The sequence below is a fragment of the Polyodon spathula genome, chromosome 60 (assembly GCF_017654505.1).
Source record: "Polyodon spathula isolate WHYD16114869_AA chromosome 60, ASM1765450v1, whole genome shotgun sequence".
In the NCBI taxonomy this organism is placed as follows: Eukaryota; Metazoa; Chordata; class Actinopteri; order Acipenseriformes; family Polyodontidae; genus Polyodon; species Polyodon spathula.
The window spans coordinates 535158-679336 of record NC_054593.1 but is presented as its reverse complement, the minus strand read 5'-3'; the positions used below and the strand labels follow the sequence as shown (position 1 = coordinate 679336).

The 144179-nt window shown below is 41.2% G+C and overlaps 3 protein-coding genes across 8 annotated transcripts; all 3 read left to right on the top strand.

Annotated features, from left to right (window-relative positions):
* The first annotated feature begins 17554 nt into the window (after window positions 1–17554).
* Window positions 17555–52191, top strand: LOC121307892. Of its 2 annotated transcripts, none has more exons than XM_041240213.1 (10): window positions 17555–17669; window positions 26377–26433; window positions 27604–27638; window positions 28087–28141; window positions 30053–30523; window positions 33239–33709; window positions 36416–36886; window positions 39606–40076; window positions 42849–43319; window positions 51645–52191. In XM_041240213.1, exons 2-10 carry the CDS (start codon window positions 26431–26433, stop codon window positions 51654–51656), a joined length of 2460 nt encoding a protein of 819 aa, XP_041096147.1. In that variant the 5' UTR covers window positions 17555–17669; window positions 26377–26430; the 3' UTR covers window positions 51657–52191. The 2 variants fall into 2 exon arrangements, with proteins under 2 accessions (XP_041096147.1, XP_041096146.1); XM_041240212.1 differs by having other exon boundaries at window positions 30050–30523.
* Window positions 52192–69325: 17134 nt separating this feature from the next.
* On the top strand, window positions 69326–70280 carry LOC121307899 (gastrula zinc finger protein XlCGF7.1-like; the record flags this gene model as incomplete). The annotated part of the gene is made up of 1 exon (XM_041240226.1): window positions 69326–70280. A coding segment is annotated over one exon (867 nt), but the record flags the coding sequence as incomplete, so codon positions are not given.
* Window positions 70281–75251: 4971 nt separating this feature from the next.
* LOC121307890 (NACHT, LRR and PYD domains-containing protein 3-like) lies at window positions 75252–130823 on the top strand. 5 transcript variants are annotated; one of them, XM_041240207.1, is made up of 15 exons: window positions 75252–75323; window positions 80122–80281; window positions 84275–84578; window positions 86632–86691; window positions 88154–89924; window positions 97767–97940; window positions 104918–105088; window positions 114889–115062; window positions 116629–116802; window positions 121111–121284; window positions 122403–122576; window positions 123351–123521; window positions 127788–127961; window positions 128068–128241; window positions 130218–130823. In XM_041240207.1, exons 3-15 carry the CDS (start codon window positions 84305–84307, stop codon window positions 130228–130230), a joined length of 3678 nt encoding a protein of 1225 aa, XP_041096141.1. In that variant the 5' UTR covers window positions 75252–75323; window positions 80122–80281; window positions 84275–84304; the 3' UTR covers window positions 130231–130823. The 5 variants fall into 5 exon arrangements, with proteins under 5 accessions (XP_041096141.1, XP_041096143.1, XP_041096144.1 ...); XM_041240209.1 differs by lacking the exon at window positions 86632–86691; XM_041240210.1 differs by lacking the exon at window positions 97767–97940.
* The last annotated feature ends 13356 nt before the right edge of the window (window positions 130824–144179 follow it).

Here is a 144179-nt window from a genome sequence, read left to right as displayed (position 1 = left end):
TTGTGCATTGTGTCTGTGTGTCTCAGTGATAAGGAGAAGCACACATGAGGGTTTGTGCATTGTGTCCGTGTGTCTCAGTGATCAGGAGAAGCACACATGAGGGTTTGTGCATTGTGTCTGTGTGTCTCAGTGATCAGGAGAAGCACACATGAGGGTTTGTGCATTGTGTCTGTGTGTCTCAGTGATAAGGAGAAGCACACATGAGGGTTTGTGCATTGTGTCCGTGTGTCTCAGTGATCAGGAGAAGCACACATGAGGGTTTGTGCATTGTGTCCGTGTGTCTCAGTGATCAGGAGAAGCACACATGAGGGTTTGTGCATTGTGTCCGTGTGTCTCAGTGATCAGGAGAAGCACACATGAGGGTTTGTGCATTGTGTCCGTGTGTCTCAGTGATCAAAAGAAGCACACATGAGGGTTTGTGCATTGTGTCCGTGTGTCTCAGTGATCCGGAGAAGCACACATGAGGGTTTGTGCATTGTGTCTGTGTGTCTCAGTGATCAGGAGAAGCACACATGAGGGTTTGCACATAATTGTTGCATGTCCCAGTGATTATATTCTATATTTCTATTTATGAAATGGTTACTTCATAGAATCTGGGTTTTTTTTTCAAATATTTAATATCTTACCATTTAATATGACATGGGATTCATTCTGTATATTTGTTTCTACTGTAGTCTCTGGTTGGATCATTAGTGTGCTGTGATTAATAGATACTAGGAGTTTTTTTTTTTAAACCAGACCCACATCACAGTGATACAGCATAACTGGTGTTCTCTGATTAAGAGATTTAAAATAATAAATGAGCACCAGAGGTGTGGTTGAAGCCTTGTTTTGCAGTTGATTGTGGTGTTCAACAGCTGTCTGGTTGGCTCTCTCAGTATGGTTTGGATTCAGGCGCCCCACCTGTGCCTTTGAGCACATCTGTTCTGTTTTTTGTGTGACTCAAATCTCTGGCTGGCTCAGAATGGTTTTGGACGTGCATTACCCCTTTCCGCCGCTAGGTGGAGTCTGGGGCACATGTTCAGCAGTAGGAGGTCATGGCATTTCAGAACCCATATGCCTAAGTTGTTTTTCATTCATTTTACACTGATTTTTATTATTTTGTATTATTAAATGTTCAAGTTATGGGTTTATTAGTGTGCTGTTTATATGCAAATGCGTTTCAGTGCTGTATTTTGTTTGTTTTGTTTGTTTTTTAATATTTACTTTTTTATGTTTTAAAACATGCCCTCCAGTGGAATAACGAGGTATTGCATGCCAAGGGAAATATGCAAGGGTGACAGCTGCTCAGCATTGTGTTATTGGCAAAGCCCTGTGAAAATCGCCGACATTTTCTTTAAAATTCACGGCATTTATCATGGGTAAAGTATCGTATTTCACGGAATGTTCACGGAAATATAAAAGAAATTCTGTGTACAGATTTTTATTTTTATTTTTTTAAACACCAAATATACAGTTAAATGCACTGACATCAAAATTAATATCAAAGTTACTCAAGCACTTACAACAGTAATACAAAAATGACTACAAAAGATTTAGAAGTGAGTCATTTTACAGTAAATACAGTATAATCGTAACTCTCGAAAAACGACTCACTTCTAAATCTTATGTAGTCATTTTTGTATTACTTAAGTATAAATACATGTTAATTTGGATTCATATGTTGTTTTTTTCTGAGTTTATGTGAACGAAAAGACACACATTTGCCAGTTTTCCCATTGGAAATAGTGATATGTTGAAATATCACTGTCCTGGTCACAAAAGCAAAGTTTGTGGGGAATAATAGCCATTTTCTATACTTTTTAGGCATAAACAATTAGGAAATAACACTTACTACCCAGGAACCAAAAAAAATAAAATAATTTGTTACACAGTGTAATACAGGGGTCTGGTTTGTTAGCGCTGCATGCATGTGACTATTGATGGGCAAGGTTCAAATCTGGACAAGGGAATTTAATATGATCTTAAATGTCTTGCTTTTAAATTTATTGTCACAGAATCTTTGAGATACAATAGAAGCAACACTTTTATTGGATATTTTCAACATTCATCACCTATCATTAGTTAAAGTACTGGAGGAAATTTGCCAGCAGGCTTGAGCGGCTCTCTGGCTGGTTCAGTTTCTATAGCATTAGACTTTGATTCAGAGAATAGTTGTCTAATTGACTGGATATCTCTGTTGGTAGAACAGGGACCTGTGATACTGAGGTTAGTGGGTTCAAACCCATTCAGGGCAGGTGTATTCTTTTCTTCAATTTCTAACACTTCAACTATTTTGATAACTTGGATTTACAAAACGGCACAAGGTGTCAGTAGGGTTAAGAATACAAATAATAATATAAAGCGGTTGATATAAGGTCTACCTCTGTCTGGCTGGCATATGTTTTATATAGATTGGATAGCAGAAAGGTGGGAGTGTGATAACTTGCGTTTTATTCGCAGGCCGCATACATATTTGATCGTCCCGATTTATAATTATTCACTGTTTTTAATCATATATCTTTCAACAAGATTCGCCACACTCTGAATAAAATTAATTTTAAAACTTACAATTATTCAAAACGTGTATATTTCCTAATTGCTTCTCTGAGCAGGTTAATTTGTTGAGGAGACCTGGCACCTTTTTCACGAGACTAGCATGTCAATGTCAGGAGTCATCTCTTGTGCTGAAGCACTCTTCAGTATGGAGTGTAGATGCCTGTCATTCAGTCGTGATCTGTGGGGGGATTTATTGATCTTCATCAATGAAAACAGCTGTTAGCACAGGTACGTGCTTCCAAACATTGAGAGGACTCGAGCAGCCTGAAGGCGGAGCAGCGGTAATGTGACTGGTAGGAAGGGATAAAACTCTGCAGTGCCAACAGAATCGAACTTCAGCCTGAGTGCACGATTGCATTGCAATTCGATCAGTTCCTTCGGAATGTCCCCTGGAGCACTGATCAACACCAAACGGGTTGGAGAAGAGCTGGAAACTGAATTGCTGTTTGTTAAAGTCAGAGAAGCGGCGCTCCAGTTCTAAACGCATCCACTTCAGTTTTGCAGCGAATCCAGCATGTGGAAAAGTGACATTTCTGAGCGAGTTGGAGATGGTTTGGCAAGTCGGGAAATGGGAAAGGTTTCAATGCTGCAATTGCTTCTCCCACAAACGTAATTTAAACTGAAACGCTTTCAAACCTTCATACATCTCTGTTATGAGCTGTTTACTGTCTTGCAGTTTCAGGTTTAAGATGTTAAGATGCTCAGTTACATCACACAGAAATCCAAGATCACACAGCCAGTTTTCATCTGAGAGCTCAGGTATATGTCTCCCATTGTTCTGCATGAAAAGTCTGATTTCTCCCTGTATTTCAAAAGCTTGAGTACTGCGCCCCGACTCAGCCAGCGAACTTCTGTGTGATAAGGCAAATCCCCATATTCAGCGTTAGGCCCCTCAGGGAATGCCTGGAATTGGCGGTGATGCAAACCTCGAGCCCTGATAAAATTAACAGTTTTTCTTACCATGCTCATCTTACCATCCTACACAGCGCTTCCTGCTGTACAATGCAGCGATAAGTTATCAGTGTCCCAGGACAAGTTTCCTCCTGAAGTTTTTTCGCATCTGAGCAACCAGCCCCATTTTTTTCGCCACACATCGCAGGCGCTCCGTCCCTGGTCAGACCCACTAATTTCTCCCATGGCAACTCAATTTGGTCCATGCATCTCTCAAGTTGCTGAACTATGTCATTTGCTGTGGTGATGCTGTGCATTGCTGCAACATCCAAAAGCTCTTCAGTAACACTAAGTCTGAATTTACTCCCCGGATAAAAATAGATAACTGAGCTGTGTCAGTTATGTCTGTGCTTTCGTCAACAGCAAGCGAGAATACAGTAAAATCACTCGCTTTTTCGGCTAGCTGTTCTTTGAGTTTGGCTGCCAGGTGATCTACTCTCTCAGCGACCGTATTTTGTGAGAGACTGACATTCACAAACACTTGCTTTTTGTCTGGACACACTACTTCTTTAAAAAAGCACCCTCGGAGAAAGGCCTAGAAGTTGTTGCAATTTCTTCCGACACAAAGTAACTTGCTTTTACTGCAGCATCGCACTCTGTTTTTCCCCTCTTGAACATGTTCTGCTGTAATTCAAGGCTTTTTTTTTTTAACAGCTGCTTTTTATAGACTTTGCTCTCTCTCCAAACACCCATATTTCTCTTTGTGTTTAGTTTCGTAGTGCCGCCTTTCATCACGGCTAAACTATCCTTTCAAACAAGGGATACAGGTTTTTCTCTCTGCTCCACAAACAAATATTCCCACTCCCACCTTTCCTGAAACGATCTCCCTTCCTTGATGATTTTTCTTTTCTTGGCCATTTTGAATTGTGTTTGTTATTATTATCTTTGTGGGAGAGTGCTGAAAGAACAGGAACATGCGAAACACACCATTGCATAGATTATGATTGGCCATTGCAGTCCTACTTCTCACCAAAATCACACTTCTTTCCGTAATGTTCAAAATGGATGAATGGATTTGTAATCAAGGCCAATCAAGTCTTCATCAAGGTATTCATAAGATTGCAGAATGAATGCTCAATATAAACACAGGTATCTAGAATGATTCAATTAATGTGAAGACATCATATGAATCGAGACAGAACTGAGATTGACACAGCAACAAACAAGAACAAAATTTACACACCAATTACAATCCCATGTATAAAAGCAATTCCCGTTACAATTCATATAGATCAAGATGACATCAATACCAAGACACAGCCACTTATTACAGTATTTGGGAATTTGACATCCTTCAAACTAACTGTTTCACCTATTTTTTCATTAAATAATTCTATGTGATTAAAAAAAAAAAAATCCCCCAAAAATCTGAACTCCTACTTATAACATAAACTTGCACTACTAACAGTTGCAAAGTTACTCAGCTTTCACAAAGGCCTGATTTCTACAAAAATAATCAATTAGATTTGACATCTTAAATGAGACATGCAAGCAGCTTGAAGCACTAACAGTACAGAGGAAGCTCTTAGTAGAACTGCCCATCACCTGTGTTGCAGATAGCTTTGAGTTTAGGATTGTTTTCCTTCAGCGTGTCTATCATGGGTTTGATATCCTGCTGGTAGAGAAGTTGGTATTTCTTGTTCCCTGAGAGCTGGACTATGTGCTGAGATATGTCCTCCAGTATGGTGATCAGAGGATCGAAGAAGAGAACTCTCCTGGTCTGCACCTCGGCCACCTGCACTCTGCCGGCCAGGATGCTCAGGAAGTGGGTGGCATCTTAGAGTTTCTTCTGCACTTCAGCAGTGGCTGTCCGCTTCTGGGATAAATGCTGCAGCGTGCTTTCAGTCTCCTGCAAACGGCAGCTGGTGCTGGAGATTTCATTCTGCTTACCATTTACGAGATCACTGTATCTGGCCACTTTGTTTGAATAGTTACTGACTTCATCTCTCCATTGATTCACAGCAGCTTCTGCATGCCTGGTAACAGCTGCTGCATTGTTCATGGCCGTTTGAGAAATGCCAATCATAGTACCTCCTGTAATGGTGCGATAGAGTACATGCATTTTAACAAGCTGTTTCATAGTTAGTTCACAATATCTGAAACTCTGTCTCCTGCTATTTGTGAGAAACAATACTGGTATCCACACAATGGTGGTGGAATATAGACCTCTTTGTCAATTTTTTTTGTGTGTGTGTAAGCCACTGTACATCCAAATTAGAACCTAGTTTGTAAAAATACTAAAATAAACAAATACTTAAAAATCTGCATGCTAATAAATGCTAATAAAACTCATTTACATCCCATAGATCAAAACCCCCTTACCAGAAACTGAAAGATGGGCTTGTTAGCTTTTCTTTGAAATCTAAATAACTGTATTGCCTTCTTGCATGATTTTATGCTAACATAACAATCAACGTCAAGTTCGAAGACAAAACTATTCCATTTGAGAAAAGCCCAAAATATCTAGGAGTTGTACTTGACCACTCACTGACTTTCAAGCAACATCTCGAACAAACAGCAGCAAAAATCCAAGCAAGGAACAACCTCCTGCGAAGACTAGCTGGCACTAGCTGGGGTGCAAATTTCACAGTATTACGCACCTCTGTGCTTTCTTTAGCCTTCGCGGTAGCTGAATACTGCTCTCCTGCCTGGCACAACAGCAGCCACACGAAGAAGGTAGACACAGCCCTGAACAACAGCATGCGCATTATCACCGGGTGCATTAGATCTACGCCCACTGAACTGCTACCGATTCTCAGTGGCATCTCTCCACCAAATCTTCACAGAGAAGCAAGTTGCATCAACCTTGCACTGAAAGCCTTGGATGACTCCAACCACCTGCTGCACGATGCCATCTGCAACCGGAACACCACGACCCTCCGTCTAGAAAACCGGCACCCACCTTCTGGCACAATGAGGTGACTTATGAAAGAAGCAAACAATGACGATGGCACCAATTGGGCTAACAAAAAGTGGCAAGACGAGTGGAATAATAACAACCACAGACTGAAACAGTTTATCGACAAAGTATCTAACAAACCCGCTGGAAATGACCTACCCAGACAAGCCTGGGTCAAGCTGAACCAACTAAGCTTGGATAAAAACCTAGCTGTTCCTTTACTGATTATATTCCAGGATCCTTTTTAAAACCTCAGAACAGGGAGGTGTAATCAATTTCTGGGTAAGAACATGTTCTCTGTTTAGAAATGTTGATTCCCCATGAACTCCCTGGAACTCAAAACAGCCTTATATAGGTTATTGGGGACCACAGGGACTTAGGCGCAAATATCTCCCACTGCCTGTACCTAAAAATGGGCTTGCCTTGGTCTGTGGCACCGCAGGCACTTAGGCGGTAATGTATCCAACTCCCAAAAGGGATTTCAGTTCACTAGTACTGTTTTATTTTTATTTTTTTGCTTATGTTTAAATGTGTGATTGCATGCTCTTACTGTAACCTCTGTTGCAAACAACTGCAACATCTTCTAAGTGTAAAAAGAAAACTGTCACTTCTACAGAAACAGGAAGAATTAGTGTGGTGCCGATGCCCTATCTGTAACAATGTAGTTCACTTCCACTTGTTCTTAGTACAAAATGCATGTATCATCTATTATATTCAAAAAATCAAGCAAGTTAGTTAGACACGATCTCCCTTTCCTAAAACCATGTTGACTGTCTCCCAGGACCCTGTTACCATATAGGTAATTTTCCATTTTGGATCTTATTATAGTTTCCAGAAGTTTGCATATAATAGAAGTCAGGCTTACTGGTCTGTAGTTACCTGGTTCAGTTTTGTTTCCCTTTTTGTGGATCGGTATTACGTTTGCAATTTTCCAGTCTGTCGGTACCACTCATCAAGAGACTGCTGCATGATCTTGGTTAGCGGTTGGTAAATTACTTCTTTCATTTCTTTGAGTACTACTGGGAGGATCTCATCTGGCCCAGGGGATTTGTTTATTTTAAGAGCTCCTAGGCCCTTTAACACTTCTGCCTCGGTTATGCTAAAGTTATTTAAAACTGGATAGGAACTGGATGACATGTGGGGCATGTTGTCCGTATCCTCCTTTGTAAAAACTTATGAAAAGTAATCATTTAATATATTTGCTATTTTTTTTCTTCATCTACGATTTTACCATTTGTATCTCTTAGACATTTAACCTCCTCTTTGAATGTTCTCTTGCTGTTGTAATATTGGAAAAACATGTTGGGATTGGTTTTAGCCCCCTTAGCAATGTTCATTTCTATTTCTCTCTTGGCCTTTCTAACTTCCTTTTTGACTTGCGTTTGCAGTTCTGTGTACTCTTTCTGTGTACTTTCTTTTTGGTCCCTTTTTAACGCCCTGTAAAGTGTCTTTTTTTGCTGAATATTTTTTTTTTAATTGATCTATTAAACCATTTTGGCAATTTAGTTTTACATTTAGATTTGTCTACTTTAGGGATATAATTGTTTTGCGCCTCTAGTACTACATTTTTGAAGAACAGCCATCCTTTTTCTGTGGATGTTTTCTCTATTTTACTCCAATCTACTTCTATTAGACTCTGTTTCATACCTTCATGGTTTGCTTACAAGGTGTGTATGTGCACAAGGTGCACGATAAGTGCACGAGCACGGGTGCACACGGTAGGCACAGGTGAGCACGGGGCACAGGTGAGCACTAATGAATGCACGGGGTGCACGGATGCAGGGGCGCATGGGCACCTATGTGCATGGGAGAGTGCACAAACACAGGTGCCCGGATAAATGCACCAGCATGGATGTGTAGGGTTAGGGTTAGGGTTCAGGTTAGGGTTAGGGTTAGGGTTAAGAGAGTCACTTCTATTGTATCTGACAGATTCAAACAAATAGACATTGTGGGGGGGGGGGGGGGGGGGACGGACTGGTGTTTATTTATTTATTATTTTAAAGCACTTAACCAGAGAACACCATTTGTGCCGTGGGCCAGGTTTCAAACTCAGTTTACTTGTATTGTGAGCTGACTTAGAACCCAGACCTTCAAGCAAAAGGCAGGCAGAGCTAGTGAACTAGCCCACTGCACCACCTGGCTCCTTGTGACAGTCTAGCAGTCTACCCTTGTATATGAGATTCACTTCCCTTGTCACAGCACACAGTTTCATGCCACAAGAGAGAGGGATTATTAAACCCAAACCTAGTATACAGTAGGTCCATAAGGTAAATGAAACAATATTTCTGAAAATGAGGAAAGAAACATATCTTATTTCTCATGTGGGACTTGAACCAGCTGGCAAGAGAATTGGAAGCCAGTGTGCTACCAACTGAGCAGTCCGGAAAGCCGCTCAAAGCTCCTCTTAAATGCTCCCGAGTAATTGAATTCTTCACGAGTGCGGCTGAGGGGTTGCAAGGATGGTGAAATAGACCAGCAGCTCGCCCCATGCTGAGATTACCTTTAACATTGCCTCAAAGATTCTATGACAATAAATGTAAAAAACAAGTCATTTAACATCACATTAAATTCCCTTGTCCAGATTTGGGCCCTGACCACCAATTGTGACAGGTATGCAGAGTTGTCAAAAGCCCTCCAGTACTTTTTTTGTATTGTTCTGATTTGTATAACATGTTGATTACTGCATTGAAAATATCCAATAAAAGAGTGATTTCTATTGTATCTTTGACAGATTGAAACAAATAACTTTGTGGGGGAAAACAAGCACAAAACACAAGGCTTCAACGGCAACTCTGGCGTTCATTTATTAATTATTATTTTAAATCTCTTAATCAGAGAACACCAGTCATTCTGTGTCGTTGTGTTGTTGGTCTGGTTTAAAAAAAAAAAAAACTCCTAGTATCTATTAATCACAGCACACTAATGATCCAACCAGAGACTACAGTAGAAATAAATATACAGAATGAATCCCATGTCATATTAAATGGTAAGATATTAAATATTTGAAAAAAAAACCCAGATTCTATGAAGTAACCATTTCATAAATAGAAATATAGAATATAATCACTGGGACATGCAACAATTATGCACAAACCCTCATGTGTGCTTCTCCTGATCACCGAGACACACGGACACAATGCACAAACCCTCATGTGTGCTTCTCCTGATCACTGAGACACACAGACACAATGCACAAACCCTCAGGTGTGCTTCTCCTGATCACTGAGACACACAGACACAATGCACAAACCCTCATGTGTGCTTCTCCTGATCACTGAGACACACAGACACAATGCACAAACCCTCATGTGTGCTTCTCCTGATCACTGAGACACGCAGACACAATGCACAAACCCTCATGTGTGCTTCTCCTTATCACTGAGACACACGGACACAATGCACAAACCCTCATGTGTGCTTCTCCTTATCACTGAGACACGCAGACATCATGTGCAAACCCTCATGTGTGCAGCTCCTTTGGTTCTGAAGCAGGATCCTCGCTCAGACGACCAGAAATAACAGAATATCAACAGTGGAAAAATGAAGGCTTTAATTAAAGAGAGAGAGAGAGAGAGAGAGAGAGAGAGAGAGAGAGAGAGAGAGAGAGAGAGAGAGAGAGATAATTGTGGTAATAATTTCTGCTGATATGCTTATATATGGATCACAATCAGGGAGTTGTCATGGTTACACATGCAGTTGCTCAAGACGCTTTTTTAATTATTGAATTGTTGTCAAATGTGGTTCACATTAAGGTCGCGTATCAGCCTTTGTGTTCGATGCCTTTGCACAGTTATTTCATGCGCTGCTATGCCAGATGTTTCTTTAAATCCTTTGCTGTTAATTGTGAATTTTTGCGAGCTGCTCGATCAATTCTACATGCTATAATCGTAATTTTCCCGGGGCGTCCACTTCTTTCCATCGTTTTAGTTGAATTAGTCTTCAAATACTTCTTCATTATTGTGGATTTTCGTATTACATTTTTCCCCACAGCACTCTATCGCTTCCCCTGCTGCTGTAGTAATTATTGAATCAAGTGCTTTTCTCTCATCCAGATCCAGCTCCTTTGTTTTGACCATGCTGTGCTAAGAGCACAAACTACTTTGCTTCAGTTTCTGTGCGTGTTTTACAGCTCATGGTTTTTATAATATTGCTAAATTGATAAGTAGTGGTTTCCAATTGATGAATAGTGTTTTAACTTGCTCAATTAAGACTAACCTTAACTTACAGACTTTAATTGAAAAGGTGCCAATAAGTTTGTGATCAACAAATATTGTTATTTACTCCATCCAATAGGGCAGTATGATTAGTACAGGTTATATAGTAGCTTCATTGTAAATTGTGAGAAATATTTAGGGAATGTCAAAGATTGAGTTAAAGGAATGAACAGGTCAAACGATTTCATCTTTAGCAATGTTCATGCATGGACTTGCACTAAATCTGCAAACAAATTAGTCTTAGTTTAACCATTTAGCGTGTCATAAAAAATGAAGTAATGCCCCCTCATTGTATGTGTTGCCACTTCCTACAGTGTTTTTCAAATCATTAGCATCGTCTTGGAGCCCTTCAATTCTCAAAGCAGAATTCCAGATTGGTTGTTGTCTCTGATACTTAGCTATAGTAAGTTCCTTTGTTATCAGTAATACTGTATATGCATTTGTTATGAAGCCAAATGATATCATATGCAATAAGAAGGATCAACTGACAATCATTTGGGTACGGTGTTATAATGTTTAGTAACTCATGTGTGAAAGGCGGGGGAGGAAGGACAGAATGTTCCAGAACACTGGGGGCAGTGGGTTGAAAAGTGCAATGCTTGCTTAACCATGAAATGCTTGCTCAATCATAAATTCTAGTATTAACTGGTTTCTGAAAAGAACATAACAAACGCAACAGAGGGGGCTCAAGCCTCACAGCTATATTCCATTGGTTAAATAAAGGGAGTATGTGGGTTTAGGGGGTAAGGACAAATGAATTGTTTGCTGCATGCTAGATCCTGATAGGAACAAGGGATTTTAGATAAAACCTATATAAACTATGTATGTGCTTTACTCTGGCAGACACTCGTTACTGATGAAGTGACTGTTATTCTCCGGAGTGCTCTGTATTTTGATGACCACTGCAATAAACCTTTGATGCAATGATCGGTGTGATTGATTGTCTCTGATCATCTCTGCGCTTCATTTTACCCTACAGTTTCTTCCATAACTTTGAACACTCAAAAGTACAAATTTGGAACTAGAACCAATGTGATTGTTAACCACTACATATCGTCCCTGACTTTAGTGTGTATATTTGAGGCTCTTTACAGGATGTCAAATTTGTGTAAATGCTAGAGTAGAAGTCAATCTAGATTTGTGCTGTCAAGCTTTAGTGTGGGGAACCCTTAACAGAGCACTGCAGGGTGAGCAGAAACCTGAATACCATCATTGTAGTGAGCTGTGTATCAGGAGTAAAGAAGTCAGAACCAGAAAGAAACATTCACAAAAAAAGACACAAGATGTTGAAAAATATAACAGACTTTATTTTCTGTATTTTTCACAATAAAACAAGTACATGATCAGATTGCTTATTTCCATTGTAAAGTGCTGTCCAGGACTTAATGAGTAAGCAACAGTGAAAAAAATAATAATAAAATACTATAGGTCAGCTACACAGCATATGGTTAAAACACACCCAGACCTATTTGAAGGACTAGGTAAATTGAAGGACTTCCAAGTCAAACTTCACATTGACGCAACAGTACAAACTGTCGTACAAGCCCACAGGAGAATTCCATTCCACAACAGGAAAAGGGTGGAAATAGAGCTTAACAGATTAGAACAGCTGGGAATTATTGAAACAATATCTGGACAGACGCCATGGGTCGCAGCACCAAAGCCCAAGAACCCAGAAGAAGTACGCATATGTGTTGACATGCACTTCCCAACACCGCAGTACCAAGGGAACGCCATGTCTCCCCCACAGTCGACAACATCATACATGACTTAAGTGGTGCCACAGTCTTCTCTAAACTAGATCTAAATGCAAGCTACCACCAGCTGGAACCTGAATCCAGATACATCACTACATTTTTCACTCATCTAGGGCTCAGAAGGTATACCCATCTCAACTTCGCGATCTCCTCAGCTGCTGAAGTGTTTCAAACCAATACAGCTTGTTCTGCAAGGCATATCAGGTGTGAGTGATGACATCCTTGTCTATGGTATGACCCAAGAAGACCATGACCACACCCTCAGTGCTGTATTCCAACGACTGCGTGAAAAAGGTCTCACCCTGAACAAACACAAGCGTGAATTCAACAAGAGCTCTTTAGAATTCTACTGCTATGTTTTTTCCAAAGATGGAATAACTCCAGACCCAAAGAAAATAGCCTCTATTAACAACCTCAGTGCCCCATGCAACCCAAGTGAAATGCAAAGCTTATTTGGAAAGGCAAACTACTGCACCAGATTTATTTCAAATTTTTCAACCATCACCAAACCACTTCGAGAACTCACAAAAAAAAAAGACATTCCTTGGACATGGGAAGGAAAACACCAAACAGCACTTAACCAATTGAAGCAAGAATTAACAAGCAGCACTGTGATGGCATACTTTGACCCATCCAAACAAACAGAAGTCACAGTTGATGCAAGCCCGGTGGGTCTAAGTGCCATTCTGGCCCAGAAAGATATTTCCAAGAATACCACCAAGATAATAGCCTGTCCCAGACACAAAAGGAAGCGCTTGCCCTCGTCTGGAGCTGTGAATATTTCCATTTGTACCTCTATGGTGTTCCGTTTGTACTGATCATAGGCCACAAACCCTTAGAATTAATATTCAACAACCCCAAATCAAAACCACCTGCTCGCATACAGCGATGAGGAATGTGCCAGCAACCGTACAAATTCAAAGTGCTCCACAAACCAGGCAAAGACAACCCAGCAGATTACAGATCCAGGCACCCACTGAAAGACCTGACCTGCCAGGATAGCAGAATCTCCAAAATAGCTGAAGAGTGCATTAATTTTCTCACCACAAATGTTGTCCTGAGGGATATGAAGCTGCAAGACCTCCAAAGGGAAACTAAAAGTGATCCCACGTTCCAATTACTAATACACAACATACTGTAAAGTTATTCAATCTCTTTGGTTAAAACTAAAAAGCTCTCTCTTAAAAAAAAAAAAAAAGTTACTCCCAATAGTTCTCATATAAGAAAAAGGGAGGGATGTAATGTTGTAACTCCAGTCCAGACAAACGGCTGTCCCAGTTCGTAGTTGCCGAGTAGCATTGTTAGAAAAGGAATGCGCATTCATCATTACAACAATATACGGGCCTCATCCCAGCGGCAGCAAGCATGTCTGTCTTTTATTTTATATTGATATACTACAGCTGTGATTAAAATAAGTCTTTATTAAAATAAAAATAAAAATAAACAGCATTATATGTTTAAGCAAAGCTTTGGAGATCCCAGTCAAGCTGAATGGATCTGAAGCCTGTTGCGTCATGCACATATTTTATAGTGCCACCCACACACCTCAGCTGCACATCCATTTTCTTGCTCAAACAGCTGCAGACACACATATTCAGTAACCTTTGCTCTGACAGCCAGCCCTAATTTTCCTGCACCATTTCCTCTAGGACATCTTGTTTAGAAACATCTCTTGCCTTGCTATCTGGATAAGAGGCCACCAGTACTTAATCCAGATAGACTCAAATACATTTAATTCCTACAGTATACGTACAGTATCAAATAACAATACATAAAATGCATTCACATACATAAACCTCTTTCTTCCTTTTTTAAATTATAAAACAATATGTCTATTTACATTGTGCCAGCAAATTTGAGAGAGAAAGAAAAAAATAAAAGTAAATGTATACATTGAAAACAGATGGAATTTTTTAATGGGTTTTTATGGGATAAAGTTAGACCTCAAAGCAGATATGAAACCAATACAAGAAGCCCAATACGCCATGAAACAAAATACCTAGGTGAAGTTGTGCAGTCGCCTTCACTGATCCTATATACTGGATCCTATATACAGGTAATCCAGTTTTTCTTTTTACTTTTTTTTTTTTATTCTCTGCTTGCTCTCATTCTCCACTTCGTGAGCACCCCCCAGACAATACATTTGTTTTAAATAATAACGCAATACACCATAGCCATGAATTAAATCACCCGTTCTAACACCAAAACAATACATACATTTACAAGTAGTGTCCTGCCGTCTTTAATTTTGTGCAGGGCTCTCTCTTGCCCTGCCACACCATGTCATTTTGTGGTAATTGTCAAGAAGTGGTACAAACTTATGCACACAGTTACAAATGTATTTAGTTATTGGTGTAAACATTAATTACTTAATTTATTGGTGGGGTGTTTGTTGCATGTTTGTAAGGTTAAGGTAGAGCTAACCTACACTCAATTTCATTACTTACCCTAAATAGTGTACCACTTCTTGGCAGCTATAAAACTACTACCTACATTGTACCAATTTTTGACGTTACACCGGTCACATTTTTGTTCGCGTACCACTTTTTGACAATGTACCACTGCATACTGTGTGTGTATATATATATGTGTGTGTGTGTGTGTGTGTGTATCATGGTATTTTGTGCCATAACAGAAATACAATGTCTTTATGTGTAATATCAGTATATATATATATCAATTACCACAAACTGGAGTTTGAAGCAAAACGTTCGTTGAACATATTGTGAACATTTTCAATTGTTGAGTTGAGAAGAACTGTTATACCGTGGATTAGACGAGGATGCTGACGCAAATAGATATATATATATATATATATATATATATATATATATATATATATATATATATATATATATATATATATATAAACTGTAGTTAATCCTGCCCTTTGATTTGCCTTGTTAAATATCTTTAGTAATTGTGCCTGTCTTTCACTCTGTGAGGGAAATGTATGTATTCTAATATAAATCTATATTTTTCTTGTATGTGCTGAGTTAATCCTGCATTCTTTTTCTCATCTCCCCTCGCCCAACTTAAAATGCAAGCTTCAAAAGAAACAAGAAAGCAGTCTGCTATCTGCTAGCCAGGGCCAGGAAGAAATGAACAAGACTGAACTTATTAGATAAGAATAGCAGGCCAAGTGGCTCAAGAAAGTGTGTCTGTTTTTCTAAATGGTCAGACTCTGATAAAATGGCTGTCTCTAGCCCAGGTGTTAAAATGTCTATTTAAATTTATGAGTAACTCTAAGTGGGTTAGAGAATGTCTTTGCATTAGCTTTGCCAGTCAGCAAACCTTTAAAATGTTTACATGAGTATGCATAGTTTTCCTTAAACTTTCTAAATACAAGATTGACATTTTGTTCATAAATTTCTTAAACTCAATACCAAACCCTATTCACATTGTGATGATTGCTGTCTGTCAAACTGTATTTTGATAACTGCCAGTATGATATTAAGGATTGAAAATATTTGTTTTGTGCCTTACAATGTCATTTGGCACACACATGGTTAAATCTGTAAAGAATAAGTTTAAAATGAACAAATAGTACTTTAAAACCAAATATAATTTGTGTTACTCAGGCTCTGAGTAGCCATATATAATAAGGTATGGAGTTATTCGGCTTTTTGTGAGCAACAGGAATATAAAGGTTTTATAGAGACAGGAAGGAGCACAGTGGAGTTGAAGAGGGTTAACTGCAATTGACTTTCTACATGGGATTTTAAAAGAAAAACTTCACACATTGTTCTTGGAAATCTAACAATTTGCAATGAAACTCCAGGACTCTTAAATCAAGTTTTTAATGGACTCTTTTTACAACTGGACGTGCAAAACTTTGAAACATTCCTGCTCTTCAAACCTTTCTTCAAGCTCCACAAGGGTAATTATATAATTCTAAACCTATCAAGAGTTGCCTATAGCTGTTAGATTTAGAATATCTATTATGTGTTGTCTTTGCTTATCCATGTGTACTATATAATAAAACCAGTTAAAAATCATTATTTCTTAAATTGTCTGTGTTTTTTGTTTGAAACAAGGTGCACTTTTACAGAGAGTAAACATTCATGATTTAATCAATTAAAATTAAGCCAGAGCTGAAATTTACTATTGGAGTAATGTATTGCTGTAGTTTATAGCATATTTGGTGAACTATAGTGACCAAGTTCTTTAATAGCAATTTGTGAGGAAACCAAGTTGTGATACCTTAGATGTAAAAACTTAAATATACATGACAACTCCACTGCACCTAGCATTCTTATTTAAAGTATTGCTCTTATTATCTGCTCTTACTTGGGTTTTCCAGATCCCTGCAGCTCCATATCTCGATTCCCAGGCAGTGAAGATTAACTCAACAGCAACAATCTAGACAAATCAGCAGTGCATTTAATACAATATCATTTCTGCATCTGCGCAGTTCATCAGGGGAGACAGGAATCCCAGGGGATATTGAATTACAACACCTAAATCCCCCTGCAGCAGCTTTCGTGAACACTAGATGTTCAACCCACAACTCGTTCTCTCATTTTGTATCCCTCTGCCAAGGCTCTCAGCGTCTTCTATCTCTCTCGCCCCCTCCCTGATATATTGACAACAATTAAACTACCTGCATTCTCACGAGTATATTGTACATCATATCAAGTCCACACAGGGGAAGGAGGGGAAGTAAGCTAGTCATTACAGACATGATCTTCTGTCCTCACTGATGAGCTGGTTCAAGTTATAAATAAAAAATTGAGAGCCTGAATTACTAATTGTACAACTAAAACCAAACCTAACTAAACATTTACTTTAGTTTATACAATGTGTATTTTACATTGTGCTTAAAATCTTACATGGGGTAAAAGTTTAAATTTGGAGAAATTGTTCTAACCCAGAACATTGCTTGTGCATGGCTTACTGCTCAAAAATTGTTTTTTCAGGATGGTAGAAGTAATGAACTAGGGAGCCCTTCTGGTTCATAACAAGATTTAATACAACTTGAACTCCTGAATTCACAGTCAATAAGACAGGAGTAAGTCATCAGTCTGAGATCATGTTTGGTTACTGTAAACTATTTCAAGGGGGTTACATTGGGATGTCTAGCCTATAAACAATTTGCCAAAAGGTGTTGGTTACTTGGGAATGGTTCATTTTGTGTATGTTTTCCTGTAGGGGGCTGGAGTTTTCAGTATGTGGAGACAGAAAATCCTATAAATACTTGATTTTAAATAATAGCAAATTGAATTGGACTGACGGACAGGGCCTGATTGAAAACCTCTGTTTTCTGAAGGAGACGACAACCCCAGTTCACTGACATAGCTGATTAGCATTGTGAGTATGGTTTGTGTTGTTGACATACTATTTTGCTTGTAATATGTCCTGAATTGATCTTTTGTCTGGTGTTGCACTCCAAATTTCTCAGAATTGCATATACTCATTTAACCCTAATTTTAGGTTTTTTTTTTTTTTTTAATTATGACAGGATGATAGTCCTGCCATCGTTAAGGTTGCAACTTTGATGTGTATTAAATGAAATCAAATTTTGTATTTATATATATATATATATATATATATATATATTTTTTTTTTTTTTTTTTTACATGATTGTAACTCTTAGTCTAATACTAATGTAATTACACCATGTAACACTTTTTTTTTTGTTTCCTGGGCAGTAAGTGTTATTTCCTAATTGCTTATGCCTCAAAAGTATAGAAAATGGCTATTATTCCCCACAAACTTTGCTTTTGTGACCAGGACAGTGATATCTTGAAATTTACCTATTTTCCAGAACATTCCAGATAGATTCAGTGCTGAGTAAACTTGGAGTAACTTCTAGAACTTTCCAGTAATATAAATAGTAGTATAAATACAGGGGCCTTAAGCCCACCAGTTCAGTTTAGTTCCAGCTGCCTAAGTGGATACATATCTGCATTTTTCTGAGATGACATCAAGAGGCTGCAATGGTGGCATTCCTGATTGGTCTCCAAGCAGTTTTACCAAGTTTCCCTGCTATCTTTGCCTTTGGGACAGCAGGGACACCAAGGCACACTACCACAGGTGGGACTGGCCTCAGCGGACCGAGTTCTCTGTGGGGAGGAACAACGTCAAATGGGAGCCACTGGTGGACCCCCGGAAGGTGCTGATGCAACCACTGCACATCAAATTGGGCCTTATGAAACAATTTGTCAGAGCTCTAGCTAAGGAGTCGGCAGCCTTCAAGTACCTTCAAGACTTCTTCCCTAAGCTGTCTGAGGCAAAGGTCAAAGCCGGTGTCTTCGTCGGACCAAAGATAAAGAAGATCCTGGAGTGCAATGAATTCCCCAAGAAGCTCACTAGTAAGGAGAAAGGAGAACATGGGAGCGTACTCGGAGGAGGAAGGCGAGCGCTTCCACCAGGATATGCTGGACTTTGAACGCTGCTACTAAGGACAGTATAATGAGACTATGATGAGAGACTACATTTGGGGGCTGATTCGTGAAAGTGATTTACAGTATAATCGTAAATCTTGAAAAACTACTCACTTCTAAATCTTTTGTAGTCATTTTTGTATTACTTTAGTATAAATACATGTTAATTTGAATTCATATGTTGTTTTTTTCTGAGTTTATGTGAATGAAAAGACCGTTTTCTCATTGGAAATAGTGATATTTTGAAATATCACTGTCCTGGTCACAAAAGCAAAGTTTGTGGGGAATAATAACCATTTTCTATACTTTTGAGGCATAAGCAATTAGAAAATAACACTTACTACCCAGGAAAAAAAATTGTGTTACATAGTGTTATTACTGCTGGTTTTTGATTTTTTTTTTGTCTAAAAAAAAGAAACACTGCTCAGTGCTATTTGGTGTTGAACAAAGCTAGCGTGTAGACGACTCCTCCTCTTTCTCCCCTTCAGTCACTTAAAAATATAAAACCTGAATATTTTTTTTCTCAAAACATTAAAATGACAAAAATAGAAATAAATAATAAAAATAGGTTTAGAATATCCCTGTATCCACCGTAGCGAGCTGTTAGCCATTTTGAAAGTGAACGCTCTGAGAATCCAACTCTGAAGCTGGAGGCCAGAGTGTGCTCCAAGTGCTCCAAAATTCATCTCTTCTGAGTTTTCGAACGACACCACAGAGCACTCCTGGAGTTTATGAATGGTCAGAGTGTGCTTTGACACTCTGAGATTGAGTTTATGAACATTCAAAGTGCGCTGTGACACTCTGAGATTGAGTTTATGAACAGTCAGAGTGCGCTCTGACACTCTGAGATTGAGTTTATGAACAGTCAGAGTGCGCTCTGACACTCTGAGATTGAGTTTATGAACGGTCAGAGTGCGCTCTGACACTGAGATTGGGTTTACGAACACACCTCTTGTGTGCAGGCATTCCTTTGTTTACATATTTCCGCTCCACATAGTTTAGCACAGGGTGCGTTCGTGACGCGCAGACTTTTGAGAGTCTGTGTAGTCTTTGTGTCAAATTACATGGGTCTGCACGCATACCCTGGCCAAGTAAAGTAAACTGCTTGACCGTAGCAGGAACTGACAGCAGAGGTCATGCATATTCTGGGCACAGAGTCTGCGCATCCCCTGCAGATTCTAAAAGGTGCTACGCTGGAGCAGACCTGCCACCAAAACAATGGAAGAGTGCCACTAGTGCAAGAGGGGTGTAGAGATCCACATGCAGGATTAGTGTGGGGGTGTGAATAACACAGATAAAGAGCTTGTTTAACTTACAACTGTCCTATTGTGAATGACAAATACCGCTACATGTATTATGCTTTTGCATTTAATTTTCCAACGAGACTAGTAAAACTATGGAGGATATTCAATACCAAAATTAAAAATAAATGAATACAGGAATAAATAAATTAATTAATAGATAAATAAATCGCCATGTATGTATTTATTTATTCCTGTATTTATTTATTTATTTGTTTATTTATTTATGTATTCCTTTATGTATGAATGTATTTATTTATTCCTGTATGTATTTATTTATTTATAATTTTGGCATGGAATATCTCCATATAAAACTGACGTACATAACTTTAATTACTTAAACAGATTCCTAATAAAAGATGGTCTTTGGGTTCTGAAATAAGTCTTTGCATAACATATTTACCCGTCTAGTTATGACGGAGCTGTGTGGGAACAGTGAAAAAAATATATATATAGTCTTCTGCAATCTGAAAATCAGTCAAGTCGGTCTGCATGTTTGCTCCGTCGACTGTGCTGGGAAACCTCTCAAAGCTGTCCTAGCTCTGTCTACGCAGACAGCGAAGTCAGGCTCAGACTGCCGACTGCAACGCAGACTTTTTACGAGTAACGCGAACACAGCAATAGTACTTTCCGCATTCATGTATTCCTGTTGTAGTCAGCAGAGCAACAAGCCTGTACCTTTTCTCCTGTAACATAAGCCATCCGTGCGTCAAGTACTTATTTTGTCTGTAAATAATTTGCGATTGAGTTTGTGCAGCCTGGTATAAATGTAGACGCGAAATGTTTATGTTTAAATGATTGTGAATCTAACACAGTAAGCTAATGTGTTTAAAGCTATGTTTTATTTATTACCCTGCTTTACCGCTGCACAAACTAAACAATGATATTTTTACAAAAATTTAATTTTTAGGGGTCGACCGGTTGGACGATATTTGATAGTTATTTTTTCTCATAATTATAACAGAAAAATATTTTAATTTTCTTTGTGTTTTGTTTCGCTAGGGTTTTGCCTCTTCAAGGCTACAGCGGTCATGTGATTGGCGACTGCCTCAAATCAAGTTAGGATAACGTGGGCTAGTCAGAGCAGTCTAAAAGCCCAGGCTGGATGTGTTAACCCTCCTTTTGGGTTTCGGGCCTATTTGAACCGACTCAAGTTTCCAATTTGCTTAAATGCTATTTTTCTTTTCATTTTCTGTATAATATTGTATGACTTTTGCTAAATTGGGGTCATGAACTTATACACAGAACAGGTCATGTATGCAAAGAAAATGTTTCAGGTCACTGACCTGTGGCATTTATCTATGTAGATTTGTGTGCAGGAAAAAAAATAAAAAAATAAACCTCCTTTAATTTATTATTTTATTATTATTATATTTATATTATTATTTCTGAAAATGGCTGCACCTGTCAAGGAGATATTTATAAACAAAAAAACAAACAATATATATCTACAAGGCAGATCCTAATTTTCACTGTCAGCATTGCAACAGCATCTCACTGGTGAAGACATTCCAGAATGAGGAGCACTCAGGCTGGCAGTCAAAGAAGTTTTATCACAGCTCCTGGACTAAAAGAGCATAAAAGTCTAACACCTTTACAAATAAAAACATTTAATCAGTTTAGTTTGAAATTGCAATTGGGTGATTATTCTAGCAATTAATAAACAGCAAAGTTTATAATTACAAGCGCATGCGTCCTACCTGATATAACACTGTGCATCAACTTGACAAAGAAAAAGAAAACAGCTGTTCATTCTAAGATATGGCCAGAATATTAAATAATTACTTATTACAGTAAGTGTCACATTTTTTCCCAGTAGCTTACACTGTTTATAATGCACAAGTGTGGGTTTTAAAACTACTATATGTTTAATTTTTCAGACAGTATAGGCTACAAGTTTAAACAAAACTTGCTTCCAGACACTCCACTGGGTCAGGGCGAGTTTCTTTCCATTCCTGCAGATAATACACTGACTCCTCATCATCACTAGTATCAGACATGGGGGTACTTAAGGGATCTACAGCCTTCCGACTTTGTATACTCTGGGGAGCCTGATTTGTAGTTTCTTCTAAGGGACCAGGGCCACACAACCGAAGCTCCATACGATATATATTCTTTTGTGGTCCAGAGCTATCAACTGGAATAACCATATAGACTGAATTATCAACATCCCAACACTTTATGTGGCACCGGATCCTATACATCCTGAATCTTGTTTCTCTGGTTTTTATGGTACACAAGTTGCCCTATTAGTAACCTAGTGTCACGCACCTGAGAATCATGAGCTTGTCTTCGCAGTTGTAGTGAATGATGCAGCCGTCCTTGTGCAGACTGATAGGCAGATTGTAACCTCTCCTGGTGTTCTTTCACCCAATCTACAATCGATCCTTCATCTACCCCTCCACCCCCAAGAAGGAAGTCAATAGGGAGCTGTGGGCTTCTTCCATACATCAGAAAATATGGAGGAAAGCATCTACACACTTTGAAAACATATGGGGAGCTAGAGAGGGGCTGAACGGCAGCACGTAAAACTCGTACGCGTTGCACTGATAGGCGAAGCGGAGGTATTTCCTGTGCTGTGGACGAGTGGGAACGTCAAAATACGCATCCCGTAAGTCCACCGTGGTGAACCAGTCACCCAGCAGGATAGATTGAGGTATGTGATGATGAATCAGCATGTGGAACCCTTTCTGTTTCAGAACCCGGTTGAGAAACCGGAGATCCAGGATGGGGCGAAAGCCACCGTCCCTCTTCAGTACCAGAGTTTCTCGAGTAGAACCTCTCTCTGAGAGAGGTGGGATCTACGAGACGAATGGCGCGCTTGTTCAGCAAGGCTTCCAATTCAGTCTGGAGCAACGAGGCCTGAAGTGGGTCCGTCACGTACGTAGTTATGATGCAGCGAAAAGGAGGGGGTCCCAAATGAAACTGAAGCGCGTAACCGTATTGTACGGTTGCGAGCACCCACACATCGGAGGTGCAAGCACGCCAGTAGTGCACCTGTTGTGCTGTGAATTGGGTCTGAGGCCGCCAGCCTTCAGGGGACCTGCTGGGTCGGGTGAGGCTGGGGCGGTGGTGGTTGTCTAGAGTGGAAACCCTGGAACCGCCTTCTAGGTTGTTGCTGCGTGGGCTGGCTACGGCTACGTCCACCACTCTGAGGGAGGGTCCTGCCTCTCGTCTGAGATGAGGCCTGTAGGCGATGCCTAAGGTCCCCTGGTGGGGCTGTGGGAACTGGCACCATCTTGGTGACTGTTCGCATCGGGGTAGAGTCCGAAGCGGGGAGGTGGAGCGGCTACCTGTCTCGACGCCTCGCATTCCATATCAGACCGCTGCAGGATCTCCTCCACTGCTGGTCCAAAGGTGTGGCCTGGTGATATGGGCGTGTCCAACAGCGCGTCCTTATCAGCATTAGGCACCCGAGTCCACAGGGGGGAACCTGGCCAGGCCCAGCTTCTCTGCCCCCTCCAGTGAGGCCAGAGGAGAACCCTGTCTCAATTGCGCCAGCACTATGGCTGGGTGATTCCAAGAGGAACGCACTTCCTCCATAACATTGGGGAAAGCTGGGAAGGATTGAACTCAGGGGGAACCATGTCATGCGGTCGAAAGACAGAATGGCGTGGCTCTGTCTACGCTGTCCAGGGGACCTGCAGGTATGCCGGCGCGTGCCCCATAAGCACGGGCACAGGCCCTGGCAGTAGCGGCACACTAGTAACTGAGGCAGCCTCAGAACTAGGAGCCGTATCAGCCTGGAATTCAGGCTCCACCTCAACCTCCATATCAGGAGGAAACGCGGACTCACCCCACGATAGAGAGCGCATCTTTGTCCAAACAGTCCGGTTGATCCGCTCACCCTGCTTTCCCACGGAGGTGTCAGGGGGCAGTACAGAGACTACAACTGGCACAGGGTGTGGAGTGACGCCATGATCCGACCGATCTGAGCTTTCATATCCATGATGTCCCACGCCTGCCGGGACTTCTTCACCCGTCTAGCCAGGGACGACGGGGAGCGGCTGCGGGTGGATACAGGCGCCTGTGCACAGGGGTTCTCCCCGAATGGGCTCTGTGACGTCGTTGGAAGGTGTGGCTGGGAGGGGCCTACTGCAGGGGATGAAAAACGCCCCCTTGCAACTCTCTCCAGGCGATTAGCAAGCACGCTGGGCTGAAAAGCCGCACAGATGTCGCAGGAGCCTTTCAGGGTTGAAGCGGCATGATCTGTGCCTATCCTCCTGCGGGATATTGGTCACACAGGCCTCACATGCATTGAAGCCAGCCCTGTCTGTCATAGCGCGTGGTAGATAAACCACCGTGTGCACTGTACACTGTGTGCACTGCGTGGGCACCAAGTGTCATGTAACATCGGGTCTAGGGATCAGTGAGTACTGCATGCACCACTTGTACCGTGACGCACCGGCGCACTAGCCTTTAAAAAGCATTAAAAAAACACCAAGGCACGGTCCCTACCCTGACCGCGTGGTCACAGCCTGAGCAGCGCGTAACGTACAACGGGGGACAGGGCCGAAGCTGTGGCAGGCGATTGACTTACACACACAGTAATGCAAAACAGTTTTTAAATACAAAAAACAGTAAAAATATTACAGGACAGGTGGGGGAGAGCACACTGTCTGTAGATTGAGCGACCTACACCAGAGGTGAGGGTCCACGCAGGCCATGTACATCTCAACCCAACAACGAGGGAAGCCTCGGTGAGGAGTATATGGCTGGCCCGGATGAAGCCGTCGCGGTGTGGGTAGTCCTCTGCGCGAGCACGGGGTCGAGTAGCTACAATCAAAAGAAGGCCCAACCTGCAGCCCGCAGGCAGCTGGTGGGCTAGCTCGACAATGAGGACAAGGCAAGCCCAGCTCCGTGGAGTAACAGCGCTGTCTGAAGCAGGAAAGGGTGAAAAACACACACAATTCTTTACAATAATACTTACTGTACTAAGACAGAAAGACAGTAAGAAACAGCCTGACACGCGGAGCGAGCAGGTGCTGATAGCCAGAAATAGAATAAAAAGGCTACAGATTTTTAAACCACTGATTCTAGGAAAAATACAAAGGCCAGCTTTCAGCACCAAGTGCAGGGGGACTAGCAGTAGCTTACTCAGCACTTTTTAGAAGCAAAAGAGGGTTCAATGCAACACAGAGAGGTCATACCGTACCAATCGTGAGAACCAAAGAGAGCGAATCTCCCCTGCGTGATGGTTAAGTATTCTCGGGAGATGGGAATGAGGGGGTCATTGAGGGGAGAGGGCCTATCAGCAGCTTTGATAGAGAGAGTCAGTGACACCTACCAATAGGGAGGAGTGTATCCCATAACAATGTTTTGGTGGCCATCTTCGAATTGAAAGGGAACTGCGTAACACAGGGCCGCCTCCCCTCATCCTACCTAGAGCCCCTGAAGATGTAGCTGGTGCCTGCTGCTGACTCCTTGGTCGCTGTCATTATGAGAAAGTGAGAGCTGGACTAGCTTCTTTTGGAGTGCCCATATACTAAAATAAAGGGTGTGTAACGCATGCAGCATTTCACCTGCTGTGATGACTGGTAAATTAATCATTTAGCTCACCTTATTCATGCATATTAGTATATTAGTGAATAGAGCTGACAGGCCTTCCTTTTTGAGTGCAGTGTGGATTTCTCTTGCCATGCAGTATTTCAGGTAATTTACCATCGTTTGAGGTCCTTTGAATGTAGAGCCCAGTGAGTGGTTTGTGACAACTGTTGTGCTGACCATACATGCTTTAAAGAGATTCAGACAAATATCTCTTTAAACACATGAACACCATATTAATGGACCTTGTACCGACAATGCAAAATAGATTTTCACCAGAGTAATAAATAGGGGATTTTTTTTTTTATTCCTCCAACATAAATGGACAAAATGTAAGCCACATTATTCAGAAGCAGGATTTGGAAAACAGGGGCGGCGCAGTGCTCACAGCTCCAGGGTTCGATTCTGGCCTCAGGGGTCTGTCTGTGTGGAGTTTGCATGTTCTCCCCATGTTCGCGTGTGTTTCCTCCAGGTACTCTGGTTTCCTCCCACAGTCCATGCTGGCTAGGTGGATTGGTCTCTATAAATTTCACATTCATGGAAAGTTTTAACCTTACAGGCGGTATATGGAGAAATATTACCACCACAACACACTTTGCTTTTTCTCTTTCTCCTGCTTTCCTCTTCTTCATCGTCATCATCATCATCACTGTCCAAAAAAACAATGTTTAAACATTAAAACAATAACTAAATACAAATAAATATTAAAAAATAATTTAAAAAAAATATTGAATAAACTAATAACAGTGTAAGAGTTGAAATTCAAATTTCACTTGTGTTATATAGGTGTTTATAACTGTGGTTCCAGTGCAGCCTGTGATTATATGATACCCCAGCAAGATGGTAAGCAGAGCTCTTGTTTTATTTTTACTTTCCTTATTAGTTTTAAAGAAATTTAAGTAAAAAAAAAAAGTCTAAGTACTTTTCAAAATTGCTGAGCAGGGGGAATCTCCCCTTGTAAAGGCATTACAGTGTGGTGTGCAGGGGGGAGTCGTACAGTCAGGGGGAGCACAGGGACGGAGGGAGGGGAGTCTCCCCTTGTAAAGGCATTACAGTGTGGTGTGCAGGGGGAGTCGTACAGTCAGGGGGAGCACAGGGACGGAGGGAGGGGAGTCTCCCCTTGTAAAGGCATTACAGTGTGGTGTGCAGGGGGAGTCGTACAGTCAGGGGAGCACAGGGACGGAGGGAGGGGAGTCTCCCCTTGTAAAGGCATTACAGTGTGGTGTGCAGGGGGGAGTCGTACAGTCAGGGGGAGCACAGGGACGGAGGGAGGGGAGTCTCCCCTTGTAAAGGCATTACAGTGTGGTGTGCAGGGGGAGTCGTACAGTCAGGGGGAGCACAGGGATGGAGGGAGGGGAGTCTCCCCTTGTAAAGGCATTACAGTGTGGTGTGCAGGGGGAGTCGTACAGTCAGGGGGAGCACAGGGATGGAGGGAGGGGAGTCTCCCCTTGTAAAGGCATTACAGTGTGGTGTGCAGGGGGGAGTCGTACAGTCAGGGGGAGCACAGGGATGGAGGGAGGGGAGTCTCCCCTTGTAAAGGCATTACAGTGTGGTGTGCAGGGGGAGTCGTACAGTCAGGGGGAGCACAGGGATGGAGGGAGGGGAGTCTCCCCTTGTAAAGGCATTACAGTGTGGTGTGCAGGGGGAGTCGTACAGTCAGGGGGAGCACAGGGATGGAGGGAGGGGAGTCTCCCCTTGTAAAGGCATTACAGTGTGGTGTGCAGGGGGAGTCGTACAGTCAGGGGGAGCACAGGGACGGAGGGAGGGGAGTCTCCCCTTGTAAAGGCATTACAGTGTGGTGTGCAGGGGGAGTCGTACAGTCAGGGGGAGCACAGGGATGGAGGGAGGGGAGTCTCCCCTTGTAAAGGCATTACAGTGTGGTGTGCAGGGGGAGTCGTACAGTCGGGGAGCACAGGGAGGGGGTTTGTAAAATCATGTTTGTAAAAACAATTTAAAGAGTTTCTGTTGTGCAGATACAATCTAATCCCAACTGTTTTGTATTGTTGTTGCTAGGATACAATCAGGTGGACTTGGAAAGGAATAAATATGTAAGTTACCATAACAACATGTGTCTGTAAACATTCTGCCATTGTTGCCATACTGAAGTCAGATTCTGTATAGATTGATAATTAGACTGTATATATATATATATATATATATATATATATATCCATTATATGTATGTCTATGTGGGAATCACACACACACACACACACACACACACACACACACACATACAGACATATAAATAGGACGGACAGGCAGACAGGAAAACACAGACAGATAGTTAAACATACAGACAGAAAGAAAGACAGACTTGATAGATAGATAAACATGCAGACATACAGATAGACAGACAGACAGGTAAATATGAAATCACAGACAGCAGAAAGACATCAGACAGACATATAGATGGTTAGACATACAGAAAGACATACAGACAGACAGAGCCCCCACTATTGTGATATTTGAACCTGTGTTGTGTGTGTTCTTCAGCCTGCAGGTGCTGTGGTACGCCCTGTCTCAACTCTTCACCAACACAGAGATTCAGGTGAGACTGTAGGATATTGTATTAGTTAAAAGAAAGGCTAATTTCAGAGGAAGGCTGTAATATTTGTTATTTCATGAGTCTGCTGGACAGGAACATGTCTGTGCTGTAAAGCTCAGGTGGGGCTTGTTTTGCTATGAAACGTTTTAATAATTTTAGGTATACCAGGTATCCGCTGGTTCATGCAGGCACACTCATAGGTGCTCAAAAATAATAATGAAAACCAAAAACCAAAAAATAATAATGAAAACCAAAAACCAAAAAATAATAATGAAAACCAAAAACCAAAGGTCCTATCCGTTGTTTCCTATTGCGGATCCACAGCGAGGCCACCAGACCTATAGCGCCATTGGACAACACAGATTTGGCGGCTCCACTGCAGAACCACAGACGCCCTATCGGCCACAGGGGGCGCTAATGTGTCCAGTGAAAGTATTGTGTCTGGTATGAAAAAAAAAGAAAATTAAAAAAAGATTTATATTAGTACGTACAGCGTTTGTGAAAAATGGGAAGTTATATAGCATATTTTTCAATCGAGTTTAAAGTTAAAACAATTATATTTCGTTTGAAATACAACAAAAAATAGCAACTACGTTTGTACTGTATGTATTGTATTTTGGGAATAATTCAAAGCTGGGCAATCTAGTGCATAAGGCTATGTGATGGACCGGGTTGTTGCTACCCGGGCTGCAGGTAGGCAAGCAGGTGAAAGCTATAATAGATGCAGGGAGACACAAAGATGCGGTGAACATGCCACACTGGCACGCAGTATTTACTAATACAATAAACAAACACTTGCGTACGTTACCAGCAATTGTATGGAGACAACCAGCAAAACAAAACACTCCAAAAACTATAAAGCAAATGTGCATGACTGTCGATGGAGGTCAGACCTGAACTTAAATGTTTCTTATACGCTCCTCCGAGACACACCCACCAGCTTAATTAACTACCTTCTTATACGCTCCTCCGAGACACACCCACCAGCTTAATTAACTACCTTCTTATACGCTCCTCCGAGACACACCCACCAGCTTGATCAACAACCTTCTTATACGCTCCTCCGAGACACACCCACCAGCTTGATTAACTACCTTCTTATACGCTCCTCCGAGACACACCCACCAGCTTGATTAACTACCTTCTTATACGCTCCTCCGAGACACACCCACCAGCTTGATTAACTACCTTCTTATACGCTCCTCCGAGACACACCCACCAGCTTAATTAACTACCTTCTTATACGCTCCTCCGAGACACACCCACCAGCTTGATTAACTACCTTCTTATACGCTCCTCCGAGACACACCCACCAGCTTGATTAACTACCTTCTTATACGCTCCTCTGAGACACACCCACCAGCTTGATCAACAACCTTCTTATACGCTCCTCCGAGACACACCCACCAGCTTGATCAACAACCTTCTTATACGCTCCTCCGAGACACACCCACCAGCTTAATTAAGAGCTAGCAGCAATCTTGGAGGGAGCACATACACCATACAAATACCAATTAAATCAGTAAATCTATTTACAACAATTGCAAATGCACAAATGTATACAAATCCCCATGTGCAGAGCACTCACCCCATCACAGGCTAAGTAAACATTTCAAAGCTTTCTTCTGTTTTTGGACAGACATTGCTGACATGTTTAATAAACATTTTTTCGGTTTACATTACAAGGTTTGTGAGTGTGTACATTTTGCATTCTAAGTCATATTCAATCACACCCCATTTTTCCACGGATTTTACAAAACTGTGGTGGATCCTTGTCCTGCAATGCTGGAGGATAAACGAGGTTCAACTGTACTACCGGGGTCTTCCTAAGTAAGACCAGCTTAGCTGAGGAGAAAGAGGCATCAGAGAGGGAGTGTTCTTACTGAACTAACTTGATTTCTTTGGTCTTAGCAGCTTCCAACAAAGAGCTTGGGTCCACTTAACAGCTACATCAACACAGACAGGCTTGCTGCGTTCCAAGCTGACAATGGCATGTACTGGTGCAGTGTGCCTCATTTATCAGGCATGAACAACATTGAGGCTGCAAGTCCCATTATTGAAGAGTGGTGTGTGTTCAAAGTGCTTAGTGCTTCTGAAGGGAAGATCCTGCTGCAGGACAAGCACGGCATGTACCTCAGCAGAATTAACTGGGGAGGTGTTGGTGGGATTGACTCCATTATGGCAAGCAAAGCTAAGCCTGACATGTTCTGTGAATTTGAAGTCTTCATCGACAGTGGGAAAATTATCTTGAGAGCTGACAATGGGAAGTTCCTGTGCAAAGTCGTCCATGGTTCAAATAAGAGGAACATAGAGGCTGACAAAACTGCTCCAGATGAATTCTGCAGTTTTGCCGTCAGTAGTGGAGAACAAAAACCACCAACAAAAGTAAGATTATTTTCACTCTTTTAACCCATATTATGATGTGATTTGTAAGCGCACAGGGGCCCACATTTGTGTTATCCACAAGATCTGAATACACTTCTTCGGTGTGTAAACAGTCAGAATAGTGCTTTCTTATTGCAAGAAGCTGTGTTTTTGCTGCCAATTAGCAAAGCCACATAGGTCTGGACCAAATCAAAACTTTGACCCACCAACTAATTACAAGCTGAGTATTAATGGTGGGTTCTCTGTGGGGTAGAAGGAATAACCTTCTGATCAACAAAAAAGATGCCATCGATACCTGGTTTGTAATTTGCGATTAGCGGGAGGGTCAAAGTTTTGATTTGGTCCAGGCCATAGTCCCCCTGCTGCATTTTAATGTAGGGCTATATACTCTGTAGATAGAAAGATATGTGTGCATGTGACAGGATGACAGAGGGCTGAGGCTCAGAGACAATGTAAAGTCAAAAAAATAAAGTTCTTTATTAAATAAAATAATCAAATAAACAGGCACAAGGGCCAACAGAAAGAGGTTCAAACACAAATAAGTAAACTTACAAAAGTAAATGGTCAGGTTCCAAGTCTTTTAAAACAAGACACTCCTTTCTTCCAAACAAAAAAAAAAAAACTCTCCAACACAAAGCAAACTCCCAAACAGAAAACACACACTGCCAGCGAGGGCCTCTGCCCTGTGGCTGGAGCCCAATTAATCAATAATTACTAATTATTCAATTAGAGCTCCAGCCACATTATTACATGTTTTCCTGGCAGGGAGGAATTTAACCCCCTCCCTGCCAGTTCCAAACACATTCATATAGACGGGGCGGTTTCCCGTCACAGAGCATTTACCTGCATACACACAAATGCAAATAAGCACACAGTTTTAAGTCCATTAAGTGAAAAAAAGAAGTGACATGTTTAACAAAATACATGTAAATGTTACTGTGATGAGTCAAAGGGGTTTCGGTCTGCAATTCAGCCTCCCAACAGTAGAAGGCATCAAACCAACTAGGGACTTCCCTTACCAAGGTCTTGTGACCATGACAAAAGTTATCTTTTTGAGGGGCGGCACCTTGGTGAGGGGCGGAAGTACGAGTATGTAAATTCCAGCCACTGGAGTCAAGTGAAATTAAGGATACCTGTCAGTTTGGGATTGGTGATCCACTGACTACCGGGGCGGGGTTTGCATACTAAAGGGAACGTGCTACTGTGTTCGGGGTTGGTCCTAAGGAATAGAGGCGGGGGAAAAAAGGCTGGAGGGAAGTACGTGGGAGTTTGGACTGTGTCACGAACGGAGGCCTTACTAACTTGGCTCTTTTCTGTTTTTATTCCTTTTTGTTTTATTTTTGGATTTAAGCAGAGCGCGAAGAGGACTAAGAGGCTTCCGTTCCTTTATTTTTGATTACTCCAGCACTCCCTCCCTCACATCCTTCTTTATTATTTTTCTTTTTTTTTTCCGTGTAATATTAAATAAAATTTTAATTTTTACACGTAAATCACTGTCTGGAAAATCCATTTTTACTCACACGCCTCACAGTTACAGAAAGAGTCTTGCCATGTAAAGTGAAGGAAACAAAGAGACAATCCAAGCTAGAAGACACCATTAAAACCTTGGCCCTTAAAAAGAAAATAGACAAAAATAGAAAAATGGTGGAGGGAATAATTGAGGTGAAATTGGCCCACCACTGTTCACCCCAATGCTTTTGTTCATTACTTTCTCCAGTGCCTACATATTTATATTATTGTTTTTTATTTATTTAGTAGCACATTTATCACAGCTGACCTACAGGTGGTAAAGAGTGTTTTTGCCTCCCTCTTCACCCCACTCTCTTTGTCTTGCTTTATCTAAGCAACCGAATGGCTCCTCCCTTCCCCCATTCACTCCCTCTTCCATCCCCATATACATCCACACCCCCTACCACTCTCTGTTATATCCTGTGTCAATGTGCCCCGCCCTGTGTTTATTTGTGTGTTATATGTTGCGTGTTTGTGTTAATGTTGGTGTATTGTAGTTGGTGCATGGGATATAATGTGGGTTACGAGCACAAGTGTTTAAAATATATACTTGTATTTAGGCACGAGGATTGCACAAATCACTTCACATGCAAAGTGAAAGGGCACTGAGGTGTGAGCACAGGAGTGCGCAGATTAGTTCACGTGCTGGGATTCAAGTGAATAATTCATTGGTAATTGAATCCCAGCACAATTGTATATATAGATGCACGAAGCACTCACTCGGGGTTGTGTGTTCGAGAGTGGAGAACGGGTGAGAGAGAGGAGAAATTGTAGAAAATAACAATTGTTACTGTGTGCTGGAAGTACCAGCATGGTACTTGTTTAGTGTTCGTCCACTGTCCGTTTTGTTTGTCTATTTACTTTGGCTAACGCTCCGTTTTGTTTGTTCAGTCTGTGTTTTGTGTTACAAATGTTTTATTTTTGGTCTGTTTTATAATAAACCGCGTAGCAGCACATTCAATTCAACTCACTCACCACTCTGTATTTGTTTTCCTGGTTCTGACGTCACCACTAAAGCCAGCCTGTCACACTTCCCCATAAAACTCCATCCCTCTCTCCATCCACCTCTCTCTTACACACAATGGAAAAGCAACCGGGGTCTTCCTGAGTCAGACCAGATTAGCTGAGCATGTAAGTGAGAAAGAGGCATCAGAGAGGGAGTGTTCTTACTGGACTAACTTGATTTCTTTGGTCTTCTCTTACCAGCTTCCAACAAAGAGCTTGAGTCCACTTAACAGCTACATTAACACAGACAGGCTTGCTGCGTTCCAAGCTGACAATGGCATGTACTGGTGCAGTGTGCCTCATTTATCAGGCATGAACAACATTGAGGCTGCAAGTCCCATTATTGAAGAGTGGTGTGTGTTCAAAGTGCTTAGTGCTTCTGAAGGGAAGATCCTGCTGCAGGACAAGCACGGCATGTACCTCAGCAGAATTAACTGGGGAGGTGTTGGTGGGATTGACTCCATTATGGCAAGCAAAGCTAAGCCTGACATGTTCTGTGAATTTGAAGTCTTCATCGACAGTGGGAAAATTATCTTGAGAGCTGACAATGGGAAGTTCCTGTGCAAAGTCGTCCATGGTTCAAATAAGAGGAACATAGAGGCTGACAAAACTGCTCCAGATGAATTCTGCAGTTTTGCCGTCAGTAGTGGAGAACAAAAACCACCAACAAAAGTAAGATTATTTTCACTCTTTTAACCCATATTATGATGTGATTTGTAAGCGCACAGGGGCCCACATTTGTGTTATCCACAAGATCTGAATACACTTCTTCGGTGTGTAAACAGTCAGAATAGTGCTTTCTTATTGCAAGAAGCTGTGTTTTTGCTGCCAATTAGCAAAGCCACATAGGTCTGGACCAAATCAAAACTTTGACCCACCAACTAATTACAAGCTGAGTATTAATGGTGGGTTCTCTGTGGGGTAGAAGGAATAACCTTCTGATCAACAAAAAAGATGCCATCGATACCTTGTTTGTAATTTGCGATTAGCGGGAGGGTCAAAGTTTTGATTTGGTCCAGGCCATAGTCCCCCTGCTGCATTTTAATGTAGGGCTATATACTCTGTAGATAGAAAGATATGTGTGCATGTGACAGGATGACAGAGGGCTGAGGCTCAGAGACAATGTATAGTCAAAAAATAAAGTTCTTTATTAAATAAAATAATCAAATAAACAGGCACAAGGGCCAACAGAAAGAGGTTCAAACACAATAAGTAAACTTACAAAAGTAAATGGTCAGGTTCCAAGTCTTTAAACAAGACACTCCTTTTTTCCAAACAAAAAAAAACTCTCCAACACAAAGCAAACTCCCAAACAGAAAACACACACTGCCAGCGAGGGCCTCTGCCCTGTGGCTGGAGCCCAATTAATCAATAATTACTAATTATTCAATTAGAGCTCCAGCCACATTATTACATGTTTTCCTGGCAGGGAGGAATTTAACCCCCTCCCTGCCAGTTCCAAACACATTCATATAGACGGGGCGGTTTCCCGTCACAGAGCATTTACCTGCATACACACAAATGCAAATAAGCACACAGTTTTAAGTCCATTAAGTGAAAAAAAGAAGTGACATGTTTAACAAAATACATGTAAATGTTACTGTGATGAGTCAAAGGGGTTTCGGTCTGCAATTCAGCCTCCCAACAGTAGAAGGCATCAAACCAACTAGGGACTTCCCTTACCAAGGTCTTGTGACCATGACAAAAGTTATCTTTTTGAGGGGCGGCACCTTGGTGAGAGGCGGAAGTACGAGTATGTAAATTCCAGCCACTGGAGTCAAGTGAAATTAAGGATACCTGTCAGTTTGGGATTGGTGAACCACTGACTACCGGGGCGGGGTTTGCATACTAAAGGAAACGTGCTACTGTGTTCGTGGTTGGTCCTAAGGAATAGAGGCGGGGGAAAAAAGGCTGGAGGGAAGTACGTGGGAGTTTGGACTGTGTCACGAACGGAGGCCTTACTAACTTGGCTCTTTTCTGTTTTTATTCCGTTTTGTTTTATTTTTGGATTTAAGCAGAGCGCGAAGAGGACTAAGAGGCTTCCGTTCCTTTATTTTTGATTACTCCAGCACTCCCTCCCTCACATCCTTCTTTATTATTTTTCTTTTTTTTTCCGTGTAATATTAAATAAAATTTTAATTTTTACACGTAAATCACTGTCTGGAAAATCCATTTTTACTCACACGCCTCACAGTTACAGAAAGAGTCTTGCCATGTAAAGTGAAGGAAACAAAGAGACAATCCAAGCTAGAAGACACCATTAAAACCTTGGCCCTTAAAAAGAAAATAGACAAAAATAGAAAAATGGTGGAGGGAATAATTGAGGTGAAATTGGCCCACCACTGTTCACCCCAATGCTTTTGTTCATTACTTTCTCCAGTGCCTACATATTTATATTATTGTTTTTTATTTATTTAGTAGCACATTTATCACAGCTGACCTACAGGTGGTAAAGAGTGTTTTTGCCTCCCTCTTCACCCCACTCTCTTTGTCTTGCTTTATCTAAGCAACCGAATGGCTCCTCCCTTCCCCCATTCACTCCCTCTTCCATCCCCATATACATCCACACCCCCTACCACTCTCTGTTATATCCTGTGTCAATGTGCCCCGCCCTGTGTTTATTTGTGTGTTATATGTTGCGTGTTTGTGTTAATGTTGGTGTATTGTAGTTGGTGCATGGGATATAATGTGCGTTACGAGCACAAGTGTTTAAAATATATACTTGTGTTTAGGCACAAGGATTGCACAAATCACTTCACATGCAAAGTGAAAGGGCACTGAGGTGTGAGCACAGGAGTGCGCAGATTAGTTCACGTGCTGGGATTCAAGTGAATAATTCATTGGTAATTGAATCCCAGCACAATTGTATATATAGATGCACGAAGCACTCACTCGGGGTTGTGTGTTCGAGAGTGGAGAACGGGTGAGAGAGAGGAGAAATTGTAGAAAATAACAATTGTTATTGTGTGCTGGAAGTACCAGCATGGTACTTGTTTAGTGTTCGTCCACTGTCCATTTTGTTTGTCTATTTACTTTGGCTAACGCTCCGTTTTGTTTGTTCAGTCTGTGTTTTGTGTTACAAATGTTTTATTTTTGGTCTGTTTTATAATAAACCGCGTAGCAGCACATTCAATTCAACTCACTCACCACTCTGTATTTGTTTTCCTGGTTCTGACGTCACCACTAAAGCCAGCCTGTCACACTTCCCCATAAAACTCCATCCCTCTCTCCATCCACCTCTCTCTTACACACAATGGAAAAGCAACCGGGGTCTTCCTGAGTCAGACCAGATTAGCTGAGCATGTAAGTGAGAAAGAGGCATCAGAGAGGGAGTGTTCTTACTGGACTAACTTGATTTCTTTGGTCTTCTCTTACCAGCTTCCAACAAAGAGCTTGAGTCCACTTAACAGCTACATTAACACAGACAGGCTTGCTGCGTTCCAAGCTGACAATGGCATGTACTGGTGCAGTGTGCCTCATTTATCAGGCATGAACAACATTGAGGCTGCAAGTCCCATTATTGAAGAGTGGTGTGTGTTCAAAGTGCTTAGTGCTTCTGAAGGGAAGATCCTGCTGCAGGACAAGCAAGGCATGTACCTCAGCAGAATTAACTGGGGAGGTGTTGGTGGGATTGACTCCATTATGGCAAGCAAAGCTAAGCCTGACATGTTCTGTGAATTTGAAGTCTTCATCGACAGTGGGAAAATTATCTTGAGAGCTGACAATGGGAAGTTCCTGTGCAAAGTCGTCCATGGTTCAAATAAGAGGAACATAGAGGCTGACAAAACTGCTCCAGATGAATTCTGCAGTTTTGCCGTCAGTAGTGGAGAACAAAAACCACCAACAAAAGTAAGATTATTTTCACTCTTTTAACCCATATTATGATGTGATTTGTAAGCGCACAGGGGCCCACATTTGTGTTATCCACAAGATCTGAATACACTTCTTCGGTGTGTAAACAGTCAGAATAGTGCTTTCTTATTGCAAGAAGCTGTGTTTTTGCTGCCAATTAGCAAAGCCACATAGGTCTGGACCAAATCAAAACTTTGACCCACCAACTAATTACAAGCTGAGTATTAATGGTGGGTTCTCTGTGGGGTAGAAGGAATAACCTTCTGATCAACAAAAAAGATGCCATCGATACCTTGTTTGTAATTTGCGATTAGCGGGAGGGTCAAAGTTTTGATTTGGTCCAGGCCATAGTCCCCCTGCTGCATTTTAATGTAGGGCTATATACTCTGTAGATAGAAAGATATGTGTGCATGTGACAGGATGACAGAGGGCTGAGGATCAGAGACAATGTAAAGGCAAAAAAAAAAGTTCTTTATTAAATAAAATAATCAAATAAACAGGCACAAGGGCCAACAGAAAGAGGTTCAAACACAAATAAGTAAACTTACAAAAGTAAATGGTCAGGTTCCAAGTCTTTAAAACAAGACACTCCTTTTTTCTAAACAAAAAAAAACTCTCCAACACAAAGCAAACTCCCAAACAGAAAACACACACTGCCAGCGAGGGCCTCTGCCCTGTGGCTGGAGCCCAATTAATCAATAATTACTAATTATTCAATTAGAGCTCCAGCCACATTATTACATGTTTTCCTGGCAGGGAGGAATTTAACCCCCTCCCTGCCAGTTCCAAACACATTCATATAGACGGGGCGGTTTCCCGTCACAGAGCATTTACCTGCATACACACAAATGCAAATAAGCACACAGTTTTAAGTCCATTAAGTGAAAAAAAGAAGTGACATGTTTAACAAAATACATGTAAATGTTACTGTGATGAGTCAAAGGGGTTTCGGTCTGCAATTCAGCCTCCCAACAGTAGAAGGCATCAAACCAACTCGGGACTTCCCTTACCAAGGTCTCGTGACCATGGCAAAAGTCATCTTTTTGAGGGGCGGCACCTTGGTGAGGGGCGGAAGTACGAGTATGTAAATTCCAGCCACTGGAGTCAAGTGAAATTAAGGATACCTGTCAGTTTGGGATTGGTGATCCACTGACTACCGGGGCGGGGTTTGCATACTAAAGGGAACGTGCTACTGTGTTCGGGGTTGGTCCTAAGGAATAGAGGCGGGGGAAAAAAAGGCTGGAGGGAAGTACGTGGGAGTTTGGACTGTGTCACGAACGGAGGCCTTACTAACTTGGCTCTTTTCTGTTTTTATTCCTTTTTGTTTTATTTTTGGATTTAAGCAGAGCGCGAAGAGGATTAAGAGGCTTCCGTTCCTTTATTTTTTTTTTACTCCAGCACTCCCTCCCTCACATCCTTCTTTATTATTTTTCTTTTTTTTTTTCCGTGTAATATTAAATAAAATTTTAATTTTTACACGTAAATCACTGTCTGGAAAATCCATTTTTACTCACACGCCTCACAGTTACAGAAAGAGTCTTGCCATGTAAAGTGAAGGAAACAAAGAGACAATCCAAGCTAGAAGACACCATTAAAACCTTGGCCCTTAAAAAGAAAATAGACAAAAATAGAAAAATGGTGGAGGGAATAATTGAGGTGAAATTGGCCCACCACTGTTCACCCCAATGCTTTTGTTCATTACTTTCTCCAGTGCCTACATATTTATATTATTGTTTTTTATTTATTTAGTAGCACATTTATCACAGCTGACCTACAGGTGGTAAAGAGTGTTTTTGCCTCCCTCTTCACCCCACTCTCTTTGTCTTGCTTTATCTAAGCAACCGAATGGCTCCTCCCTTCCCCCATTCACTCCCTCTTCCATCCCCATATACATCCACACCCCCTACCACTCTCTGTTATATCCTGTGTCAATGTGCCCCGCCCTGTGTTTATTTGTGTGTTATATGTCGCGTGCTTGTGTTAATTTTGGTATATAGTCATTGGTACACGGGATATAATGTGCGTTACGAGCACAAGTGTTTAAAATATATTTTTGTATTTAGGCACAAGGATTGCACAAATCACTTCACATGCAAAGTGAAAGGGCACTGAGGTGTGAGCACAGGAGTGCGCAGATTAGTTCACGTGCTGGGATTCAAGTGAATAATTCATTGGTAATTGAATCCCAGCACAACAGTTGTATATATAGATGCACGAAGCACTCACTCGGGGTTGTGTGTTCGAGAGTGGAGAACGGGTGAGAGAGAGGAGAGTAATTGTAATTAAAATAACAATTGTTATTGTGTGCTGGAAGTACCAGCATGGTACTTGTTTAGTGTTCGTCCACTGTCCGTTTTGTTTGTCTATTTACTTTGGCTAACGCTCCGTTTTGTTTGTTCAGTCTGTGTTTTGTGTTACAAATGTTTTATTTTTGGTCTGTTTTATAATAAACCGCGTAGCAGCACATTCAATTCAACTCACTCACCACTCTGTATTTGTTTTCCTGGTTCTGACGTCACCACTAAAGACAGCCTGTCACACTTCCCCATAAAACTCCATCCCTCTCTCCATCCACCTCTCTCTTACACACAATGGAAAAGCAACCGGGGTCTTCCTGAGTCAGACCAGATTAGCTGAGCATGTAAGTGAGAAAGAGGCATCAGAGAGGGAGTGTTCTTACTGGACTAACTTGATTTCTTTGGTCTTCTCTTACCAGCTTCCAACAAAGAGCTTGAGTCCACTTAACAGCTACATTAACACAGACAGGCTTGCTGCGTTCCAAGCTGACAATGGCATGTACTGGTGCAGTGTGCCTCATTTATCAGGCATGAACAACATTGAGGCTGCAAGTCCCATTATTGAAGAGTGGTGTGTGTTCAAAGTGCTTAGTGCTTCTGAAGGGAAGATCCTGCTGCAGGACAAGCACGGCATGTACCTCAGCAGAATTAACTGGGGAGGTGTTGGTGGGATTGACTCCATTATGGCAAGCAAAGCTAAGCCTGACATGTTCTGTGAATTTGAAGTCTTCATCGACAGTGGGAAAATTATCTTGAGAGCTGACAATGGGAAGTTCCTGTGCAAAGTCGTCCATGGTTCAAATAAGAGGAACATAGAGGCTGACAAAACTGCTCCAGATGAATTCTGCAGTTTTGCCGTCAGTAGTGGAGAACAAAAACCACCAACAAAAGTAAGATTATTTTCACTCTTTTAACCCATATTATGATGTGATTTGTAAGCGCACAGGGGCCCACATTTGTGTTATCCACAAGATCTGAATACACTTCTTCGGTGTGTAAACAGTCAGAATAGTGCTTTCTTATTGCAAGAAGCTGTGTTTTTGCTGCCAATTAGCAAAGCCACATAGGTCTGGACCAAATCAAAACTTTGACCCACCAACTAATTACAAGCTGAGTATTAATGGTGGGTTCTCTGTGGGGTAGAAGGAATAACCTTCTGACAAACAAAAAAGATGCCATCAGTACCAGGTTTGTAATTTGCGATTAGCGGGTGGGTCAAAGTTTTGATTTGGTCCAGGCCATAGTCCCCCTGCTGCATTTTAATGTAGGGCTATATACTCTGTAGATAGAAAGATATGTGTGCATGTGACAGGATGACAGAGGGCTGAGGCTCAGAGACAATGTAAAGTCAAAAAATAAAGTTCTTTATTAAATAAAATAATCAAATAAACAGGCACAAGGGCCAACAGAAAGAGGTTCAAACACAATAAGTAAACTTACAAAAGTAAATGGTCAGGTTCCAAGTCTTTAAAACAAGACACTCCTTTCTTCCAAACAAAAAAAACTCTCCAACACAAAGCAAACTCCCAAACAGAAAACACACACTGCCAGCGAGGGCCTCTGCCCTGTGGCTGGAGCCCAATTAATCAATAATTACTAATTATTCAATTAGAGCTCCAGCCACATTATTACATGTTTTCCTGGCAGGGAGGAATTTAACCCCCTCCCTGCCAGTTCCAAACACATTCATATAGACGGGGCGGTTTCCCGTCACAGAGCATTTACCTGCATACACACAAATGCAAATAAGCACACAGTTTTAAGTCCATTAAGTGAAAAAAAGAAGTGACATGTTTAACAAAATACATGTAAATGTTACTGTGATGAGTCAAAGGGGTTTCGGTCTGCAATTCAGCCTCCCAACAGTAGAAGGCATCAAACCAACTAGGGACTTCCCTTACCAAGGTCTTGTGACCATGACAAAAGTTATCTTTTTGAGGGGCGGCACCTTGGTGAGAGGCGGAAGTACGAGTATGTAAATTCCAGCCTCTGGAGTCAAGTGAAATTAAGGATACCTGTCAGTTTGAGATTGGTGAACCACTGACTACCGGGGCGGGGTTTGCATACTAAAGGAAACGTGCTACTGTGTTCGTGGTTGGTCCTAAGGAATAGAGGCGGGGGAAAAAAGGCTGGAGGGAAGTACGTGGGAGTTTGGACTGTGTCACGAACGGAGGCCTTACTAACTTGGCTCTTTTCTGTTTTTATTCCGTTTTGTTTTATTTTTGGATTTAAGCAGAGCGCGAAGAGGACTAAGAGGCTTCCGTTCCTTTATTTTTGATTACTCCAGCACTCCCTCCCTCACATCCTTCTTTATTATTTTTCTTTTTTTTTCCGTGTAATATTAAATAAAATTTTAATTTTTACACGTAAATCACTGTCTGGAAAATCCATTTTTACTCACACGCCTCACAGTTACAGAAAGAGTCTTGCCATGTAAAGTGAAGGAAACAAAGAGACAATCCAAGCTAGAAGACACCATTAAAACCTTGGCCCTTAAAAAGAAAATAGACAAAAATAGAAAAATGGTGGAGGGAATAATTGAGGTGAAATTGGCCCACCACTGTTCACCCCAATGCTTTTGTTCATTACTTTCTCCAGTGCCTACATATTTATATTATTGTTTTTTATTTATTTAGTAGCACATTTATCACAGCTGACCTACAGGTGGTAAAGAGTGTTTTTGCCTCCCTCTTCACCCCACTCTCTTTGTCTTGCTTTATCTAAGCAACCGAATGGCTCCTCCCTTCCCCCATTCACTCCCTCTTCCATCCCCATATACATCCACACCCCCTACCACTCTCTGTTATATCCTGTGTCAATGTGCCCCGCCCTGTGTTTATTTGTGTGTTATATGTCGCGTGCTTGTGTTAATGTTGGTGTATTGTAGTTGGTACACGGGATATAATATTTACAACCAACAACCACAAACCACGTACCCCCCATGTAATGCCCGTGTTAAAATGTGCAATACGCGCACAAGTGTTTAATGTATATTTGTATTTAGGCACAAGGATTGCACAAATCACTTCACATGCAAAGTGAAAGGGCACTGAGGTGTGAGCACAGGAGTGCGCAGATTAGTTCACGTGCTGGGATTCAAGTGAATAATTAATTGGTAATTGAATCCCAGCACAATAGTATATATAGATGCACGAAGCACTCACTCGGGGTTGTGTGATCAGTGTGTGTTCGGAGAGTGGAGAACGGGTGAGAGAGAGGAGAAATTGTAGAAAATAACAATTGTTACTGTGTGCTGGAAGTACCAGCATGGTACTTGTTTAGTGTTCGTCCACTGTCCGTTTTGTTTGTCTATTTATTTTGGCCAACGTGACGTTTTGTTTGTTCAGTCTGTGTTTTGTGTTACAAATGTTTTATTTTTGGTCTGTTTTATAATAAACCGCGTAGCAGCACATTCAATTCAACTCACTCACCACTCTGTATTTGTTTTCCTGGTTCTGACGTCACCACTAAAGCCAGCCTGTCACACTTCCCCATAAAACTCCATCCCTCTCTCCATCCACCTCTCTCTTACACACAATGGAAAAGCAACCGGGGTCTTCCTGAGTCAGACCAGATTAGCTGAGCATGTAAGTGAGAAAGAGGCATCAGAGAGGGAGTGTTCTTACTGGACTAACTTGATTTCTTTGGTCTTCTCTTACCAGCTTCCAACAAAGAGCTTGAGTCCACTTAACAGCTACATTAACACAGACAGGCTTGCTGCGTTCCAAGCTGACAATGGCATGTACTGGTGCAGTGTGCCTCATTTATCAGGCATGAACAACATTGAGGCTGCAAGTCCCATTATTGAAGAGTGGTGTGTGTTCAAAGTGCTTAGTGCTTCTGAAGGGAAGATCCTGCTGCAGGACAAGCACGGCATGTACCTCAGCAGAATTAACTGGGGAGGTGTTGGTGGGATTGACTCCATTATGGCAAGCAAAGCTAAGCCTGACATGTTCTGTGAATTTGAAGTCTTCATCGACAGTGGGAAAATTATCTTGAGAGCTGACAATGGGAAGTTCCTGTGCAAAGTCGTCCATGGTTCAAATAAGAGGAACATAGAGGCTGACAAAACTGCTCCAGATGAATTCTGCAGTTTTGCCGTCAGTAGTGGAGAACAAAAACCACCAACAAAAGTAAGATTATTTTCACTCTTTTAACCCATATTATGATGTGATTTGTAAGCGCACAGGGGCCCACATTTGTGTTATCCACAAGATCTGAATACACTTCTTCGGTGTGTAAACAGTCAGAATAGTGCTTTCTTATTGCAAGAAGCTGTGTTTTTGCTGCCAATTAGCAAAGCCACATAGGTCTGGACCAAATCAAAACTTTGACCCACCAACTAATTACAAGCTGAGTATTAATGGTGGGTTCTCTGTGGGGTAGAAGGAATAACCTTCTGATCAACAAAAAAGATGCCATCGATACCTTGTTTGTAATTTGCGATTAGCGGGAGGGTCAAAGTTTTGATTTGGTCCAGGTCTTAGTCCCCCTGCTGCATTTTAATGTAGGGCTATATACTCTGTAGATAGAAAGATATGTGTGCATTTACCTGCATACACACAAATGCAAATAAGCACACAAATTTAACTCCAGTGAAAAAAAGAAGTGACATGTTTAACAAAATACATGTAAATGTTACAGAAAGAGTCTTGCCATGTAAAGTGGAGGAAACAAAGAGACAATCCAAGGTAGAAGACACCATTAGGGAAACCTTGGCCCAAAAATAGGCAAAAACAGAAAAATGGTGGAGGGAATAATTGAGGTGAAATTGGCTCCCCTCGTTCACCCCAATGCTTTTGTTCATTACTTTCTCCGGTGCCTACATAGTTATATTATTGTTTTTTATTTATTTAGCAACACATTTATCACAGCTGACCTAAGTTGTCATATTCGAAACCTCCTTTTGTGCGTCACAATCCATTCTGCACTGTGCAGAAATAAAATGTATGCATCGCTGTGACAAAGACGGCTGTAGTGGGGACATCAGACCAGAAGAAACACACAGTTCTGTGAGATGAAATGATAAATGAATGCACTGCTGCGCGGTTTTTTAATATTAGAAAATAAAACAGTACAAAAAACAGGACACGGCACTGGCAGCCAAAACAAAGAGACAAACAAAAACGAACTACACAGACAAACATGGTGAGCTGTTATTATTTACTTTGATTATTAGAACCTCCGTCTTCATTCCCATTCTCCACTTCTGAACATACAATCCCAAGTAAGTGAAAACATGCTGCTTTTATGCAGCTGTACTGAGACTCGATTGCTAATCAATCATTCAACTGGAGTCTCGGTACAACTGCACGTGAATTAATAAAGTGCAATTCCCCTTGCTCACATATTAATTTTACACCACACGCAACATACAACACAGAAAATACACAAGGGTGGGGAAACATTGCCACACATCTCGCCACTTGTGTGTAGCACACATGGCCTCAATGGCCACCTCCCCCTTAAAATCCCCAAAGTCTCTGTCAAAGTTCCAGGCCAAGAATAGGGACTTTAAGGGTTTCATGGGAGGCAATTTTGTCAGTAGCCAGGCTGCAACAGGCCATGCCGTCAGCAGACGCGCTGACAGTGGAGCGAGTCTCACCTCCGCAGTATCACTGGCAGCGGAAATGATCTGCTGCAGGGGGGGGTGGTCTTGACCTCTCCCCCCTTCTTCATAGCCGACAGCTCCCTCTGGAGGGACTCCAGCTCCCAGAACTCCTGCAGCGAAATTTCTGCGGGGGAGGTGGTCTCCTGACCTCTCCCCCCTTCTTAGTCGGCAGCTCTGGGGCTCTGGGAGCTGGTGGGGCTCCAGCAACACTGACCCCTGCGGCCAAGCAGAGCTGGCAGCCCCAGGCGATGCGGCACATCAGGCAGCCCCAAGCGAAGCAAGGCAGGCATCCTTGGGTTATGCTGTGCGGGGAGTCAGGACATGCTGGGGTGCGGGTTTTGGCCCTTCTCTTAGCCACTGCGGCCAGGCGGTTCTTCCCCATGCTTCCCTCAGCAGCCTATGCAAGGGCTGCTGAGGACCGCCAGCATCCAGTCCTGGTCATTCTGGTGAAGGGAGAGGCAGCTCCTGCTCCTCTCCCCCTGATGGTGATGGAGGCAGAGGCAGCTCCAGCTCCTTTCCTCGTGACTGGGGGGAAGTGATACCAGCAAGAATTCATCCTCTGCTGGTGGAGGTGGTGGAGGTGGAGGCAGCGGTAGCTCCTGCTACTCTGCTCCTGGCGGTGGAAGTGGCGGAGGCACAGGCAGCTCCTGCAGCTCTGCTCCTGGCAGTGGAGGTGGTGGAGGCAGAGGCTGCTCTGCTCCTGCCGGTGGAGGTGGCGGAGACAGAGACAGCTCCTGCTGCTCTGCTCCTGGCAGTGGAGGTGGTGGAGGCAGAGGCTGCTCTGCTCCTGCCAGTGGAGGTGGCGGAGGCAGAGGCAGCTCCTGCTGCTGCTGCCTGGCAGTGGCAGAGGCAGAGGCAGCTCCTGCAGCTCTGCTCCTGGCAGTGGAGGTGGTGGAGGCAGAGGCTGCTCTGCTCCTGCCGGTGGAGGTGGCGGAGACAGAGACAGCTCCTGCTGCTCTTAGTGGAGATTAGGACCGTCACCTCCACCGTCTCCACACATCAGAGGACCGCCGTCTCCTACCTCGTCGCACATCTGAGGAACGTTACCTCCTACCTCGCCGCACATCAGATGGGAACAATGTCCTCTGACCTCACTTAGATGGAGTGAACGTCTCCTGACCACAACGAGAGGTAGTGAATGTACCCCATTCACTACCTCCGTCTCCGTCGTGACGAGGAGAGGAGGCACACCACTACACCATCTTCACTATGGTTAGCACTCACTGGCAGTCCTCCGGTGATGGTGGTGGAAGTGATACCAGCAGGCATTCACCCTCTGCTGGTGGAAGTGGGAACAGCTCCCTCTCGGGCTTTGGATTCCCGCGGTCCCCCTGTCTGGATGCTGGACTCTCGCAGTCCCCCTGCCTGGGCGCTGGAGACCCTGCTACCTGGGCTGCTGTTTTGTTTACAGCTGCCTCCAGGTAGCAGAGCACCAACTCCACACCTTCCTCCAGGGAGTTTGGGGTTTGTTCCCTCTCATAACCCTCCCATCGCTCCATGTCCATCAGCCACAGGACTCGGATGGCTGTGGGCATAGACTGGGCCTCCAACCCAGCATTGTCTCCTTTCCTGTTCTCCATTCACCAAACACACAACCACAAGTAAGTGAAAACATGCTGCTTTTATGCAGCTGTACTGAGACTCGATTGCTAATCAATCATTCAGTTGGAGTCTCGGTACAATTGCATGTGATTTAATAAAGTGCAATTCCCTGTGCTCACATATGAATTTTACCTGCACGTGAAGTGCTGTGCAATCCTTGTGCCTAAATACAAATATACCATTTAAATCACTTCTGTTCATGACCCAGATTATATCTCGTGTACCAATGACTATACACCAACATTAACACACCACACTCAACACACAACACAGAAATACACAGAGGCGGGGCAACATTGCCACAATCGCACAATATGGGGGGAGTGGCCAACAATATGCGTGATCCTGGTATATTCGAAGGTATGTGCCAAGCACAAAACCTGGTATGTGACGCGCAGAATAAGGATTGTAAAAGGACTGTGTTAACTCAGCACACACTACCATTCCAGCACTGACTACAAACAGGCAACAATGGTAAACGTGGGTAGCATGCAGCGTGTCCATCAACATGTGGATGTGAATGATGCAAGGCACACCCAGCAACAGCAACCCCGACATAGGCGAAGATATACTGAAAGGGTGCACCGGCCTCGACACACATATGAGGAGCTCAGCCATGAGCAAGTCGTATCGAGGTATCGTCTTGACCGAGACATGCTGACTCATCTGTGTCACATGCTGCATGAGATGACCTGGCCAGAACAATGCCTTGTCTGAGCAACTGGTAGTGTCTGTCTGTATGTGTATCCTGGCTACCGGGACCTTCCAGAAGGTAGCAGGTGATACGGTGGGGATCACCCAGTCAGCAGTTTTTATGAGGTCGCGCACCTGCCACGCTTGGTAGGTGCAATTGACTGCACCCATATTGCTATCCGGGCACCAGTTACGGTTGTCCTGTTCTATCAGGATTCCAGTTGTATTCGGAATAGTGGGAAATTTGAATAGCTATGTAACAATCACTCTGCACAACTGAAAAGCAGTTGTACTGTCCTCCCTAAGGAGATACTACTGGCCCAATATCTATAACTAACTAAGTCAGCAAGAGTGACAGACAGCAAAAGCAGGGACGTCAGAGGTGTCAATTTCAAGAACAAACGGTTTATTGTTGTAAACTAGAATGTAATAAATGAGATATAACTTATTGCAGAGAACATTTAGTTATGTGGAAGGTACAGGTGAGTAAGAAAGTAAAGTGAACTAAACAAACATCCAAACAAACCAACACTAAAGCGAAATGAATGCCGGTGGGCCTCCAATAAACCCCCCCACACACAAACACCACACCAATACAAAACCAACACACCGACAGGCAAAAAAGACACAGGTGAATGAATAAGTATACAGGGAAAACAATTACAAAGACAGTCTTGATGGCAATGGATGATAAATTAAATCTAGGCCTAACAAGTCAAGTGAAGCTATGCTTGTGTAATCCAGAGTAACAAAAGAACAAAACCAAAATTACAGGAACCAAATTATCAAAGTAGAAAAAACAAGCAAACAGAAAAGGAATAATCTCACCAACAAATAATGAAGTCCCGAATAGAGTCCTGTACCGATGATGATGGATGAAGGATGATGAAAAAATAGCGATCGTAGAAAATGGCGAGTCTGTTGAGTAGTTCCGGGCTGAGTGGTGAACAGCCAAATATCAGGAGAATCAGGAACAAAATGGAGACTAAACACGCTAACAAAAACAAACCCTAAACAGACCTTGAACAGCAACTAAACTTAAACAAGTAACAGTGTAAACAAAAAAAGAAAGGGTTAGACACAGTACAAGATTTTAACAAAAGAGTAAATGGATGCACCTGTATTTAGCTAAAATAAAGTTAAAGTTACACTGTAACTAAGTAATATGCTGTTATTTATAAAATGGATTCCTCACGAGAAAAGGGAGTCCTCTCCAGCCCTAGCCAGCCAGCTTTAATACCGGTACTGGCTTCCAAGGAGCTCTGAGATTGGAGGAGTGGATATCGGAATGAGCCAATCAGGGGAGAGGATGAACATAGGGTGATAGCAAGGAACTATGGGAATTTGAGTTTTAACCTGGCCAGGCTACTGACCCTAATAAAAGGGACAAGTGGGTGAAATTTACACCCACTTTATGGAGCAAGTGAATTGCTACAGCTATTCCATGTCATGTAAATAGGGTATTCTGAATGAATCCGTCCATATTCTGGATACCAGTATTCCGAAAACGCGATACCGAATACCCCCTTAGTATTAGGATACTATCGGAATACTAGCCCTTCTAGACACCTTATTCAGAAAACCCGTTTTTTTTCTAGACATACAAGTCGTCGTTTTATAATCTATAATATATAAGACAGTGGCTTGTGTGCCCAACAAAGCCTTTGCAAAAACTGCACAAATATATTAGTACGTGTATGAACCCAAACTGGTTGCCGACTATGCAATATCTACCTATTTTTCTATTTTTTAGTAGATCAACAGTCAATACCATAATATACCAATATATATATATATATATATATATATATATATATATATATATATATATATATATATATATATATATTTATTTATTATCCTTTATTTAAGTAGGTAGTCACATTGAGACCTAGCCAAGCAGGCAGCAGCAAGTCAATCAGACAACAAGAACAATACACAATAAAATACAATTAAGACACAGGCAAATCACATTTAAAACAATATATCACATTTAAAACAAAATGCACAAAAGTAGTCAACTATTTAAAACAATTACAACTCTCAGTCACGAAATCATGCAGTTTACTCTTAAATTGAAATCGAGATATCTGGGTCTGCAGCTTTAGTTTGGAATGGAACTCATTCCAGGACCATGGGGCATAATAAGCAAATAAGCCTCAGTATGCACATTTGGGATTTTAAAATGCAAAAAAGAATGAGATCTGAGGCTATGGTTACTATGGGAAGCTATAAGGTATTCATTTAAATAAGTATATTCATATAATTTACATTGAATAGCCTTATATACCAGAATATACCAGTGCTTCAACCTGCGTAAAGCCAAAGAAGTCCAGCCTACCAAATCGTATAATATACAATGATGAGTATTAAATCTTGTATTTGTATTGAACCTCAATGCTGCATGATATAGCGAGTCCAGTTTACCTAAAGTTGATGGTGATGCAAACCTATATACTGCATCACCATAGTCAATTTGCAGCAAAAACATACAAGCAATAAGCCTCTTTTTTTGTTTCCATAATAACATATATAACATGTTCATATCATCGTGATGTTTATAACGTATTCCCATACCCAACAGATGAGTGTGGAAACATGCACTCACCTCTGTCCAGCACACTACTTTCCTTCTGTGCCTTTAATACGGTCATATTAGCATATGGTAATGTAACATTAATTAGAAACATGAAATGCAAATGTATTCTAGGTGGAACGCAATCAAATTTGAATTGGGCGAAAGCCCTAATTTGTCTGAATATACCAATATCTGCGTGATAATTGCGGTGCGCTAGTTCCAATAACTGCGCACCGCTGGCTCAAATAGTGTTGGAGTAACAGTCCACTCTGGAGTTGGATACAATAGTACAAGCGTACAATAGTACAGAACCCCAACCCCCCGCACATCCGCACACACACCGGATGGGCGGAGCAGTTAAGTGTTTTATCACTGTATTGATATGATGGACAGCTGTAGTGTGTTTACATATACAGGTATAGGTGTTCTTCACTGCTCTGCAGGCAACGTGTACCTGTATGGAAGTATGAAAATGAAGATTGAGAGAAGGATGAAGAGGAGAGGGGGGTCCTGCCTGTTATCTTTGATGTGTGTTGCCACTCATCTATAAATTAATTGTATAAATACGTCATACACTCATCTTGTGCACCATTGCTTTATTTGGCTATTCCACAGGTTGCTGCGTACTACGGGTGAGGGATGAGCAGCTGCACTTCGGAGAGCCAATCATAGTCAGGGCACTCTTGCTGTGAAAGGCATGCTAACATTTTCCTAAAGTCCAATCATAAGTTAGCTGAGGCGGAGCAAACAGTTCTGTTAACTGTAATTTCTGGCCGTTTTTATGCAGCTGTCCAGCCTGCTTTTTGTCGGTGTTGCTAATTGTACAGAGACTGTTCATTTATTGAGAAATCATAGTAGGCTATAATTAACATTTTAGGAGTGTATTTAGAATTAATAATTATTCTTACAAAAAAAATGTCATAATGAAAAAAATCCATTCCAGCGACATCTTACAAACTGGGCTTAATCATGATGTTCAAATGGGTGAGTAGAATGAATAACATAATGCATTTCTGTGTATTGTGTTATAAAAATGCTTGATTGATGTTTACTTTGCAGGTGAATGAACTCATTACATTTACAAATCAGTGAATGTGCTGCCACAGTAGACTTTGTCACAGCACAACTTATTTAAAAAAAAAAAAAAATTCAAAAATTAAACAGACAGTATCCAAAGCCTTTTTTTTTTATTTTACTTCAAAAACATACAGCTGTGTCGGATCAGCTGGCCTTTAAAGAGACCTATATAATATTTCCTTGTGATACAATACTGTCCGTATTCAATAAAACAGTGGCATCATCAGTACATTAATTTGAAAACTCGGCTCCTAGCTATGGAGCCAATTGTGTATTTGAATGGTCCGTATGTATGTGTGCACGATATATTGTGTGGTCTCGTCTGCTGTCATATCGGTACGTACTGTGGTGATGCCAATGATAGCAGCTTGTCGGGGTAATGCCATTACTAATGGTGACTGTCCATCATTCTGCATTCTCGCTTGGCTGTTGTGTGCAGTTGCATATTGGTAGTGAATGCGCAGACGGTTTTGCGAGGCACAAACAGATTTGAGGCACAAACAGATTTGCAAATTGTCAAAAAACTGCTATATTCCAATGTTGTTCCATTTTGTAATATCTCTCATTTTGTGTCAAAGCACTATTTTTTTGCGAGGCACAGATTTAGCGAGGGGATTGCGTGAAGATCGAAGATCGGGCCCATTTTCTCCAAATCACTGCTGAGCAGTTTTTATCATTGCAATTATAAAACTAAGAAGAAACAACTATGCACAAGCACCATAGCTAAAAGTCTTGTTGTTTATTGGCTGGTCAAGTTTTTCTTTAAAATGTGTTCATGATGATTTGTAGTAAATAGCTTGAGAATTAAAGGTATGCTGAATGCAGTTTTTAAATATGATAAAGTAATTGAATCAAAATATTGTGATATATATTTATTCTGGATCTTGTTATTTCCAGGATGGTGTTTGAGACCAGATTGAGTTCAAGACTGCAGGACCCCACAAGCACTTGGCATTATCAATTACTGTTCCACATCCCTTTTCACCTGATGTAACTACACAGCTACACTGCTTTCAAAATGAAATCTGGGAACACAGTGGAGAGAGTGCAAAGAAGAAGAACCAGACTAACCCTAGCGCTCAATCAATTAAGCTGCAAACATAAGCTTTTTTAACATAATTTGCATCATTTGGTTTTGTTAAAATATAATGAAGCAGTATGTTATTGATAGGATTATTCAGCTTCAGAGATGTGATATTACTGTATGCTTGTAGTGGGTGTTTTAGACTGAAATGTAACCATATTTGTAACACGTATTCAAATACTAAAATGCATTGCAACTATAGGCCTATACACATGCATATTGCTGAAATAGTATTAATACTGTTAGCTTGTTTAAAAAAATACGCCAGACTGCCTGGATTGTCTCAAAAAAGAAAAGCTAAAAGAATTCAAAGCAGATTTGTATAACGCTCGATTTAAAATAAAACCAAAGCATATTTTACTCTGATTCGTAAATCTTTGTATAACAGTCTGTGTGGTTATTTTTTTTTTATTGCATTCAGCTACGTGTTGTTTTCTCTGCCTGCAAGTCACTGCATGAACCAACGACACCAGGAGTTTACACAATCCAGGGTCCTGTTTGCCTTTTCTTGTTCCAAAAAGGAACTAATGCAGCTTCACTGTGACAACTTCCATTATATTGTTGAAAAGAGGATTTTATTCTTAAATATTTTGGTGATATAAAGGGAGGAGGCTCCTTCTCAAGGTGTTTTTGAATCTCTTCTAAAAACACATCTTTTCAACATGGCTTTTTCAAGTATTTTGTGTGTTGTAATCTTGTCTGACCTGAAATGTATTTGTCTGGTTATGCTGCTTGATCACTAGCGTCACATGAGACCTGCTTTCCTATCACACTTTCCCCATAATGTGAATGAAGCTCTCCGAGCTGCCATAAATCATTCCCTTGCTCATCTTGCCAAAAGCCCCCCATGAATTACTATTGTTATTAATATTAAAGTTTGACTTATGCTCATGAGATAATAAACTGCTTTTTAATTGAAATCATGTCCCTTTAGTGAGCATGAGATAACCGAATGGTAATATTGAGACCCTGCGATAAATTATCTCGTACTATAATTTATCCTTAAAGCAAGGGAGGAGGCTCTTGTGACATTTCTGCTTGCACACATGTTTTGGAGCTTATCACACTTTGATAAAGTTGAAGTTAAGAATAGGTCAGTGATTTTCTATGATGTACTGAAAAGGGAAGTGTCTTTGCCCAGTGTAAAAGCAAAGGGGAAACAGATCGGCTCAGTATCTAAAGATGAAAGCCATTGTTGAAGTCACCATCTGTCTTATTACAGAACGTTTTTGTGATTTGCTGATTCAGTAAATAGTGTTTTAATCTAATTGCTGCAGACTGCTTATTAAAGAAGGTTGATTTGAACAGGCTTTTCATGAAACTGATAACAGCACTGTGATTATATAACCTGGATTACATGTGACACATTATGGTCACTAGTGGCCAGTAATGAGTATGATTTGAGAGACACATCAGTCCCCTGCAACAGGGGGCGACTACATGCTGCTCCCACCTCCGTCGCCAGGAGACTACACACTGCCTCTGCTTCCCTAACCTCCACCAGCAGAGGGTGAATTCCTGCTAGTTCCACCTCCACCGCAATGGGAGGACTGCTTGCAGCTCCCACCTCCATCAGCAGAGGGTGAATTCCTGCTGGTTCTGCCCAAGGATGCCTGCCTCACTCCGCCCAAGGATGCCACGTCTGCATCGCCTGGGGCTGCCTGCTGCTCCGCATCACCTCTTGAGCTACCAGTTACAGGGTACCAGGGAGAAGTGGAGCCCCCGCTGCCGCCTCTATGGCCAGGGGATCCCCTCCCGAGTTCGCCCCCGAGGGTCCACTGCTGCTGCCGTCGCCTCCCGAGGTTCCGCTGCTGCTACCGTCGCCCAGGGTCACCGGAACTGCTTTGCCGGGAATTAATACTGGAAATACTGTGGCTGGAGCCCAACAAGGGGGAGCTGCCGGCTATGAAGAAGGGAGGATGGGTCAGGAGACCACCTCCCCCCGCAGTACTTTTGCTGCAAGGAATTTGGGGCATGCACATAAGAACAAAGAATTAGTTAAGGTTTTTGTGTTAAAAAAAAAAACTAATGAAAATATAACATGAGAAAATAATTGTGTGCAGAGATGACATGTATTTCGTGGCATTGACGCTTGTGATCAGGAAGCTTTTCCAACTGTCGGGGTGGGGGGTCATTAACAACATATAGGTTTCTCATTTTCACAATGAATAGTAATTCTGTGACCTTTATGTAAATTGCACTCATGTCCAGATTTTGGAAAACATCAAAAAAGTTTCAGATTTTCTTATGGAAACAACGTTGAATATAATAGAGTCGGGTTCAGGCAGCGAGTTTCGCACAGTGGGAAGACACTTCTGATATTCGGGCAACGGGTCGTGTGCAATGACGCAAGACATTGTTCCCTTTCAATGGAATGACAACCATTACCGAATGGGAAGAGCCCTCTCTGACCATCAATCACTGAGCATATATAAAAAAGCTGCCCTATCAGGGCCCTGCTGTGAGGGTTAAAGTCCCTCTCACCTCCTGCTGAAGAAGGTCGTCCTCACAGTATCATATTGCCATTTTCTCTCTCACTTCACTGAGACAGGTCACAGATTGCCTCGTGCTTTCTTTGTCTGAATTTGGCCGATTTGTTGGTTTTTAAACCTTCAAATTACTTTAGTACACGATAATATTATGCTTTCGAGCATTAATTGAGAGTGCTCCTGCCTTATTCTCACGTCAGTTTACTGACAGGAGCTGGTTCCGACCACTCTTTTTGAGATTGGCAAGCGGCCATTACTCTCATTTCCACTACCTCGTGTAGTTTTTCGACCGTGTTTTGAGATGTTGTGGTACTGGGGTGACCCCGCGGGCTCGTGCTGTTGCCCCCTGCAGCAATAACCTACTTGCAGCTTGCAGACGTACGTGCCCCTCCCAAGCCTCGGGATTCCCTAAGCGTGGCTGCATTTACTGCCGATTGATACAGCTACAGCAGCACGGCATCGACCGCACTCTCCTCCGTGCTGACCCCGACGCAGAATTGGAAAACATCTTCGGCTCCGCTTCGGATGGCGATTGATCTCTCCCTGCCGCAAGTTGTCAAGAAGAACTAAGCGCAGGAGGGCAGTCCTCTCCCCAGCAGAGTATCTCTCCCCAAAGCAAGGGAGAATGAGATCAGTGGGTCAGAACCCCACCCAAAGGCCCCCAAGAACCCCGCCTGCTACGGTGACCAAGGACACCGCTGGATCACCTTCACCATCTCCGCCACCTGTGCAGAGGTGCAGATATCCGTCCATAGAGGCAAGATGGTTGCCGCCCAGACGACACCGCTCAAGGGGACGTTCCCCAGGGGGTAGGCACCCAGGACGTACTGATCTCCTTCCCCATGGAGGCACAGGCGCTCTCCGTCAGGGTCACCACAGAAATGCCATAGCTCGGCTGAGTGGCGTTTCCAGGAGCTGGCGGAGACAGTGAAGGCTCAGCAGACCTTGCTTGCCTCGCTGTTGGAAGACAGGATTCAGTAGTTAGAAGCCACACTCTCCCTATTCAGAGAGGATGCTCTCCTACAGGTCAGAATATAGCAAAGGTTGTTGGGGCTGATGGCAGCCGCCTCGAGAATCCTTCCATTAGGGCTGCTGAGAATGCGCCTGCTCCAAGCCTGGGTAAATACGCTCAAGGTGCACCTGGTCCGCGATCGATACCAGCTGATGCGAGTGTCCAGACAATGCCGGAAGACACTGGAGTGGTGGCTCCATCCCAGCAATCTGTGCCTCAGATCTCCCCTCAGATCCCCTCACAGAGGGGAAGTGGTCACTACAGACCCCTCCAGCCTGGGCTGGGGAGTGGTTTGGAAAGGGAGAGAAATAAGAGGTCAGTGGAAGGGATATTGGCAGTAAGCACATATAGATGCCCAAGATCTGCAAGCAGTAACCCTGGCGTTATCTCATTTTCACCAGCAATTAGAGCGCAAACATGTGCTGGTCCGGATGGACAATACCACAGTGGTAGCCTACATAAACCACCAAGATGGCCTGCGCTCGCCGGGCCTTCGCCATGCAGTACATAGAGTCCTGTCCTGGACTCACAGAAACTTGCGTTCCATCAGGGCAGTTCACCTCCCCAGTGTGCACAACAAGGCAGCAGACCTCCTGTCCAGAAGAGCTCCAGACAGCTCTGAGTGGAGATTGCATCCTCAAGTGGTGGAACAGATGGGAGAGGTTTCATACTGCACGACCTCTTTGCCGCAGCCGAGTCCACTCATTGCCCCCTATGGTTCTCCGTGGAGAGAGATGGGGGCTCCTTGGGAGTTGATGCGCTAGCCCAACCCTGGCCACAGGGGCTCCTGTAGTGTTCCCTCTGCTACCATTACTACCCCTGACATTAGAAAGGATGAGGGTGAGAGAGCACAGGTTCTGTTGGTTGCAACCAGATGCTCGAGGTGCCTCTTGTTGTTGTCGGGTCAACCGTGGCAGCTCCTGTTGCGCAAGGACCTCCTGAGCCAAGCGGAGGGGCTATTATGGCACCCAAACCCAGTCCAGCTCCAACTCTGGGTCTGGCCATTGAATGGAGCCATCTATTCAGATGAGGTTTTGCCAGATGCAGTGGAAGAAACACTACAGTCTACTCAGGCGCCGAGCACTAGAGCCCAGTACTCATACAAATGGAAAGTTTTCCAAGACTGGTGCATTGACGAAAAGGTCACGATCCTGTGACCTGCCCTATTGAGACAACATTAACCTTCTTACAACACCTGTTTGAAGGTACACTTTGAAAGTAAACCTGGCAGCAATATCAGTGTGCCACGACAAAATTGACTCTGTGTCCCCTGGGGCACACTTCCTGGCAGTGCAATTTCTTAAAGAGGCTCGGAGGCTTCGTCCTCCCGTGACAAGTAGGGTCCCCAAGTGGGATCTAGAACTGGTACTGCGGGTCCTTCAGGGTCCCCCATTTGAGCCCATGGCGTCAGCAGAACTGCACCCTGTTTCCTTGATGGTGGCGTTTTTAATAGCCATTATGTCTGCCAGACGAGTGAGTGAGCTTCATGCGCTGTCCATCGATGACACACATATGGCTTTCACTGGAAATGACTCGTGGGTAACATTAAGAACAAATCCAGCCTTTTTGCCAAAAGTGGTATCTTCATTCCATATTAACCAATCAGTGGTTTTGGAAACTTTCAGACCTCCCCCGCACGAGTCAGAGGAGGACCGTAGACAACACACGCTATGCCCAGTTCGGGCTCTGCGCTGTTATTTGGATAGGACGGCGTCCTGGAGACAGTCCAACCAGCTGTTTGTCTGCTATGGGTCCCACTCTAGAGGTCAGGCCCTATCGAAGCAACGTCTAGTGCACTGGGTGACAGATGTGATACGCTTGGCGTATGAACAGACGACTCCCCATTACCTGGAGACATTACGGCCCATTCTATCAGGGTCCAGGCAACTTCGTGGGCTTTCCTTCATGGTGCTTCCTTGGATGAGGTGTGCAATGCTGCTACAGGGACAGGTATTCAGGCATTTGTACGTTTTTAGCGCCTTGATGTTGCAAACTGAGCGAGGCCCTCTCTGGGCTCTAGGGTGTTGCAGGCGGCATACCCTTAGATGTCATGAGGGCTCTGAGGCTATCACCGTGGGGCTATACTGTCAATAATCTGGAGCCACGACAGCTTTGGTACAGCTTCCCCATTCGGTAATGGTTGTCATTCGAATTGAAAGGGAACGTTAGGTTATTACCATAACCCTGGTTCCCTGAAAAGAGAATGACAACCATTACCCTTCAAGGTCGTGTCCCCAGCTGACCGCTGAGTTTGATTGAAAATGGCGATGTGCTACTGTGAGGATGTCCCTCTTCAACAGGAGGTGGGAGGGACTTCCTCCTCACAGCAGGGCCCTGATAGGGCAGCTTTTTTATATATGCGCAGTGATTGACAGTCAGAGGGCTCTTCCCATTCGGTAATGGTTGTCATTCTTTTTCAGGGAACCAGGGTTATGATAATAACCTTTTCTTTTCATGTCCCTCCTCGGCTCCGTGCTTCTTTTCCAATGCTGTGGCTATTTTCAAACTATCAGTATTTCACTCTAAATTATAAGCCTCTAATCATTAACATGTATATAATTAAAAACATCTATACTGTGAATTATACAGTAATGTTGGTGGTTATGCAGAAAACTACGTTCTTTTGCGGGTGTTTATTATGTAACTATATAATCCTTTGTAAATATTCACAGCATTCTTTGATTACAGAAGTCTGCCTTATGACAGGTGAAAGAGAGCAGGTACACATGGTTTTAACCTGCGCCCTGTCAATAGTTCACCAGCAGAATCTGAATTCAGGTCTCATACAACCAAGGATTGATGCAGCCTCTTTTGTCAATGAAACAAGGGCCTTGTTTAGAAGTAGATCTGTGGACTCATCTCAAAGGACAGGTAACATAAAAGATATATGTTATATTACCAACCTACTTTACGCCAGCCAGTTATTTTTCTAAATGTAGGCCAGAATAGCCTTTTTAAATTCATCTTAATGTTAATGATCATTTAAGCATTTTTTATTTTCTCTTTTTACAGTGTTATACATCATTTAACATTTGGGGTTACAATATCTAATGACACTGCTTGGGTTCCTTTTCTGTTGCTACCTTGTTGCTATAAAGCAACAAAGATGCCCTCGTGTTTAGAATGGCACTTAGCAATTTGTGTTAGTTATTTTAAAAGTAATTTTAATGATATTAACGAATGATAATGATACGAAAAAATAGAAAATGTGCAAACAAATCGTGATACAAAGTAACACAATACATGAACCTAAATTAAACAATCAGAATAATCAACCGTGAATAACAAGAAAACCTAACCACTGGTCACTGGGTGGCAAATAGTAAAGAATACCCACTCCTCGCATATACCAATACAACACAATAAATAAATACATAAATACATAAATAAATAAAAGACACTGCAGCTGACTGCTCCGTCTGCAAATACAAGACATTAAAATTACTAATAACGTCAGCAGCACTATCATTAAAACAGATTCCTTCAGACAGTTTCACTCACCCTATAACTTTACCGCTGTACACAATATAGTTTTGACCGTATTACCTCAGGCAGGTCTAGGCTTACCCTACAAACACCTGTATACAACGTAGGTTGACATTACCTCGAGATACAGCAATAATGACAACGTCCCGCACAGTTCAACCTACAAATACCGACACAGTAATTAGCTACAACAGCGGTCAATGGTTTTAAAAATAAAACAAACATTGTACTAAGACACGGGCACGTACCTGCCACACAGGCAAGACTCACTGCAGTCAGCAAGCAACCCCGGCTTGCGGCAAAATGAATCTTCTTCTGTTTAGTTAATGGCCGCCACACTTTTAAACAAAGCTTACTATCGCCACCTACCGAGTGTTTGTGTGTACTTTTTTTAAATTCCTTATTATGAGCACAACCCTTTTGCTCCAATTTTACACCCTTTGTTGTTGTTGTTTTTTAAATTAATTTTTAAATCTTCCTGATTTTCTAACCAATTTCCCTACATACCTAACCATATCCCTACCTATTCTATTTTCATCTCCTATACTGTCCCTAAAGAAACTATTTTGCCCATGTAAAGCCCTGAACTCTTCCACTAACTCGAATCTCACTTCCCTGTATCTAGCACATTCAACCATCATATGTTCCAGTTTCCATAACCCCACACTCTGTACATAACCCATTCTCATGCACTCGAATTCTATAGAAATGTTCATTTAAGGTTGAATGTCCTATAAACAGCCTTATTAAATTCACTTCTTCCTGTCTATTCCATCCATACCATCCTTCCCTCATATTGTCTTTACTTTGTGATTTATATAATTTTTGCCCTTTCCCTGTCGCACACATTCTGCCATTCAATCACTATAATTGTTTCTATTATTTTATAAAGCTCTTAACCCACAATGCACATCCATACCCACACACTTGCTTCACTGCCATTTTTGCTAACTCATCCGCTCTCTCATTCCCCTCTATTCCTATATGCACTGGAATCAACACAAAAACCGCATACAATCCTAAACACACACATTCTGACACTAGATACATTATTTCCTGTACTAAATACCTTCTATCCCCGTTCCCTTCATTCTTAATTACCTGAATCCCTGTTAACGAATCTGAAAAAAATTACTGCTCTTTCTACCCTAACCTCTATAATCCAGTGCAATGCCAAAATAATCCCTATTATCATAATTGACACATAATCTGTAATGCGTACACATTTCCCTAGCTCAAATTCTGGAATATAATACGCTGCTCCAACCCTATCATTATCTGTATTTTTGGATCCATCTGTAAAAATCTTACAATAATTTTCCCATCCATGGTTTACCTATTTCCCTGCCATTTCACAGAAAAACACTGTTACTACCTTTAACCTCATCCCATATTTTCTCCAATTTCCCATTTAACACATTAATCCCACTTTTTAAATTCATATGTCTACTCCAAACCACACAGTCATCTGCATCCATTAAAATATCCCTCTCTTCAACAGATTTTGGCAAGTCGTTTATCATAATATTACAAATAAGCGGACACAACACTTCCTTGAGGAACTCCATTTTCAATTCTACTGCTTCTGAAACATTCTCCAATTTTAAACTTTATTTTCCTATTTTCCAAATGTTTTTAAACCATCTAAACATTTTCCCTACTATCCCTAAATCATACATTTTAACCAAGACTCCTTCTCTCCGTACCATATCATATGTCTTTTCGATGTACAGAAACCCTGCTGCTGTATACTGTTTATTAACAAACCCCTTCTGACTTTCTGTCACCAACTTTAAGATCTGGTCCATTGTACACATATTACTTCTAAAACCCCCTTTGCATTTTTACCAACAATTTTTCTTTTTCTAAGAAATATAATGCCCAATAATTTATCATTTTTTCCATTATCTCCCCAAAAGTACATGTCAGAGAATTAGATATATATCCTTTCCTGGTTTACCTATAGGAATCACTACTGCATGCTTCCAACTATTAGGGATAATACCCGCCTTCCACATTAAGTTCAATAATTGTAATAATATCATCAAACACTGACATTTTTGCCTTCAGCACATAACAAATTCGATCCATCCCTAGTGCATATTCTTCCTTCCTTTTAGAGCTGTTTTAATTTCTCCTAACCCAAACGTCAAACTTTCCTCCACATATCTCCCACTGAAGTTTTAGCACTTATTTCACTCCATCACTTTCTCCAACTTATGTTTCCCCCTTTTTATGATTCTTTGCACCATGGCCTTCTTTTTTTATACTCCATCAAGTCTTCAAAGTTTCTACTATGTTTAACCCTAACCAGAGCCCTAGTCCTATCCTTGACTGCTTCCTCCCACTCCTTGCTCCACCATGGCACAGGATTCCGCCTCCATTCCTGGGTTTCATTGATTGTCTCATTTGCCACTTTAATAAGTGTTTCAGTCACTTTTTCACAGAACTCATTATCATCACTTGAAACAAGTGCCTCATTAATAACCTCCTCACAATGTATAGCTCCCAGTTTGATTTAAAAAAATCCCATCTATTATTGCTTCCTCTTATATCCTCACTATGCATTCCTCTTATGCTAATTTCAATTGGAAAATGATCACTCCCATACGAACTCATTCACTTTCCATTCACACTTTCCTACTATACTTGGAGAACATGACGAAATATCAATACTGCTCATCTTCCCTGTATACGCACCCATCCTCGTTGCTTCCCCATTATTAAGTATTGCTTTTCTTTTCTCTATTTCCCCACTCCTCCTCCTCCTGCTCCATATTCCTCTTTACTTTTTTATGTTTTGTTAGTGCTCACAATAACCTTCTAATTTTAAATGTTTTTTTCCAACCACTTTTCCCTCTCCTCCCGAGTGATAATGAGCGCATATTAAACAATTACACACACACACACACATATATATATACTCTTCGGTTGTTCGGATGTTTGTGGCGTACATAATAATAATAATAATAATAATAATAATAATAATAATAATAATAATAATAATAATAATAATAATTACATCCGTCTGTTTCTCATTTCGTTATACTGTTTACAGTGTTTTGAAAACAGCCGAGGCTTCTAGGTTTGAGTATATCTCCTCATAGTGTTAAAGCTGTAATTAGCATTTAAACCGTCTCTATTTCTCAGTTGCATCATGGATAGCTGTCAAACGAGCTAAAACATTTTTCGAGCTATCCATTCAAAAAATGTATCTGGTTTACTGTGTTTGCAGAGTATTGATTGGAAATTAAATTGATTATCGATAGAGATATAAAATAATCCTGTTTGTATTTTTGTATTACTTGAAATACAAAATGTATTAACGCTTCAGTAATAGGAAGGTTACCAGTGAGCAAGGGTGCTGTTTGGGACGAAGCCTTCGCTTAGTGCGTCCTGGTCCATAAAGGGAAATACCAACTCTGGCATGAGGAGGGGGCTATCTGAATTTAAATTGTATTCACTGGAAAACAGCTCGTTAACGATGATACAATTGAAAGTCAGTAATGTTTTATTTAAAGATCCCCGATATCACAATTCCCTTTGCGGTTCGTATTAGATGAATTGCCAGACCGCGCTGCGCGGTTTGTGTTTTGCGGTTGGTATATCCCTGGCTGTTCTGTGGGAGGCAGAGCCGCTCAGACACTGAGGGAGAGCAGAGAGGAGGTAAGCGAGGCTTTATTGAGTTTACAACGTGTTTTCAAACTACAGAAAGCTGTTATCTGGTGTTATTTTGGAAGGGCCGGGTTGGTGTGGGTAGGAGCGCTTTGTTTTGTGTGTGTTGTGTTTGTGAAGCGGCGGGCCCAGTGCTGACAGATTGGCGGGTTTCCAGACAGGCTGAGGTTGGTTTGAAAGCATCTCGCATGTAAAGATTGCATTGGCCGGTCCGCCTGGTTTTTGTCGCGCATGTTTTGTTTTTTTTGTTCCCGAGACAGCGTGCAGTCTCGCAATCTGAAATCGGAGTTCAGGAGCAAAGATCGGGGATTTTTAAAAACGAGATCAAATATGTTTTCAGTATCAAATAATTATTTCAGTGACTGCGGAGTGCGTTCAAGTGTAGAGTAATGATTGTAACAGGAGCGCTTTCTAAAACGTTAACACTGCGCTGATCCCATTGTTATACACCCTCCCGACACTGGCTTTCTGCCCTTTTAATATGATTTGAAATCATTTGAAATATACTTTAAATAAGGTGTGTCTTTTGTTGCCTTTACTAGTTTTATTATGCTCGTTTAATTTTAAAACACCAAGAGAAACCTCAATTTCAAACGTCAGAGTTGTGTGTTGTTGTTTTTTTTTTTTTTTTTTAATATTCGCGAGAAACCGGTTTAAAGGCATAAGTTTCGCTTTCTTTTTTCATTCAACTTTTCTAGCACAGAATGCGCGTTACAATACAATTAATCTCCGTTATTGTCACAGATTATAACGGGCTGTTCACTTGCTTTAAATTCATTTTTCAATAGGTATATTTTCAATGACTCATTTGCGACTGTTTCTTAAATCAGCAGTAATATGCAAGTTATTTCTCTGCACACAGAAATGCCTCAAATCTATACAGGCAGTATCATTCTAAACTTGTTTTTAATAAATACAAATATTATTAGGGTAATTCCATGAAAAAGTGACCATGGCCATGAAAAAGAAAAGTCGCATTTATCAAAAACCTGTCTTCCTGTATTTGTACTAAAGGGTGTGTATCAATGCAGGCTGTGTTGGTATTGTTCTGTTTGTGCCTTTTCTTTACTTCACAGCCATTAAAGTAACTGTTAAAAAAGCAACATTTTCAGAAGTCTGACTTCCATACATTTCAGGTGTCAATGATAGGATGAATGTTTTAGTCACACATTTGTAAATGCGTCACATTTTAGCTCTATGGGATGTAATACCAAGTTACTAATATTAAATTATCTTGGGATAAAGTGAAATATTTTACACTAATTCAAAATAATGGTTTTAAATAGTAGTGGTAGTAACTGGTAGTAAACTTGATGAAATTGCAAAGTAATTGCATTTCTTCTCATGCACATGCGCACTGTGTGAGATCCTCGCAACCCCCTGCAGAGGAGGCAGGACAAGTCAAGCACATGCTTATGCTTTGTGGAAGTAGTTTTCAGCGTAATATTCTATATCTATGGTTGTCAGTAGCTAGGTGCAGAATCTGCGTCATAAGATGACGTACTCCGTAGCATGTACGCCATTCCACTGAGGGAAAAGGTAACTGTTTTTACCTTTCAAAACATTAAAATGGCCTACGATTATGTGGATATAATTAGTGCTCTTCTTATTCCTTTTCAAAAATAGCATAAATATATTTTTAGCAGTAGAATCACTGAGATTTAGGACTACATACAACTGCCACACCTGCAAAACGTGTGGCTCCATTTTAAAACGGCTTTGATATGAAAGTGAATAACAAACAGTCGGACACAACTTAATATTTTTATTTATGAACATCATACATAACGTTTTCAGAGCAGAAACTCCGTATTTACATTGAATTTTTGTTCTTTTTTTTTCAGAATGGGCACATACATAAACCTGAAAAACTAGTAAAATAGACTTTATGCAGTAAACTTCTGTGTAAACAGAACTTTAACTAGTTATAACAATGGCATAAAACTAAAATATTACACAACTTATGCAACGTGAAAGCGCTTTGAATGAAACAGAGTTCAAAGGCTGCCTGTCCAGAGTTCTGTTACAGATTTCTCAGTACAATCTACGCTTTTCAACTGTACCAGTGCATTTGCCACAGACTGCCTTTTCACAACGGGCGCACACATCAAAAGTTCTGTTGTTATTGCATTTAGCAACCTCGCATTGTCTTTTATTCCATGTGCCAGTGGGCACAGCGCTGGCTGAAGGTTGAGGGGCATTTGCCAGCTGGCTTTTGTGTCTTTTATCAAAATGTTTCTGCCCTAGCTCCAGGGCTAGCTGCAAAATGAAGTCCCTCCGAGTGATTGTGTTGACGGTGCACTCCGTGTAAAAAACAAAAAAAAGGTCCAAAACATTATAAAAGACAGCCACAGCTTCTGCGTGTACCACCTTTGACAGAATGCAGCCGTGCCATGTTTACACCTGTTCACACTCAGGGTGGCACAGTCGTTCTGCCTGAGGAGTGTAGTGGAGTGCAGGGGGGCTCGCACATCTTGAGCTGTAGGTGGTAACACTATTCAGAGGACAGGCAGACGAGAATTCAATGTGTATTTTGTGACAACTGCTAATAATAATAATAATAATAATAATAATAATAATAATAATAATATATGATGTGTAGAATGGCTTTCATTAGTGTTTCAGTATTCGACAGGAGTGTATAATATGTTCTTTCACAATGACTGATTTTATTACAAAGCCCAGACTAAATTGTTGTAAATTATTTTGTATTGATTTCAATACGCCGCATGAACTGCAGGTCTGGCAGTTGAAGAAGCGAGTGCTTATAGCTTATTCATTTTTACAATTCTGCAGCTGAAACACCGTATGGGTATTTAATTCAGATATTTAGTAACACTTCGGAACAGACATGCACGAGATATTCACACACGCAGAGATACTTAAATTTGAATTGAAAAAGCCATTCAAAAAGCAGCTATGGCGGTGCTAGTGCTCTTTTTTTTTCTGTTTTTTTTTTTCAGTTGAAGCCTACTGCATAGTAGTAGATTCTGCATATGAGTCGTATTATTTGTAGTTAAAATAATACAGGTTACTGTGACAGCAATATGAGTTCTGGTTTTAAATCTCCTTCCTGACCTGTGAGGGCGCTAAGTAGTGAAAGGGAAAGTCTTTGGACGGGCTGGCCTGACAGTTCATTTCCAGGGTCGGGAAGTCTGTAACCCTGGAAGGCGGCGAGACTCTGTTGCAGGAACGTATTGACCTGGAAGGTAAACAAGGTAGCAGCTGCAAGTAATAAAAATACTTGCAATTGTTTACCAAGGGGTCATGCGTGATAGCATAAAGGGGGGCCGGAGAATCAGTAATCTTTTCCTTCGCTTGGTTTTTATTGAGAGACTGGAAGGACCGGGAGCGACACAGAGAGTTGTGTGTTAAAAAGAAGATATATTTGTGAGTGTTTGTTTGTTTTATTTGTAATTGTTGGTAACTGTCTGTGTTTATTGAACCACCAGACCGCTAACACCTATCCGGAGCTGTCGCCTTGGGCAAGCCGGATCATCACAGCACCAATAGTCACAAAATAACATTGTTTATCCCCCACCACAAGCACGACCACACGCACCCAGGACTGGTGACCGTGTCCAGTATAATTGTTGGGCGGATAAATAGGGTTTTATTTGGACTGTAACCGTTTTTGTCTCCTCCATGCATTGCACATCGTTGTGTATTGCCAGGGTTTATTATTTTGGTCACCAGATCTGGATTATAAAAATAAAACCACTTTCCGCACCGGGTTCCAATTGTCTGTGATTATTCCTGCACGGCATCACCTCTAAACCTGTTCACGATCAGCAGCCACTTTGCCACAGTTACTTACTGATTACTAAAAAAAAGCTATACTAATAACGTGCGCCATCTCACATTTTAAATATTCTGATAAACTTTACTGTGATCATGAGATTGTGGAGTTTGTCTTTTGTCTTTGTTCCGATATATATGTTTGTTGCACCATTAAAAGACGTAACTTATACTTGGTCACGTGTGCTTGCAAGAATAAGTGGAAAACCTGTTTGTCACTGTTGTTCCATAGTTAAGGAATATACAGCAAACGTTTTTTCACAACTAGGCATGTACGGTGTCCCACATTTTATATTTTAAAACCTACATACTATATGAAAATCTATCTATGGGAAACTGAAGTCATACAAAAGGATTATTGTAAAATTGTGGAACTTTGGATTTTTTTCTAAAGACCTTGAAATAAAAAAAGATTGAATATCTCAGAACTGTTTGGAATAGACATTACTGTTCTTCTTCTGAACGATTTATTTATTTAAACCAGCTTATGCTACATTCCCGCTAGCCGCTCGCCATGTCTTTGAAACGTTTTCCCTTGTGGCTCAACTGCTTTTCCCAAAGTTTACATACGGTGGAGAAGGCTTTGAAAAATGTACTTGGGTAAGACTGCCCGCACATTCAGCGTGTGCTGCTAGGTGAGTCAATATAGACTGTTTTAGTTTGCTTTCATTTTGACAAATTAAATCTCTTTAGCTTGATTGCGTAACATGTGCATGCCACAGAGGCTCTAATAGAAACAATCAGTGGACAGCGCTGCTTGTAAAAAACAAACAAACAAAAACAAACCCACATGGCATCCAAACGGGGGAAAAAAACCTGATATAAAACAAATTAGACAGACCAATTACCAGAATCATCTACCAAAAGATGCAGCTCAAGGAATACCAGCCACCCATGCACACAACTAAAATATGACCGTGATACTAGTCACAGGGAGGTGAAGCAGTCATGGTTTCAAACATTCCCCTGGTCATGAAAGAACATTTTCACAGATGGAAAGCCAGAAACATGCAGCTTCAAATTCACAGCTAAGTTTTGTTTTTTGTTTTCTTCCCTGTGCTGTCTTTAAAATGTGTTGAAATATATTTTGGAAATGGTAACAAAGTGGATTCGAAGGAGGAATAATTTAATAAAACAATAAACATGTATTAGATTAAAAAGGATTCGTCTCACTATGATTTATTGTTTTAATGTCAGAATCAGTGCAATATTACTGTCAGTAGTACAGGTGAAAGAACACGGTAAAAAAAAAACATGTTTTGTTAAACACAGTAGTGGCTGTATAATCCTACTAACATTATTAATTACATTAGTGCAATTTTGTGTAGCTAGAGCTGCGGTTGGTCAGGGAGGCATTAATATTAACATACACTAATAGCACTGTCTACTGGCACAATTTTGCTTTACTATTCTGTAGTGGAAAGAAAACTGAGGCACAGTCAAATTAATGTAAAGGATTTTGCAGCACATGAATACCTCTGCAAACCTATTCAGAAGTTAGAAACTCTGTAACTGTAATTAAATCTAATATTTTTGTGTATTGTAAATGGTAGGGTCTGGTATTATACGGCAAATATCTGCATCTTTTCAGATAAAATACGTCTCTTTGCCTTGCTGAAACAGTATGTTTTCATGCGCTGGTGAGAACCCTGCCATATAAACAAAAATCCGGTCATGTGAAAATAAATTGGACCTGACACACCTGACAAGTGCTGAATAAGTGGACCACTAAGGGGTTAAAATACAGGCAGTAAAGCAGTTAAACAAGTCATTTAATAAATTACTTTAAAACGCAGTGATACAAATCAACAGTGTAAAATACATCAACACAGATGAGCCATATACAATAGGATGTTAAAATGTTCCCTTTTAAAGTACGTCTGCTACATTATAAAAATGCATCTTTTAATCTGAATGCAACCCTTCCGCTACAGCGCTGCTAGAAATGATTCATCTATGAGCGATGATGTAACGCTGACGTTAGACGCCCATTTTAAGCCATTTTAAACAACCATTGGTTGCTTACCAAATGACTGACAAATGATCCTGATACACAAGCCGAGAGTCACATTACGTCAGTCAGACCTCAAACAGGTAGAATGCTCACCTGAGCGGAAGGGTTCAAAGCAGCAAGAGATGGTGCCTCCCTTCCAAAACGAGGCAGATCATTCCACAACTGGGGCTCTGAAACTGAACGCTCTGCACCTGCCTTCTTTCTCTGTGTGCATGGAATACTTGTCATGGGTAATAAAATAAATGGGAGATATTGTTTACAATTACATATAAGAAGAGTTGTCAGCCTGATGTTTAAATGTAGACAATAGCAGCTGTTTCTTTAAATGTCCGATGTGCATGTTCTCAATGCTCGGCTCCATTTCTGATGACAAAATGAAGTCTTAATTGACATGGAACAACCACCTTGAAGTAGAAACACACAAGTGACACAAAGGGCAGGCTTGCTGTTGATTTAAACACTTCCGTGTCTGTGTTTTGGGAGGGGGTGGTTGTTATGATGTCATCGGGCACGCGCTGCAGTTCAGGGGCTATGCGCTTGCATACGGGGCCAAAGCCAGCCTAGGACTGTGTAAACGGGGGCTCAAATGATAAGAATCTTTGAATCTGATAGAGCCTAAGCCAGTTCAGGTTTGAGTTGCAAGTGTAAACACACCAATAGAGAACAGATCATAATACTTCATTTCATTTTCTGTTTTCAGGACTACCTTATCCAGGTGAAAGCCAAGGAACAAAGATGGAGTCTGTTTACATTAAACAGGAGGAGGTTCTGGAATTGGTACCTGTCTGCATTAAACAGGAGATGACTGATCTGGAGCCTGTCCGCATTAAACAGGAGATGACTGAACTGGAGCCTGTCCACATTAAAGAGGAAGAGACTGAACTGGAGCCTGTCCACAATAAAGAAGAAGAGACTGAACTGGAGCCTGTCCACATTAAAGAAGAGACTGAACTGGAGCCTGTCCACATTAAAGAGGAAGAGACTGAACTGGAGCCTGTCCACATTAAAGAAGAAGAGACTGAACTGGAGCCTGTCCACAATAAAGAAGAAGAGACTGAACTGGAGACTGTCCACAATAAAGAGGAGACTGAACTGGATTGTGTCCACAGTAAAGAGGAGTCTATTAACTCGTTTAAGGATTCAAAAAACATATCCCGGCCAAGGATATCGCATCAATGTAATGTATGTAGGAAGAGCTTCAATCAGTCAGGACACCTAAAAAAACACCAGCGAATTCACACTGGAGAGAAGCCATATCATTGTACTGAATGTGGGCGGAGCTTCATTGAGTCAGGAAACCTAAAAAGACACCAGCAAATTCACACTGGAGAGAAGCCTTATCACTGTATTGAATGTGGGGAGAGCTTCAGTCAGTTAGGAATTCTAAAAAGACACCAGCGAATTCACACTGGAGAGAAGCCGTATCACTGTCCTGAATGTGGGGAGCGCTTCAGTCGATTAGGAAACGTAAAAACACACCAGCGGATTCACACTGGAGAGAAGCCGTATCATTGTACTGAATGTGGGGAGTGCTTTAGTCGGTTAGGCAGTCTAAAAAGACACCAGCGAATTCACACTGGAGAGAAGCTGTATCATTGTACAGAATGTGGGGAGAGTTTCAGTCGGTTAGGAATTCTGAAAACACACCAGCGAATTCACACTGGAGAGAAGCCATATCAGTGTACAGAATGTGGGGAGAGCTTCAGTCGGTTAGGAATTCTAAAAACACACCAGCGAATTCACACTGGAGAGAAGCTGTATCACTGTGTTGAATGTGGGGAGAGCTTCATTTGGTTCGGAAGCCTAAAAATACACCAGCAAATTCACACTGGAGTCAGCATACCTCCCTCCCAGTCTCTTACCTCTCCATCCTACTTGTCTGAGTGAGTGGAGAGCTGACAGATTCTCTCTCTCTCTTCCTACCTGTATGTTTTCCAGTATCTGTGTGTGTGTGTGTGTGTGTGTGTGTGTATTATTAAAGGGCTGTGAATGAAATACAATGATTCTTGGTAGTAAATCTAATATAAATAAAAATAACACTTTCCAAACCTAATTACCAGGCTGTGTCCGTTTCATTACCGCACTGCATCACTATTGCACCTGTTTCCACTTGGCCACTTTGCCACAAGGGCACATTATTATGTTTCCATTACCTCTGTAAAAGGTTAATCATTGTTTAAACTGTCAATGATTCATGAGATACATGCTGCTGCAGGTTTGATAATAGTGTGTGTTTGTCTAGGGCCCTGTGATGGGTTAATCCGACCCTGGCCACCAGTTGTCACAAACAGTATGCAGAACTTGTTCACGTGCAATAATTCAAAGAAAGGGATTTGTTGCAGCGCTCCACTTCATATCCTTCATTTTAACTGCATGCTTCATTTCAGACACAGTTCTTAAAGACATAGTGTTCAATGTGAACCTGGGGACATTCCAGCCTGATGTGGAGGTTGTCAAAATTCTAGTTGGACCAGAGACTTTAACTGTGCCAGAAGCTAACCTAAAAGGTTATAATGTCCAGCAGCATGTGAATCCAAGACCTACCCTCTCCAGGTGCCATTTGAGGACCCCAATGTGAAGCAAAAGGTACCATCCGACCTGTTCAACCATCCAATTGCCCTTTTGAAAACACTTCCTTCCTGTAGATGTGTTGCTTGCTATCTGACTTTGGGTTTAGTCTACAAACTCTACATATAAAGCAAGTGATGGAACTTTGTAATGTGCAGTTCAGCTGTTTTGGGTTCAACACATTACTGTAAAGTGTAATCTCTCCCTGTAGGTGATCAGTTCTTCAGGCATCAGAAGCAGGCTTGACTTGACCTTGAAGGATATTGAGACCATGGTTGTGGTGGCTAACTACTCTCTGTCCTACAGCTTCCCTATAAAGATGATTGGTAACTCTCCTGCAGAACAAGAATTCTGTACAATAGCTGCTTTTGAGACATGCAACCTTTTGCCAGAAATGGTATTGGCACTAATCTGATTCCTTATCCTAGCCAAATGTATGTTTCAGATTGCTTCACCAATGGAACTATGGCAGCTCTTGCTGTGAAAGTGGAGTCTCTCCCCAGCTTGTCTCCAAGTCAACTAACTAAGGGATCCTAGTTGTCAGCCTCTTCAGTCTGATGCTATCAATGTTTTTTTCTACTTCAATGTCAATTCCTGTGGAACAATGTGACGGAAATATGAGTTTTGGTTGGAAATCTCCTGACCTGTGAGGGCACAAAATAGTGAAAAGGAAAGTCTTTGAATGGGCTGACCTGACAGTTCATTTCCAGGGTCAGGAAGTAGGTCAGCCTGGATGAAGGCGAGACTCCGTTGCAGGAAAGTATTGACCTGGAAGGTAAACGAGGTAGCAGCTGCAAGCAATAAAAGCAGCTGCAATAGTTACTTACGAATTTTATATTTTGAGGAATTTGTATTTTGAGGTAGAATTCCTGTACAGCAGGGATCCACAGGCTGAATTTTTAGAGAACTGCTGGGCAACCTTTTCTGCTGACAGGACTAGTTCTCCAAAGTGGGATGTTGTTGTGGACAAGTAAGATGCTAGAATATGAGATTGCTGCTACAAAACACAGGAACTGGAATTGTGGCTGATGTGCTCCTGACTACTTACTCTTTGTAGCTGTGAGAACTCTGCAGATGAGTACTTGACCATCTTTCACCCAGTCTCCAGGAATGCAAGAGTGCTGTTCCCTTCTCATCTGAAGAGGTTTGAAGTGAAAATGTTGTATGAATTTCTTCTGTCCAGTTTGTTTACTAGACTCCTCCAGCAGGTCGCAGTGCTGAAGAGATGGATGGTGGTGCTGTGAAGGCGTTTGTGTCTTCTGTCCCAATTGAGCTGAAGAGAGATGGATTGATAAGAACATAAGAAAGTTTACAAACGAGAGGAGACCATTCGGCCCATCTTGCTCGTTTGGTTGTTAGTAGCTTATTGATCCCAGAATCTCATCAAGCAACCTCTTGAAGGATCCCAGGGATTCCTTTACTTTATGCCTAGAAGTAGTAATATGCATAACATGAACTCCATTTCAGTTAAAGTAAAATTAACTTTACCATGGGATGTTTTCACTTTTTGGTGTAAATCCTATTTATTTATTTATTTTTATTCTCTTGCAGCCCAAGTCCAATGTGAGATCTCTTCTTTGAGCTGCAATGGGTGTATGTTCAGTGGCTGTCTTTGTAGCTGGAGTTGTATCTTGTTTGGAAAAAACCAGAAAGTGTATATTAATAAATAAAAATCTTGTTTTGTAAAGGCTGTTTTGGATTGTGTTTGTGTGTGGTGTTTTTCTGGGGGGTATGTGTGTTAGTGGTATTCTCTCCACTTGTTGCATTGTGTATTTTTCTTATCTCAAGATTTGGCAGTTCCTGATCAGGCCATGCTCCATAGGGTGTGTTATCTAAAGACCCTCCACTGATTCACTGTGTGAACCCAGGGGCAAAGACTTCCCTCCTCCATTGAGCCATAACCCTGTTTTTATAAAGACATTTCTATTGAACAATAACAGGGCAATTATTATACCTTCAGTTATTTAACTAGGTGCTAAAATAAAATGAAGCCCTCTCGCCCCATTGTCTTTTTTTTTTTTACAATACATTGTAGGTAGCCATTTTATATATAAATTCAACTTCAGTATACAATGTGTAATTGTGGTTAAAAGTGTGCAGGTGATTAGTGAACAGCCGGTTGTAATCCAGGTGCAAAGGTTTGTTCTGTCCAGTCCCTGACGATGAAACAAACAGTAAATAATGAATACAGCCGCGTGTATTAATTAAATTATAATCCCCGGGTTTGCCCCGCAAATAATAGTTCCATTTTTATTATACACTGACACAAAACACAAAACACTTGCACAAGTCCGTTAGTGTGTGAATTGGTGCTAGTGGTGCTAATCCAGTTTATTGTGATACAGTGCAGTGCTGTTCTGGGTTTGTTCTGGCCTCTGGCGACAGCTCCGGAATTGTGTTTAGCCATCTAGTAATATATAACACATAAAAACAAAACACTCACAAACATTATTATTCCTCACAGGTCTCTTACAGTCCTTACAGTTCAAAATGCTTTTAAACCAATGAAGGAACAGATACATCACTTCCACCCCTATTTATACCGTCACTCATGACCCCTTGGTAAACGACAACAACCGCTCCTGTGATCCGCGGCTGCCACATTATTTACCTTCCGGGTCAATGAGTTAGTGTAATGAAGCTCTGTCTTTTTTCTACGTGACCGACTTCCTTTTAACCCTCTGAACAAAGTATCAGGTCAAGTAGTCCAGAGTATTCTGCTCCCGTTACTTAGTGGCCTCACAGGTCGAGAGGGAGATTTACCACCAAGAATCATCGTCTTTCTGTCACAGTAATGTACTGGCATAATCCAGGCTTCAAGAAGAAACAAACCAGTGCTCTGCTTTACTGATTTATGAATACGATTTGGCAGCCTTGTGTGTAAATAATAATGATTGAGGGGGTGTCATGTTAATGTTTAGGTTTTAAACCAACTTCATTTGAAAACAAAAGCTGGTGTTTTATTTTAGTAAACCACAGCTGACCACCAAAGCCAGGCCTGTCCCCTCTCCATTATTTTAGGCCCTTCTCCCTGACGACTCACAGGACAGATTTTCTCCTGTATCTTAAATTTACATTTTTACAAAAGCAATTATTTTCTAACATTTCAGGATCTACAATCACTATTCCCTGCAGTGCAGTTCCTGTCTGTATTTGTCATGCTTTAGGACCCATGGGAAGCCTGTGGCAGGCATGCATTCAGGTTACCATGTGACTCCTTGTTCACTGGGACAGTTCAGGCTTTTCCACTTGCAATGCATTCTGGTAGATTTTACACCTCTTGGGCACTGTTCACAGCATGACCACACTTACCAGAAAATATTGGGGTGTGAGTTGAAGAGCCGAAACTATCCCAAAACTGTTCTATTGTACATGAAGTCATATGGTAACCCTGTCTGTGAAGGCCTGTTTTCAAATTCATGCAGTCTCCCCTTACTTTGAAAGCTCAGTGCTGACAACTATGCATATTATAAAACACACACACACATACATACACACACATACAAAGTACAGAATTCTAGAAACAAACTTTATTATACAATTCTGTGAGTGATGTGTACACAAAAACGTATATTAAGTGTCCAAGCACATGCAAAAACTTTAATAAAACATGAATCTATTACATTTGTGTACTATCCCTAGTTTGTATTACTCACCTTAGCTGATGTAAAACTAAAAAAATCTAATGCAGTAGCTAATGCAGCCTTCAGTATCCAGTCGCATAGCGGTGATACTGAAAACATGAAAAAACTACAACTCCCAGAATCCCTTGCCAGTTTCTGTAGTCCTGTGTGTGGTGGCAGCAGGTAATACAGCTTCCGGGTTGCAATTACACAGGCATATTTTTCTGATTAGATTCTGTATTGCTTTGACATGCTACTTTCAGTGTGCAAGTTTAGGGTGAAACTGTCAACACTCCCTACACCCTGTTCTAGCATCACAAAAAGTGTGCATATTTATATGGGCTTAATATCTTTGTTTTTTGTTATGAATGCACTGAAAGTGCTCCCTGATGGGAGTCCCAAGTAAGACATTACTTTAGCTTTTCAGTATTAATACTGCGTGTACAAACGAGTCCTTTATTTTACACGAGGAATTAGTTAAACAAACCTTTACTTAATAACATGCAAAGACTGCATGTTACGCGCACCAGTCGGAGCCGGAAGTTCGCCTGTTTGTTTTGCTTAGAGAAAAAGACATGAGGAAGTAGAAGGTGGAGAGAGAGAGAAAGAGTGAGGTGAGTTATTGAAATTGAATTCTCTACACCCGCTGGAAACCCCGAGTGTGTAATGTGTTTGTATTATATAGAGTTAACAACATGCAAGCACTGGTTTCCCGCAATGGAGGGAACCTTTAGATACGCACACCAGTCGGAACCGGAAATGTTATTGTTTGTGCTGCTTAGAGAAAAAGACAAGCGGAATTAGAAGATAGAGAGAGAAAGAGAGAGGTGAGTTATTGAAATTGAATTCTCTACACCCGCTGGAAACCCCGTGTGTGGTACGGGGGGGTGTAATGTGTTTGTATTGTATCGAGGAGGGCGGGTTTGATGCGAGACTCGAGCAGACACGGGGCTCATTCATTATTATTAAACCTGCCCGCAGACTCTCCGGCGCTCTGAGCGCTCTTTGAAACAGACCGAGTTCAGATCGGGTTTATATTCAGGTCTTGTTAATCAGAGGTGAGGATCGGCGGCTCGTCTGTAGCGCTGCAGGAGATTTTAATTGCACAGTCTGTACCGCTCTGTGCAGCGCGTCCCGTTTGTAACGCGGTACAGGAACTGCATTCTGCTGCACTGTCAGGTGTCCAGTACTGTGCGAGCAGCGGCGTGGTTCATAATAATAACAACACAATGACCGCTGCTTTCTTATACGATCGCAATGTGCTGCGTGTCAAGCAGGGTTAGCAGATTAACACAGGGGATACACTGAGGCTTTGCTTTCTTCAATTCATTGACGCTGTGGTGATTCTGAAGCTGTTAAAATAACTGTATATAGTAACACGATCATAATTTAAAAGTTAAACATCGGGTGTATTTATTGCAGATCATACGAATTCGTCTATTTCTTATTTTCTATTGTCACCTGACCAGAATTGTACAAAAAAAGATGAGCTTTTACCATTTAAACACGTAATATATGAGAGTGTTAAAAACATGGTATAGAAAGTCTACACCCCCTTGAACTGTTTTCACATTTTGTTGTGTCAGTGGAAAAAAAAAAGTTGTATATTAAATACAAAACTGAAAGATCATAATAGGATAAGTCTCCACCCCCCTGAGTTAACTTGGTGGAAGCACCATTAGCAGCAATTACAGCTGTGAATCTGTTGGGATAGGTCTCTACCAACTTTGCACACCTAGATTTGGCAATATTTGACACTTCTTCATTACAAAACTGTTCAAGCTTTGTCAAGTTCCTTGGGGAGCGTTGATGGACAGCAATCTTCAAGTTGCGTCACAGGTTTTCGATTGGATTTAGGTCGGGGCTCTGACTGACAGAACAGCTTTCAGGTAGGCACAAACACAACCAAGAAATCGAAACAGCCAACAGATTTTAGTCACTTCAGAATTTTGATGAGCAGTACCAACAACAAGAGAATGAAAGGAACTACATCCAAACAAGACAGTAAAAAGAAGGGAGTTCATGATTGTTGGGGAACCTTATTGAGAAACAAAGCAAGTTCAGTTCGCAGTTTGGACCGCCTACTACAACAGTGTGCTGCCTTCCGGGAGCCTCGGTCTAGCACATCACTGAAAACTTACCTTTTTGTGCAAACAAGGAAGTCTTCACCTAGCGTGACATTGGACCATTTCTACAACGAGGACTAGCTGTAGAGACGGGATGGACTGCATTTAAATGGGACGGGAACTAGTCTAGTTCCTTAGCCACTCCAGTGTAGCTTTGGCTGTGTGCTTTGGGTCGTTGTCATGCTGAAAGGTGAACTTCCGTCCCAGTTTCAGCTTTCTTGCAGAGGGCAGCAGGTTTTCCTCGAAGGACTCTTCCGTACTTTGCGCCATTCATTTTCCTTTCAATCCTGTCAAGTGCCCTAGTCCCTAGCGAACAGGAGACGACTGTCAAGTGTCCACATCGGTCCAAACAACATTGCCGATGACGAAAATCCCTGACAAAACAAATTCAGAGAGCTAGGAAGGAAATGAGAAAACCAAAACTGTGGTATTTTCTGCTACCCGCACCACCATGCTTCACAGTAAGGGATCATTGGACCACATTTACAACGAGGACTATCTGTATAGACGCTGTGTTGGGTTTGCGCCAAACATCACGCTTTGCATTTAGGCCAAAAAGTTCAGAAAACAAAATTCTAGAACTTTTTTAACTATGATGTGATAGGTGTTACCACAAAAAACGTTCGTCAGACCACAAAACTGTTTGCATGGCTACAGTTTTTTTTTTTTTTTTTTTGCATACTTCAAACGGGATTGAAGGTGGGCTTTCTTGAGTAATGCCTTCCTTCTTGACACCCTACCATACAGGCCAGATTTGTGAAGTGCTTGGGATATTATTGTGACATGGCACACTTTGACCAGTCTGAATTTATCCTGAAATCATGTGAATCACTACAATTTAACACAGATGGAGGCCACGTAACTTGGTGTGTGATTTTGAAGGTGATTGGTTACACCTGAGCTAATTTAGGATTGCTATTACAAGGGGGGTGGACACTTCTCAAACCAAGCTATTTCAGTTTTTATTTTTAATTAATTTTCTACAAATTTCTAGAATATTTTTTCACTTGGAAGTTGTGGGGTAGGATGTGTAGATAAATGAAAAAAAAAAAACTATTTTAATGCATTTTAATTCCAGGCTATAAGGCAACAAAAGGGTGAAAATTTTGAAATGAGGATTTTTTTCCAGGGGTGTAGACTTTCTATAGGCACTGTATATTGAGCTAATGTGTATTACAAGGGGGGTGTGTGTGTATGTGTTAATTTTTCTACAAATTTCTAGAATATATATATGGGGTATATATATATATATATATATATATATATATATATATACATATATATATATATACACACACACACAGTGCCTTGCAAAAGTATTCAGACCCCTGACCAATTCTCTCATATTACTGAATTATAAATGGTAAATTGAAATTTCGTTCCGTTTGATATTTTATTTTACAACACTTAAACTCAGAATCAATTATTGTAAGGTGACATTGGTTTTATGTTGGGAAATATTTTTAAGAAAAATAAAAAACTGAAATATCTTGCTTGTATAAGTATTCAACCCCTGTGCTGTGGAAGCTCCCAGTTTGCACCGATGAAAGAAATTGCCCTAACGAGGACACAATTACCTTACCATTGGCCTCCACCTGTGAACCATTAAAGTTCCTGTCACATTTTCTGGATAAAAACCCCACTGTTGAAGGATCATTGGTAAGGCTGTGAATCTGAAGGAAAATGAAGACCAAAGAGCATTCTACAGAATTTAGAGATAAAGTAATACAAATGCATAGATTAGGGGAAGGGTACAAAATAATATCCAAGTATTTGGATATCCCAGTGAGCACAGTTGGATCAATAATCAGGAAGTGGAAGCTGCATCACACCACCCAGGCACTGCCAAGAAAAGGCCGTCCCTCAAAACTCAGCACTCAGACAAGAAGGAGACTTGTGAGAGAAGCCACAGAGAGGCCAACAATCACTTTGAAGGAGCTACAGAGTTCAATGGCTGGGAGTGGAGTAATGGTGCACCAGTTAACCATATCAAGAGCTCTGCATAAAACTGGCCTGTATGGGAGGGTGGCAAGAAAGAAGCCGTTACTCAAAAAGTACCATCTGAAAGCACGTCTGAAGTTTGCCAGAAAGCATGATAGAGACCCAGCTGCGATGTGGAAAAAGGTTTTGTGGTCAGATGAGACCAAGATAGAGCTTTTTGGCCAGAACTCAAAGCGCTATGTGTGGCGCAAACCTAACACTGCCCATGCCTCAAGACACACCATCCCTACAGTGAAGTATGGTGGTGGCAGCATCATGCTGTGGGGATGCTTCTCATCAGCAGGGACTGGGCATCTTGTTATAATTGAAAAGCATGGATGGAGCAAAATACAGGAAAATACTTCAAGAGAATCTGCTTCAGTCCGCTAAAAAACTGAAGCTTGGGAGGAAATTCACCTTTCAGCAGGACAATGATCCCAAGCACAAGACCAAAGCAACACTGGAGTGGCTCAAGAACAAAAAAGTGAATGTCCTACAGTGGCCCAGTCAAAGTCCTGATCTCAATCCCATTGAGAATCTGTGGCACTATTTGAAAATTGCGGTCCACAAGCGTCGTCCAACCAACCTGAACAACGAACATCGAACAGAAAGAAATTTCAATGTACCATTTGTAATTCAGTAGTATGAGAGAATTAGTCAGGGGTCTGAATACTTTTGAAAGGCACTGTATACACACACACACACACACACAAAATATATATATATATCTATATATTGCACCGCTTGTGTACTAATGAGACACTACACACCACTGCATTCTAAATTCCATTACAACCTGCCATTTTATTTGTTATTAGTTCCAAAGCCACTGCCAAAAATGAGTGACATTCCACCTATTTCCTTTAATATATTTGGGGATGAAACAGATAACTGGTACAAAACCAACTTTCTGAGTGACGACAGCAGTACACCTGAAAAAAACAAAAAAACAAAGTGCGTGCACCTTCAAAAGTAGACACAGTAGATGAGGAACAGCTAAATGAAATAGAAGAAAACAAAGATTGAAAAAAACGCTAAGAAAAACTACAGCCTGGGCTGCTAATGTACTTAAAGACTGGTTTAAAGAAAAAAATATGGATTCAATATATGGAAAAATATGGAAATAAGTAAAAAAAATCTCAACGACATTTAAGGGGATTTTATGCCAATGCAAGAAGTTCAACAAGCGACCAATATTTAGTCTCTAGTTTTATAACACTGAGAGCTGGACTAAATACATATTTTAACAGTAGAAGTGTTAACATCTCTGCATGTCAGTCATGAAACCTTTAGTAAGGCCAGATGCCACCCCCGAGTTACCAGCCTGGATTTGAAGTGTCTGCAGGAAAGTGAGGCACTGTCTCCTGACACCGCGGTCGGCAGGTTCAACCTACTTTAATGCTACCATAGAAATCTCAGAACGTCATGTCACATATAGATTTTAAATTAAAAAAGTTAAAAAAGGCAAAGTGCAATTAGCATGTCAGCTACAAATCCACTTTCTGTTTGTACTTTTCAGTTTCTATCTTGGTGAAATTTAGCTGGGGATAGGAGATGGGTTCAGCTGCAAGTAACAGAAGCTTCGTCTCAGCAAGAAGGACGCACACGGCAAACGCTTTACACAGCTACTTACTGTTTTGTTTAGATTTCAGTGTGAGAATTACAGCCCATTCCTAACGGTGAGTAAACAATGGTGTTATTTGTCAAAAAGAGCAACAGGTAGTATTATAAATAAAGAAATTCAAGTTTTGACGTGCCAAATTTCTTACAGTTGGTGAAAGCATAACTGCCGTTTCAATCAGTAACTTTTGATGTGCTTGAAAGCAGAGTTTGCGTTTAGACAGAGAGGAAAAGCTTCAAAACAAACTCTTTTATTGTGCCGAGACGAGCGAGGGCTGCAATGGGACAGTAGGTGAAATACAGTGCTTGCTGTACTGGGGTGTGGGGTGTGGTAACTCACTAGACCTGTTGGTTGTTGTTTTAAATGTTATTTTACTGTCACCCATTGTTTGAAATAATGTGGGTTACAGTTAAATCTAATGTTTTCTTTTTAAAACCTCATCCTTATGCATTATTAGGTCGATATCAGTACCATTTGCAGATTATAAAGAAATTATAAACATATTTATTTACAAAATAGAATGTACTACAAGACACAGCACTATGTTTCATCGTGCTTCTGCGCGGTCCTCTATAAATTGGCCTTTAAATACTTCACTCGGAATGACACTTGAGTGCCGCTGCATGTTCGGCGCTTTCTGAAACACAGAGTAAGAAACTAGACTGTTGTTACTGGTGAAATGCCCATATCCTTTCAATTTGAAGATTGCCACCAAACATCGTTATGGGATACCCTCCTTCCTATTGGTAGGTGTCACTGAGCTCCTATATCAAAGCCGCCGAAAGGCCCCCTTCCCCCAGTGACCTCCACGGTCCCGCCTCCCGAGGGTACGTAACCATCACGCCGCACGAGTCAGAGGAGGACCGTAGACAACACACGCTATGCCCAGTTCGGGCTCTGCGCTGTTATTTGGATAGGACAGCGTCCTGGAGACAGTCCAACCAGCTGTTTGTCTGCTATGGGTCCCACTTTAGAGGTCAGGCCCTATCGAAGCAACGTCTAGCGCACTGGGTGACAGATGTGATACGCTTGGCATATGAACAGACGGACTCCCCGTTACCTGGAGACATTACGGCCCATTCTACCAGGGGCCAGGCAACTTCATGGGCTTTCCCTCATGGCACCTCCTTAGATGAGTTATGCAGTGCTGCTACATGGACAGGTAGTCAGATATTTGCGCGTTTTTAACGCCTTGATGTTACAAACCGAACAAGACCCTCTCTGGGCTCTAGGGTGTTGCAGGCGGCATGCCCTTAGGCGTCACGTGGGCTCTGTTGCTATCGCCATGGGGCTGTACTGTCTGTAATCTGGAGCCACGACAGCTTTGGTACAGCTTTGGTAATGATTGTCATTCGAATTGAAGGGAACGTTAGGTTATTACCATAACTCAGGTTTCCTGAAAAGAGAATGACAACCATTACCATTCGCGGTCGTGTCCTCAGCTGAGCTCTGTTTTTGAAAGAAAATTGCATTGTGCTACTGTGAGTTTGTCCCTCTTCAACAGGAGGTGGGCGGGACTTCCCCCTCACAGCAGGGCCCTGATAGGCAGCTTTTTTTATATATGCTCAGTGATTGACGGTCAGAGAGGCTCTTCCCATTCAGTAATGGTTGTCACTCTCTTTCAGGGAACCAGGGTTATGGTAATATGATGGCCAAAAGTGCAAAGTGCAGACATTTTGGCCAGTGTTTGGCCATCATCACACTGACACACTGAGCGAAATATTTGCACTTTTTGCAGTTTGTCAACAGTTTTTATCCTATTATAAAAATAAGTGACCTGTTGGATTTCACTCGACTTGGGAGACTGTTTTTATCTCAGTGTGTAGATCTGTGTGGCGCTTGTGATTTGTGTAATGAAGTACTTGTCATCTGCTGCTTTAACCCAGATGTGTCAGAATTCTTTTTCTCTTGTAGTGTCGCAATTTCTTATCAAGACGACACTAAATAATGTTAGAAGCCTGATCTAGAATTGTAGACATGTTTATTTTGCATTAGACACAATGAGAGATAATGTGGACTGTGTAGAGGTTGTAAGGAAAAGTACAGAACATTTTCTTACTGTCTGGTTAAAAATCAATTGACAAACTCGTATTACTGTCACTGTAATTGATGTAGTCATTCATATTTCTAGGAATATCACTGATATTGTCATTATAGTTAATCCCCTAATTCAGTGAAAGCAAGTTTTTTGTGATAATTTAAAAAGTTTCACTTCTTGCTCATCATAACTTTAGATAACTACATTCATTTGCTGGTAGCAGTAAATAGTGTAATATGAGCAACGTGGCATTTGATGCATGGAATTTGCCAATTCAACTCCATACTAAATTATTAAACTTTTTATGCAGCTGGCAGTTTGGAAGAGTCCATGTAGTGTGGGGGAGTCGGGGGGTCAGGTTCAAATGAGTTTTCTTTGCACTGTTCAGGTATTCTGTGAAAATGTTTTGTTTTATTATGAGCAAAGCATCTATAGGGTTATAAAATATATTTTTTTATTCATTGTGTTTATCTAGCAATTTAAGAATTCAGAGTAAACATTTGCACCCCATGCGCAAAAGTAGAATTTTTCAGTTTCCATAGTGACAAGGTGGCGATGCTTTTAATTTTCCCATTAAAAATGTGTTTGTGCTATTATATAATGTAAGTAAATCATGATTTATTGAGAAAGGTATGACGTGCCACATGATACAAGGATTAAGAAGATGTAAGAGATTCACTCGCAAGTGTTCAAAATGAGCTTGAACTGAATTGGGGTATGAACTATAATATTAACATATACATCTCAGCCACTGTCACAGACACTGTCCCTGATACTGTCACAGGCACTGTCACAGGCATTGTCACAGGCACTGTCACTGATACTGTCAGTGTCACAGACACTGTCCCTGATACTGTCACAGACACTGTCCCTGACTGTCACAGGCACTGTCCCTACTGTCACAGACACTGTCCCTGATACTGTCACAGACACTGTCCCTGATACTGTCACAGGCACTGTCACTGATACTGTCAGTGTCACAGACACTGTCCCTGATACTGTCACAGACACTGTCCCTGATACTGTCACAGACACTGTCCCTGATACTGTCACAGACACTGTCCCTGATACTGTCACAGACACTGTCCCTGATACTGTCAGTGTCACAGACACTGTCCCTGATACTGTCACAGACACTGTCCCTGATACTGTCACAGACACTGTCCCTGATACTGTCACAGGCACTGTCCCTGACACTGTCACAGGCACTGTCACTGACACTGTCACAGGCACTGTCACTGATACTGTCACAGTCACTGTCACAGGCACTGTCACTGATACTGTCACAGGCACTGTCATCTGATACTGTCACAGTCACTGTCACAGGCACTGTCATCTGATACTGTCAAAGTCAGTCACTGATACTGTCACAGGCACTGTCACTGTCATTGATAATGATGAAAATGTTCTTTTCTAATATTTCTAATAGTTAAAATGTTGGAAACGCAGTGAGAAAGGGGCTTGATACCAGGAGGTTCCCGGGTCAAATCCCGGCTCAGCCGCTAACTCGCTATATGTGACTCGGAGCAAGTCTCTTCACCTCTTTGTGCTCCGTCATTCCTATTTGAAGAGCAGCAGCAACAGTTGTTGATGCCTAAGTTAACCCCTAGTCTCTGTAAGCTGCTTTGTGTAAAAGCGTCTGTAGGTAAATGACAGATCATAACCACTCCCAACCCCTCAATTTTCATTCCTACTGGTTGAATAAATCAATAGATTTATTTATTTTTTTCGCATTGAGCAGCGTTATCAGCGTTCTTCACCAGTAACAGCAGTGTGGTTTCTTACTCGGTGTGGGTTTAGCAATGAGACTCACTTATTTAACCCTGCCCTTTATAATTATTAAGTATTTATTAAGTATCATGTCTGAGTAACCTGTATGTAGGACAACAGGCATGTCAGGGTTAATGCTCTGTGGTGTTTTGGCATTAAGTGTGGGACCAAGTTTTTAGAAAATGTTTTAGGATGGCCTATAAAACTTTGCTAACCTTATTTATTTTTTTAAAACATTTTCAGATGAAATAGTTTTCTTCACAAACGTATACAATGGCTACAAGAAAGGATCTCCTCCTTTGTGTGCTAGAAGATTTATATGAAGACCCTTACAAAAGATTTAAATTTAAACTGGAGGATGTGGAACTGAGAGAAGGATTTAAAAACATTCCCAAAAGCTTTTTGGAAACTGCTGATAAGATTGACGTAGTGCGCAAGATGGTTGAGTTCTATGGTGATGATTATGCTGTGGAGGTTGCAGCTAAAACCCTGACTGGAATCCACCAGAATGATCTTGCAGAGACACTGAAGAGCGAGGTGCACAAGGGTAAGTACAGATCTATTAAACTGGGGTTCTGCTTCATCTTGAGGGCAAATGCTTGTTCACACTGACAGGCTCAAAAAGCAAGTTGAAAACTAACTAAAACAGCATTTCCTGTGATTGAAAGAATAAAGAAGAAAGCTGTTTAATTTCACTCATATATATATATAATATATATATTACCTTAATATTACAGTGCCATGTTTGATTATAGGCTATACTTTCAGACAACCTAATAAAAATTCCCATGATGGGAAATATTTGTTTTATTGTTATTGATAATAACAACATCTAGCACAGGCACACCACTCACCAGATTGCACCTGTGGTCAGTGTAGTGTAGTGCATTGGTTCTCAAACTGAGGGTCCGACGACCTTTGGGGTTCCGCAAAGGTTGCTAAAGGGACCCCTATGAAATTCTCGACAAACAAAAAATGGCAAGCACTTTTGAGATTACACATTGCATTTGTTTGCATTCTAAAATTTGGGTTGATGTCTTTTATGAAATTGAAGAATTGGCTATGGTTCAACCCATTAGGGACCATTGTCCTCATTTGAAAGACTACCTGTTAGTAACATTTTCTCTGCACAAAGTTCACATGTCACTGTTAATTCTGCACATGCAGCCCTTCAGATGCTTTTATGGTGCCTCAATATAAAATAAGAAATTAAAGCCTAAAAATGACCAATTTCTTGTTTTTTTGCAGTGAGGATAAAGCTCCATATTCTGTGTGTTGAGCTTCATAGCCGGTGTGAAATTTCAGTGTTCCGATTACAAGAGCGTCTTTAACTGTCCTCAAAATAGGACACTAGAAATATGTTGTAAATATGTAAATTTACACTTTTATAAGATTCAAAAGTTTTCTGTGAAGAAATATTGATTTAGAGTGCATCAGATTATATAAATCCAGATTGTGTTCTGATTTTTATTGTTCAAAGAACAATGTATTTTGTACTTGATGAGTTAAGCACTGCCCTTGAGAGCTATTATTATTTTTATTACATTTTATTTGGCTGACACAATTAGTTATTTTTACATACAAATTATGGTACCCGTTTATGCAATCTGGGCAAAGTACCTTGCCCAAGGGTACAGCAGCAGTGTCTCATCTGGGATTTGAACCCATGAACCTCCGATCAGGAGTCCAGATCCCTTCTTCTCTCGAACAGATGTAATTAGTTAGTTACGGATGATTATTAAAAGCAGACTGCATGTGTATCTGTTCTGATAACTCACAGCAGCTTGTAGCATCCTGGAGTCAGAGATCACACTGCAATACATTTTTATAGCAAAGCCCAGATCTTCAACACCCCAGTCATGGCCATGGGCCAATCACCCGAGATACACCCGACTGATTTATTCCCATTTCAGGGTTCGTGGGCAATGTCATGTGTATAGAAATAGTGTGTGTGTGTCTAACTCTGAACTCACAATAACCTTCCTGACTGTCCAATAATGTATGGTTTACGCCAGGTTTCTTATCAAGTTATGTGTAAAGCTCTGGGGCCCCTTCTGGCTCAAGCTCTGTTATCTCTTTAGAGTGAATCCTCTGTGACTTTTCCCTACTTGGGATCCTTTGAGTCCAGTAATATTGCTATCAGCTTTAAAGTGCCTGGGAGCCTTGCATAGAGTCTGTAGTAAGTATACAACTCGAAAGTTTGCTTGCATCACAGACTGCTATTCATTCCTGGTCCATGGTTTCCAACACAGCAGTACTGCATGCAGTACTGAAATTAACAGTTTGCCATCTCCAATGTCAATCGCTTTTCAGAAAATAACACGACTATAACTCTGTCAGTCTACATGCTTAGCAAACTGCTATGCAATACTTCAACAAAGTATGTTCTCCAACAAAAATAAATACATCTTCTGTACCCCATTCTAAAATAAACAACCAGTAAATCATAGCAATAATACAAAACAAATACATTTGAAATCCTAATAGTTTAAAATCATCAGGGCTTAGCCATGCCCCTGTTTATGTGCAGGGCTTTCTTCTGCTCTGCCACAGTTTCCAGTTCATTTTCCAGTTCATTGAAACAGTAACTATTTTCACAGTCAATGAAACTGCACAGACCATCATCTCTGGCATTCCGGAAACCACAGGCAGACTGCCAGGTAAGTTTCCAGTAGTAGTAGTCATAGTAGTCATTTAGCAAATGCTTTTATCCAAAGCGACTTGCACATTGCACCAACTGAAGTGCAATATTTGCACCAACTAAAGCTCTAAACACACCAGTAATAGTAATATAGAACACCAAGCTTTAAACACACCAGCTAATCTAGAACACGGAGCTTCAAACACATCAGCTAAACACGGAGCTTCAAACACACCAGCTTATCTAGAACACAGAGCTTCAAGCTTCTAAACACACATCAGCTAATCTAGAACACGGAGCTTCAAACACACCAGCTTATCTAGAACACAGAGCTTCAAACACACCAGCTTATCTAGAACACAGAGCTTCAAACACACCAGCTTATCTAGAACACAGAGCTTCACACCAGCTTATCTAGAACACAGCTTTATCTAGAACACAGAGCTTCAAACACACCAGCTTAAACACACCAGCTAATCTAGAACACAGAGCTTCAAACACACCAGCTTATCTAGAACACAGAGCTTTAAACACACCAGCTTATCTAGAACACAGAGCTTCAAACACACCAGCTTATCTAGAACACAGAGCTTTAAACACACCAGCTAATCTAGAACACGGAGCTTCAAACACATCAGCTAATCTAGAACACGGAGCTTCAAACACACCAGCTTATCTAGAACACAGAGCTTCAAACACACCAGCTAATCTAGAACACGCTTCAAACACACCAGCTTATCTAGAACACAGAGCTTCAAACACACCAGCTTATCTAGAACACAGAGCTTCAAACACACCAGCTTATCTAGAACACAGAGCTTCAAACACACCAGCTTATCTAGAACACAGAGCTTTAAACACACCAGCTAATGTGCAACACAGAGCTTTAAACTTTAGCTGACGCCTTTATCCAAAGTGACTTACAAGAGTATGAGAAATGCAAGTTATTAATAAATACAACAAGTAAAAACGTAGAGCAGTACAGTAAGAAGACACACAGCAGGCAGGCTACAGCTACACTCAATGCAATAGGAGCTGACATATGGAAGTTGTGTTATATTTTCTTTTTATGAACAGAAAGTTGATTTGGGTTTTACAGTTGTGTAAGTACATCTGTTTACACAGTAGTTCTGTTGTTTTTCATTTTTTGTTCTTAATGTAGAACACACACCTCAGAAAACACCCACATCTTAACACTAGAACCACGACAGGCGTAAATTTGATGCTTTTAGGATTTCAAATTTAAATTACTGTCTGTTTAAAAAAAAAAAAAAAAAAAAAAAAAAAAAAAAAAAAGACAACCACATTGCATTCACAAACACAGAGTGATTTAAATTTGAAATCCTAAAAGCGTTAAATTGTTTTTAGATTCACCACCCAATACCTACAGGAATGAATATTAACCCTGTGAGCAATCAGTATTAACACGTGATCTAAACATTCAAATGAATAGACAACTAACATTTTTTATTTGTTTTCAGTTGCCTTACAAAAACTGAAAAACATCCACAAATCCTTCCTAAAAGACAAGTTTGAATGTGTATCCGAATGTATTGCTAAACCTGGCGAGCAACTTCTACTGAACACAGTGTTTACCAAAGTGCACATAACAGAGGGCGAATCTGGAGAGCTGAACTACCACCACGAGGTCAGAGAGATTATGGCAGTGTCCAAAAAAGCAAGATCACAAGTTCAACCCATCAAATGCAATGACATTTTCAAACCAAGTGAGAAGAATCCCCGAATAAGGACTGTTCTAACCAAGGGGATCGCTGGCATTGGGAAAACCTTCTATCTTCAGAAGTTCATTCTTGACTGGGCGACAGGCAGTAACGACCACGGATTTGATTTTCTATTCGTTTTTCCATTCCGTGAACTCAGCTTGATAAAGGAAGAAATTAGTCTGGTGGAACTTATTCAGCAGGATTATCCGCACATGAGAGAGTATGAAGATGTTTTATCGGCTGGCTCAAAAGTCCTGTTCATCTTTGATGGTCTGGATGAAAGCAGACTTAAATTAGATTTTACAAACTGTAAGAAGATGTGTGATGAGAAAAAGTCAACTGTCTTGGATGATGTGCTGATAAATCTTATAAAGGGAAATGTACTTCCCTCTGCCACTCTTTGGATAACTTCTAGGCCTGCAGCAACAGGTCGTATTCCATCTCGACAAATTAGCAGAGTGACTGAGATACAAGGCTTTGAAGATCAGGAGAAGGAAGAGTACTTCAGGAAGAAATTCGAAGATCAAATTCTGGCAGAAAAGATCATCTCACACATGAGGACATTAAGGAGCCTTCATGTAATGTGCTATGTTCCGGCTTTTTGCTGGATTATAGCCACTGTTCTTGGACACATATTGGGTAAAAATGGCAATGAGAACATACCCAGAACCCTGACAGAAGTGTACACACACTTCCTGCTTGTCCTGCTGACTTTACAGAACGATAAAGAGGAAAACAAAGAAGAACTACTGAAACAAAATCAAGAAGCCATTCTTAATTTGGGGAAGTTGGCCTTTCTTAACCTAGAAAGAAACAATCTCATCTTTTATGAAGCGGACCTAAGAGAATGTGGCATTGATATAAAACAGTCATCGGTTTATTCTGGGGTTTGCAGAGAAATATTCAAAGAACATTCAGCAGTTAGAGAGAGTGTGTATTCCTTTGTACACCTGACAGTCCAGGAGTTTTTTGCAGCTCTGTATGTTTTCACATCATTTCAAAACAAAAATCGCAATCTATTGACGCAATCGCCAAAGGATACATTCTTTGGTCTGTTTGGAAGACAGTTATATGATGTTTATAAACTTGCATTGAACAAAGCTACCGAGAGCAGAAATGGTCACCTAGATCTTTTGGTCAGGTTCCTCTTAGGCCTTGGGATGGAAAGCAACCAAAAGCTTTTGAAAGGCCTTTTATTAAAGACAAAAGACAATTCAAAGGGCATCCAAAAAACAGTCAAGTACATTAAACAGCTGATTAAGGCAAATCTCTCTCCAGAAAGAAGTATCAATCTCTTTCACTGTTTAAGTGAACTGAATGACAATTCTCTTGCTGCAGAGATCAAGGTGTCCTTAACCTCAGGAAATCTTTCACGACAGACCCTTTCTCCATCACATTACTCAGCGCTTGCCTATGTCTTACAAACATCAGAAGCTGAATTGGATACACTAGACTTGAGTCATCACGCACTACCAAATGAAGGTCTGCAGAGATTGATGCCAGTTGCAAGATTACACAGAAGATTGCTGTAAGTATTATTGTAAATTATAATGTAGGTGTTAAATACTTGACAATATATTTCCATAAAATGATTTACTAATGATCACATCTAGGGAAAAAAAGCATGACTTGTGCAAGTATGATATCTCACTTAAAAAAATTGTAAATTGAATAAACATTATGTGAGTATTCCATTATGATGACACAATAGGTTTCAAATTAGTTTGTATTTTAAACTATGGTTTTTCACCCATTAATATCTCAGTAATGGTAGGGTGTAAAATGATGTCCTTTGAAGGCTGGTATAATTATTAATCTGAATTCCTATTAGGCTTGCTACTATTGGATTTTTTTCCCCCCAAATCAGTGATTAATATCAGTGTTCATTTTTGAGTGAATTTACCTGTTTTTTAGTTTTTGATTCAAGCAGAGAATGGGTGAAATCAACTTTTGTGTTTTAAAAACAAACAGATTTTCTATGCCTTTGAGAAACTTTCATCCTATTTTGTAAAATTCCCTCATTCATATAACAATACAGTGCAATTTGCTACAATACAATAGTAAACCCTATGCTAGTTGTACTGATGTACTGTGATTTGTTAACATATCAAGATTATTTATACATTACATAATAATACATTTATTCTAGCAATCGCAAAAAATATTATCCCTCTGAGACATGTACGATTACATGGAGAACTTGTCCTTTGTTGTCAAGGAACAATACACAGCAAAAGTCACTTACAAGAACGTCTCACCTGAAAGACGGAGCACAAGGAGGTTCAGTGACTTGCTCGGGGTCACACAATGAGTTAGTGGCTGAGCTGGGATGTGAACCAGGTACCTTCTGATTACAAGCCTGTTTCTTTAACCGCTGGACCACACAGTCTCCTAAAGAGCTTTCAAAACAAGTCAGGGATAAAGTGGTAGAGAGGCAGAGCAGGAGAAGGATACAATAACATTTCAAAGGAACTGATTATCCCTCTCGGTACAGTGAAGTCCATCATTAAGAAGTGGAAGATGCATCATACCACCCAGACACTACCCAGATCAGGTCGCCCTCCCAAACGGAGCAGCCGGGCAAGCAGGAAACTGGTTTGGGATGTCACTCTGAAGCCAACAATGACCTTGAGAGATCTGCAAAATTCTGTGTCTGAGATGGGAGTCAGTTTTTACACAACAACAATAAGCCGGTCCCTGCTCAAAGCTGGCCTGTATGGACGGGTGGCAAGAAAGAAGCAATTACTCAAAAAGCTTCATCTTAAAGCACATATGGAGTTTGCGAAAAAGCATGCAGATGATACTGCAGACGTGGAAAAAGGTTGTGTGGCCATACGAGACAAAGATTGAACATTTAGGTTTAAATTCCAAGCGTTACATCTGGCGCAAGCCCAACACCACACATCACCCAGTCAACACAATACCAACTGTCAAGCATGGTGGTGGCAGCATCATGTTATGGGGATGCTTCTCTTCAGCAGGGACTGGTAAGTTTGTCAGGATAGAGGAGAGAATGGTTGGTGCAAAGTACAGGTGAATCCTTGAGGAAAACCTGTTTGAGTCAGTCAAGACTGGGGAGGAAATTCACACTTCAGCAGGACAATGACCTGAAGCACAAATGCCAAAGCCACACTGGAGTGGTTGAACAAGAAGAGAATTAATGTTCTTGAGTGGCCCAGGCAAAGTCCTGGCTTGAATCTAATTGAAAATGTATGGTGAGTCTTGAAGATTGCAGTCCATCGACGATCCCCAACAAACTGACCAACAAATCAGAACTGGAGCAATTTTCCCATGAAGAATAGGCAAAAATGTCACCATCCTACTGTGCAAGGCTAGTAGAGACATATCTAAAAAGACTCATAGCAGTAATTGCTGCAAAATGTGCTTCTACCAAGTACTGATTTAAGGGGCTGAATATTTATGCAACCAGTAAATTTCATTTTGTACATTTTCTTTGAAAGTTTTGCTGACATTTAACATCCTCCTCATATAACAGTGTTCAGTTAAACCACTACAGCTTTGAATAAAAAAGTTAGTTTTTAACCACTTGTAACAGGGCGAGCAGCCCTGTTCAGTATTTATTTTAGAACAGGGTTTCCCCCTCCACCCCTGTACTGTGTTTTCTGTTTTATGATTTATTTGATTATATAAATGTCGGCGAATGGCGTCTCTGTTTTGTTATGTGTAAAAATGACGCTGTGAGCCGTGTTATTGTTTTGACGGTGGGCCGTATTTAGTTTTTTGTATATGTTTTGCAGTGTGGATGGGAAGCCCCATCCACATTAAAACCTTGTGCCAATCCCGAAGTAATTAAGTGAGTAATTTATTGCTAATCGGGACATGGTCACCTGCGTAAATACCTGCAGCTCTCTGCACTCCGGGTGGGTGTTCGGAAGTGGAGAACGAGAGAATAAGAGAGCGATACAGGAACAGTGAAGGCGATTTGCCCAGCCTGACCTGTGTGTTTGTGTGATCGTGATTTATTTTTGTTAACCTGTTTTATTTTGCCCTGTGAGCAGCCTTTTAATTTTGTTTAAATATTTTATTTATTTTTGTATTTAAAATAAAAACGGCGCACTACAGTTGAACTACAGTTACCTTTTGTTGTTCGTACTTCTTCTGGTTTAACGTAACCGCTCAGCCATGTCTTCTTTTATTTGTCCAAGATTTAGATATTTGTTTGAATATTCCTTAGTTTAGGTAATTAGTTTAAGGGAATAAAAAGCCATTAATTAACATTATTTAAAGTAGAAAAATAATAGGAGTATGAATACATTGTGTAGGACTTTTTTCCAACACAAAGCAAAGAATGGTGTAGTACTTGGTAAACATTTTTTTGTTTATTTTGATGCCACATTTTAATATATGCATATTTATGCCATGGTTGTGTCTTCTCCATAGCCTAAGTATTTAATTTTCTTTCAGTTATTAATTTCTGGCAGACACTAACATATTTGAGATTTTTTTTATCTTTGATTTATCTCAGACTCCCTCTATATATTACTACAACCCACAGAAAGATCTGACCAAATTCAATGTGAAAAATGTGCAAAAATGCAGAAAATCAGACAGGGGGCGAATACCTTTTCACGGCAGTGTATATATATAAGAACGCTGGAAAAGGAGCAAAATATTAATATTCTGCAAGACTCAAATCCATGACATACAAAAAAATAAAAAATAACATGTACAAATACACTTGTTAATATCTGTTAATGTCAGAAAACAAGTTTGTATTTGACTCAATTTCAGCACGCTCAAAAAAGCTGGTTTTAAAATGAATAACGTCATACAAATATCTATGCATTAAGTGTATCTTCAAATACAGGTTCTCTTCATCGCTGTTGACAAACACATTAGTAAGTTCGCTGTACAGCCATGTGTGTGTTGACTTGAAAATAAAGTGCACATGTCCGTCTATTGTGAATTGCTGCATCGAAAGTGGCATCTCGCTAGAAACTAGAGGGCTGAGCACACGCTGATGATGGGTGGAATTTCAAATGACACTGAGGAAGTAAGGGCAGCAGCTGCCATGGATGTTGAAGATGTATCTTCAGATGAGTTTGTGCCCTCGTTATATGTGAGGCACACATATTCAATAAAGTTTTCATCCTTTCGGATCTCGAAAGATGTTTCTGTTAGTTGTAGAAAACACCCTCACGTCCACGTCATGTCAGATTAAGTTGAAGATAAAACCAGACTTTTACGCACTAATCTGACTGCAGTGTCAGGGGGACAGTGGATGCAGATGCTTCAAATCCAGGCTGGTAATTTGAGGGGTGGTGTCTGGCCTTATCTACCTGCTTTTCTGAAAGTTTTCATGACTGACAGGAATACGTTCTTGTTGGTTATAAACTCGCTGTCAGCAGAGATGTTAAAACTGGTCAAATATCTATTTAGTCCAGCTCAGTGTTATAAAACTGGAGACTGAATACTGGTCCCCAGTTGAACTTCTTCCACAGGTGTAAATATCCCTTATGTTGATTTTTTTTTTTTATAATACTTATTTCCTTAAACTTAATGTCCATATTTTTTTCTTTAAGTACATTAGCAGCCCAGGCTGTAGTTTTTCTTAATGTTTTTTTCAATCTTTGTTTTCTTCTATTTCATTTAGCTGTTCTTCATCTACTGTTGTTTCTACTCTTGACAGTTGCTGGTGCACTATTTAATTTATTTATTTATTTCAGGTGCACTGGTGCTGTACCAGTTATCTGTTTCATCCCCAAATATACTAAAAGAAATAGGTGGAATGTCACAAATTTTTGGCAGTGGTTTTGTAACTAATAACAAATAAAATGGCAGTTTGTCATGGAATTTAGAATGCAGTGGTGCGAAGTGATTTATTCAGTGTGAAGAGGCTCATTAGTATGTAAGCCGTGCTATACGCTATATATACGCACGGTCATGTGATGCTGTTTAACCAACCAGAGGTTATTTTTCCAAGCCATGTTTTTTGAGTGTGCTGCCATTTTTAAATGCACAGACCTTTAACATTTCGTGACAAATAGTGCAAGTTTCGTTATCCCATCTCTTGATAACTGTCTATTTGCCACTATATATATATAAATATATATAGATAGATAGATAGATATCAGACTGTTTCTAGCAGTAAGAGAGAGAGTAGAGTTGAATGGTTACGTTTGCAACTGGGAGAGTTGTAAGGCGGTCGTAGGAACAGCCTGTGAGGTGTAAGAGGAGTAGTGTTCAGTGAAGGCTATAAACTTAGCCTGAACGCAATGAAGAAAGAGGACTAAAGAGAAAGTAAGAGAGTTGCCACACCTGCAACTAAAGAGAAGAGTTGAGAAGCAAAACGCTCAGCATTATACATGTTAGTCTGAGTCGGATAAAGAGGACCAGTGAAATGATAGGTCTGTGACAGGACACCTTAATGAAGGCTCAGTTTGCATGTGCTGGAGAGCAAATCAACAGGAAAGACACGATTGGTCCACAATTCTTTGGACTTTCTGTGGATTTTTTTCTACCCCTGCTTAAAAAATAAAGAAACGCACAACTCTGGCTATGTACATGTGACACCCTCGAAGAGACTGCAGCCTCAATCTGCCATGTAATACAAACTAATGTACACACACCTTAGTCAACACATTGTGTTTTATGGTACAGTCCCGACAGACAACCCACGATGAACTACTTACAAGCACAGCAGGGGATGAAACAAGGGCTGTTTGTTTACCTCGTCCACAGCTTGGATGGTGAAAACTTAAATTCGGTCACTCTAAGCGCTATGCGAAAGCTGGCTGAAGATATCTTCTTGGGGGGGGTTTAGTTGTTTTGTTTTTTATACAATTGGAATTTTATTCAGTCCTGTATAAATATATATAGATAGATAGATAGATATCAAATATATAAAAAAAAATAATAATAAACTTGCTTACTACCTATGAGAAGATTTAGTTTCGGTTTCTCTTACAGAGAAATTATAAACAAGTAAATTACAGCAAGAAAAACAAATGTATCACACTCAGCTACCTTTCTCTCTGCTCTTCTTCTCCCACCCCATAGTAACCAATACACACTCCTGATTCGTTGGTACAATACTCCCCTGACCTTCCAATTCCCACCTAGAACATAAGAACATAAGAAAGTTTACAAACGAGAGGAGGCCATTCGGCCCATCTTGCTCGTTTGGTTGTTAGTAGCTTATTGATCCCAAAATCTCATCAAGCAGCTTCTTGAAGGATCCCAGGGTGTCAGCTTCAACAACATTACTGGGGAGTTGATTCCAGACCCTCACAATTCTCTGTGTAAAAAAGTGTCTCCTATTTTCTGTTCTGAATGCCCCTTTTTCTAAACTCCATTTGTGACCCCTGGTCCTTGTTTCTTTTTTCAGGCTGAAAAAGTCCCTTGGGTCGACACTGTCAATACCTTTTAGAATTTTGAATGCTTGAATTAGGTCGCCACGTAGTCTTCTTTGTTCAAGACTGAACAGATTCAATTCTTTTAGCCCGTCTGCATATGACATGCCTTTTAAGCCCGGAATAATTCTGGTCGCTCTTCTTTGCACTCTTTCTAGAGCAGCAATATCTTTTTTATAGCGAGGTGACCAGAACTGAACACAATATTCAAGATGAGGTCTTACTAGTGCATTGTACAGTTTTAACATTACTTCCCTTGATTTAAATTCAACACTTTTCACAATGTATCCGAGTATCTTGTTAGCCTTTTTTATAGCTTCCCCACATTGTCTAGATGAAGACATTTCTGAGTCAACAAAAACTCCTAGGTCTTTTTCATAGATTCCTTCTCCAATTTCAATATCTCCCATATGATATTTATATTGTACATTTTTATTTCCTGCGTGCAGTACCTTACACTTTACTCTATTAAATGTCATTTGCCATGTGTCTGCCCAGTTCTGAATCTTGTCTAGATCATTTTGAATGACCTAATAGGCTCTTGTTAACTGTCAGTAAATGTACTGCATTCCAGCCCCCAAAACACACAAAAGTATAGTGCTGCAGATCAGGGACACTCGCACGCCACTTCTAAAATGCCATAAATCATGTAATAAAATATTGTAATGACACACATTTGGATGTTGTTTGATTTTTATTTGATAATTACTGTTTACTGATTGTTATTGTTATTAGCGGTATTAGCAGTGTTTTTGTTTTCTTGTTTAAAAAATGTGTTTTTATCTCTATATTGAACATGGATATGGACAGGAGCATAAAGAGTTAATGAAAAAACACATTAGGTCATTTATTTGTGTTTTATTCATCATGTGTTAACATTTTATAGCAATTACAGGTTTGAAAACATTATTATCATTATTTTTGAAATCTGGTACCTAGGAAGGGGTTTCATTTTTACAGCTGGAGTTGAAGTGGTTAACCACAGCCAGAGAACTAACCCTACGAGGACTAACATAGTGCCCGAGAAGGATCTTGTTACACAGACGTAGAACTGTCACTTTGTTACATTATCCCTTTAACTGTTTATACAGTCTTTCGATAGGATTCCTAACAGATTAAAGGGAGGTCAAAACGTTCAAATTGCCCTCTTGCACTGTGAATTCTAATGTTACTTTTTCAACAGATCAGGAAAAAAGCAGTAACAGTAAAAATAAAGTTCTCTGGTTGCACTTGTCGTGTTTTTTTTAAAGAAAATACAAATATTTTAAATAGCTATTGCTATGAATTTTACAGTAAAAAGAAAATATTTGAATCTGTAAAACAATTAATATAAAACACATACCGGTAGAATGTAATTTTTTGCTGGCATAGTTTTAACAATAATTAATAATTTAAAAATCCAAAACAACACAAATTAGAAGAAAACAAGATCTAAACATGCTTTAATTATTCACTGAAACATAACGGCTGTGGTCAGCCTTCATCTTGAAACCAACTAGCAATCTACAAACACTGAGCACTTCAGTTAAGCCTGAGCCCTGCATTTTATTTCTGTGTGAACTTTGTTTTCCCAAAAAGAAAGGAGAGGGGGGGTTAATGGCAAGAGACATAGGAAGAGAGGGGAGGGAAGGGGATAAGATAGAGAGAGAGCGGATAAGGGACGTGGAGGAAGAGAGAAAGAGGTAGAGAAAAAGATGGGGAGTAAAGAGAGGCCGGCAGACAGGGAGAGGCAAACAGAATAAGACAAATATATTAAAAACTATCACGGTTCCTGATTTTAATCTTGGCAGCAGCAGACCAGCCAGTTGAACTGAACTGAGTTGCTAGTGAGAGCCTGTCTCTTTATCTCTGCAGGCTGTGTCATTCGAAATGATAAGCCCTCCAGTGAACCAATCACAAACCAGAATTTCCAAACACTAATTCATAGATATATACTGTAGATGTAGATAGATAACTGAGTGACTAGTAAGGAAGATCCTTTCTCCTTGTCTCTGCAGGCTTCATTATTGTGATCTCACGGGTGATTGCTGTGAGTACCTCGCCTCTGCTCTCTGTACAAACCAGTCAGCCCTGACAGAGCTGGAACTGGGAAAGAATTGCCTGGGGGATTCTGGTGCCAAACTGTTGTTTGCTGCACTGAAGGATCCAAACTGTAAATTAGAGAAACTGGGGTAAGTGAACACTCTGGATGTTTGAATGATTAGTATATTGTTAAAGGGGAGACATGACAACTTCACCCCTCTACTGCTCCAAAACTAACTCAAAAACATTGCATCACATGGTAATTTATCTGAAAAATATTTCTCCAGTGCATCAGAAACAGGAGGGTTTTTTTTTTTTAATTCTTGGGGGAAAAAAATTCCTTCCTTTTAAAAATACATACATTGTAATAAATAAAAATGAAAATGGACATTAAAAAACAAAAACTACCCACCACTTTCTATTTCTGAAATTACACTGTCAGCACAACGTGCCAGTAATAGTGTTCCACGTGAAACTATTTCATCAGGTGATGCATAAAAGCCATTTACTCTCCTCCTTCTCTACTTCCCCTCCCTCCACTCCCCGCATTCCCCCCACTCCTGTCCCATAGTTATACAGTCATTTAGGGGAACACCTGACAGCTGTAGCGCACACCTTTGAGTTACTAGACTGTCTCTTACATCAGGGCTCCCCACACCTGCTTACCTGAGGCCTGTCTGTTCAAAGGCATTAGGCACAGCAGCCCACTATTAGCACGCCTTGGGAAAATGTCAAATTAAAAATGTTTAAACCTGTAACATGAATAAACCTAATCGCAACTGTCCTTTTGTAAATTTGAAAAAATATTGCGAACGATGGAAATCACATAGAATACATTTTTTTGACACACTTTAATTTTAGTAAATAAAATAAAGTTCAAAAACTAAACTGACGTTTTTATCAAACCTTTAAATTAGGCATCTTTGTATAACTGAACATGTTAGAAATGCAGTTATTTTTCTTGGTCATCAAACAAGAAAGACGTGCATGTCATTATTATTCCCATTCATAAAACCCTGAACAGGAATCACTTTGAGTAAAACCAGTACAACGTGCACAAAAACATAACTCTTAAATCCTCATTTCTGAACACTGTTACTAAAACGTCCAGCCGCTCACTCTCACGTTGAACTGCCATGCACAAAAAAGACAAATACATACAATGCAGAGGGAAGTGGGAGCCTTACAGAAGATACTTTTTTCACTGCTGCTCTGTACAACCAAATACAACATGCAAAATCACACAGATCACTTAACCAAAAGAAACCTTATGAAAATAAATCCATCTGCAACGAAATTTGTCAAAAAACGCTTTTTTTGTTATAATTAAATTGGAGAAGGAATCTATGAAAAAGACCTAGGAGTTTTTGTTGACTCAGAAATGTCTTCAAGACAAAAGCTATAAAAAAGGCTAACAAGATGCTCGGATACGTGAAAAGTGTTGAATTTAAATCAAGGGAAGTAATGTTAAAACTGTACAAGCACTAGTAAGACCTCATCTTGAGTGTGCAATCAATAAAAAAAGATATTGCTGCTCTAGAAAGAGTGCAGCAGAGCGAGAATTCTGACCAAAATTATTCCGGGCTTAAAAGGCATGTCATATGCAGACAGGCTAAAAGAATTGAATCAGTCTTGAACAAAGAAGACTACGTGGCGACCTAATTCAAGCATTCAAAATTCTAAAAGGTATTGACAGTGTCGACCCAAGGGACTTTTTCAGCATGAAAAAAGAAACAAGGACCAGGGGTCACAAATGGAGATTAGACAAAGGGGCATTCAAGAAAATAGGAGGCACTTTTTTTACACAGAGAATTGTGAGGGTCTGGAATCAACTCCCCAGTAATGTTGTTGAAGCTGACACCCTGGGATCCTTCAAGAAGCTGCTTGATGAGATTTTGGGATCAATAAGCTACTAACAACCAAACGAGCAAGATGGGCCGAATGGCCTCCTCTCGTTTGTAAACTTTCTTATGTTCTTAATCAGTTTGATTAATAACATGATTTAGTTAATATTGAAACATACATCAAAGCACTCAAAATTTTAAAAGTTAATAGCTACTTAGTCACAAAAAACATATTCCTCATAGGCATCAATTGAATTTTTAAATTAATGTTACAAAGTCCAAAAGTTAGTATGAAAACGTTTCTACAAGAAAAAAAAAAAAAAAACATTCCAGCACCTCAAAACTGAGCCCACAGTACAAATGCATTCAGACTCCTGTAGCTGCCTTTTTGTTCTTTATACATTGCAAAACGTATTCTTAGGTAGTTGATTCGATATATTGTAATTTTTATTAACACTACTCACTCTTTTTACATCTGCCAGCAGAGCGATCACATGACCTTAACACTGCCCTATGGTCAGAGCGCTCAGAGCTGCCTGCAGGTCGGCAATCTGTCAGCTCTGATTTGTGAATTTCTGCTTTGATTTGACAGTCCGTCAATACTACCTTGGTACACTTTAATTCTATTAATAGAAAAAAATACCTGGAATGTCATTGATTCCACGGCCCACCTTTGGGAACCCCTGTCTTACACGACTGATGAATTTGTTATCAGATTGAACCCCTGATATGAATTGTGTAATATCCAGTAAACTGATACAATTAGGCAATTGCTGTAAATGTTGTAACAATAGATTCAGGTAAGTGTTACAATACAGATAACATTCTGTCTTGTATCAGCACCTCCAGAAAATTGCACCAAGGAAAAAAAATCTCAAGAAAACCAAATTAAAATTATAATCTTAAAGGAAGAAGGACAAATAGCTTAGAAGCCACATATGAGCTGATACTTTTTCACAGTATTGTGTGTATATATATATATATATATATATATATATATATATATATATATATATATATATATATATATATACACACACAGTGCCTTGCAAAAGTATTCAGACCCCTGACCAATTCTGTCATATTACTGAATTACAAATGGTACATTGAAATTTCGTTCCGTTTGATATTTTATTTTAAAACACTGAAACTCAGAATCAATTATTGTAAGGTGACATTGGCTTTATGCTGGGAAATATTTTTAAGAAAAATAAAAAACTGAAATATCTTGCTTGCATAAGTATTCAACCCCTGTGCTGTGGAAGCTCGCAGTTTGCACCGATGAAAGAAATTGCCCTAACAAGGACACAATTACCTTACCATTGGCCTCCACCTGTGAACCATTAAAGTTGCTGTCACATTTTCTGGATGAAAACCCCACTGTTGAAGGACCATTGGTAAGGCTGTGAATCTGAAGGAAAATGAAGACCAAAGAGCATTCTACAGAAGTTAGAGATAAAGTAATACTAATGCATAGATTAGGAAAAGGGTACAAAATAATATCCACTGTTTGGATATCCCAGTGAGCACAGTTGGATCAATAATCAGGAAGTGGAAGCTGCATCACACCACCCAGGCACTGCCCAGAAAAGGCCCTCCCTCAAAACTCAGTGCTCTGAAAGCACATCTGAAGTTTGCCAGAAAGCATGAGAGTGACCCAGCTGCGATGTGGGGAAAGGTTTTGTGGTCAGAGATGAGACCAAGATAGAGCTTTTTGGCCAGAACTCAAAGCGCTATGTGTGGCGCAAACCTAACACTGCCCATGCCTCAAGACACACCATCCCTACAGTGAAGTATGGTGGTGGCAGCATCATGCTGTGGGAATGCTTCTAATCAGCAGGAACTGGGCATATTGTTACAATTGAAGGAAGAACGGATGGAGCAGAATACAGGAAAATACTGCAAGAGAATCTGCTAAAAAACTGAAGCTTGGGAGGAAATTCACCTTTCAGCAGGACAATGATCCGAAGCACAAGGCCAAAGCAACATTGGAGTGGCTGAAGAACAAAAAGGTGAATGTCCTACAGTGGCCCAGTCAAAGTCCTGATCTCAATCCCATTGAGAATCTGTGGCACTATTTGAAAATTGCAGTCCACAAGCATCATCCAACCAACCTGAACAGTGTGGCTCTACCAAATATTAATGTGTGGGGGTTGAATACTTATGCAAGCAAGATATTTCAGTTTTTTATTTTTCTTAAAAATATTTCCCAACATAAAACCAATGTCACCTTACAATAATTGATTTTGAGTTTAAGTGTTTTAAAATAAAATATCGAACAGAAAGAAATTTCAGTGTACCATTTGTAATTCAGTAATATGAGAGAATTGGTCAGGGGTCTGAATACTTTTGCAAGGCACTATATATATATATATATATATATATATATATATATATCATATATATAAAATTGCAAACGTATATATATATATACACACACACACACATGGTTTTAGGAAAGGGAGATCGTGCCTAAATAACACACAGTGGTTTGCAGACATGGTATTCACCCCCCTTAATTCAAAGTTTTCACATTTTGTTTGGTTAACACCTGAGCATACTCCACAACGCTTTCAAATTAGAGTTTACATGTAGAATCTACACAAACTACTCCACAATGATAAAGTAAAAAAAACTGGGCAACCATAAAACATATAGAATATAAATAAGTAAGATTTACAGAGAAAAACAGATCAATCTCAGGTGCATAAGTATTCAACCCCTTTGCTACTGCAGCCCTAAATCAGCTCAGGTGCAAATGATTTGTTTGAAAGGTCACAAAATTAGTTTCAGAATTGGAGAAGATACTATGAAATGGTTTCAGCCTGTGTGTACTCAAAGTGGTTTAACATTGTAGATAATTTCCAGCCTCAGGTATATAAAGACTTTCAAGAGAATTGTGAGGGTCTGGAATCTGCAATGTGACAAGCTATGAGATTCTGGGATCCAACTAACAACCAAACGAGCAAGAGGAGCTTTTGAAACAAGTCAGGGATAAAGTGGTAGAGAGGCAACAGAGCAGGTGAAGGGTACAAGAAAAAGTTAGAAAGAGCAGAAGGGTACAAGAAAATTTCAAAGACTCTGATTATCCCTCTCAGCACAGTGAAATCCATCATTAAGAAGTGGAAGATGCATCATACCACCCAGACACTACCCAGATCAGGTCGCCCTCCCAAACGGAGCAGCCGGGCAAGCAGGAAACTGGTTTGGGATGTCACTCTGAAGCCAACAATGACCTTGAGAGATCTGCAAAGTTCTGTGTCTGAGATGGGAGTCAGTGTTCACATATCAACAATAACCATTCCCTACACAAAGCTGGCCTGTATGGACGGGTGGAAAGAAAGAAGCCATTACTCAAAAAGCTTAATCTTAAACCATGTATGGAGTTTGCAAATTAGCATTTAGATGATATTGCAGACATGTGGGAAAAGGTTTCGTGGTCAGACGAGACAAAAATTGAACTTTTTGGTCTAAATTCCAAGCATTACATCTGGCACAAGCCCAACACTGCACACCACCCAGTCAGCACCATCCCAACTGTCAAGCATGCTGGTGGCAGCATCATGTTATGGGGATGCTTCTCTTCAGCAGGGACTGTGAAGCTTGTCAGGACACAGGAGAGAATGGATGCTGCAAAGTACAGGAGAATCCTTGAGGAAAACCTGTTTGAGTGAGCCAAGACTGGGGAGGAAATTCACACTTCAGCAGGACAATGACCCGAAGCACAAAGCCGAAGCCACACTGGAGTGGTTGAACAAGAAGAGAATTAATGTTCTTGAGTGGCCCAGTCAAAGTCCTGACTTGAATCCAATTGAAAATGTATGGCGAGTCTTGAAGATTGCAGTCCATCGTCGATCCCCAACAAACTTATCAGAACTGGAGCAATTTTCCAATGAAGAATGGGCAAAAATTTCACCATCCTACTGTGCAAGGCTAGTAGAGACATATCTAAAAAGACTCATAGCAGTAATTGCTGCAAAAGGTGCTTCTACCAAGTACTGACTTAAGGGGATGAATATTTATGCAACCAGTAAATTTCATTTTGTACATTTTCTTTGAAAGTTTTGCTGACATTTAACCTCCTCATATAACAGTGTTCAGTTTAGCCACAACAGCTTTGATTAAAAAAAAGTTAGTTTGAAAATCTGTGCACACATTACTTGTAATTCAACATAATGTGACATTATTGGTATGGGGTGAATGCTTCTGCTTATTGCCCGAGTGAAGACTATTGTTACCAGCTGGGCTGTAATACCCAAAGCTGCGAGGTAAGATTAGTCTTCCCAAAGGGCATTTCATTTTGCACTATATCCTGATTCAGAAGTCTATATTTAATACATGAAACAGTCAAAAAAATAAGTGAGGCAAGGTTACCTTGTGGCATACATCTGCTTTGCCTTGTCTCTGTCAGAATAGCGGCGAACATTATTATTGTAATTATTATAATATATAATTATTATTATTATTATAATAAATAACATATATTGTGTTTTGGGGTATGGCTCTCTGTTTGGCTTCGTGACATCTGCACAATACTCTCTTAGTAGTGCGTTTAGATGCTGGCTATCATATAGTAGTGCGTTTAGATGCTGGCTATCATATAGTAGTGCGTTTAGTAGTGCGTTTAGATGCTGGCTATCATATTTGCTTACATCATCGAGTTAAATTTCTTTCAATTTCAGAAAGTCTGAAAACAGTGACAGTGGTGATTTAATTACTAATTTAGTGTTTGAAGCATATTTTTTTCTGTCGTATGTTTTGTAAGTTATTTTCAGTTAACCTATAGAATCGCTGTTCATCAATCAATCAAATCAGTCAATCGATTTTATATAGCGCCTTTCATAGTGGACCACCATCACAACGCGCTTTACAAGATGCAGTAACGAAGAAAATCCATAATACTTCAAATAGAGAAATACATGATCAACAAGTAAAAAACAAAACATAATACATTAAATAGAGTGGAAAGCGCATAATACATGAAATAGTAGCAGCAGCTAATAGCAGGTTTGTGACTGTCAGCCTTTTTGTCTTGTGAAATGGAGGTGAAGGGGCGTTCCTTTGAAAAGGGGCGGGACAGAGTGATGTGAACCAATTGCATGTCAGAATGTTGATCTTGCCCGATGGTGTAGGGATGTTAGGGTAGTATTCGAAATGATATGCCCTCCAGTGAACCAATCACAAACCAGAATTTCCAAACACTAATTCATAGATATATGCTGTAGATGTAGATAGATAACTGAGTGACTAGTAAGTAAGATCCTTTCTCCTTGTCTCTGCAGGCTTCATTATTGTGATCTCACAGGTAATTGCTGTGAGGACCTGGCCTCTGCTCTCTGTACAAACCAGTCAACCCTGAGAGAGCTCAGGATGGGAGAGAATGTTCTGGGGGATTCTGGAGTGAAACTGACTGCTGCCTTGAAGGATCCAAACTGTAAATTAGAGAAACTGGGGTAAGTGAACACTGGGTGTTTGTGTGAATATTACACCATTGAGGGGGGACTTTTTTAACCAAGTAGCTCAAACTGACCAGCTAGTGGAGCAAGGGATTAATGTTTGAGGTTTGGGTTAGGGTTAGGGTTAGGGTTAGGTTAAATTCAGTGTAGATGGAGTGAACTGTGTTGTTTTTGTTTCATCAGACACAGTGAGCTGTTTTAATTGTGGAAAGCACAGACATCAGAAAAGGGAGATGCTGGTTGAGGGTGCGTGTGTATGTGTGCATGCGTGCGAGCGAGCGTGCGTGCGTGCGTGCGTGCGTGTGTGTGTGTGGCGCTGGTTGTCAGTGAGCAGGGGCTCCCCATCCCAGACCTGGAGACTTCACCCCAACCTGCTTTGCAAACTTAGAAGCAAGCTAGAGAATGTAATGTTAATGAAGGACAGTTTACTAAATTGAAAACTAGGAAAAGGAATCCAAGTGCTGATGGGCTGTGTGATAGTGTGCTGAAGCGGAGCTCAAGGGCAGGGAGTCGGGAGGTCGCTGAGCAGGATACAGCTACCAGCTCAAAGGTTGTGGAGCGTGGAGTTGATCTACAGGCACTGTTAGCTGATGGTCCGGAGTCCGGTCCAGTTTTGAATAAAGTCAGCAAAAAATATTTAGATTAAAGAAAATGTTTCAGAATGTGAAGAAAGTTGTTGGGAAACCATTAAAGAAAACCATTTAAAATGGCTTTTTTTTCTGGAAACTTTTTATTTGTTAATGCTTTCATATTGTTGTTTTTTAACTTTTCAGCTGTAACGGAGAAAAACAATTGTATCTCTTTGAATGTTAATAGATATATACAGACTTAAAAGAGCGGAGCTTTATGACTTTTCAAATGAGAAGCGGGCGTTCCTAATAGTCTCAGATGACCACTGCTTAGTAGTTACAGATATCTTACCAAGGGAACCTAGCAGACCTTCATATTGGTGTTTAACTTTAAAAGTTTTGAAGATGACACTTTTAATAATAACCTTTAATATTTTTGGTGTGTGTGGAAGAAGCAAAAAACTAAACAGAGATTTAAGGCAGTGGTGGGACATTGGGAAGACACAAATTAATACTTTTGTCAACAATACACTTTGGACACAACCAGGTCCCTAAACAACGCGGTCTTAGAGTTGGAGAGAGATATTACAAAATGAAGAAGACAATACATTTAATGAGCAAACGCTCCAAGATTTAAAAGAAAAGAAAGGATTATTAGGTCACCTTCTCATCCTTCTCATTTCCAGCTGGTGGTTAAATTCCGTCTTCTTTGCCAGATGAGCTGCCTAAAATAGTTATTTCAAAAAGAAAAAAAAAATCTAGTTTTTACAGTGCTCATATGTTCCAGTGAATAGTATTCAAAATGTTTATTTTGTTATAGTAATGATTTCCATTACATGAGAGTAGATGTTAAAACTTCATGCTGATTTGAGCTCTGCTCTCGCCAAGATAAGCAGCAACTAACTAATGTGATCCATATGGGTCTCCATCCATTTGCGTTTCCTTCCATCTGATGATGTAGATTTCCTTCTGCCTGGTGTTGATGCCTCCCCAGCGCATCAGCACACACAATGGCTGCGATGCTGGCTCCGGGGATCAACCACCGTGCGGTCTCCAGTGCATCAGCAGGACAACCGTCTGGATTGAGCTAAGTAGGGTACATCTCTGGGGTCTTCAAGTGGGCACCTTCTGTCCTCGAAGTTTCGTTGACTAGCCCACAACACCTCAAGAGGGCTCAACAGTGATTCTGGCATCCCAGCATCACCCCCCTCCATTCCCCACTCCACTCAGCCTGGCTTACTTACCCATACATCAGCGTTGCTTTCTATTGTGCTTGAGATCCCCAGCCAGAATCTTTCCGTCTCAACCACAGCCAGTTGCTGCTTCTTTCTGCTGCTTCAGATAATAGTTGCTATTTCTACAATTCATTACGTAAATCAAGTAAAATATTCCTTCTCTGAGGGCATTTTGTTTCCAGGCTTGTGTTTCCATGGAAACCGTGAACGGACCAATCAGTTTCGAGCTTACAAGCGATGTTGGTGATGAAGGCCGAACTGTGCAATCATATACTGTATAATCATATCAGTAACTGTAGAGCAGAGACATTGTATAACATGTTTTTAAAAACAAACAACCTACGTTTTCTATGTAAGATCGTCTTTTTTACTCGAAGTGTACGAAATACAGCTTTCGGATTAGGGTCTGTTTTTATTAATTTTATAAAACTTTTAAATACAAATACTTTTAGTATTTTAAAGGTTAATAACAGCCTGAGTCATTTTTTTCCGGTGTGCAGGGGCATCAGACAAGGCTGCTGTCTGTCTGGTATGTTATATTCACTTTCCATAGAGCTGCTGTTGCACCTTCTGAGGGGTAGACTGCCTGGCTGGGCAGTGCCTGCTTCACCCTCCCCTGCTACTGTTAAATTGTCAGCCTATGCTGATCACGTTAATGTTTTTGTTCACAGTGGTGGGGATGTCCAGGCTCTGAAGGAAAGCTTAGAAATGTTTCAGAGAGCATCAACACCTTCTTGTCAGGCAGCTGGCAGGAGGAGGGTCCCCCAACTTTGCCTTAGTCTTTGCAGGGGAGGGTCCTGGTCATTAATAACTTGGTGGCCTCCATGCTGTGGCACAGGTTGGTGTGCCTGGATCCTCCCAAGGGCATGGTACAGGAAATCCAGAGGGTGCTCTTGGATTTTTTCTGAAGTGGGAGACACTGGCTGAGACCTGCAGGGCTGTACCTCCCTACTGATGATGGGGGACAAGGCCTGGTAAATATTGTCAGCAGGGTGGCAGCTTTTAGACTTCAGGCAGTACAGAGGCTCCTGTATGCCAGAGAAGAGGCTCATTGGAACAGACTAGCCTGTTACTTTCTGAACACTGTAGGAGGACTTGGTCTTAATAAACCACTATGTGGGTCAGTTTGACCTATTATGCATTTAAAATGTTAATTACTCTTCCATTGTAATCGTATCTTTATATCCATTTTTAACTTTTCCTAAATATATGAATTAAATATCCTAATGGTGTTTGATAGCCAGAATCTCAAAAAATGGTGAAGTTACAAACAGTTCTACCTAGAACCACCAAGTGGATATTACGTAAGATAATGGTCACACCAGATACTGACTGGTTTTCTGATCCACGCCCCTACCTTTTTTTTAAGGTATCTGTGGCCAACAGATGCATATCTGTATTCCCAGTCATGTGAAATCCATAGATTAGGGCCTAATGCATTTATTTCAATTGACTGATTTCCTTATATGAACTGTAACTCAGTAAAATCTTTTAAATTGTTGAATGTTGCGTTTATATTTTTGTTCAGTGTATTTTATGCATCACAACACATATCACTACCCTGAATAAACCAGTCACACTTATAAATCACATGACATAAAGCGCTAGCTGCAAGACCGAGGTAAATGAAAAGGTGATTTCTATAGTTTATATAATCAGCGAGTGCCGTGCAGCCTCAGAAGTAGAAAAAAGGAAAAGATAAAAGCAAGAAACACATTGACAGAGCTGGGTTCCTACTTGCTTGTTTTTAGTTTAGTGCGGATTTACAGTCCCCCTTTCAAAATTGTCACCTTTTGTTGCTTTATAGCCTGGATTAAAATGCATTAAAATAGTTTTTCTTTTCATTTATCTACACATCCTACCCCACAACTTGCAAGTGAAAAAATATTCTTGAAATTTGTAGAAAATTAATTAAAAATAAAAACTGAAATAGCTTGGTTGGATAAGTGTCCACCCCCTTTGTTAAAGCATTCCTAAATTAGCTCAGATGTAACCAATCGCCTTCAAAATCACACACCAAGTTAAGTGGCCTCCACCTGTGTTAAATTGTAGTGATTCACATGATGCTGGGTAGTGCATTTCAAAGCATTTCAAAGCAAACTCAACCATAAGCACCAAGACTCTTTCAAAAGAACTCCGGGACAATGTTGTTCAAAGGCACAGAGCAGGGAATGGGTATAAAAAATATCAAAGGCCTTGACTATCCCTTGGAGCATGGTCAAGATGATTATTAAGAAGTGGAAGGTGTATAACACCACCAAGACCCTGCCTAGATCAGGCCGTCCCTCCAAACTGGATGACCGAGCAAGAAGGAGACTGATCAGAGAGGCTACCAAGAGTTGATCATTGGACCACATTCTACAACGAGGACTATCTGTATAGACGGGATGGACTGCATTTAAATAACAAGGGAACTAGTCTACTCGGAGAAAAGATCCTCGAGCAGGTTCGGAAGCATTTAAACTAGAAAGGAAGGGGGGAGAAATCAACAAAAAAACAGAAGGGAGACCGCATCAAAACAAGAACAACAACTCAGGTAAGACAACCATTAAATGTATTTATCTAAATGCTAGAAGTATCAGAAACAAAATTCTAGAACTTGAAGCTACTGCACTAACAGGTAACTATGATGTGATAGGTGTTACAGAAACGTGGTTATCTGAGAGTGATGGGGACGAATATAATATTTGTGGGTATACACTGTATAGGAAAGACAGGCAGGACAGAAGAGGAGGAGGGGTAGCGCTATACATAAGAAACAGTCTTGAAGCCCAGGTGTTAAACCTGGACAAAGAAAATAAAACCGAATCAATATGGGTCAGAATAACAGACAAAAATTCAAAAGGCATAATAATAGGAGCATGCTATAGACCGCCAGATTCAGACGGTGAGCACAATAATCTGTTATACAATGACATTAGAAATGTGTGTAGCAAAGGAGAAGCCATACTAATGGGGGATTTCAACTTCCCCCAGATAAAATGGGAAAACCCGGTGGGTAGCGCGAAGGATGAAATAGAAATGGTGGAAATGACAAATGACTGCTTCCTAACACAATTTGTGAAGGCACCCACTAGAGGGGAGGCATGCCTTGATTTAGTCTTTTCAAATAACGAAGATAGAATAACTAAAACAGAGGTCAGAGAACCACTGGCAAACTCAGACCACAACATGGTCTCATTTGAAGTGTTTTTTAAATCCCCAAAAGTAAAGACTAAAGCTAAGGTTTACAATTTTAGAAAAGCAAACTATGAAGGTATGAAACAGAGACTAACAGAAGTAGATTGGAGTAAAATAGAGAAAACACCCACAGAAGAAGGATGGTTGTTCTTCAAAAATGTAGTACTAGAGGCGCAAAACAATTATATCCCTAAAGTAGACAAATCTAAATGTAAAACTAAATTGCCAAAATGGTTTAATAGATCAATTAAAAAAAATATTCAGCGAAAAAAGGCACTTTACAGAGCATTAAAAAAGGACCAAAAAGAAAGTACGCAGAAAGAGTACACAGAACTGCAAACGCAAGTCAAAAAGGAAGTTAGAAAGGCCAAGAGAGAAATAGAAATAAACATTGCTAAGGGAGCTAAAACCAATTCCAAAATGTTTTTCCAATATTACAACAGCAAGAGAACATTCAAAGAGGAGATTAAATGTTTAAGAGATACAAATGGCAAAATCGTAGAGGAAGAAAAAAAAATAGCAAATATGTTAAATGATTACTTTTCACAAGTTTTTACAAAGGAAGATACTGACAACATGCCCCACATGTCATCCAGTTCCTATCCAGTTTTAAATAACTTTAGCATAACTGAGGCAGAAGTGTTAAAGGGACTAGGAGCTCTTAAAATAAACAAATCCCCTGGGCCGGATGAGATCCTCCCAGTAGTACTCAAAGAAATGAAAGAAGTAATTTACAAACCGCTAACCAAGATCATGCAGCAGTCTCTTGACACAGGGGTGGTACCGACAGACTGGAAAATTGCAAACGTAATACCGATCCACAAAAAGGGAAACAAAACTGAACCAGGTAACTACAGACCAGTAAGCCTGACTTCTATTATATGCAAACTTATGGAAACTATAATAAGATCCAAAATGGAAAATTACCTATATGGTAACAGGGTACTGGGAGACAGTCAACATGGTTTTAGGAAAGGGAGATCGTGCCTAACTAACTTGCTTGATTTTTTTGAGGATGCAACATCGATAATGGATAATTGCAAAGCATATGACATGGTTTATTTAGATTTCCAGAAAGCTTTTGACAAAGTCCCGCACAAAAGATTAATTCTCAAACTGAACGCAGTTGGGATTCAAGGAAACACATGTACATGGATTAGGGAGTGGTTAACATGTAGAAAACAGAAAGTACTGATTAGAGGAAAAACCTCAGAATGGAGTGTGGTAACCAGCGGTGTACCACAGGGATCAGTATTAGGTCCTCTGCTATTCCTAATCTACATTAATGATTTAGATTCTGGTATAGTAAGCAAACTTGTTAAATTTGCAGACGACACAAAAGTAGGAGGAGTGGCAAACACTGTTGCAGCAGCAAAGGTCATTCAAAATGATCTAGACAAGATTCAGAACTGGGCAGACACATGGCAAATGACATTTAATAGAGAAAAGTGTAAGGTACTGCACGCAGGAAATAAAAATGTACATTATAAATATCATATGGGAGATACTGAAATTGGAGAAGGAATCTATGAAAAAGACCTAGGAGTTTTTGTTGACTCAGAAATGTCTTCATCTAGACAATGTGGGGAAGCTATAAAAAAGGCTAACAAGATGCTCGGATACATTGTGAAAAGTGTTGAATTTAAATCAAGGGAAGTAATGTTAAAACTGTACAATGCACTAGTAAGACCTCATCTTGAATATTGTGTTCAGTTCTGGTCACCTCGCTATAAAAAAGATATTGCTGCTCTAGAAAGAGTGCAAAGAAGAGCGACCAGAATTATTCCGGGCTTAAAAGGCATGTCATATGCAGACGGGCTAAAAGAATTGAATCTGTTCAGTCTTGAACAAAGAAGACTACGTGGCGACCTAATTCAAGCATTCAAAATTCTAAAAGGTATTGACAGTGTCGACCCAAGGGACTTTTTCAGCCTGAAAAAAGAAACAAGGACCAGGGGTCACAAATGGAGTTTAGAAAAAGGGGCATTCAGAACAGAAAATAGGAGACACTTTTTTACACAGAGAATTGTGAGGGTCTGGAATCAACTCCCCAGTAATGTTGTTGAAGCTGACACCCTGGGATCCTTCAAGAAGCTGCTTGATGAGATTTTGGGATCAATAAGCTACTAACAACCAAACGAGCAAGATGGGCCGAATGGCCTCCTCTCGTTTGTAAACTTTCTTATGTTCTTATGTTCTTAAGAGGTCAAATGCACCTTTGCAAGATCTACAGGCTTTTATGGCCAAGACTGGTCAAAGTGTGCATGTAACAACAATATCCCAAGCACTCCACAAATCTGGCCTGTATGGTAGGGTGGCAAGAAGGAAGCCATTATCAAGAAAGCCCAACTTGAATCCTGTTTGAAGTATGCAAAAAAAACACTCGGGAGATTCTGTAACCATGTGGCAAAAAGTTTTGTGGTCTGACGAAACTAAAATGAAACTTTTTGGCTTAAGTGCAAAGCATTATGTTTGGCTCAAACCCAACACAGCACATCACCCAAAGAACACCACCTACTGTGAGTCATGATGGTGGCAGCGTCATGTTATGGGGATGTTTCTCATCGGCAGGGACTGGGGCACTTGTCAGGATAGAAGGTAAAATGAATGGAGCAAAGTACTGAGAAGTCCTTGAGGAAAACCTGCTGCCCTCTGCAAGAAAGCTGAAACTAGGATGGAAGTTCACCTTTCAGCATGACAACGACCCAAAGCACACAGCCAAAGCTACACTAGAGTGGCTAAGGAACAAAAAGGTAAATGTCCTTGAGTGGCCCAGTCAGAGCCCCGACCTAAATCCAATTGAAAATCTGTGGCATGACTTGAAGATTGCTGTCCATCAACGCTCCCCAAGGAACTTGACAGAGCTTGAACAGTTTTGTAAGGAAGAATGGTCAAATATTGCCAAATCTAGGTGTGCAAAGTTGGTAGAGACCTATTCCAACAGGCGCACAGCTGTAATTGCTACCAGAGGTGCTTCCACCAAGTATTAACTCAGGGGGGTTGAGACTTATCCAATTATGATCTTTCAGTTTTGTATTTTTAATATATAATTTTTTTCTCAATAAAAACTTTTTTTCCATTATCAGTGTGGAGTATGGTGTGTAGATATGGCAAAGTGCCCTACCCCTGGGCTATTTATTTGTGTTGTATGTTACGTGTAGTGTGTTAATGTTGGTGTATATCATTGGTACACGGGATATAAACGGGTCTGTGTAACACAAGTGCTTTAAAATGTATATTTGTATTTAGACACGAGGATTACACAACACTTCATATGCAGGTAAAATGTAATAATATGTGAGCACGGGGAATTGCACTTTATTAATACTCATTAGCACTGATTCCCAAAGCCATTCCAATCTATTCCGATTCCAATAAATAAAAGATAAAGAAACTCCCACATACTGCTGTGTAAACAAGCATATTTATTGCATCACAAAACTATTTGCAATTTAGTCTGCTTTTTAATTTAAAAAAAGTAAAGATAAAACAAAATTGGGAAAAAAAAACAACAAAAATAAAACCAAACAACCAAAAAAGCTGTCACCTTGTCACCTTTGGCAGGTTATGGTGTAAAAGCATAATTGAAAAATAAACAAACAAAACAAAACAAAAGTAGCTGTCACTTTGTCCCTTATGGCAGGTTATAGTGCAGGAACATCGCCATTTTCACTCGCTTTGCTCCAAGACTGGAGCATTTTTTTGAAACTGGTCAATTATTAATTCTCTACACATGTATGACACAAAAGAAAGTATTAGCGGCTCCCTGAGTAGCTGATGCAATTTCAGATTCTTGCGTATGTGCATCAAATATGTATATTTCCGACCGTGAATGAAATCATTATATCGTAATAAATGCAGAAAGATGCTCTTAATAACTTTTGATTGGGATTTAAAGACATTTCATACCCAAATAGTATGTTAGGTCAGGACACTGCTACTGCATATAATAATAATAATAATAATAATAATAATAATAATAATAATAATAATAATAATACTAAAAAACTCCAAGAAATACGAAAACTTATGATTGAACTAAATTACCCTTTCAAAAGTAAGCAAATGTTGAATGATTGAACAGATATATATATATATATATATATATATATATAATATATATATATATATATATATATATATATATATATATATAAATTTATATTTAAGTTAACATATGTTAAACACTGTGAGCCATCAAGCAAATAATAAAGGAAGCAATGTTACACATTTAAATGTAAACAAAAATAAATATACAGGTACCTGTGGATTCTGCCGGATGTTTTCCTTGTGGTGAATGTTCTGATGTTTCACCATCAGAGAAGTCGGAAGAATTTTCTTGCACATTTGGCATTTCATCTTTTTCCTTTCCTTCCCCTCAAATACAAAATATTTCCAAAGAGATTTTCGATTTTCCTCCTCCACTTTCTACCATTTTTTTTTCCTATGCCTTTGCACAATTGAAAAAAAAACCTGAGCAAAACTATGCCTAAAATAGAGGTGTTTAGAATACAGTTTTCATTCTGTATAAGGAAATGTTAACTTGAAAACATACATTACTTTGGTTTAGACAAAAAGTGAATTTTAGTAATACTGTTTGCGACTGCAAGTTGGCTCTATGCAAAGCATACCACCCCCGGCCCTGCCCCCCCACCCATGTAAAGAATCAACTCCTCATCCTTGGAATCGATTCTCGAAATTTAGAATGTCAGAATCGGGAATCGACTCTTCTGGGAATCGACTCCCACCAATAAGAACAGCCAGTTGTACTGAACTGAGTTTGTAGTGAAATCCTGTCTTCTTATCTCTGCAGGCTAGAACGGTGTAGTCTTACAGGTAATTGCTGTGAGGACCTGGTCTCTGCTCTCTGCACCACAAGCCACTCAACCCTGAGAGAGCTGGAGCTGGCAGGGAATAACCTGGGGGATTCAGGAGTGAAACTGACTGCTGCCCTGAAGGATCCAAACTGTAAATTAGAGAAACTGGGGTAAGTGAAGACTGGGTGTTTGTGTGAATATTACACCACTGAGGGTGGATGATAACTTTACTCCTCTATTCCTCTCCATTGCCCTTCTCTCTTCTGTCTCACCTCATCTCTATTCCTCTCCATTGCCCTTCTCTCTTCTCTCACCTCATCTCTCCTCTATTCATCTCCATTGCCCTTCTGTCTTCTGTCTCAGCTCATCTCTCCTCTGTTCATCTCTGTTGCCCTTCTCTCTTCTGTCTCATCTCTCCTCTTCATCTCCATTGCCCTTCTGTTGCCCTTCTCTCCTCTGTCTCATCTCTTCTGTCCTCTAGTACCCTCTTCCACTCCTTGTCTTCTAGCATTATACTGGGTGTGGTCGGGTGATGTTGTGGTCAAGGCTGGTCAGTGGCTGTGTATTCCTTACACCGAGGGCGAGACCCATGTCTTTGAGCTCAGCCAGCACTGTTCAACGCCTTGTGGTCTTAGGCCATCCCCGCTTTCTCTTTCCTTGTGGTCCACCTTAAGGCAAACTTGGGTATGTCACCCTCTTTCATCCATAGCACATGTCTGAGCCACCTCAGCCTGCAATATTTAATCTTGTGTTTAATGCATTGAAGCTTGGTTTTAGTATGGAGGTCTTTATTGGAGATTTTATTTGGCCAGAAGACATGACATGGCACCTGGAAGGCTGCGAGAGAGTTCGTATCCTCTTTGGTTGCCCTCCAGCACTCACTCCCATACAAAAGGACTGACTTGACATTGCTGTTATAGATCTTAATCTTGGTTTTTAGACTATGCTGTTGAGACTTGCAGATATTCTTCAGCTTGCAGAATGAGTTCCTGGCTTTCTGCAGTCTTGAGTGGATGTGCTTTCCAGCTGCATTTTCCTTGCTGGCAAGGCTGCCGAGGTACACAGAGTTGCTCACTTCCTCAATATCTGCTTCATCTACGGCTACTAGTTGTGTGGTGCTAGTGTTGATTCTCATAACTTGGGTCTTCTTAGGATTAACATGGAACCCTGACTGTTTTGCGAACTTGCACAGCCTGGCAGTCTTTTCTTGTATGTGCACAAGTTTTGAAGCAAGCAAAGCAATATCGTCTGCAAAATCCAAGCCTTCCAGAAAGGATAGCAGTGTCCACTGGATGCCTCTGGGTTTGTTTCCAGTCGTTTGCCTCATGACCCAGTCAATCACAGTCAGAAAAAGTATGGGGGAGAGGACACAGCCCTGTCTCACGCCAGAGTCCACAGGGAACAATTTAGATATTAAACTGTCCGTGATGATGCTACATTCAAACTGCTCAGAGAATTTAGTGTTAACACACTAATACAACATGTAAACCACTAATAGTTTGTGATTATCTGATTCCCCGTCCTGCTATGAGACGGTGTCAAAGCTGTTTGCAAAAGAAAGAAAGGAATGTAGAAACAAAGGAGGGGGGGCTGAAGAGTGGCAGGCAGAGACAAACTAAGAGGATCAAATAGATTAAAAACTACCACAGTTACTGATTTCAATCTTGCCAACAGCAGAGCAGCCAGTTGTACAGAAGTGAGTTTCTAGTGAGACCCTGTCTTTTTTATCTCTGCAGGTTATGGGGGTGTCAGCTCACAGGTGATTACTGTCAGAACCTGGCCTCTGCTCTCTGTAGAAACCAGTCAACCCTGAGAGAGCTGGACCTGGGAATGAATTTCATGGGAGATTCGGGAGTGAAAATACTGTCAGCTGCATTGATGGATCCAAACTGTAAATTAGAGATACTGGGGTAAGCAGCCACTCTAATGTGTGTATGAATATTACATTACTGACACAGAGGGGTGACAACCTCACATATCTACTCCTCAGCTAAAAAAAAACAGGAGATAGAGAGAGACACAGAGAGAGAAAAGAACTAAGGCAGGAGGACAGGTGGGCAGGGAGGGAAAGTTTGAAAGGGAGAGACAAAGACATGGAGGGAGAGGTGGAGTTCATTATCAGAGTGGGAAGATAGGAGAAACAAGGATAGATAGAGAGGGGCAGACCGACAATAGGTAGTCTATTATTCTGACTTCTACTGTGAAGACTCATGAAGGGACAGATTGGAAGACAGCAGATAAAATGGTAGACACATGGACAAATAAGCAGACATGCAAAAGGGGGAACAGGAAACAGGTTAAGGGTGACAGACAACCAACTTACTTCAAAAGATAGGTTGGCATGCAAAGACAGACGAACAGACAGACAGATATTAATACAGAGTGGAGCGCATTTAATGCAATTCAATAGCCATGCAGGCCATGTTTTTAGTATGCTTTATTACACTTTGATGGGCTTTTACTGCGGTAAACTTTAATAAGGGGTTGTCACAGAGACGGCCGAAGTGGGCGGCGTCAGAACCAGGAAAGGTAAGGCAATACACAAAACACAGGACGGATGAAATGAAGTGATGAAGACGCCTGTTGGCGCCGGTTTAATACAAAATAAAAGGTTTACACAAACACGAAAAACACAGGACACGGCACTCTACGCCAAAATAAATAGACAAACAAAAACAGACTAAACTTAACAAAACGGTGCACGGACAGACACTGACAAACACGGTGAGCAGATACTTTGTTATTATTATTACTACTTACTTATTTCCTCCGTCTCCAATCCCGTTCTCCGCTCACCGAACACCCAACCCCAGTATGTGCCAACGTGCATCTATATATACTATTGTGCTGGGATTCAATTACCAATTAATTATTCACTTGAATCCCAGCACGTGAATTAATAAAGTGCAATTCCCCGTGCTCACATATTATTACATTTTACTTGCACGTGAAGTGCTGTGCAATCCTCGTGCCTAAATACACATATACATTTTAAACACTCGTGTTACACAGACCCGTTTATATCCCGTGTACCAATGACTATACACCAACATTTAAACACACCACACGCAACACATAACAGATAATATACACAGGGGCGGGCACTTTGTTACATATACCCCCTCCTGTGCAAAGCACACATGGCCTCAATGGCCACCTCCCCCCTTAAAAGCCCAAAAGTCCCGCCCAAAGTCCTTGGCCAGGACCAGAGGCTTCCAGGGGCCCACAGGTCGTAATGCTGTCAGCAGGGTAGCATTCTCCTGCCAGGGTAGTCCTAGCAGCGGAAAGGCTGCTTGGGGTGTGGTCTCCTGACCTTCCCCCTCCTTCGGCGCCGGCAGCTCCCCTTGGTGGGGCTTCAACCACCGTTCTTCCTGCAGGGAAGAAACTGCAGAGGGAGCAGGTCTCCGGACCTCCCCCACGATCTCCGGCGGAGAAACTGCTGCTGGGGTTGGCGGTCTCCAGACCTCCTCCCCCTCCTCCGGCAGCGAAACTGCTGCTGGGGTTGGCGGTCTCCAGACCTCCTCCCCCTCCTCCGGCAGCGAAACTGCTGCTGGGGTTGGCGGTCTCCAGACCTCCTCCCCCTTCTTCGTGGCCGGCAGCTCCCCTTCGTGGGGTTCCGGCCACAGTACTTCCGGCTGTGATGCGGAGCGGCGGGCAACCCCAGGCGATGCAGAGCGGCGGGCAACCCCAGGCGATGCAGAGCGGCGGGCAACCCCAGGCGATGCAGAGCGGCGGGCAACCCCAGGCGATGCAGAGCGGCGGGCAACCCCAGGCGATGCAGAGGCATCCTTGGGCGAAGCGAGGCTGGCATCCTTGGGCGAAGCGAGGCTGGCATCCTTGGGCGAAGCGAGGCTGGCATCCTTGGGCGAAGCGAGGCTGGCATCCTTGGGCGAAGCGAGGCTGGCATCCTTGGGCGAAGCGAGGCTGGCAGTCAGGACAAGCTGGGGTGCGGGTGTTGGCCCTCTTTTCGGCCACTGCAGCCGGGAGGTTCTTCCCCGTGCTTCCCTCAGCAGCCTATGCAAGGGCTGCTGAGGACCGCCAGCATCTAGTCCTGGCCCTTGTGGTGCAGGGAGAGGCAGCTCCTGCTCCTCTCCCCCTGATGGAGGTGGAGGCAGAGGAAGCTCCAGCTCCTCTCCTCGTGATGGTGGGGGAAGTGATACCAGCAGGCATTCACCCTCTGCTGGTGGGGGAAGTGATACCAGCAGGCATTCACCCTCTGCTGGTGGGGGAAGTGATACCAGCAGGCATTCACCCTCTGCTGGTGGGGGAAGTGATACCAGCAGGCATTCACCCTCTGCTGGTGGGGGAAGTGATACCAGCAGGCATTCACCCTCTGCTGGTGGACAGGGACCCAGCAGGCATTCACCCTCTGCTGGTGGCGGAGGCAGAGGCAGCTCCTGCTGCTCTGCTCCTGCCGGTGGAGGTGGCGGAGGCAGAGGCAGCTCCTGCTGCTCTCCCCCTGCCGGTGGAGGTGGCGGAGGCAGAGGCAGCTCCTGCTGCTCTCCCCCTGCCGGTGGAGGTGGCGGAGGCAGAGGCAGCTCCTGCTGCTCTCCCCCTGCCGGTGGAGGTGGCGGAGGCAGAGGCAGCTCCTGCTGCTCTCCCCCTGCCGGTGGAGGTGGCGGAGGCAGAGGCAGCTCCTGCTGCTCTCTCCCCTGCCGGTGGAGGTGGAGGTGGCGGAGGCAGCTCCTGCTGCTCTGCCCCTGCCGGTGGAGGTGGCGGAGGCAGAGGCAGCTCCTGCTGCTCTGCGCCTGCCGGTGGAGGAGGCAGAGGCAGCTCCTGCTGCTCTGCGCCTGCCGGTGGAGGAGGCAGAGGCAGCTCCTGCTGCTCTGCGCCTGCCCATGGAGGTAGGAGCGGCGTGTAGTCTCCTGGTGGTGGAGGTGGGAGCGGCATGTAGTCTCCCCTTGTTACAGGGGACTGGTGCGGCTCTCCCTCGCTTGCAGGAGACTGGTGCGGCTCTGGAGACAGTGGTGGGTCCTCTGCCTTCCTCTTCTGTGGCAGTTCCTCCTCTCCCTCCTGGTAGGGGCAGCGGAAGGGACAATTGGCAAAGAGATGGTCCTGGTTGCAGAGGAGGCACCCCGGCAAGGACTGGTTACATCGCCGGGGATGTCTGGCCCTTAGGCGGCACTCCTCCTCCCTGTCCCTCACCTCTTTATCCTCTTTCCTGCTTCTCCCCATTTCTTTCTTTTTTTTTTTTTTTGTAATCCAAAGACGCCCCCTTTTTTTTTTTTTTTTTTTTCTCCCACACAAAAAAAAACCTCTCCTGGTCTGACGCTTGGAGGCGCTGTTAAATCCCACGCAGGACACCACGTGTCACAGAGACGGCCGAAGTGGGCGGCGTCAGAACCAGGAAAAGTAATGAAATACACAAAACACAGGACGGATGAAATGAAGTGATGAAGACGCCTGTTGGCGCCGGTTTAATACAAAATAAAAGGTTTACACAAACACGAAAAACACAGGACACGGCACTCTACGCCAAAATAAATAGACAAACGAAAACAGACTAAACTTAACAAAACGGTGCACGGACAGACACTGACAAACACGGTGAGCAGATACTTTGTTGTTATTATTACTACTTTACTTATTTCCTCCGTCTCCAATCCCGTTCTCCGCTCACCGAACACCCAACCCCAGTATGTGACAACGTGCATCTATATATACTATTGTGCTGGGATTCAATTACCAATTAATTATTCACTTGAATCCCAGCACGTGAATTAATAAAGTGCAATTCCCCGTGCTCACATATTACTACATTTTACTTGCACGTGAAGTGCTGTGCAATCCTCGTGCCTAAATACACATATACATTTTTAAACACTCGTGTTACACAGACCCGTTTATATCCCGTGTACCAATGTCTATACACCAACATTTAAACACACCACACGCAACACATAACAGATAATATACACAGGGGCGGGCACTTTGTTACAGGGTATAAGGGGTACTTTCAGAGAGAGGGAGAGAGAAATGGGGAGGTGTGGGATAAGGTAGAGAGATGTAGCGGAGAAAGGGGGAGGGCAGTGAGAGACATGGAGTAAGAGATGGAGGGCAGGCAGAGACATGGAGTAAAAGAGCAAGAGGGGAGGGCAGGCAGAGACACAGGGAGACAGACAGAACGAGGATTAAGCAGATTAAGCAGTACCAATGTTCTTGATCTCAGTCTTGGCAGAACTGCCAGTACTAAAGTGAGATCCTGTCTTAATATGCAGGTTGGGGGATTGTTGTCTCACAGTTGGTTGCTGCGAGGACCTGGCCTCTGTTCTCCGTACAAACCACTCAAACCTGAAAAGTCTGAAGCTGAGTTTCAATAAACTGGGTGACTCAGGAGTAAAATTGCTGTCTGCTGCGTTGAAGGATCCAAACTGTACATTAGTGAAACTGCAGTAAGTAAGCACTCTGGATAGTACTAGGTATTTCTCTTCTCTCCTCTGTTTTTATTTTCACTCCTCTACTCCAATAGCATTCCCTGCCCCCCCTCAGATGAACGATGCATTTGGAAATGCAGATTGAGTGACTGAAATGTATTATGTAATATAAACTATATCTCCCTGTTGCATGTCAGTTTCAGTCAGGATAGGCAAGACAGCAGACCTGACAGTGCCCTCCCTGTCTCTCTCTGATTCCTTCCCTCTTGGTTTCTCTGCCTCCCTCCCTGATGAACAGGGAGGAAAGGAGAGAGAGAGGGGGGGAGCAAGGGAGAGAGAAAGACAGACTGGAAGGGAGAAAGAGCGAGATGAGATAGCCAAAGACCCTCTCCCAGCACATTTGGCAGCAAAAAAAAATACTATTAGGACCATCAAAAAGTTGCCTTAACAGTGGGGTGATCTCTCTACTATAGTGTCTTAAAATATTGAAAAAAAGTTATGAAACCACAAAATGTGACTGAAAACAAGTTTATACTTTTATTGAACAGAGATGTAACAAGTTTATACATTTATTGCCTGAGCTCTACATTTGATTTCAATGTGAATGTGAACTTTGCTTTTACCAAATGGAAAATTGATGAAAACTAAAAAGGAAAGGGAGAGAGAGAATGAGGGAGAGAAATGTACAGGGAAAATTGAGATATGGAGAGAGATACAGGTAGAGACTGATACACAGGGCTGTGTCTTTTACTTTACAAGAGAAACTTTCAGACAGACAGAGAGAAGAGGGAGGAAGGAATAGACTGAAAAGGAGTGAGACAGACAGGCGGCAGAGGGAGGTTAATGGTGATAGACAGAGATAAGGGGAAGAGAAATAGAGAGGGGGTAATGACAGAGTGAGAGATGGGTAGCGAGGGATAGGGATAGAGTGGGGACAAAGGGACAGGAAGAGTAAGAGAGTTATCGAGAGAAAGAAGGGGGAGAGCAGAGAGGCAGATAGACAGATTTAAGGGAGACTAACAAAAAAAAAACATTGAAATAGATTAAAAACTACCACAAATCCCAATTTCAATCTTGATAGCAACAGAGATGCCAGTTCAACAGAGATCCTGGTGAGATCCTTTCTATCTCTGCAGACTGTGGGATTGTAATCTCACGGGTGGCTGCTGTGAGGACCTGGCCTCTGTTCTCCGGGCAAAGCAGTCAAACCTGACAGAGTTGGAGCTGGGAGAAAATGTCATGGGGAATTTAGGTGTGAAACTGCTGTCTGCTGCACTGAGGGATCCAAACTGTAAATTAAAGACACTGGGGTACGTAAACAAGCTGGGAGTTGGTGTGAGTATTGAATTACTGATAGGGAGGGATAACTTCCTGTGAAGGGGTGGCTTGCAGTGGTGACGTCAGACTAGAAACACAGACTCCAGACAGTGAGGAATCGCAGGGCAAACTGAGACGCTATGGCATCCAGCGTTCTATTAAATAATACTCAAAAGATGGGGAACACCTGCCAGCTGTAGCACAACATTTTGTGTCACTGGACTTATTTGGAAAAAAAATGTATCATCTTGACAGTATTTTATCATGTTTTCCCAATCCATTGCACTTTGCTGTGCTTTTTGTGGCAAACTTTTAGAAGGAAAACTTTAAGACAGACAGGGAGAGAGATGGAGAGGGATGCAGAGAGGGAGAGAGAGAAAAGAGGTCATAAAGACAGGGTGAGGAGGGTTAATGTTGAGAGACAGTGGGAAGAGGGAGGTAGAGAAAGGGAGAAGGGTAAGTTAGGGAGAAAGGGAGATAGGAGGTAATGGTAAATAGAGAGAGGGAGGGGTTGGGCTAGCAATAGAGAGAGAAGGTACATAGAGAGAGTGACAGAAGAGGGAACAAGGAGACATGAAGGGATGTAGAAAGAAAGGGGGTATGAAGAGAGACATAAGGAGAGACATCTTTAAAGGAGACAGACAGAGTAAGACAATTAAATAGATTAAAAACTACCATAGTTCCTGATTTTAATTTTTTTCAGCAGCAGACCAGCCAGTTCAACTGAATCGAGTTTCTGGTGAGATCCTGTCTTATTTTCTCTGCAGGCTGAGGAAGTGTGAACTCACAGGTGACTGTCTTGAGGACCTGGCCTCTGCTCTCTGTACAAACCAGTCAACCCTGAGAGAGCTGGGGCTGAGTCACAATAACCTGGGGGACTCAGGAGTGAAATTGGCTGCAGCACTGAAGGATCCAAACTGTAAATTAGAGAAACTGGAGTAAGTGAACATTTATGGGTGTTTGTGTGAAAATGATATGAAATTGACAGGGAGGAATGACAACTTCACCCCTTCTCCCCTCCCCTTCTTGCTTCTGCCCCATCATCTCTTCTGTTCGGCTCCTTTCTTCTACTCATTTCCTTCTCTAATACCATTCCCCCACACCTTTCCCATTCAGGGACCTGTCCCATCTTGTCTTTCTCTCTCTCTTCTTCCCTCCGTCCCCCTTGTCACTCTTTCTATTTTTCTACCTTCCTCCTCATTGAAACAGGGAGGAAGTGAGAGAGAGTGAGAGACTTGTGATTTCAGTTAAACTGTAATATGTAAAAGGTGCATCTCCCTTTTGCATGTCAATTTGAGTCAGGATAGGTAAGACAGCAGACCTGACAGAACCCTTCCCTGTCTCTCTCTCTCTCCTTCCCTTCTTTTTTTCTCTTTCTCTGTCCCTCTGTGACTGTGTGAAACAGGGACAAAGGGAGAAAGTGACTGAAAGCAAGGGATAGGGAATGAGAGAGACAGTGGGAGGGAGGAAGAGAGAGATAGACTGGAAGGGAGGTAGAGAGAGACTGGAAAGAAGAGAGAGAGAAGGAAAAGACAGACATTGAGAGAGAGGCTTGAGACTTAAATTTAAAAAAGTAAAAAGACATCACATGGTACACTGGCTGCAGGATCAGTTTTCAAAAAAACCACTCAGTCACATCTGCGGCAGCCAAAAAAAAAGTTAAAATTGTTGTATAAAATGTAGTTCCTTCAAAAACATGTACACTATAATAAATAAAAAAAATTCTAAAAACAGAAGGTCTGCACTGTGTATCCAAAGCCTTCTCTCACACACAAACACTCCCCAACATGTTAGCCCCTCCCCGGCGATCAGCTATGTGTTGTCAGCCTCGCTTTGTTGTCTTCAGAGAAAAGTCATTCACATTTTTCTCTGCTGGGAGAGCTCCAGTCAATGTGTCCTTCCCTTCCGGTGAAAGCCGTTAGCAGCCACTCTTGATAATGGCTCAATCTGAGTAGCTTTAGTAAGGCTATCAGGTTAATTTGTAAAAAAAATTAAAAAATTGCAACATAGAGGGAGGGATAAAGGGTTGAAGATAGGAGGGATAGTTAGAGATAGACGAATGGAGAGAGAGACAGCGGGAGTGAGAGAAAGAAAGATAGACAAGGAGGGAGGGAAGGAAAACTGGAATGGAGGGAGGGATAGCGAGAAAGGAGCAGGAAGGGAGAGTTATTCGTTTCCACTTGCCACTGGTCTGGGTGTGGTGCACCTAAGGATGGCCCAAACAGATCTGGGATGGTACAGTTTTGTATGTAGTACCCGACGAGTCCCACCTGGTCCAGGCGGAAGTGTCGTTACACAGCGGGGCTATGCAACTTCAGTGTGTGTTTGTATCTGCTGCAGCGAACCGAGAGCGGCAAGCCAAAAATAAATGTATTACCTTGGGATGGAGAAGAAATGAAAGCACCTTTGAATGTATGGTCAGAAAGTTCCACACAGGAGCAGTTATTGGGTTCAGTGAGAAATGTTAAGATCTGTAGTTCCCGAAAAGCCACAGAATCCCAGCATCCTATGCGTCACAGAATGCCATTTGACCTCTGGCGTTGCGCAAATACTTCCCAGGTTAGCTGTACCTGAGAAAATGCAGTGGAAATGGAGGCAGCCCTCTTTAGCTAAACCAGTTCAGCTCACATGTACCTGATAGTTGCAGTGAGTGGAAACGAGGTATTACAGACATGAATGGAGAGAGACAGGGATGGATGGAAAGATAGAGAGGGAGGGAAGGACAGAAAAGTGAAAAGGAGGGAGAGACAGCGAATGTAATGGTGAATGCCTTGATAACAAACTTTAAAACACCACATAAAGTTCTTAAACATGATGCTACTGTAAAGTAGTATTTCTCTTTAGCATCTCAACACAAAAACATCTAAATTATTCACTAAACCATGTTAGCTGTGCTTACCCTTATAAATGTGCAACAGTATTTTTTGCAGTTTGAACATGCTTTTCCCATCTTTATATTATGCATGTACCATAGTTTCCCCTGGTTTGTCATTGTTATTAATATGCTTTACCATACCTTGCTATTGTTTACAATGCTCACCTATGCTTACCATGCTTTAGCCTATTGCTGTATTACAGTTTGGTCAAATTCTATAAGGGAAGCTTTCAGACAAACAGAGAGATGTGATTTTTGTTTTCCTTTATTTGCATTTAATTATCTGATTACTGAAAAATCCCTCAAAAATAGCTGAAGTCCATGTTTTTTTTAATTATTTGTTTTGTTTTTTAAATTTTCTTATTGTATTTTTTAAATTTATTTATACATTTTTTTATGATTTCATCTTCCGCCCTCTATTTCAAATGATTTAATAAAAACAACACCCTTGAACAAATCTCAAAAACATCGGCCATTACAAGGAACCATTTGTACACCAAATCATCACAAACATTTCCAGGCTATTCATTAGCATATTGGCTCAGGAGGAGTAAGGGAGACCACTGAGGGGTTCACCTGTCCATTCCTGACCTGGGCCGGTTCACCCCTCTTTAAGTGACTTGGCACAGTCCACTGCAGCACAGAGCTCCTGTGCCAATCAGGAATCCGCACTAAGCCCGGCATCAACATGGCGCTCCTGAATACCAAGTCACCTAAAGAGGGGTGAACCAGCCCAGGTCAGGAACAGAACAGGTCACCCCCCTAGGTAGACATGGCACCAAATCAATTAACACTAGAAGGACCAGAGATATACCCAAACCTAGAAGTCCCGCAGCAGTCTTTCTGACGGCTGTATTCAAAACACTGTAAATAGTGTGATGAAAGGAGAAACAGACGGATGTAATTCGTTTTTTAATTTTTTTTATTAGGTACGCCACAAACATCTGAACACACTGACACACACACACACACACACACACACATATATATATTATATATATATATATATATATATATATATATATATATATATATATATATATATATATATATATATATATGAATATTTACATTTACAAATCAAAACAAGAAAATGTAAATAAGTAAACATCAGAACAGACATTGGTTTGCAACAGATGGTGCTTATTTATAAAACTGAAACGATAGCAATACATTTTTTACTTTTCAACAACAATCAGTTTATTATCAGATGAGGAAAAGCAACTGAACAACATAGATAAATAAACTTAGAAAAAAAACATTTTACAGAAGCACACAGCACAAGAAGTTGTATAAAAAAGTTATAAAAAAAAGAAATTATATTTCTTTTTTTCGACAAAAGGGTATTCCTTACCTTGAGTCAGACTGTTCACAACACTTCTCCACACCGCCTTTCTGCACTGGGCACAGCTGTACATTGGGTCTCTTGCAGCTCTCAACAGGGTTGCAAGCTTCAGCTGTGGGTACACACTTGACAGTCTCCCTCTGTTCCAAATGCTTCTTGCGAAGTTCCTATGATAACTGTAAAATATATTCTCTCCTTGGCAAATTCTTCTCCATGCATTCTTTGTAAAGTACCCAGGAGTTGATGGCTGCTAGGTCCAATACATTGTAACACACCTGAACAGACCACCGTCGGGAGCCAGCTTTCACAGAATACTTCTGTGCCATCTGATCCAAAACATCAACTCCATATGTTGTTGCGTAGTAAAACTCCACGGTCTCTGGTATTTATTGTCACTAATCCTGATGCTAATTGACTGACCAAAGCAGCGCAGCTGGAAGCAGGCGGCAACCTTCAAAAGGCTGATTGAAAACAATAAACTGTCGGTCATTCAGTCAGGCAGAGAGCAGAGACTAATCTGATTACATCTAAACACACTGCGGACTGGTAAATAAAAATAATAAAGTAGAATACCGTTCTGTATAATCACAATACAGTTGTTTTCTGTGTGGTTGTCAATGTGACTGCTCCCGGGGCTTTTAGATATAGTGTAATATATCTCCTTTATTTCTGCACTCCTGCGTTTCATGCTTTGTGAGAATATTTAGTACATACGGACGGAAAGGTACATGAACGTGCAACCCCATATGTTACATGACTGAAGAAAATGACATTTTAAAACTAAAAACTTGAGCCAATATGGCTGCCAGCCACTGATACACAAATTTCCATAGGCAGGGACAGATTAAGAGAGACAAATAGATAGAATAACACAATCAGATAGATTTAAAAGTAACACATTTCCTGATTTCCATCTTGGCAGCAGCAAACCAGCCTGTTGTTGTTCTAAGTTGCTAGTGAGATCCTGCCTCCTTATCTGTGCAGGCTGAGGGAGTGTCAACTCACGAATGATTGCTGTATGGACCTGGCCTCTGCTCTTCGTAGAAACCAGTCAACCCTGAGAGAGCTGGAGCTAGGAGAGAATAAAGTGGCTGATTCTGGTGCAAGACTGTTGTTTACTGCACTGAAGGATCCAAACTGTAAACTAGAGAAACTGGGGTAAGTGAACACTCTGGATGTTTGAGTGAATTTTACATGATTTACAGAGAGAGTTAACCACACCACTCTTCTTTAAATCTCTTTTCCTGTCTTGTTATCTCTGCAGGCTGAGTTGGTGTTATCTCACGGGTGATTGCTGTGAGGACCTGGCCTCAGCACTCCGTACAAACCAGTTAACCCTAAGAGAGCTGGAGCTGGGGGTGAATAACCTGGGTGAATCTGGAGTGAACTTACTCACTGCTGCACTGATGGATCCAAACTGCAGATTAAAGAAACTGGGGTAAGTAAACACTGCAGGTCTGGGGTGGCCACCCCTGGTCCTGGAGAGTCTTGGTGTCTGTTATGACCAATTAAGAGAATAACTGGTTCAATTAAGTATTTGAGAACTCAGGTGGAACAAAAACCAGAAGATCCTGTTGCTCTCCAGGACCAAGGTTTGCCATCCCTGCTCTGGGTGCTTGAGTGAATGTTACATTATTGACAGGGAGAGATGACAACTCCCTCTATTCCTCTCCATTGCCCTTCTGTCTTCTGTCTCATCTCTCCTCTATTCCTCTCCTTTGCCCTTCTCTCTTCTGTCTAATCTCTCCTCTATTCCTCTCCATTGCCCTTCTCTCTTCTGTCACATCTCTCCATTATTCCTCTCCATTGCCCTTCTATCTTCTGTCTAATCTCTCCTCTATTCCTCTCCACTGCCCTTCTCTCTTCTGTCTCATCTCTCCTCTATTCCTCTCCATTGACCTTCTGTCTTTTGTCTCATCTCTTCTCTCCTCTGTTACCCTCTTCTATTCTATTCTTTCCTTCTCATGTAGCATTTCCTCCACTAATTCAGAAGCACGAACTGCAGGTTAAACTTTTTTTTTTTAATTTTATTTAACAATACACAAACAAAAAGGTTTAAACCAGGGGTCTCAAACTCCAGTCCTCAAGGGCCCCTGCAGGGTCTTCTGGTTTTCATTCCAACTTGAGTTCTCAGTTAAAGGGTATACAAGGGCCTTTTTATTTTATTGTGTTACATGCACCCATGTGTTGTGCAACTGTTTTAACACTAGCACCACCATAACCGCTTTTTGAATGGCTTTTTCAATTCAAATTTAAGTATCTCTGCGTGTGTGAATATCTCGTGCATGTCTGTTCTGAAGTGTTACTAAATATCTGAATTAAATACGAATAAGCTATAAGCACTCGCTTCTTCAACCTCCAGACCTGCAGTTCATGCGGCGTATTGAAATCAATACAATACAGCCGACAATTTAGACTGGGCTTTGTAATAAAATCAAAGTCATTGGGAAAGAACCTATTATACACTCCTGTCGAGTACTGAAACACTAATGAAAGTCATTCTACACATCACTTATTATTATGATTATTATTATGATTATTATTATTATTAATTTTATTAGCTGTCACAAAATATACACATTGAATCACAATACAGTGTGATATAGCTACGCTACTTTTTTCTTGTCTGCCTGTCCTCTGCATAGAGTTACCACCAACAGCTCAAGCCGTGCGAGCCCCCTGCACTCTACACTCCTCAGGCACAGCTGTATTCTGTCAAAGGTGGTACTCGCTGGTGGCCTGTGACTGTTTTTTATAATGCTTTGGACCTGGCGGCCTTCAGCGCTTTGGTTTTGTACAAGGAGTGCACCGGCAACACAATCACTCAGAGGGACTTCATTTTGCAGCTAGCCCTGGAGCGACGGCAGAAACATTTTGATAAGAGACACGAAAACCAGCTGGCAAATGCCCCTCAACCGTCAGCTAGCGCTGCGCCCACTGGCACACAGAATAAAAGACAATGCCAGGCTGCTAAATGCAATAAAAACAGAACTTTTGATGTCTGAGCCCGTTGTGAAAAGGCAGTTGAAAAGCATGTTTTCTTCACCAGTAACTCGCTGACATCCACTCTCGAGTTCTTGGGTGTAAGAGGAAGCTGGCTTAATCGTGGGAATGTAGGGCTCCCACTAAATCTTCGGATCTCTCAGCTGTGTAGGGAAAAAGTAATTGGGCATTCCAAATTGGTGAGGTAATCAGGGATAAAAATAATTGGCGAATCTAAATGTATGGACCAAAAAAAAAAAAAAAAAACTACTTCACATCATACATGTGAAACTGACTTCAGGATCAATTTCCCATAAAAAAAAAGTTAAACAAGATGCAACTATTGGCAAACTTGGCCGACCTATTTCTTTTCAGTGGGAACAGTTAGCAGCATTAATTAAAAAATAATCTCTCTCTCTCTGTGTTTTCCAGTATTTGTGAGTGAGGGAGGACAGAATGTACCAGACATTCCAAGGAAACCATGTGACCCTCAGGGACTGCGCTCATGGGACAGACCCACTTTGACATCACTCAAACAGACCACACCCCCCTCTCTTTCATACGATGTCACAATAATAACGTATTTTAAATTTCATGCGTCATTGTTTGGGTGTGTGAGAGGGTAGTGGGCATTCACTGACACAGGAGACAGAATTTTCTTTGAAACACCTCAGGGGTGCACCGATTTATTTTTACCCACAGAGGGCGCTGTTGTCTGTTGCCTGAATACTGGTGTCGTATAGGTTGATGGCGCATGCACAGTAATGCAAAACTAGGCAAAAATAAAGCGGGGCAACAGTTTGATTAAAGGGGAGGTTCACTGCATGGCTTTTTATTTTTATAGTGCCTATAGAAAGTCTACACCCTCTTGAACTTTTTCCCATTTTGTTGTGTCAGTGCCTCAGAGTTTCATGCATTTAAATGAGGATATTTTTCCGCTTATTACACACCATAATCCACACTGCTAAGGGGAAAAAAAATTATATATTAAAAATACAAAACTGAAAGATCATAATTGGATAAGTCTTCGCCCCCCCCCCCCCCCCCCCCGAGTTAATACTTGGTGGAAGCACCTTTGGCAGCAGTTACAGCTGTGAGTCTGTTGGGATAGGTCTCTACCAACTTTGCACACCTAGATCTGGCAATATGTTAGGATTGCTATTACAAGGGGGTTGGACACTTATCAAACCAAGCTAGTTCAGTTTTTATTTTTAATTAATTTTCTACAATTTTCTAGAATATTTTTTTCACTTGGAAGTTGTGGGGTAGGATGTGTAGATAAATGAAAAAAACATTTTAATGCATTTTAATTCCAGGCTATAAGGCAAAAAAAGTGAACATTTTGAAATGGGATGTAGACTCTCTATAGGCACTGTATGGGCACCGTGGCCTAGTTAGTAATCGCAGCATGGAGCTCAATTTTTTCCATGACTGAAACTCATGCTTTACTTTTGGAAAATCGCTCGCATACAGCAGTGCTTCCCAAAACAGAACACCCTCAGAAATGTAAAATAACATTAAATATGTAATATATTTTTATAGTTACACAAACAGAAATACACATTCATATCACAGGTTACTTACAAATTCAATTTTAAAATTATGTATTTGTTGCCAATATATATTACGGCGATATTCACATTCCCTTAGCTAGCGTCATACTGTCGAATATATCCGATCTACTCATTTATATAAATTATACTTACACAATTCATTTTAAATTATTTATTGTTTGTTACTATAGCCAATCAACTTATTTCCTGGGCTCAATCTACTTATTTCCCAGCCTAAACTCGTAGACATTAGAAACAATGGAACCTCGCCTTTAAATTCTAGAGCTTCAGTAAATTATTTCCCAGTCAACTTATTTCCTAGGACACCGGCAACGGTAATCAGGACCACAGGGTTTCCAACACATGTAGACAGTCACAAGTCCAGTGCTCATGCAAGTATGGAAAAACAATATTCCATAAAAAAGGCAAAAGAGAAAATGAAACACAGTAATAAAACTACAAACAAAAGGTGTTTGCTTCCGTAGTATTATTGCAAACGAAATACGTCAATATATAAGGTTGAATCAGACACCAGAAGTAAACAGTTTGAGGCGTGACTGAGGCATTTTGAAAACAATAACTTTATTTTGTGAAAGTGATGTTGATGATGAGGATGATGATGGTGGATTCTCTGAGTATTCAGAAGTCCACCCAACCGTTCATCTTTACACGCTTTCAGAGTGTTTGCATTCCTCTGTGTGCTCGCAACAACGACACACAGGCAAGCAGTTCACAAGTAGACATTGGCGTGATACAGTAATACCTGCACATAGAGATGTGTGCTTCAGAGTCCCTGCACATAGAGATGTGTGCTTCAGGGCCCCTGCACATAGAGATATGTGTTTCAGAGTCCCTGCACATAGAGATGTGTGCTTCAGAGTCCCTGCACATAGAGATGTGTGTTTCAGAGTCCCTGCACATAGAGATGTGTGCTTCAGAGTCCCTGCACATAGAGATGTGTGTTTCAGAGTCCCTGCACATAGAGATCCCTGCACATGTGCTTCAGAGTCCCTGCACATAGAGATGTGTGTTTCAGAGTCCCTGCACATAGAGATGTGTGCTTCAGAGTCCCTGCACATAGAGATGTGTGTTTCAGAGTCCCTGCACATAGAGATGTGTGTTTCAGAGTCCCTGCACATAGAGATGTGTGTTTCAGAGTCCCTGCACATAGAGATGTGTGTTTCAGAGTCCCTGCACATAGACATGTGTGCTTCAGAGTCCCTGCACATAGAGATGTTTGTTTCAGAGTCCCTGCACATAGAGATTATGTGCTTCTATGGCTAGCAAGAGGAGTAGGGGAACAGCCTGGAGCCAAGATGGCCGCCCTTTGCACAGCCAGTGTGGTAAGATGTTGTGTTACTTTGGTGTCGTGTCTATCTAGGGGGGATAGAGCCAGCATGGCTGCTAATCACAGAAACACACATTTGCATGGGCAGAGACTTTCCCTGCCAAAGTATGTTTTCCTGGTTATAAAAACTTTAGTTTTATATGCATTTTACAAATAATGTGTATTTTATTGTTCATTGCTTGTGTTGCTGTTTACAAATAACGTATTATTTTTACTATGTGTGATTTTTTTTTTATTCTTTCCAAAATAAATATTTTGTATTGTTAATAAAAAAATAAAAACGTATATATTGTCACACAAGGTTCTGCCATGTCCCTTTTGTGCTAGAAGTCATTAGATCCTTTTGCATGGAAGGCCTCGGTTGCAAGGGTGTGTGGTTCTTTGATGGACCCAGATTCAGTTAAAATGTGTTTGCTCTATGACGATGGGAATGAGAATGCAGAGATGGGAGCCCAGCTAACAAGATTCAAGTTTTTGCAGGTATGAGGCTTTTAAAGACTGTCACCCACACCTGTGAGCAGAAACTGACTCAATGAGAGCAGAAACTGACCCAAGACTGTCACAGCTACTGGAAACAGGCTGCTCTTTGGGATACAAATTGAACATTTGTGAAACTGCACTAAATATTGTAATGACTATAATGTGTTTTAAAGAATATACAACCAGTAGAAAATATTATTAGCAGATCTGTGTAAGGCCTGTGAGAGGGAGTTCATTGCATTGAAGGTCAGACTGACCTGCTGAAAATTCCAAACCTCTCTTATCAGCAAAAGCATCTTTTTTTAATTAGACTCAGAGCCTCAAAGCATTCTGATCCAGCAAGAGCAGAATGGCAGAATCTATGGAGTACAGTTAATATGCTAGCAGTCAAACTAGATTTGATTATAGTAAGAAAAAACGAAAGTATTTAAAGTTAAACTGTTGAAAGCACATAGTATAGTGTGGCCTTGACAATAGAGTTTAAAAGTGAAAGAATTAAATATTTGTCTCAGACAACAGTAATGAGAACGAAAGATGTACGTTTTTTTTGTATTGTCTGAAAAGATACTTGTCCAGGCGTCTCTTGAATCATCCAAAAAAAAAAAAAAAAATGACTTGATGTGGTGAATTTGGAAAGTGATTACAGTGGAGTATCATATTAATAAAAACACCGGGCTTGGCAAGTGAACAAGGTGTGTGGAAACATGCTTGTGCAGGCAACTTTCTGAAACTTAAACAGAGAGGTCAAGCTTAGTCCAAACATGGTACAAGTTAATATTAGGCTATTATATTTAACATGTTTTATTATAGCTTAAATTTAAATGTAAATTACTGAACTGACCACTGTATGCTTATTCAAAGGCTTGTGATAAACCTCTACAGTCTTTGTTCTACACTTTGTTAACACATTTGTATATGAAGTTAAACTGGCCCATTGACAACACACTGAAAAGGTAACATAATATGTGGCTAAGAGGTTAATGGAATTAAATAGATCTGGTGTTCCATATTAAAAACACCTCTCATATACACAGATACTTGTATTTGGTAGCAAGGACCCTGTGAACTCCCGTTCACCTCATTTTTAGGGGAAGGAGGGGTGGAAGATAGTGAACCATGAGCTCATATTCACTGGAAGCTGATTGGCTGTTCGCACAATTAGTTTATATATATATATATATATATATATATATATATATATATATATATATATATATATATATATATATATAAAATATCTCATATAATAATCTCAAATGTCTTATGTATTTTACTGGTTTGAAATGACACCATGTGGTCTTCAGCCAGGGTGGTTTTTGAGTTCTAAAGTTGTCCGTGGCAACTGACCAGTAACCTGTGGTGCACCTTAGTATGCTGCACGGCGCCCACCACAGTAAGGGAGAAGTTTAAAAAAATCTTGAACTCCCGCTGGGTCAATGCTTCCATTGGAAAAAACAGCTTCCTGTTTACCACAATGTACTTCTTAATATAAAACTTTAAATCCCATACATAGATTCTAACTACAAACATGTTTCTTTCTTTGAAGTTTACTTTACAATGCTTTTTAAATAGTATTTCCCTAGTCGTGATTACAGTGGCTCTCAAAAGTATTCACCCCCTTGGACTTTTCCACATATTATTGTGTTACAACATGGAATCAAAATGGATTTAATTAGGAGTTTTTGCCACTGATCAACACAAAAAAAAGTCCATAATGTCAAAGTGAAAAATAAAATCTACAGATTGTTCTAAATTAATTACAAATACAAAACAGAAAATAATTGATTGCCCCTTGAATCAATATTTGGTAAAGGCACCTTTTTGCAGCAATTACTGCCTTGGGTCTATTTGGATAAGTCTCTACCAGCTTTGCACATCTGGACACTGCAATTTTTGTCCTTTCTTCTTTGCAAACTTGCTCAAGCTCTGTCAAGTTGGATGGGGACCTTTGGTGAATAGCAATTTTCACTTCTTTCCACATATTCTCAATTGGATTGAGGTCAAGGTTTTGACTGGGCCACTCCAGGGCATTTACTTTTTCGTTTTTAAGCCACTAAAGTGTGGCTTTGGCTGTATGTTTGTGGTCGTTGTCCTGCTGGAAAATGAATCTTCTCCCAAGTCCCAAGTCTCTTGCAGACTTCAGCAGGTTTTCCTCCAGGATTTCTCTGTACTTTTCTGCATCCATTTTGCCCTCTATCTTCACCAGCTTTCCAGGCCCTGACACAGAGAAGCATCTCCATAGCATAATGCTGCCACCACCATGCTTCACGGTAGGGATGGCGTTCTCAGGATAATGTGCAGTGTCAAACATAGGACTTAGCGTGGAGGCCAAAAAGCTCTATTTTGGTCTCATCAGATCATAGAATCTTCTTCCACTTGATCTCAGAGTCTCACATGCCTTCTGGCAAACTCTAGCTGAGATTTGATGTGAGTTTTTTTTTCAACAATGGCTTTCTTTTTGCCACGCTCCCATAATGGCCAGTTTTGTGAGGCGCCCGGGCTATTGTTGCCATATGCACAGTGTCTCCCAGCTCAGCCGTGGAAGACTGTAACTCCTTTAGAGTTGCCATAGGCCACTTGGTGGCCCTCCTGACTAGTGACCTTCTCGCCCAGATACTCCTTTTTTGAGGACGGCCTGTTCTAGATAGATTCACAGTTGTGTCATATTCTCTCAATTTCTTAATAATGGACTTTACTGTGCTCTGGGGGATAGTCAATGCCTTGGAAATGTTCATATATCCTACCCCTGATTGGTGCTTTTGAAGAACCTTAGCCTGGATTTGCTTTGAATGTTTCTTCGTCTTCATGATGTAGTTTTTGTTAGGAAATGTACTAACCAACTGTGGGACCTCCCAGAGACAGGTGTATTTAGCCTGAAATCATGTGAAACACCTTAATTGCACAGGTGGACTCCATTCAACTAATTATGTGACTTCTAAAGACAACTGGTTGCACCAGAGCTTATTTAGGTGTGTCATTGCAAAGGGGGTGAATACTTATGCAATCAATTATTTTCTGTTTTATATTTGTAATTAATTTAGAACAATTTGTAGATTTTATTTTTCACTTTGACATTATGGACTTTTTTGATTCCATGTTGTAACACAATAAAATGTGGAAAAGTCCAAGGGGGTGAATACTTTTGAGAGCCACTGTAACTCTTCATCATGTCTTCAGTTAAATGTCAGTTAAACACTTAAGACATTACGAGAGAAAATACACTACACTGTTTTATTGATTTGCCGTAACAGTACACATGCTCTGTGGATGGAGCATTGTCATCCTGGAACCAAGCACTCAGGGCTGTAGAGTTCTTTAGGTGGGCGCCACACGTGCACTCGTCCATTTGTTGAGAACATGGTGAAGGATGATTCATCTGACCATATCGCATTTCTCCACTGCTCGGTAGTCCATTGCCTGTGCTCTTTGCACCACTGGACTTGACCAAACGTGCATTGCCAGGTGTGATGAGCGGTTTGTGCACTGCAGCCCAACTATGGTATCCCACTCTGTGGAGTTCTTGGCGGACCATTTTTGATTAAACTGGCTGCTCGCGCCTCAGGTTGAAATTTGCAGTCAGTTGATTTGCAGTTGCTCGTCTGTTTTGCCTTGCACTTCGAATTAATGCACGGATATCACAATCCTGGAGTATGCGCTTCCGCCCACTGTTGCCCTTTGCTAATGATGTCTTTCCCTCAGAGTTCAATGCCGACATCACCTTAGACACCGTTGCTCATGAAACATCAGCAAGTTGAGCTGTCTTGGTCACTGCAGCATCTGTCAAATGCGCCCCAACAATCACCCCTCTTTCAAAGTCACTGAGGTCTCCTCTTGCAACCATGCCTGTCCAGCATTTTTATACATGACCCTAAGCATGCTGGGACGTTATTTCCTAAATTAACACATGAGGCACATCTGTGTGGAAACCCTTGCTTTCAATATTCTTGGTGTCCCTCATTTACCCATGTGTTTTCTTTTTGTTGTCCACTACCTGTAGATTAAGTCCTCTTATATAAAGCATTTGATGCAGTGCAGTGCTAGTGCAACTTAAGCCAGACAGGCCTTATTTACTTTCTTTCATAATGTCTCATCGTGACACTAAATAATGGAAGAAACCTTGTTTAGAATTGTAATTATTTGTATTTAGTATCAGAGATTAAACATAATGTGGACCATATATAGGACACAAGGCAAAAGTACAGAACACTGTCTTCCTATCTGGTTCAATTGTAATTCCACGTGACCTATATATAGGATAATAGGCATATCTGGGTTAAATGGTTATAGATGTATTGATTCTATAAACTGTACACGTCCTGCACTTCACTATATGTGCAGCTTTGAAATAAAATTATGTTACAGAAAAACATTTTTATTTTAAACATGATTATTTGGTCCTCCAAGAGTTTAAAGAAATCACTTATTTTACACGCAAGAGCCATTTTTTTGCTTCATAATTTCAGGTTCAAATGATTCTTTGGTCCTACTGTCAATAGGAGAGGGGAGAGAGTGGGAAAGGGGTAGTGGGGATTTAAGGAAGAGGGAGAGAGAGGATTAGACCTTGAGATTCTGATACTTACAACACAAAATCAGTCAGGCTGCCCCTGTCATTACCTTACCGTTTCCTTCAATAAAGAACTTGTATATTTAAACCCCATGATTAAATCTGAAATGGCTTGTCCGTCCTTTCTGCAAACACAGCCAGTGTTGACAATCACGGGGTTTCCATGCAAGTTTTTTTTTTTTTTTTTTTTACTTGAGACATGTAAAATGTTTTTTGGGGTTTCAGTTCGCTCAGTTTATTTATTTTATTTATTTATGTATTCAAATGTAGTCATTGCCAGTTATTTTTGTTATTTTCTCCCAATTTGAAATGCCCAATTATTATTTAGACACAGCTCACCGCTACCACCCCCCGCACTGACTCGGGAGCGGCGAAGACGAACACTCGCTGTCCTCTGAAGCGTGTGCCGCCAGCCGCCCGCTTCTTTACACCCTGCGGATTCACCATGCAGCCGCCCAGGAGCTACAGCGTAGGAGGACAACGCAGCTCCCGGGCAGCTAACAGGCAAGCCCGCAGGTGCCCGGCCAGACTACAGGGGTCGCTGGTGCGCGGTGAGCCAAGGACACCCTGGCTGATCTGACGTTTTCCCATAACAATGTTTTGGTGGCCATCTTCGAATTGAAAGGGAACGTTAAATTTACCAACCGTAATCCTGGTTCCCTGAAAGAGAAGATGGCCACCAACCATGAGGTCGCATCAGTCGACATCACGGTTTCGTCACGAAAAGACAGTGAGGCTCCCCTGCATGACGGTTATGTACCCTCGGTAGGCGGGACCGGGGGGGGGGGGTCACATCGGCAGCTTTGATAGAAAGAGCTCAGTGAAACCCACCTACATCTGGTGTAGGAGCTCCCTCACAGACTCTAAATTGTTTTATTGTTTAATTACACATGTTAATTGTTTTATTAGTAATTATCCCCTGCACCTGGCTATCATTGTAAATTAGAGCCAGGTGCATGGTATTTAAAGAGAGCAGGCTGTCTGTTCTGGGCTGTTGCTGGTGTGTGTACAGCTGTAATTATAGAAGAAAGGAAACTGTGTTTGTTTTGCAACCAGTAACCAAGCTTACTTGTCTGGTTATTAGAGAAGGGTCCAGCCTGTGTTAGTGCTCGAAAAAGAGCTAGGTTTTGTTTTCGTGTGTGTGTGTGTGTGTGTGTGTGTGTGTGTGTGTGTGTGTGTGTGTATATATATATATATATATATATATATATATATATATATATAAAATTTCATCAGTTGTCTTTTAATATACACATCTCAACGAGAATGCATATTTGTCTTACTTTGATAAATAAACAGACACATACAAAATAAACAGGGAACAGAAACTCTGTGAAATAACAGAGGCTACTGCCTGGATGTTTACTCGTAAAGAATAACCTTCCTGCTCCCCTGTGCTGTATTTACCAAAAACAAGATCACCCGCCCTGACCCCTCCGAGACCAGCGAAGAGAAAGCAGTGACACTGCGAGCATGCCCACGCCATTGCGGGGCTGTTTGTGACAACAATTTAAATGTACTTAATGCACTTCTAAAAAATAGTATCAGGGTACACCGTTCGTATCTGAGTGTCTCATACCACCGAAGAAGAGGGCGAGAAATGACAATATCGGTGCATAAAACACAGTTTACATATCACAGAAAAACCCGGTGCATCGACGCTACCGCCTTTAGTCACAGCGTCCCGGATTATAATTTTGGGCTATACCAACTCCGGAATTCAAATAGAAAGCGCTGGAAAATATAAATGAGCCACTAACAGTTTGTTTACAATGTTAAAATGCTATTGGTTTTTTATTAAAATGTATCCGTTATCACAATTCCCTTTGCGGTCCGTATTAGATGAATTGCCAGACCGCGCTGCGCGGTTTGTGTTTTGCGGTTGGTATATCCCTGGCTGTTCTGTGGGAGGCAGAGCCGCTCAGACACTGAGGGAGAGCAGAGAGGAGGTAAGCGAGGCTTTATTGAGTTTACAACGTGTTTTCAAACTACAGAAAGCTGTTATTTGGTGTTATTTTGAGAGGGCCGGGTTGGTGTGTGTTGTATTTGTGAAGCGGCGTGGCTCTCCCAGCGCGTTTGTTTTTATTCTCATCCCCCCAGTTAGTCCGCTTGCCACAGGGAATGCCAGGCTGGTGGTTTTCCAGTCACGGCTGCGTTGTGCTGGAAGCTCTTGCGGGTGAAAGTGGGTTACAGCAGCTGTCGTGTACAATACTGCCCACCGTACACATTTTCCCACCCCAACTTCAGGTCCGGTCGCGGTTTTGTTATCACAATAGCGGAAAGCTCTGATTGCAGCATAAACTAAAATAATTTTTTTTGTTTGCTTTGTGTTTAGTGTTTTTACTTGTGCTTACTCTCCCAGTCAAACCCGTGGCGTTGCTCAGTGTTCAATGAGGTCTGTTTGGAGGCAGTATAGTGAGCAGCCGATCAGTATCACTTGTTTGCTACCCACAGTAATTCAGCATTAATCTTAGCAAAGGTGTAATTGTATTTTTACTAGATGGTTACAGCACTTTGCTTCATGTTGTCGCTTACACACACACCACTGAACACACTACTTTAATCACCACTGCAAGCTATACAAAATGCTATCAAAACAATTGTTATATTTTTTGTATTAATCCATTTAGACAATGTTAAGCTTGTTATTACTTTATTTTATAATTGTCAATAAAACATCATTTTGCAACATGAAAACATTGTCTGTGCTGTTAATTACACGGAATAAAACCAGCCACACTAGCAAATAAATGTAGTCCGAGTACATTGCTAAACGCTGTTTTGGTGACTGATTAACTTTCCCTTGAGTCAAAGAAATCCTGCAACGCAACCGGAAGTTGGGGTGAGAATATTTGTACGGTGTGAACTATCGTATACAACACCAGCGACGCGAGATTGGTATAACTGCAGGCTGGAGGCGTGCTCTGTGGCGGCGTTTCTGCGAGAGGACCATCTCTGTGGGAGGACTTGTACGCAGCTTCAGTCCACATTGATAAACTCATTCATACTGTTAAAACAAATTGAAAATTCTTCAAACTAAATTGGAAGGTCTTTTATTCAAGCAACCTAGGTGTTATGCATTCATAAAGTAATGGATCCTACTTTTTAAATCATGGAAGCGATTAGGAAACAATTAAAATATATAAACATAAAAAGCTTTGATTTATCAATAATTATTAAATTTTTAATGCTGAGCTGGGATTAAGCAAAAGTACCCCCCCCCCCCCCCCCCCCCCAATATCCTTAATCACATAATGCCCATTTGAAAAACTACAGGTATGTTATTTAAACAGTTGTAGTAACACGTGATCACATGCAATGCTATATTTTTTCAGAATGCCGCTACTTACTCTTTAAGCATGATTTAATTTCACAGCATATTTCTGAGTCAAACGATGAGCTGATAATACCTCTGAAGCAAGCACTACAATTTACAACATTAACACAATGAAACACAGTAATGTAGCATGAGTTTTGTACTAAAGCAGGGTCAGCTGTTGCAGGGAGAACAAAGTTTATTTCTCAAACTGACAATTTTAAGAAATGTCAAAGATAACGTACAGTAATACTTGGGACCGTAATTAGGAAGTATACTGAAGTCCCTCCCAGCAGTTGAATAGGAATATGAATGTGCTACTGATTTTCCATTTTGGGGAATTGCAAATTTCCGACGTTATAACATGCAACATGTTCAAGCAGACAAATCTCCCAGGAGTAAAGAATATGTTGTATAGGCCTTACTTTACCCCAGTGAATTAACTACAAAAGGATGCCAACTAGCAGCTCAAGTTTATTCACAAAATAAATAGTACATAATGTTGACAATGCATTTTATTATTTTGTACTTTTTCATTAATTGCCATTACTGTTTCTTCCCAATAAACAGTGACCATAGGCATTTTCCATAAAGAAGTAATACGAGGTTTACTTTTGCCTTTTTGTAGCTGAACAAGCGAACAAAAAATGTAATTTAACTAGAAACAGTATAAATAAAACAGACGTGGAAATGATGTTGCAGAATGAAGGTGTGTATATATATTATATTGCAGAAGTATTTTGGTTTGCTTAAGTATTCACTCCCCTGCAAAGTTTTCACATTTTGTTGGCACCTGAGCGTACTCCACGACGCTTTCAAATTAGACTTTACATGCAGAATCTACACAAACTACTCCACACTGATAGTTAAAAAATACATATAGAATATAAATAAGATTTACAGAGAAAAACAGATCAATCTCAGCTGCATAAGTATTCAACCCCTTTGCTACTGCAGCCCTAAATCAGCTCAGGTGCAAATGACCTGTGAAAGGTCACAAAATTTGTGAAATGGTTTCAGCCTGTGTGTACTCAAAGTGGTTTAACTTGTAGATAATTTCCCTCAGGTATATAAAGACTTTCAAGCTGGAAAACACATAGTGATCCAACAAAGCAACCATGAAGACCATGGAGCTTTGGAAACAAGTCAGGGATAAAGTGGCAGAGAGGCACAGAGCAGGAGAAGGGTACAAGAAAATTTCAAAGGCGCTGATTATCCCTCTCAGCACAGTGAAGACCATCATTAAGAAGTGGAAGATGCATCATACCACCCAGACACTACCCAGATCAGGTCGCCCTCCCAAACGGAGCAGCCGAGCAAGCAGGAAACTGGTTCGGGATGTCACTCTGAAGCCAACAATGACCTTGAGAGATCTGCAAAGTTCTGTGTCTGAGATGGGAGTCAGTGTTCACACATCAACAATACCCTACACAAAGCTGGCCTGTATGGACAGGTGGCAAGAAAGAAGCCATTACTCAAAAAGCCTCATCTTAAAGAATGTATGGAGTTTGTGAAAAAGCATGCAGATGATACTGCAGACATGTGGATAAAGGTTTTGTGATCAGATGAGAGAAAAATTAAACTTTTCGGTCTAAATTGCAAGCGTTACATCTGGCGCAAGACCCACACTGCACACCACCCAGTCAAAACCATCCCAACTGTCAAGCATGGTGGTGGCAGCATCATGTTATAGGGATGCTTCTCTTCAGCACAGGCTGGGAAGCTTGTCAGTATAGAGGGGAGAATGGATGGTGCAAAGTACAGGCAAATCCTTGAGGAAAACCTATTTGAGTCAGCCAAGACTCTGAAACTTTGGAGGAAATTCACATTTCAGCAGGACAATGACCTGGGGGGGGGGTGTTTGTATATTTACCAGAGTTCAGCTTTACATTCTACAACTTAAGTATTCCTTTTCATTTATTGGTATCGAATTCAAATTCATTAACAGCTCGTATACCAAGGAGAAATCAGTAGCTAACAGGTTACTCAATTGCTATAAATACTTCATAAAAAAGAAAGGCAATTGTGAAGCTAAAAACGTATTTCAATAAGTTGCTCCTTATTAAAAGGTCTTCAGTTTACCAATTACTTTTTTTATACACAGAGAGATACAGATTGGTATATTTTGGGGGGTGCTGTATTCTGAGTGAAACGCGGTGAAAAGTTTCATTTTAAGTTTTTATAAACGCGGGAATGTCTCTGTTTTATCAGTCCCTCGCTGTGTGAATGCAACTAGGGATGTGAATAAAAACAAACGCGCTGTCTTCACAAATACAACACACACATAAAAACAAGGCGCTCCTACCCCACAGCAACCCGGCCCTTTCAAAATAACACCATATAACAGCTTTCTGTAGTTTTGAAACACGTTTCGCATCTCAAAGTACACTTCCTCACCTGAACCGCCTCTCTCCCTCAGGCTCAGTCTCTCAACAGGTTTACTATCCACAGAACGGGGAAGGGGCTGCGCTGCGGAACGAGGGGTATACCAATCGCAATTCATCCAATATAGACTGCAAGGGGTATTGCGGTACCTGGAATCTTTTAATTAAGCATGACCAAGGCTTTCAATTTTAACATTGTAACCGATCTATGTGTAGCTCGTACAGCTTTTCCAATACAATTTGAATTCCCCGCGCCCCCGCCGGAGTTGGTATAGTCCTATATTATTAACCGGGACGCTGCGGCAGAGGCGGCGAGTTTTTTGAAGGTATCGTAACTGTGAAGCTTCTCGTTTTGACCAGAGGAGACACGATACCGTTTTTAAGAACAATCTGCTGGTCGGAAAAAACCTCCCATCTGGACCCCTTTAAATTAAAAAATCTCCCAGTCTCTATATACATTAATTATTTTTTTCTCCATTAAATTGATTATATAGTTTCCCCCTGCATTTAATGAACCCAACGATGTACAGTAAGATGCACACACAGAGTGTGAGTGTGTGTGTGTGTGTCTATATATATATATATATATATATATATATATATATATATATATATATATATATATATATATATATATATATATAGGTAGAATAATTCTGAGTCGGTTCCAGGCTTTCTAGGAACTGGGTTGCCCGATTCCTGGAAAGGGTAATGTGGCGGAGTGTCCAGCCCCTTTATGTTTATTTAGT

Bases quoted from the DNA above. Each gene is read 5' to 3' on its own strand.
- LOC121307892 (XM_041240212.1), top strand. The intron at 28,142-30,049 runs GTGAGACTGTAG...CTTTGGTCTTAG, and splicing joins TCACCAACACAGAGATTCAG to CAGCTTCCAACAAAGAGCTT. The intron at 36,887-39,605 runs GTAAGATTATTT...TTCTCTTACCAG, and splicing joins AACAAAAACCACCAACAAAA to CTTCCAACAAAGAGCTTGAG.
- LOC121307890 (XM_041240207.1), top strand. From the start codon at position 84,305: ATGGCTACAAGAAAGGATCTCCTCCTTTGTGTGCTAGAAGATTTATAT. The intron at 89,925-97,766 runs GTAAGTATTATT...TTGTCTCTGCAG, and splicing joins AGATTACACAGAAGATTGCT to GCTTCATTATTGTGATCTCA. The intron at 121,285-122,402 runs GTAAGTAAGCAC...CTATCTCTGCAG, and splicing joins TGTACATTAGTGAAACTGCA to ACTGTGGGATTGTAATCTCA.